At 43.9% G+C, this 135,271-nt stretch overlaps 22 protein-coding genes and 3 long non-coding RNA genes across 54 annotated transcripts; 11 read left to right on the plus strand and 14 right to left on the minus strand.

Moving 5' to 3' along the window:
• Positions 1-4,015: 4,015 nt before the first annotated feature.
• On the minus strand, positions 4,016-19,729 carry MRP (Multidrug-Resistance like Protein 1). Of its 22 annotated transcripts, none has more exons than XM_015181040.2 (13): positions 19,212-19,714; positions 16,403-16,526; positions 14,810-16,327; positions 14,609-14,746; positions 14,318-14,464; positions 12,823-12,907; positions 11,947-12,766; positions 11,500-11,876; positions 7,180-7,400; positions 6,023-6,240; positions 5,453-5,959; positions 5,012-5,393; positions 4,016-4,954 (listed from the first exon to the last, which is right to left on the minus strand). In XM_015181040.2, the coding sequence occupies exons 2-13, from the start codon at positions 16,454-16,456 to the stop codon at positions 4,763-4,765; spliced, it is 4,659 nt and encodes a 1,552-aa protein (XP_015036526.1). In that variant the 5' UTR covers positions 16,457-16,526; positions 19,212-19,714; the 3' UTR covers positions 4,016-4,762. The 22 variants fall into 22 exon arrangements, with proteins under 22 accessions (XP_015036526.1, XP_015036522.1, XP_015036521.1 ...); XM_015181036.2 differs by lacking the exon at positions 7,180-7,400 and adding an exon at positions 8,088-8,311; XM_015181035.2 differs by lacking the exon at positions 7,180-7,400 and adding an exon at positions 9,682-9,902.
• Positions 16,948-25,777, plus strand: Pih1D1 (PIH1 domain containing 1). Of its 2 annotated transcripts, none has more exons than XM_001355858.4 (5): positions 16,948-17,187; positions 17,274-17,388; positions 20,079-23,072; positions 23,544-24,385; positions 24,456-24,637. In XM_001355858.4, the coding sequence occupies exons 1-5, from the start codon at positions 17,119-17,121 to the stop codon at positions 24,525-24,527; spliced, it is 4,092 nt and encodes a 1,363-aa protein (XP_001355894.4). In that variant the 5' UTR covers positions 16,948-17,118; the 3' UTR covers positions 24,528-24,637. The 2 variants fall into 2 exon arrangements, with proteins under 2 accessions (XP_001355894.4, XP_015036511.1); XM_015181025.2 differs by lacking the exons at positions 20,079-23,072; positions 23,544-24,385; positions 24,456-24,637 and adding exons at positions 24,747-25,366; positions 25,438-25,581; positions 25,653-25,777 and having other exon boundaries at positions 16,964-17,187.
• A 1,365-nt stretch (positions 25,778-27,142) lies between these two features.
• Positions 27,143-30,324, plus strand: LOC4816525 (putative uncharacterized protein DDB_G0282133). Of its 2 annotated transcripts, XM_015181023.2 has the most exons (4): positions 27,143-27,882; positions 27,943-29,053; positions 29,110-29,978; positions 30,049-30,324. In XM_015181023.2, exons 1-4 carry the CDS (start codon positions 27,304-27,306, stop codon positions 30,103-30,105), a joined length of 2,616 nt encoding a protein of 871 aa, XP_015036509.2. In that variant the 5' UTR covers positions 27,143-27,303; the 3' UTR covers positions 30,106-30,324. The 2 variants fall into 2 exon arrangements, with proteins under 2 accessions (XP_015036509.2, XP_001355893.2); XM_001355857.4 differs by having other exon boundaries at positions 27,143-29,053.
• Positions 30,325-30,582: 258 nt separating this feature from the next.
• Positions 30,583-31,668, minus strand: LOC4816304 (phosphatidylethanolamine-binding protein 1). The gene has a single exon (XM_001355856.4). The coding sequence runs from the start codon at positions 31,556-31,558 to the stop codon at positions 30,788-30,790; it is 771 nt and encodes a 256-aa protein (XP_001355892.2). The 5' UTR covers positions 31,559-31,668; the 3' UTR covers positions 30,583-30,787.
• An 81-nt stretch (positions 31,669-31,749) lies between these two features.
• On the minus strand, positions 31,750-33,238 carry spict (magnesium transporter spict). The gene is made up of 2 exons (XM_001355855.4): positions 32,916-33,238; positions 31,750-32,847 (listed from the first exon to the last, which is right to left on the minus strand). Exons 1-2 carry the CDS (start codon positions 33,199-33,201, stop codon positions 31,991-31,993), a joined length of 1,143 nt encoding a protein of 380 aa, XP_001355891.4. The 5' UTR covers positions 33,202-33,238; the 3' UTR covers positions 31,750-31,990.
• Positions 33,239-33,369: 131 nt separating this feature from the next.
• LOC4816482 (ATPase family protein 2 homolog) lies at positions 33,370-36,277 on the plus strand. Its single transcript, XM_001355854.4, has 3 exons — positions 33,370-33,802; positions 33,863-34,348; positions 34,404-36,277. The coding sequence occupies exons 1-3, from the start codon at positions 33,403-33,405 to the stop codon at positions 35,909-35,911; spliced, it is 2,394 nt and encodes a 797-aa protein (XP_001355890.2). The 5' UTR covers positions 33,370-33,402; the 3' UTR covers positions 35,912-36,277.
• On the minus strand, positions 35,992-36,761 carry LOC26532688 (uncharacterized). The gene is made up of 2 exons (XR_001451322.2): positions 36,171-36,761; positions 35,992-36,071 (listed from the first exon to the last, which is right to left on the minus strand). It is a non-coding gene; the product is annotated as an uncharacterized lncRNA (long non-coding RNA).
• A 254-nt stretch (positions 36,762-37,015) lies between these two features.
• LOC4816529 (thiamine transporter 1-like) lies at positions 37,016-44,578 on the plus strand. Of its 4 annotated transcripts, none has more exons than XR_004469550.1 (5): positions 37,016-38,278; positions 38,341-38,909; positions 39,383-39,569; positions 43,679-44,127; positions 44,188-44,578. XR_004469550.1 is itself a non-coding variant. In XM_001355853.4 (2 exons), the coding sequence occupies exons 1-2, from the start codon at positions 37,532-37,534 to the stop codon at positions 38,890-38,892; spliced, it is 1,299 nt and encodes a 432-aa protein (XP_001355889.3). In that variant the 5' UTR covers positions 37,018-37,531; the 3' UTR covers positions 38,893-39,087. The 4 variants fall into 4 exon arrangements, 1 of the variants encoding a protein (XP_001355889.3); XR_004469551.1 differs by having other exon boundaries at positions 43,682-44,127; XR_004469552.1 differs by lacking the exons at positions 43,679-44,127; positions 44,188-44,578 and adding an exon at positions 39,626-40,547.
• Positions 40,555-42,189, plus strand: LOC6902457 (thiamine transporter 1-like). Its single transcript, XM_002132966.3, has 2 exons — positions 40,555-41,573; positions 41,636-42,189. The coding sequence occupies exons 1-2, from the start codon at positions 40,827-40,829 to the stop codon at positions 42,167-42,169; spliced, it is 1,281 nt and encodes a 426-aa protein (XP_002133002.2). The 5' UTR covers positions 40,555-40,826; the 3' UTR covers positions 42,170-42,189.
• Positions 42,483-43,433, minus strand: LOC6902456 (proteasome subunit alpha type-2-like). Its single transcript, XM_002132965.3, has 2 exons — positions 43,086-43,433; positions 42,483-43,024 (listed from the first exon to the last, which is right to left on the minus strand). The coding sequence occupies exons 1-2, from the start codon at positions 43,373-43,375 to the stop codon at positions 42,556-42,558; spliced, it is 759 nt and encodes a 252-aa protein (XP_002133001.2). The 5' UTR covers positions 43,376-43,433; the 3' UTR covers positions 42,483-42,555.
• Positions 44,579-46,754: 2,176 nt separating the features above from the next.
• Positions 46,755-48,129, minus strand: LOC26532870 (uncharacterized). The gene is made up of 2 exons (XM_015181020.2): positions 47,207-48,129; positions 46,755-47,146 (listed from the first exon to the last, which is right to left on the minus strand). The coding sequence occupies exons 1-2, from the start codon at positions 47,504-47,506 to the stop codon at positions 47,000-47,002; spliced, it is 447 nt and encodes a 148-aa protein (XP_015036506.2). The 5' UTR covers positions 47,507-48,129; the 3' UTR covers positions 46,755-46,999.
• Positions 48,130-48,234: 105 nt separating this feature from the next.
• On the minus strand, positions 48,235-51,887 carry PICK1 (protein interacting with PRKCA 1). Of its 3 annotated transcripts, XM_001355851.4 has the most exons (4): positions 51,741-51,887; positions 51,376-51,591; positions 50,664-50,775; positions 48,235-49,642 (listed from the first exon to the last, which is right to left on the minus strand). In XM_001355851.4, exons 1-4 carry the CDS (start codon positions 51,785-51,787, stop codon positions 48,284-48,286), a joined length of 1,734 nt encoding a protein of 577 aa, XP_001355887.3. In that variant the 5' UTR covers positions 51,788-51,887; the 3' UTR covers positions 48,235-48,283. The 3 variants fall into 3 exon arrangements, with proteins under 3 accessions (XP_001355887.3, XP_015036504.1, XP_015036505.1); XM_015181018.2 differs by lacking the exon at positions 51,376-51,591 and having other exon boundaries at positions 51,741-51,885; XM_015181019.2 differs by lacking the exons at positions 51,376-51,591; positions 51,741-51,887 and adding an exon at positions 50,941-51,210.
• LOC117183927 (uncharacterized) lies at positions 49,685-50,673 on the plus strand. Its single transcript, XM_033379490.1, has one exon. It carries the CDS (start codon positions 49,773-49,775, stop codon positions 50,580-50,582), a length of 810 nt encoding a protein of 269 aa, XP_033235381.1. The 5' UTR covers positions 49,685-49,772; the 3' UTR covers positions 50,583-50,673.
• Positions 51,888-52,115: 228 nt separating the features above from the next.
• On the plus strand, positions 52,116-53,287 carry IFT43 (intraflagellar transport 43). The gene is made up of 5 exons (XM_001355850.4): positions 52,116-52,254; positions 52,312-52,541; positions 52,600-52,623; positions 52,683-52,802; positions 52,867-53,287. Exons 1-5 carry the CDS (start codon positions 52,168-52,170, stop codon positions 53,129-53,131), a joined length of 726 nt encoding a protein of 241 aa, XP_001355886.3. The 5' UTR covers positions 52,116-52,167; the 3' UTR covers positions 53,132-53,287.
• Positions 53,184-54,136, minus strand: LOC4816496 (PITH domain-containing protein GA19395). The gene is made up of 3 exons (XM_001355849.4): positions 53,741-54,136; positions 53,485-53,675; positions 53,184-53,427 (listed from the first exon to the last, which is right to left on the minus strand). Exons 1-3 carry the CDS (start codon positions 54,058-54,060, stop codon positions 53,303-53,305), a joined length of 636 nt encoding a protein of 211 aa, XP_001355885.1. The 5' UTR covers positions 54,061-54,136; the 3' UTR covers positions 53,184-53,302.
• Positions 54,137-54,364: 228 nt separating this feature from the next.
• CCT4 (chaperonin containing TCP1 subunit 4) lies at positions 54,365-56,797 on the plus strand. Its single transcript, XM_001355848.3, has 5 exons — positions 54,365-54,605; positions 54,915-55,567; positions 55,627-55,766; positions 55,826-56,510; positions 56,571-56,797. The coding sequence occupies exons 1-5, from the start codon at positions 54,500-54,502 to the stop codon at positions 56,586-56,588; spliced, it is 1,602 nt and encodes a 533-aa protein (XP_001355884.1). The 5' UTR covers positions 54,365-54,499; the 3' UTR covers positions 56,589-56,797.
• A 5,053-nt stretch (positions 56,798-61,850) lies between these two features.
• Positions 61,851-62,807, plus strand: LOC117184142 (uncharacterized). The gene is made up of 3 exons (XR_004469375.1): positions 61,851-62,187; positions 62,250-62,640; positions 62,720-62,807. It is a non-coding gene; the product is annotated as an uncharacterized lncRNA (long non-coding RNA).
• Positions 62,808-66,106: 3,299 nt separating this feature from the next.
• Positions 66,107-66,821, minus strand: LOC6902454 (uncharacterized). Its single transcript, XM_002132963.3, has 2 exons — positions 66,254-66,821; positions 66,107-66,186 (listed from the first exon to the last, which is right to left on the minus strand). Exon 1 carries the CDS (start codon positions 66,736-66,738, stop codon positions 66,301-66,303), a length of 438 nt encoding a protein of 145 aa, XP_002132999.2. The 5' UTR covers positions 66,739-66,821; the 3' UTR covers positions 66,107-66,186; positions 66,254-66,300.
• A 5,866-nt stretch (positions 66,822-72,687) lies between these two features.
• On the minus strand, positions 72,688-74,308 carry LOC6902453 (barrier-to-autointegration factor-like). 2 transcript variants are annotated; one of them, XM_033380291.1, is made up of 3 exons: positions 74,186-74,308; positions 73,069-73,498; positions 72,688-72,984 (listed from the first exon to the last, which is right to left on the minus strand). In XM_033380291.1, the coding sequence occupies exons 2-3, from the start codon at positions 73,192-73,194 to the stop codon at positions 72,838-72,840; spliced, it is 273 nt and encodes a 90-aa protein (XP_033236182.1). In that variant the 5' UTR covers positions 73,195-73,498; positions 74,186-74,308; the 3' UTR covers positions 72,688-72,837. The 2 variants fall into 2 exon arrangements, with proteins under 2 accessions (XP_033236182.1, XP_002132998.1); XM_002132962.3 differs by lacking the exon at positions 74,186-74,308 and having other exon boundaries at positions 73,069-73,800.
• An 18,612-nt stretch (positions 74,309-92,920) lies between these two features.
• On the minus strand, positions 92,921-94,618 carry LOC117184103 (uncharacterized). The gene is made up of 3 exons (XR_004469317.1): positions 94,503-94,618; positions 94,328-94,434; positions 92,921-92,980 (listed from the first exon to the last, which is right to left on the minus strand). It is a non-coding gene; the product is annotated as an uncharacterized lncRNA (long non-coding RNA).
• Positions 94,619-99,396: 4,778 nt separating this feature from the next.
• Positions 99,397-100,258, minus strand: LOC6902451 (uncharacterized). Its single transcript, XM_002132960.3, has 2 exons — positions 100,001-100,258; positions 99,397-99,933 (listed from the first exon to the last, which is right to left on the minus strand). The coding sequence occupies exons 1-2, from the start codon at positions 100,056-100,058 to the stop codon at positions 99,533-99,535; spliced, it is 459 nt and encodes a 152-aa protein (XP_002132996.3). The 5' UTR covers positions 100,059-100,258; the 3' UTR covers positions 99,397-99,532.
• A 4,340-nt stretch (positions 100,259-104,598) lies between these two features.
• Positions 104,599-105,183, plus strand: LOC6902450 (tripartite motif-containing protein 5-like). Its single transcript, XM_015181012.2, has 2 exons — positions 104,599-104,612; positions 104,659-105,183. The coding sequence occupies exon 2, from the start codon at positions 104,690-104,692 to the stop codon at positions 105,134-105,136; it is 447 nt and encodes a 148-aa protein (XP_015036498.2). The 5' UTR covers positions 104,599-104,612; positions 104,659-104,689; the 3' UTR covers positions 105,137-105,183.
• A 9,723-nt stretch (positions 105,184-114,906) lies between these two features.
• On the minus strand, positions 114,907-115,483 carry LOC6902449 (tripartite motif-containing protein 40-like). Its single transcript, XM_002132958.3, has 2 exons — positions 115,386-115,483; positions 114,907-115,328 (listed from the first exon to the last, which is right to left on the minus strand). Exon 2 carries the CDS (start codon positions 115,297-115,299, stop codon positions 115,063-115,065), a length of 237 nt encoding a protein of 78 aa, XP_002132994.2. The 5' UTR covers positions 115,300-115,328; positions 115,386-115,483; the 3' UTR covers positions 114,907-115,062.
• A 4,033-nt stretch (positions 115,484-119,516) lies between these two features.
• Positions 119,517-119,998, minus strand: LOC6902448 (tripartite motif-containing protein 40-like). Its single transcript, XM_002132957.3, has 2 exons — positions 119,891-119,998; positions 119,517-119,824 (listed from the first exon to the last, which is right to left on the minus strand). The coding sequence occupies exon 2, from the start codon at positions 119,813-119,815 to the stop codon at positions 119,582-119,584; it is 234 nt and encodes a 77-aa protein (XP_002132993.2). The 5' UTR covers positions 119,816-119,824; positions 119,891-119,998; the 3' UTR covers positions 119,517-119,581.
• Positions 119,999-129,518: 9,520 nt separating this feature from the next.
• On the plus strand, positions 129,519-130,379 carry LOC6902447 (uncharacterized protein F58A4.6-like). The gene is made up of 2 exons (XM_002132956.3): positions 129,519-129,985; positions 130,044-130,379. Exons 1-2 carry the CDS (start codon positions 129,605-129,607, stop codon positions 130,317-130,319), a joined length of 657 nt encoding a protein of 218 aa, XP_002132992.2. The 5' UTR covers positions 129,519-129,604; the 3' UTR covers positions 130,320-130,379.
• The last annotated feature ends 4,892 nt before the right edge of the window (positions 130,380-135,271 follow it).

Consider the following 135,271-nt stretch of genomic DNA (forward strand, 5'->3'; position numbering starts at 1 on the left):
ATTTCATGGATAATGAAAGATGGATAGGTATAACAATATCGTAAAACGCAAAACTATAATCACTATCAAGTGGTATTTAATGCATAGATGAAGTGAGGATAGAGGAGACTTCATTATAAAAGCGTGTAATTATACCCGTTACCCGTATACCCGTTTTGTGGTGGATTTGGATGTGTTTACCAACCGGCAGGTAGCGTTTCCATCAATATATACCATATATTGTGTAGTTTTATGAATCATGCGATGAAAGTAGAGCCGCGGCCCTTGCCGCTTGGTTGAAAAAGGTGTAATCCAACGATATTCACTTTAAATTTCAGTATATAGTATATTTTCACGGCTTTTCTGGTCGGGTCAGGGAGCGGTAGGAGTGCGCTATAAGAGAGCGGTAACAGCGCGCTGTCAGAGAGCGGTAACAGCAGGCTGTCAGAGAGCGATAACAGTGTCAGAGATCGGTAACAGTGTGCTGTCAGAGATCGGTAACAGAGTGCTGCCAGGGAGCGGAAACAATGCGCTATCAGGGATCGTTAACAGTGCGCTGTAAGCGGAAGCAGCCACTGGCTCACTGTTAACCCTGCCTTTTAACAGCGCCATTACTCGTTAACAGCAGAAGAAGCTTCCTTCCTACATCCTTTCGCTTCATCAGAGCACAGAATATGCAAGCAACGTTTATGCAATTAATTTCTGCACAGAAACTAGAGCATTTTTTATTTATTTTAGAACGTGAGCTATTTATATTTTGCAAAAGTTTTCGAATGTTCCACAATTGTAACTCGGAATTAATGTACCTGAAACAGTTGCGAATTAAATTCCCATTTGAATTAAATTTCAACTTTTGTTCAAATGAAAAAAGTTGAGAAAATTCCCCAACTAGCTTTCAACCTTGTCGAGCACGCACTTTCACTCGCCCAACTCTCACTTTTGCTCTCCTTCTCTCTCTCCGCAAGTCACACTTTTCAGTTGCGAAAAAATAAATAAAAATGTGAAAACATTTATATTTTCCTTTTTGATTCCACATTTTGTGGCAACGCAACGGAACGCGCCGCATGACACCGCCTCCTTTGATGCGTGCGTAGCGATCCGCTGAAGGACCTCCCTGCAGCAGGAGCAGCCTCATCGATGGGAAACATTCGGGAAAAGATTTGTGCTCTTTAGTTGCGTGCCACGCACAATCCCAGAGCGACCATAGAGGATGCCGCCCGAAAATTTCTATGACGCCGCCGCCCAAGGGCATCTCCCGGAGCCCTCTCCTTGATCTACCCACGCCTGGAGGCAGGAGCTGGAGCTTCTTTCTTGGGGAACCTCCCATTGCTTCGTCCTGGAACCACCTCCTGCGAGAGCTTCTGCTGCACAACGGGTGGCCAATTTTTGTTTGGGTAGCAGCCATACATCAGGAATCCTTCAGTCACTTTCGCTTCCCGGTTGATGCGCGGGCAATGAAATATTCATTTAGATTTTTTTCGAATGCAACTTTCAAAGGAGTTCAAGCCGGGCCGGGCCACGCCTACCCCATTCACGGTTCGGGGGCAAGGGCTGTGACACTCGACAGAAGCCAAACAGCCCCCAAACAGCCAGCACCCCTCATAAAAAATGTAATTTCCAAACAGAAGAACCCACCAAAAAAATAAAAAAAAAGGAAAAAATAAGAAAAACATTTGAAAATTTCAAATTGAATTTGCCGCACGCTTGAAGTTTTGTCCCCGCCCCGCCCCGCCTCGGATGAATGTATGCAAAAGGCGCTGCGTTGCCAAGATTACCCAGAGAAAGACCAGGAGGCACACACACACACACACACACACAGACTATGAGGGTGGACTGGATGGGGCGACGCTTGGGCTTTGAAACATGGCCAAAAAGTGTAAGTGACATGAAAGCGGGCACACAAAGCGCACAAAAACCTTTAATAACTTTACGCTTTTTGTTTTCAAGTGCACTTTCGGGCCACGCCCCCTCCCCTCCCCAAAAAAAAACGAGATCAACAACAAAGGCCTTGAAGGCCTTGCAACTTCCACTTTGAAGTTCCTTTCAGGCACAACTAAAGCTTAGAGAAGTTTAGCCATGGATGCTCTTCCAAATCCAGATCGTGCTAATGGCACCATGGAATCAACAAACTGGGGAAAGGCATAATCAAGGATATATGTATGTATGTATTTTGTACAAAATTCCTTCTTCTCTTAGGAGTGTAACAAGGACTCTTCTTCGAAAACATTTGTGTGCGCCTTGAAGTTTAGAGGACTTTTATTTTTGAACAAAAACATTGTCGGGCCTACTCCTCAGACCATTCAATGTGTAATTTATGACCTGTTTATTGTCAATAAATGCAGCCTCCGAGCAACCATTTTGTGTCTGTGGCCAAATAAAGACAAATGGAATGCTCATTTCCAGGGGGTGGTGCCCGGCAAATATCGGAAATAAATATATATTGTACGCACTCCACACCCTAGTGCGAGTATCTGTGTCACTGGCTGGGTAATAAGTTCCTTGAAATTGTCTCCAAAATGCTTGGACACTGCTTTTTGGGTGGTTTATAAACATTATTTATGGCTCGGTCCCGGCCACACATTAGTCAATGGAAATATGAGAGAAAATCTTTAAACTGTCAAGGACTTTGGCTCTCGCAGTCGAGAGCAGGATTGGCAGGATTGCTGAGATGACAACAAGACTATTTTCTGTAATATTATTAATCCTTTGACTGTGGGGTTTCATTAAGTTTTTGAGCTGAAACAAATCCCGCAGCTGGGCCGTAGGCTGTTGTCGGATTTTCACTTATATAATTTCAATTTATAATTGGCAGTGCCCTTTGATACCCGAATACACGTGGGTGGCTTGCGAAAGTGATTTTGGTTTACAAAATGCACTTTTTAAATATGAGATTAAAGGTCTCTGTTGTTTGATTCACAAAACTAAACAAATTTCATCAAAGACATGTAATAAAGTTCTCATTTTTGTCTAGGTATAAAAGGCAGGCCAAGATAGGACTAGATAGGATAGAGGTAAACACTAAACACCCACTAAATATTAACGACAGGACAAGATAGGACTAGATAGGGTATAGGTGTCAGAGCCTCGTGTCAGAGCCCCTGCTTCCCAACAGACCTCGAAATATTATTTTGATTTAATAAATAAACTGTTTAAATATTCCCATTAATTTATTCCCATTTTATTATTTATTATATCCCCATTTGAACCGAAAATACAGCCTTTATTCATATAAATTCTTTCTACAATAGTCAGCTCTATCGAGGTTGCTCTTCTGGTTTAAATTCCTTTCTTGGCGCCAATTCCTAGAGCAATAGTTTTGGTGTCCTATCGAAAAATCGCATGGAGTTGGCAGCCCCGCCAAAGCATGTTTTAAGTGTTGTACAAGACACCTTTTTACTGTATAAGCCGTTATTGTAACAAATTTAAGGAAATCTTTTCTGCCTTAAAGCTTACTTAAAAATCCATAAAGTATTCCAAATTTATTCCTTTGGAAATATGTGTGGAACTTTTAAGAAGGTTGTCATTAAAATATGATTGAACTAAAATAAATAAGTAGAAATACGCGTAAGAAGAAAGGTTTGTTTGGCAAATGGGTATATTTATACGTTGTTTAAATAGTCTTTGAATGTAGGATACTCATAAAAACACATCAGTTGTCTATTTTTGTATAGAGAATATTATAAAATATTTTTAATCCCCCAATTGTGTTTCATTAGGAAACAAAGATGTGATTTCTAAATTGTAGAAATTTCCATCTAGGCTTCTTAGAACTCAAAGTAATCCCCCATTAATACCCTCTTAAGGGAACCCACTTAATGGGGGATTATTTTGAGTATTTCCAGGTATTTTAAGGTATTTCAGGTATATTAGTATTTTAAGAGGGTATTAAGGAAAACCATTTAAATAAACAATCTACAGTCGAATTTTCCTACCAAGAAGTTCCGTATAACGTACTTTTTTGGTCTCTGATATACGCTTTATGGAAGTTCGACTGTATATCCCGCTGTGACCCAACCAAAATACCAAACTACCATCGTTTTTCAGTGGGATTTTGGCTGGGTTTCATTTGTCAACCCATTAGTTTATTAGATTATTTAAGTATACATTTTACAAAAGTTTCAAGATTGTTTTAACTACATTGACCGTTAACTAACTGATTGCATCAGTTGAAGGCAGAAAATTCTTGAGTGAGAGTTTCGTTTCACTTGCAGTTATTTTAAGTACATAAATACGTGGCATACATAAGACTTTTCCTTGAACTTTCCTCAAGTTTCTATCGGTTGTGTTGTTGTTTTAGAAAACTAAGTACAATAGACAATACAAAAATACGCGACTCGACTATGTAAATACATACATACTGTTACATTACATACAAATAAACAAATAAAAAAAGGACGCACATAAGAATTATTAAGTAACCGACGAAGACACAACTGGTTTTCCTTTTTGAATGTGGGGGGGGGGTTTTCGCTTAAGCTATGAACATTAGTTGGTATTTGCTTATCTCTTGGTTTTCATCTCTTTCTGGTTTCTGTTTCATATTTGTTTCCGTTTGCTTTGTTTCTAGTTGCTGCCGCTACATTTTTAGCCATGAGGTAGAGCCAGTTGCCAGTTGCCATTTGCCAATTGCCAATTAATTGATTTAAAGCTACCGTTCAATGAATTAGTTAGTACATCTACTACATCTATTGCTAGGGTTCTTTTTGCTTGGGGTTTGATTGATTCAGGGGGCATACACCTTCAAATGAGTTTCGTGGTTGGACGTTTTGACATTCGTAGATCCTTAAACTAGATTGGCGTCCTTGGCCATGCTGTAGAAGGCCGACTTGGGATTGTCCAGCAGCTCTGTGGGCGAGGCGAACTCGGTGATCTGGCCCTTGTCCAGCACAATCACCTTGTCCGAGTCCAGAATGGTGTTCAATCGATGGGCAATCGTCAGGACAGTGCACTCCTTGAACTCCGTGCGAATTGTTTTCTATAAATACACGAATGTTACTAGGAACTCCCATTTTAGTGGGCCCCAGGTCTTTACCTGAATCAAATCATCTGTTTCCAGATCCACAGCAGCCGTGGCTTCATCCAAAACCAGGAGCTTCGTCTTGCGCAGCAGGGCACGCGCCAGGCACACCAGCTGGCGTTGACCCACCGAGAGATTCTCGCCGCCCTCGGCAATCTCATGATTGAGACCCGCAGTCAGACTCTTGACAAACGACTTCAAGTGGGACAGCTCCAGGGCCTTCCAGATCTCGTCATCGGTTTTGATCTCGAAGGGATCGAGATTGATGCGCAGAGAGCCAGAGAAGAGGACAGGGTCCTGGGGAATGATGGTCAGGCGAGAGCGCAGCATGTGCAGACCCATGCCAGCGATGTCAACGCCATCAATCATGATGCGCCCGCCGGCAGACTCAATGATTCTGCAAGCCACAGAGAAGATTAGACAGAGTCGCTGGCTATAATTAGATGTGGATCTTACCTGAACAATGCCAGCGTCAGACTGGATTTACCGGCACCAGTGCGTCCCACAATGCCGACCTTCTCGCCGCCGGTGATGTTGAAGCTGACGCCACGCAACACCAGGTCCAGGCCCTCGCGATAGCGCACCTGGAAGTTCTGGAACTCGACGCGTCCCTCCTCGGGCCAGTGCTTGGGCTTGTCCTTGTCCTGCTCCAGCTCCCAGGCAGCCTCCTGCTTGGTCTCTCCGTACTCCTTGATGCGCTCCACGGACACAATGTTCGTCTCAATGTCCGAGCTCATGCGCACCAGCCAGTTGAGGGTCTGTGTCACCTGCAGGGCATACGACACCGAAAGACCCACCAGGCCGGGATCGGTCTGACCGCCCAGCACGGCGAAGAGCGAGGCAAACAGGATGATCAGATTGCCGACCATTTCCAGGCGGATGGCCAGCCAACGGTTGGCTATCACCGAGGGATACTTGCACACCTGGTTCTTGTCCACCTTGGCATCGGACTCCTCAATGAAACTGTGAAAATATCGACCATTAAATTCAGTCCATTCCCTCCATCTCCATTCTAAAGACTCTCACCGATCGCCGACGTTGTAGGCACGAATGGTGGGGGCTCCAGTCACGGTCTCGCCGAAATGCGAGTAGATCGGGGAACGTGAGACGGACTCCAGACGCATCAGCTGTCGGGAGGTGGCCACGTAGAAGCGCTGAGCGAAGTAGTACAGCAGGGCGATGGGCACGATCACGGCCAGGAAAATGGGCGTGGACATGCTAATAACCACAATGGTAGCCAGAACCTATCCAAAACAACACAACACAGCAAAACGATATTAATATACGAAATTCGGGCAGTAAAAGTCGGTCGAGTGTGCGGAGAGGTGCTGAGGGTTAGTTGGAAGATCGAGATGATGGAATACATATTGGGATCGAATGCCAATACTTGATGGGAGAGGTTTTTTTGTGGGGGGGAGAGTCTTTGTGGGGCGCCGCCAATGGGTGGGTTTTTTTTGTTAGTTTCTTGTGAATTTTTGATTGGGTTAAATTGTGGAAGTTCTTTTTGTAGCAATTTGAAGACTATGCAGTGCCGACTTGGGACGCAACAATTACCTCAAACGCACACCAGATACAATCATTTATGACCTGCGGCATTTTCTGGTCAACCGATTCAACGTCTTTCGAGAATCGGGACAGAATGCGACCCACCGGCGTCGTATCGAACATATTCATGGGTGCACGCATTACGTTACCCAGGAGCATCGTATGGAGCACACTGGCCGCGTGCAATGTGCCCAGGGCCGGGGCCAGGTCCGAAAAGAATGACGTTATACCTGCGATTTGTCAATTCGGGATGGATGTTTGATTAAAATTCTGGTTTAGACTCTGATTTCGATTGCTCCGCAATCCAGACAACAAAGTTCAGTGCTCGAGAAGGTCTCTTCGAGTCGGACAACGATCTAACCCCGAATGAGGGCTCAGTCGGGGTCACCATTAAGAGAGAGAGAGAGCGACAGCCACAGGAAAAAAGGTATAGAGTCTTAAGTTAAGAGATGAGTTTTGAACGAGTAGAAAACATGCTCCCGCTCCAGTCAAACTTATGTTGTATATATACAAGCAACTTTCTAGGGGTATAGAGTACCGGAGAAAGCCTCAAATTGCTACGAGTATGATGGGTATCATTTAGTTTGTTAGTCGGGTTGGTCTTAGATTAGTGTGTAGGTTAGTCACGGAGAACATACCCGGAACGCTTGCGAGTTAAAGACGCGTGTTAGTTCTGGCAATACCAAGTCCAGTTTGTATATATCGTTTGCCAGGCGATCGAGTATTCGGGCCCGCGGCTGGATGTCGAAAAATGATTGCGGGGCATGCAGTATACGACCGAATAGATGGGCAAACAATTTCTGGGCGGCAGCCAGGCCGCCAAGGTAAACGAGAACTACACAACCTACATAGGCAACGACTGCGGATATCGAGGGATAGTGTTTAGAAATTTGTGTTGGACAGAACTTGTACTAAATATTTGAGTAAGTTTAGGACCAAATCAGGACACTCATTGGGGTGTTAAGGGACCAATACTTGGGTTAGTGTAAGGAACGGAAACAAGATTTCTTTAACGTTTTGAACTGAAGAGTAACGAAGGCAAACGATACTTTCGGTGGGGGTTACCTGAAACCCTGTGCTCAGGACCATTCGTATATTGATCGGCATTACCAGGTCCAAACAGTGGATATCGTTCGAGCAGCGATCCAATATGCGACCCTTGGGCGTTATATCAAAAAACTCTGACGGACAGTGCATGAGATTGTTAAACAGTCGATGGAATACTCTGGATGAGGCATGTAGGGTGCATGTGAAGAGTGTTATGGCGGCGCCGTAATTGCAGAGACCTGACTTTCGTTGAATGATTCGAATTGATTTGTTTTTGATTCAAAGAGATAGTAGATAGTAGATAGCGGAGTGTTCATGGAAGAGAGAGTTGAGTTAATAATGTATAAGTCTTAGATCGAAAACTTGTGCCAGTACAAACCATAACTCATAATAATTCGCTACAAACCAAAGAAAAATATATTCTTTATAAGAATAATAACTGGGAGAACGGAGAGAACTGGAAAAAGGTAAGGTAAGGTAAAAGTATATGTGCAAATACCATCCAAATGAAGGTCATAAAGGAGTCCAGGGTGGCGGGCAACTCTTCGTCGACGATTTCCATGTCACCGCTGAAACTATTCAAGAGACGTCCCAGCGGAGTCACATCGAAGAAGCGGCACACGGAGCCCCGTATTATCACATACAGGAGCTCATTATGTATCACCTTGGCCGCCTTGAAGCCGCCCATGTAGACGACCACGACCGCAGCGTAGGCTAACACACCTGCGATTCGAACCGAGGAACGGATCGGATTGGATGGATTGGATTGAATCGGAAAGGATTGTCAATGACATGGGTATCGTTCGGGTTTCTAAATGGCTATCTGGATGAGGCGATCGATCTCCTACTGCATTAGCTCTCTGTCACCTAAAAGGCTTACAAATTAAGGGCTCTGAGACTAGGGCGATCTTCAGAGTGTGTTTAGGAGACCATAACCCCTGGTTAAGGCTTGGATTATGCTTAATTAATGATCAGTTCCCTTTAGGGCTTGCTCACACATGACACTCTCTCTCACATCAAGTAAAGGCATTTTCGAGTTCCAAATGAGGTTGTTTTTTGGTTTTGTTTTTGTTTAGTATATGGATGAAGCGGTAAGTGAAGCTGAAACTGAAGTAGGAAGGATGCATGTTAGGTAGTTGTGTATTAGATTGCAGAATTTTGTTTGGGTTAGTATTTTGTTTGTACAGCTGGGTGTTACGTTGCGGGCCAATGCGCCATCGGTTTGGGGGTGTGCGTTGGGATTTTTGAGCAATTTGTAAGGTTCATTCTTTACCCCGAAACATGTGTTCAACAACATGGCGAACAACGATGGCAGCGCACTGTCCACCGTGTCGATATCCTTGGAGTAGCGACTGATTATGCGACCTATTGGCGTCGTATCGTACAGTTCCATCGGCCATTTGAGGCCTCTGTTCAGCAGACTGCTGAAGATCTCCGCTGAACAGTGCAGGCCGCCCATTGCCAGGGCCAGTCCCGAAAAATATTTAGCTACCACTGCATGAATCGTAAAAACGTTTTAGCCACATACTTATCGTAATACAACTCTGTTGTTCATGCTCATGTTTGTCTCTTTTTTTTTGCTACAAGTGTACGCCGGATAGTAGGTGTAAGGTCCCGGAAAGTTAGTGATCACATTGATAGGATTGGAGTTAGTGTCAAATTTGCTGTTACTTCGCGAAACGTGCAGTGGTTTTATACGGGGGGATGCTGGGGTTTTGGTTACAGTGCCAGGAATTCCAATTGAAATAGTATTTTTCTAGTGTATGTACAGTCTCGGCAAGATAATTTAGGTACAGTCTAGTCACTAGCTACGATATACGACATACATGTATGTACAAGAGCTTCCTGTTTGCTTAACTTTCTTAGCCCAAATTCGAAAACGTTTGAGGAACTTTGTTCCTCTGAGATTCAGATTCTTCGATGATGATTGTTGGGAAGGAATGTGGAGAGTACAATGTGTTTCATAGCCATAAGACAGTTGAAAGATTGAAAAATTTACTCGATAAAAAATCGGTTCGATTAATAATTGACTATCGATTCCTATTGGCTGCCTTATAGTTTTGAAACGCACTGCTTATTGGTTGAACATTTACCGCAAAGGCTTGACTTATGACCATGCGCCACAGCATGGGCAGGGCATTGTCAACGGTATCGACATCTTTCGAGAATCGATTGACAATGCGCCCAAGGGGCGTGGTATCGAACAGTTCCATGGGCCAGCGGAACACAAAGTGCAGGAGTCGCTCGTGCAGCTCCTTGGAGCAGAATATGCAGCCAAGGGCCAGCGTGAGTGAGCAGAAAAAGTACGTAATAACTGGAAAATAATAATCAATTTTTAGGCTAATCGAAGGATTAATTGTAAGCATTTTCAGCGGACGCAGACACAGGGCATGAGAACTTTTGATACGCTACGGAGGGGACCTGACCTACTCAGCTATTTGAAGAGAACAGTCGGATGGGGGAAGATGGGATCGGAGCTCCCTACAGATAATTACCAAAAACACTTGCATCACGGCGACGCGCAAGTTGAGGGGCAGGGTATTGTCAATGGTATCGATATCCTTGGAAAATCGATTAACAATTCGGCCCAGAGGCGTGATATCGAACATCTCCATGGGCCAACGCAACGTGGCATGGATTAGGATACTGTGCATATACCGGGCACTGTACACACAGCCCAGCGACAGTATCAGGGTGGAGAAATATCCGGTTATAACTTTGGGAAGTGGAAGATTGACAGACATTAGATCCATTAGTGACCCAAACAGGTAAACCCCGACAAAACGATTGCCCAACGACGATGATTAGTAGTAATTGTGGTAGTATTCGTGTTGGGTAATGCATGATGAGCAGGCCGAACCATGATCGATGATTGATAGTAAGGCTATCCCTCTGTTGTTGTTTGGTGTCGTGCAAGGATTAATTCTTAGTATCGAGTGCCATTTTGAGTGGCATCGTATCATCATCATCATCATTATCATCATTTACCATGAAGCCCTGGCCCAAGACGACACGTATGTTGAATGGCAATACATTATCGATGGTATCGATATCTTTCGAGAATCGATTAACAATGCGTCCCAGCGGCGTGGTGTCGAACAGTTCCATCGGCCAGCGTAAGTTGTAGTACAAGAGCGTTGTATGCAAGGACCGTGAGCACTCGAGACAACCCAATGAAATGGCCAATGATGAGAAGAAACTCACTGACACTACGATTGTGTGTTCGATTGTTTGTTGTTGTTGTTGTCGATAATTTTGTTGTTGGTGTCGGTAGGAAGCGGGGGAGGGAGAATATCGGATAAATTATTTGTACGCTCACACACACACACACACACACACAGACAAAAGGAGAACCGTTAGTTTGGGTGAATGTTCTGAGCTACGATAACAGGTTTCGATTAATCGATTAGATCCTGTACCGCAAATTCAGAACATTTGAGTGCAGAAAGATTAGTGTTATATATCCATCATATGGCTAGGGATAATATCCCTAATATATTGAAAGCCTAGTGTGTGAAAGCCGTGCAGCGCATTCGCAATAATCTTGTGTTGTAGTGTTCTAAGCGTGTTCTGTGTTTTGTGTTGTTTCAAGCCAAAGTGTGGTTGGGGGTTAATTGTTTGAGGAAAGAGGGCAGTGGGGCTAGGAGGCTGTCTAGAAGGTAGCTGAGCAGCATGTGTTCTCTCGGTGCCAAAGTAAGAAGCAATAATAAAAAGAAGCATCAAAACATAAACGAAAAAACCCAAACACCAAACATAAAATGTACTAAATAAACGAAAACAAACATAAACCAAAAAGGAAGCACAACTAAGACATAAACTTAAGCAAAAATAAAACCACAAAATGGACAAACGAACATGAAACAAATACGTTTTTCAATATATAAACAGCGATCGAATCACAATGGACTCACCTTGACCGAAACCGAATGCGCCATAGACACCGAGGTACATGTCCCTGAGTCCCGTATCGTTGCCAACATTCTCATCGTTGGCCCACTTGGTTAGCCACAGATTGGAGCCGATTTGGAATGCTTGGAATACAAAGTTCAGCACGAGCGTGGCCACCGACAGGAAGATGCCAACGCTCTTGATGTAGTGCTTGTAGACGGCAAAGTCGACGCCCCCAGTCTGGGACTTTTCCGTCTCGATGAGCTTGCCCTCGACCTCCTGCTTCTTCTTGAGCGAAGCGGCCGAGGCAACGGAATCGTGCGAGTTCTGGCGCCTGGTGCGACGTCGCAGACTGCCGCCGCTGCCAGTGCCCATCAGACTGTCGGCAGAGGTAACCGAACTGCAGACAAACAAACAAAAACATTAGGATTACGAATGCCATGGCTCAACAAAAGGTCCCCTGTACTCACATGGAATCCGACAGGCTTTCAGTGCGCGCCAGCTTAATGGCCTTCTCGACACTTCCAAGCAATTCAGGGACATCACCGGTGCTAGAGATTTGGCGTTTAATCTGATTGAGCTCTTCCTCCTCGGCATTGCCGTCTTGCAGATGCTGGATAATAAAGTCGGCAAAGGCGCCCTTGTTCTTCACGAGCTGATCGAACGTGCCACTCTCACTGATCTCGCCCATTTTCAACACATATATGCTGTCCACCTGCGGCAGGAAGGTGACACCGTGCGTGACCAAAATGCGAGATTTGCGTGCCAAGAGTCCCTTCGGTCCGATCACTTCTTCGAAGATGTGTTTGCCTACGTGCGAGTCGACGGCACTCAAGGGATCGTCCAGCAGATACAGATCTGCGTCGCAGTACACCGCTCTGGCCAGGGAGATGCGCTGCTTTTGGCCACCTGAGAGATTAATGCCCTTCTCACCGATTTCCGTGAGATCTCCGGCCGACAGAATGTCGATATCGGCACGCAGGGCGCAGGCATCGATCACCTTGTTGTAGCGCTTCCGGTCGTACTGCTGCCCAAAGAGGATGTTGTCACGGACCGTCGCATTCTGAATCCACGCCTGCTGGGGCACATAGGCCATCTTGCCCACCGTGTTGACAACGCCCGCAAGCTTCTCCATTTCGCCGAGGAAGGCCTGCACCACCGAGGACTTACCGGAGCCGACGGTGCCCACCAGGGCCACCAGATTGCTCTTACGCACCTCAATGTTGATGTTTCTAAGCGTAATCTCATCGCCCCACGAAAACTCGCCATTCTCAATGCTCATGGGATGGGCTGGAATTCAAGAAAACCCTTTATATATAATCCTTGGGTATTTTACATTCACTTACGTTTGGAGGAATCATGGAGCACGCTGTTGGGGTCAAGTTCTTCACTGTTCAGGAACTTGTTTATACGCTTCACAGAAACTTGCGTCTATCGATCCACACATGGAAAAGGAAATCGATTAGAAATGCTGCCACAATACGCAGAAGTTTTCACACGGAAGGGGGTTAGTAGATGGGCGGTTTGTAGAGGGGGAGAGTTGAGAAGGAAATGCCCCAGTCCAGAATTTAATGAATGCGTGGTATCCCCGACATCTGCCGAGGCAATTATATACCCCCTGCAGAACGACGAGTATTTAAGGGATAAGGAATGGGGGCTTTAAATTCGCAGAAAAAAGGGAAATCTTCACTAAATTAATCTAAATGAGATCTTTTAATATCATTTCAAACGGAACATTGATACTCGACTCGAGATGTACAAGCGAAAAGTGTCGAAAAGAATGTTAAGAAAAACAAAATACATTGCGTGTGAATGACACAGCACAATTATGCTCGATTCGAAAGGTACAAGCGAATGCGACAGAATTTAAAAACAACATGCATGTCGTCTACATGACGTGACAAAATTTATGCTAGACTCAAGTTTCGCTGATAGGGGTTTTCTTTTGTTGTTGTTTCCCTGCTTCCCAGTTCATTCCTTTACGATAATGGGAATTAAATTTCCGATAAGATTTAATAGAATAAATGAACGGACAATCATGCCTAATCAAATATTCCCTTCCCCTAGAAATACTACCCACAACCTGCAAGAGATATCAGAAAAAAAACCCATAAAACTCAAATTCCAATGAAAAAGGCAGAGACCCACAACCAGAAAAAGTACAACAAGTATGTGGAAAATCGGAATTGGGTTGTTTCGGACAATTGTGAATCCCAGAGAATGAATGAGATGAAATAGGAGCTTTAGAAAATGGTTTGAGGATCTAGGGGATCTCAGGATCGGATCAGTGGTGAGAGGAGTGTACGTTGGGGTATGTAAATTTGTTTTCGGCTAAAAAAAGAAATCAAATTCAGTAAAATAAACATAAATCACAATCACAAGAACGGCACAGTAGTCGAATCGATCACAATGGTGGCCCGGGGAGGGAGATCAAAGTGTTGTGGAAACATATCCCATCCATGGGGGCCACCGCTGTGATCGAATTTGGCGATATTGCAATTGGGATTAAACTTACTTGCACCAGGTTGGTGATCAGCATGGGCAACATTGTTAGCGGAAAACGAAGAATGTTGAATAATGATAATGAGACAAAGGTTTTGGTGGCATCAAGCACATTATTTTCATCGATTAAAACGTAAGTGGCAAATGTGACTAATGAAACCTAAAAGATAATACACGAGATTGTTTAAAGGATTTGCATTTGAATTCATAAGTTTTGATTTTGGTTGGTTGGTTTTTTTTGGTATGGATTTGGAGTCGATTGTATGCACCATAGCCGAAGATTAGGAAAAGATGTTCGTGCCGCTTCCTTCATCATCATATCATCATCATAGCCTTTACCTCGGCTATGTCAACAGTCAGCATAGGCAAGACGGTCAGCGGGATTTTCATGATGTCGAATAATGCGAGACTGACAAACACTTTTTCGACGCTCAGCTGATTCGCCTCGCTGGTCAACACGTAAGTGGCAAATGTGACCAGGGAAACCTTTTGTTTTTTAGATATTGTATATAGACACATTCGGATAGTTCCAAGATTAGTCCAAGTCCAACAATTGATCGGCGGCGCACTGGCTGCTGCTGTAACGAGATTTCAAAGTGTGGCCCGTCGGGTACGGGGCGCATATCTTACCAGGAAGGGGGCACATGACCAGAGGAAGGATGTGCTAGCATTCAGATAGGCCGTCGATCGTAGAGTGGCTATCTCCTTGTCACGTATGTCCAGCACTTGCTTCTCAAAGCTCGGCTCCCAGGCATACAGCTTGAGGACCTTCATTCAGGAATACACAACGTTAGAGAAATATCTTTATATAGCACTGGGACTCAGACTCACCTTAATGCCACTCAAAACCTCATTCATCAGTTTGACGCGCTCGTCCTTGTACTTCATTTGACGTATCTGATAGGTCTTGATGCGACTGGCAATCACGCCATTCACCGGAATGAGAATGATCATCACAGCCAGGCCGGCGAGCACAGACGGGCCCAATTGCTGCCACAGGAAATACAGAGCCAAACCGATTTGCAGGGGCGCCGACCAGATCATGTTCAGGTACGTGGTCAACTCCATGAAACGCTGAGCATCCACGGCCATCAGGTTGACAATCTCGCCGACAGTGGACTCCTTTTTGGTGGCATTGGAGATGCGCAGGGCCTTGCGATAGATGGCATTGATGAGAGCCGTGCGAATGCGCAGTCCCACAATGAACATGCGATGGAAGTATTGGCCAAGAATGAAGGTCTGGGCGGCAGCCAGGACGAAGAGCGTAACGGAGAACAGGATGCCCTTCCATTCGGGCTGGGGATCGGTCCTCTGGTCCTCCACAAAGCCAATGATCAGACTAAGCACCTGCGGCTGGGCAAACGTCAGGGTGTCGGTGATGAGCTTCATGAGGGCTCCGAACAGGAAGACGCCACCAAAGGACTTGTAAATTGGCGGCATAATACTGGCCATGCCCTTCTTGCGTCCAGTCTTCTCTCCATGCGGATTCTCGAACGTCACATTGCCATTACTGAACTGCGCCTTGGGCTCCGTCTTGGAGCGACCCTTGTAGTTTTTGCGCACATTCTGGTTCCAGTGATAGGCAAAGATGGGCATCACCTCGGAACAGCTGTCCTGAGGACGCAGATCCCACAGATGCTTCTCCTCCAGCGGATTGCGGTAGCCCTTGAGGGCCATCTTATCGAACCACTGGTACGTGATCCGCGACAGGAAGCTGGCCGACAGTTCGGGTATCTCGTTCTCGCCTCGCTGGTACTTGGTCTGAGTGGGCTGGCCGTCGGCGAAGCAATTGAGCAGCAGCATACAGCAGTAGAGCGTGAACGACACAAAGAAGCTCACGTACATATACTCCTCCCAGGAGAAGTCCGATTCGGATGGCTGCTGCGAGTCGTCGATTTTGCTGCGATCCGCTGCGGCGCGCACCTCCGTGCGGCAGCGCGGTATAGAGAGGACGGTCAAAAGGAACCAGAAAATGAACTGGCAGCCTGACGTCTGCACGCCGTACTTCCGATTCAGCGGTATGAAGATGAAGATCAGCAGGAAGGTGACAAACTTGATTATGGGGCCCCACACATCAAGGTCGTACAGAGGTAGCTCCGAGTCGCCGCCCTTCTTCACCAGGGCCATGATCAGGTCGAGGGCTGTGATCACCAACAGTCCGAGATTCACCAGCATCTTGCTCACACTCAGCTTGTTCCATGGTATGTTTCTGTCGAGGCTGGCCTTCAGATAATAGAAATCAAAGACCACAAACGCCCAGTAGAAGGCGCAGGGCATCCACACGAGGGCCGTCTGTTCGAAGCAGGGCGTAAAGTCCGGATTGTTTGTATACCAGGTCTCTGTGGCGTTCTACAAAACCACACAACACCAATTGAGATATATTTAATTGATTCTTGGAATTTGATCGGCAGATCTATGACGCACCCAGAATGTGGATCCACAGAACCTGTCCATCGGCGAACCTATATCCTCCGCCATGGCTTCTGATCTTGTCTAGTGCCTACACCACGTGCACCTCTTGTGAGAATTTTTGGGATTAGGGACGTAACTATAATAAGAGAAAGAAAAAAAACAAATTTAGCCAGCTGTTCCGTTCTCAAGCGGCACAACAACAATTATCTGTTGGTATTTTTCGGCTGGTATATTATTTTCTATGGTAACCAGGGCTGACACATTTTAAGAAGAACAAATAGCTGATTTAAAAAAGTAGCTTCTCATATATTTACAACTCATAGAGCACCTCATAGTTGTGGCAGCATTAATAGCTGTGGCAGTTTCCCGCAAATTGAAGAGTATCGAAACACGGCATATGCATAGCTAAGTATCGGGTTATTTTTGTATATTTCCACGGACACAGTTTTGTTTTATAAATCCCAAAACATAGCTAAATATATATGTATTTCAGATAGCCCGAACTATAATATCCAGAACTAGCTAAAAAATCTCTAATTTGGCAACAGTGATGGCAACATATGGCATTATTACCCTATTCACATACGGTCACACTTTCTTCAATTGTGACAAGTTGCCAGCTCTGCTCTAAATTTGGAAAAATTGTGCATGTAAAAAACAATCAAAGTTACTTTACGCTTTATTATTTAGATTTTAATTTAAGCGAGCGAGCTCAGTAAAATAAAATCATGGCACGCCGCACTAATTTTATTGATGGCAGCGACAGTTTTCGCGAGCAGAATCTACGTTTTGTTCGGGTAAGCCAAAAACACCGCAGCGAAGAAGAAGACAAGGTTTTTTTTCGTGCAAAAATAGTTAAACTCTCGGTTTTCTTTGCCCACAGAATGAGTTTGAGGATAATGTTAACCAGTTCTTTGGGGGCGCCAACCCATCTGGCAATATACAGCAGCAGCAGCAGGCGCCACCGCGGGACGCTTTGATTGTGCAACCCACACCAGGTGAGTGGTGGACCCGGCCCGACCGACTTGCCGGCCGGAGAGTTCCCTTCCGGCGGTGGAAGCCCAAGAATGTGCGAAATTCTTGCCGGCCAGGCATGACACCAGTCTAATTGGGAACAATTACTCTTTATCTAACACCTGGCCGTGGGGCTAATCTCTACGAGTGCGAAATCATGTCTATCAGATAGACATCTTTCACCCTGTTGTCGCTATCGATTGCGCGCGCGGTACCCCTAACAATAGAACAGTGAATGCGCGCTAAGTTGTACAAAGCCCAGGCCAAATGTGTCCACTTTAGTGGCTGTTTAGTTAAGAACCACACCACTTGGTATAATCTTGTAATCTTCTTTTTTTGTTGATAATGGAATGGGAAATCCGTCGTGAAGGTCTCACCTCCCACTCCACTGTTGCCGACAGTTTTTTATGTCACTGTCAATGACGAATATGCAACAAAAAACTAGTTTTTCCCCAAGACACAATGGCTAATCTTGGAGCGACCACCACACGAAACCCCCGGAGCAGAAGTTTAAGGTGTCTGAGGCGGCTGTGTGCGAGCTAGTAACATTTTATGGGCGCTAAAAACTTGTTTGCCGCGTCAACGCGTGTTTTAAGCATTCGGCTTTAGATAAAATTCTAGCCGCTGAAAACGAGTATTAGATTTTTGATATAATTAGCAGCGAAAACCTGTTCCCCCTCTCCAACAGGCAATTATATAATTTTATAAGCAAAATACATTTTGTTGCCCTTCTTTTGATAAAAATGTACAATTTCATATGTTTTCGCTTTCCCTAAAGAAATTTATCTAAAGAAATTGTGCACTGTCATGATGAGATGCTGGGTTGACCTCCCCCGCGAAGAGTCGTCTGATAAAAGCACTGGCTCTTCCTTGTTTAATGCAAATTTTAACTCAATTTTCGTGCTGTGTATTGATTTTGTTTGCTTTTCAGCCGGTGAATATGATATATTGTTTACAGGTACACTTGCATCATCTTTTTTAGTCAACAACGCTACTTGATATACAATATTTATGGACACTTGACGGTGTTTGCCTGTGATCGAAGCGATAAGCGGATCGCAGTATCTTCCTGGCCCTCAAGAAGTCCTCTTCCCGATTGCTCACTGTTTTTACCAGTTTCCCCGCTATCTATATATGTTTTTGGTCACGAAATGGCTTCTTATCGCGCTTTTATACTCGATGCTTCTCTGGGAGCACACTCCACACGAACTCAGAGTCTCTCTCTCTCTCTCTAGTTTTGAATTGCACTTTATAATCCTTGTCGTGTTTCTTATCGCCTTCACACTTGCTCTAGTTTGTTGTTCCTCTTCTACGAACAACAACAATATAATTTCCATTCCGATTATCATGGCCTCCAGCAGAATCTGTCGAAGCTACTAAAGATACCATCGGTTCCAAGGCCTGTAAAAAACGCGTTTGCCCATGACGTCAACCACGAATTACAAAAAATCTAGCCATAGCTATTAAATTTTCTCCATTTGTACTATGTAATTTCATTCGAATAACCTCGCCGATATCAATTTAATTATTTTTGTAATTTTTTTGTATCAATTAAACAATTGCGCCTGAAGCATGACCAAACACTAATTGTTGTTATCAAACAATTTGGTACGTGATTCACCCGCTGTGGCCCCAAAACGGGAGAAATGTTTGAGCGCGGGAAAACGTTTTAAATAATTTCACAATTTATAGAAACGAAACTCACGCACCAGCCGACAAAAACCACGCACACACTTGTTACGCCTCGCGGACGGACGGACGTACAAGAGAATCAATGCGATGCGACCAAAATGTCACTTATAATTACCTCTACGTATACGGCGGGGGAGAAGAATCGAATAGTATGAAAGGCGGGGCACAATGAACAATGAACGGAAACTGAACCGGCTCGCAACCAGCTGAAAAGTTAACTGAATGCCAGCCAAACGTTGCGGACAAACTTATTTGTTTGGCATTTCAGTGTACGAAAGCACACGCAAAGGAGAGCGCTCATATACTAGCTACCCTATAGCGCGAGAGAGAGATAAACCCCATAAAGAGAGAGCAGAGATATGGGTAAAACAAAAACGAAACCGAAGACAAAACCCAGCGATAGATATCGGGTGCCAAGAGAGACAGTGGGAGCGGCGTGCTCGTCGCACTCTCTCAGACTTTGATCAATTAAATAGATGTAAAACTCGGCTTGAAATTACAGTTAAAAGTGTGAGAGCTGGTCACACTGCAAACCCGGGATTAACTGTGTATATGCCCCGTCATGGCCGATGGGCAAGAGATAACGCCGGCCCGGCTACACTGTCCCTCTCTCTTCTCTCTCCATCTCTTAATATAAATCAGTACCTCTCGAATTGAGTGAACAACATACTACATACACACAAATAGACACTTCCAGATGTGATGAAATAGTTAAGGCCCGAAAGAGCTGCCGACTCTTAAAAACCACAAACAAATCTACTTCAAAGAGGGTTGTGTGGGGCGGCAGCCGCCCAAAATTGGCGGATTTAATGGGTATATTTGGTGTATTTGTAATTGTTTGTTTTGTAGTGTTTTGCTTACTATATTTTATTTACATTTAATTGAATTATTAATTGAAACGTTGAATGAGTAGACCGGAGTAGACCCCAGTGACTAGTCTTAACCAGAGTTCTTCCTTCCCTCCCTCTACACTTTTACATAGACGGCAATGAGCTGGACAGTCGTCGCCAGTTCCTGCGCCAGTTGGGCGCCAGTCCGGCAGTGGCACACGCCCTGGCCATGCGCACCCTCGAGGTGCCCAATTTCGATCTGCGCCACTTCCAGCGGCGCCGCTATCGCTTGAGCGTCGAACTGGGCGACCGACAGTCACAGCCCGAAATTGATGCCGTTGTGCTTCAGTCGATCGGCACTCTGGTGGAGAAGTCCGAACAGAATCGAATCCAGAGTCGTCCACGCACACCGTCGCCGCCGCGCAACATCAACTGGCACAACAATCGCGACATATCGCCGCAGCAGATTGAACGATCACGTCCACGCACACGAGATGTCGATGATAACATTCGGGGCCGTCCCAGGGGCGCACCAGGTCTCAGGGAGATCCTTCCATCAGGCCCAATAGAGGCTGGCCCACCCCCAGGTCGCAGGAATGATGTGCCACCGGCAGGCCGCCGGGATGACAATTTCCCGCCAGGACGCAGAGATGTTGCTCCACAAGGACGCAGGAATGATAGTCCGCCGGTTCCACATGGTCGCAGGAATGATTGTCCACCTTCTCCAAGAATAAACGTTCCACAAGGTCGCAGGAATGATGTATCACCAGGTCGCAGAGATGCTGTTCCTTTTGGTCCTACACACAATATTTCACCAGCTCGCAGGGGTGGTCACAGAGATGCTATTCCATCTGCAAATGTACCAATAGTACGCCGCAATGAAGCCCAACCAGGACGCAGAGAGGCTGTTCCTTCTGGTCCCAGAAATGATGTTCAACCCGGTCCCAGAGAGAATGTTTCACAAGGTCGCAGAGATGCTGCTCCTTCGGGGCCCAGAGACAACGTTCCAGCAGCACGCAGGAATAATCGCAGCGACGCTGTTCCACCTGCTCACAGAGATATTGTACCACCAACACGCCGGAATGCTTCTGGTGCCAGAGAGAATGTACCATCGGGGCGCAGAGCACCACCAGGTCCCGGCGCGGCAATCCCAACAGTTCCCATGGACTCAATACCTCCTCGTGGCCAGCCGATTGCTGGAGCAGGTCCCAGAAAGACTGTACCGCCAGTTCACATTGACCCTGTCCCACAAGTAGGCCGGAAGCAGGTTGTTCCACAAGGTCCCAGTGCGGTACTGCCACCAGTACGCGGAAAACATGGCCCACACGGCCGCGTAGAGCCTGTCGCAGGTCGCGGCCCTCCAAGTCTCGGAAAACCTGCTGGTCCCCCAGTTCGCGGAAAGCCTAATCCCCCCAATCGCAGGAACAATAGTGCAGGCCCACCCGGTCGCGTAGAGCCTGTCACAGGTCGCCTGGCACATGTGCCTCCAGGTCGTAGGCAGCCAGGCCCACCCGGACGTCGGGACAACAGTCAAGGATTTGTCGAACGGATAGATCTGACGGAGATGTCCAGCCATGTGTGCAGTCCTCCCCACTTCGACGGCGGTCGCAATGATTCCTATCCGAATAATCACCCAGATCGCTTTCCGAACAATCGTAATGAGAATTTTGAGATCAACAATCGTGGCATGGATGCAGAGTTTTGCGGCCAGCCGGACTTCAATGATCCACGCTTCAACGACGCCAACCGCGGACCTGGCCCTGATGCCTTTTTGGTCAACCAACGTCAGAACATCGATCGCGACGACGACTTTCAGCGCCAGCAGCATGGCTTTGATCGTCCACAGGGGCAACCCATTTTTATGGGCAATCCAAACACAGAATTTTGCGATTCTGAGCCCAACTTTGGGGGACAGCAACAGCAGTCAAGACAAATGGGGGGACGCCCCCAAATTGGGAACAACTACCAGCGTTTTTTCCACAACGATCAAGTAACGATTCTACGTACGGATTTGGTCGATCACAACGAACGCAATTTCGATGGCAACTTTGGCGATCGTAGTCCAGATAACTTTGGTCCGAATGATCGCCGCTTTGAGGGCAACTGTCGTAATCTTGGGGATGCTCCACGTTTCAACGATGACAGAGATGGCCGGCAGTTTATGGATGAAGAACGAATTCGTGGACAGCAGCAGGCGGATAATTTTGGACGTCCACAGGAACAGCGGAACGAAAATTGGCGTTTCTACAACAGCGAGCCGGAGCGCTCTCATCACTTTGATCGCAGCTTAGAGCGCAACGATCCGAACAACAGAGATCTGCGTTTCAATTTGAACAACGATCCGAACAACAGAGAGCTTCGTTTCAATTTGAACAACGATGATCGTAATGCACACGGACGCGATCGTATTGATCGTATCGATCGTAATGATCGCTTCGTTGACGACGACAATTGTCGTGATCAGATGATGTTTAATGACTCTGGACCTGGACCCTTTCAATCCAATCAAATTCAGTTCGGTGGCGATCACCGCTTTGAGAACGATGGCGACTTCGATCAGCAGCGGCGCCAGTTTGATGGCGATTTCAATCAGTTTCCACAGCGAGAGTTTGACAGTTTCCGTGACGATTTCCAACCAAATCATTATCAAGTCAATGTTGATATCGACTATCAAGACAGAGGAGACCAACGTCGTCCTATGGATCGTCGTAATGATCGCTCTGGCAGTGGCTACCGCAACCCAAATGCTCACAATCAAGAACGCAACACAGCCAGGAATACAAACCGTTCCAATCAACCACGAGAGGCTACGCGGAATGCCAATTTTGGCGGTTCCCATGAAAACCGAACCAATTCATCCGCAGATCGTGCCGCAAAGGCACCAAGAAATTCAAACCCTGTAGCCAGAGGTGGCAAATCAACCGCTGGTCCAAATCCAAGTCAGAATCAGAAAAAACCAAATCAATCAACCATACCAGTTAAAGGTGGAAACCCTGTGGGCAAGAACACTTTGGCTGGCCCAAACCAGGAGGCCACGACAGTCAGGAATCTGGCCAATCCTGGTGGTGTCCCGAAGCCAGCAGCCGCCGCCACTCCAGGGCCTAGGAAATTGCCGGGCAAGCCGCCAGAGGCAAACCCTCGTGCTGGTAAGGTTAAAAAACCAAAACTAGAATCGTTTCAGATATCGCCAGTAAATGTTGAGTATCCCTTGAAACTTTTACTGGGGATGAATGATGCGAGAATGCAAGATTAATGGGTGCGGCAGGGATGCAGTCCGGTTTAGGGGAGCCTTGAGCTGTAGCTCAACTCAATCCTTAAAATTTGATCCTGTCGAAGACAATCAAATTGGTTAACAAACTTTTCAAAAGAGCCCAAGTATTTTTCTTTTGATGTCTCTTCAAGGGGCACTCATTCGCTCAATCCTTCCATCGTTTCCTTCCATCGCCTAAAGGGTTAAAAAGCTGCTAAATGGATATGAAGCTGCTCTTCAAGGGAGTAATTCCCTATTCCCAATCCATTTGGATTATCCCTGATACGAACCGAACCGACTTGCATCCTCCGCCTCGGGTAGAATATGTCTGCAGAATATAACACCGGGTTTTCCCATCATTTTACAGGACAAAAGCGCACCGCTGAGGAAGCGCTGCCCGTTGGTGGCGAGGTCAAGCGACGCAAAGTCATCAAGGGTAAGCGTTTCCTTATCGGCGGCAGAAAGCTGCCCTATGTCGCATTCGATCAAGTGTTGCCGCAGGAGGAGGCGGAGTCCTATGCTGTGACCTTCTTCGAGCAAACACCCAACTACAACACGAACGTCTATGCCAACGAGGATGGCAAAGTTGTGCAGGGCCACGAGGACGATGATAGCTCGGACACCGATTCACTGGAGTTGCCCGAAAACACAAGAGGCGGGGGCAGGCAATATGGTAAAAAACAAAAACTCAATCGGATGCGCAAGGAATGGACCGCTTTGTATCGTACGAAGAGCTACAAAGACTGGGACTGCTGGTGGACGGATTACAAGTGGTGTGGGAACGAGATCAACAAAGTGCTGGAGAAATTCGAGAACCGGAATCTGCAGCATCGCTTCATACCAATCTACAAAAGATACACCACCGAGCAAGTGGTCAACACGGTCTTAAAATTGGGACACGTGGCACTGGAGAAGAACACATTCAATGTGCAGCGCAACATGCGGGCCATTTTCTTGCTGATGGACAGTACTTTCCTCCAAAATCTGAAGATGGAGAATATTGAGCAGCTGGAGAACTTGATACGGCGTGTGCCCAACCATTTGTGGCTGTACAAGCTCCGTAGCATGGTCTATATGTGGTCGAAATATCATGAAATCTTGAAGGACCCTCCAAAAACTTTAAGAAAAGCAATACACAATGCATATGCCAGAAAATGGAAGACACCCATGTTCCACTGGCTGGCCAAGCAGGCCTTTGATGAGCTTCACGTATGTTCCAAAAAGTAAAAAGTATTCCCCAATCAAACTGATATTTATTTTCTATCGATGTACCCCACAGGCAATCAGTGAAATCTCTTGGCCGGATCACAATCGTCTCTATCCGGGCATAAAGAAGCCAACGAAGAAATAAACGATATGGCAGATACCCCTATCCTTTAAAATGCACATAGATTTTTATATACTCGTAGTATCGATTTGTAAATTGAATTAGAACTGAATAAAAATTCCCCTCCACCTTGACTCATGTGCAGTGTGCATACCAAATAACCAATAACCAATAGATAATATCTCTAATATCTGTAATATCCCCTTCGATTAAAACACTAACGTCCAATCTTGCTTTCGTCAGGATTCTGTATGAAGAGCTTCAAGGTGAACAGCACTGAGAAGTTCTTCATCAATGTGTGCCAGGCCTCGGAGGTGCCAGCACCCGAAGATGTCACCGAGGAGGAGCTGATTGCCATACTGGAATCACCGACACCGGGCTCGTTTCGTGTGCCCATGAGCATCTCCGATCCGCGACACACCAAGGATCGGTCAGACAAGACCGTCGATGTCTGCGACATTGCCATCAATCCACAGTTTTTGGTCAAGATACAGAAATCGCAGCTTTTCAAGAACTTCTTTCAGCAGCTGGCCGCCGAGGCACTCAGCGAGAAGTACAACGTACAGATATCCATGGAAAAGATCATCACCCTGAACAATCGCAAGTTTGTGGGCACCCTGGTCTCGCATCGAGTGCGCAACGCTGATGTGAAACATGTCCAATCCCTGTCCGGTAAACTTGCCGCTATTGAACCCGGCAAGGATCAGAAGGCGTCTTCGAAATTGGTGCAGGAGATCGATGACAAGTATGCGGCTGCCATCAGGAAGATCCGCCAGACGGCGGAGCTGCAGTACAAGCTACGTGCCCAGATCCGCGCTGATGCTGTTCATGAAATCCAAGCCGAGATCTACCTACCGAATTGTGTATGTAGCTTTTTTACCATATAATATTGTATGATGATGTATATTGACGATAAATCTATTTGATTCGAAAGGTCTCCTCGCACGAGATAAACCTGGATGTTGGTGAGGATCGCATCTTGGTCGAGTCCCGAAAACACGGCTATGTCTTTGACAAATTTGTCAATTATCGTCTGCAACAGGATCGTGCCCGTGCCCTGTTCGACAAGACCAGCAAGGTGAATAGACATGATTTCCTAGTTATACCGAAAAACTGCTTTATATAATCTAAAACGTAACTATCTTTCAGATGCTACAAGTCCGCATTCCTGTTTACAGTCAATAATAAACCATAGAAAACTCATGTTCGCCTTATATATTCATAATGTTAATAAATAAATTGTTTCATTTCGAAAATGTAACTAAGCTGTTAAACCTTTTTGGTATATATTTCGGAAAAAGCTCCTCTTAATATAGTTTTTTGAATACATAAATTATAGCTATTATTTTATTGATATAATCGCTAAATATCATTAAAAAACATGTGTCACTTTACCAGCAGTTTTGAAACAGTTGATCGAAATTAGAGAAAAATAGTTGATGTTAAAGGAGCACAAAAAGATCGCGCTATTAAATAGGGATATTCCCATGGAACTTTCTGAGGTGTTCATTTCCCACGGGGGAAGAGCCGTCAAGACACAATACGGGTCGATTACGTGCTTATTATTTTTCAGATAAAAATATGTGCAAATATACCTAACAAATTTGCAGTTTATTATTTGTAAATATGACAAATGTTTATATGTTTATATAGTGCGATTTATCTTTTCTGAGTACTAAGTCGCAAGAATTCGCCAGGCTACAAATTTTGCGGACAAAAAGCCAGCACAATTTCTAATCGTTTCCCATACGAAAAGCATCCATTTTTTCGCCAGCTAAATTTGTTTCTTATATTATTACTAGGCTGAATATACGATGCAGTAATAGATTTGTTAAATGATTGCTCCACTCCATATTAACCTCTAACGCGCAATAAATCATAGTAAATTAATAGAAATTTATAAATTTGCCTACAAAATTACTTATTATTGATCTGCATTCTTAAACACAAATCATCAATGAAGCAGTGGTCGTAGGCCACTACACTTTAATACAAATCTAATCTGAAAAACAGAACAACAAAAAATTTGTGTTGGTGGTTAATTGGTACACACACACACACAAACATAGTCAAAATGGCCTATCTGGTATTTTATGGAGCTCTAGTATTTTCCGATGTTTCCATTTTCTACACTAGGGCTGCAAAACCATCGACGGTCGATATATCAACATTTCCATCGAACATAAGGTAATAAAAAAAAAACATATCACGTATCTTCCTACAAGTATTTGAGTGGATCTGTATCCTGCAAGCTGTGATTGCATCGGCTTATATATTTTGTTTATCTTGAAGTACTATTTGGTGTTGGAAGTTGTGCGATTGATCGAGGCTGTTTTCGACGTCGATATATCGTTTCAGACCAAAAATGTATAGAAAATTATTAAAAATATCTTTTAACAAAAACCAACCACAAAACCACAGACAAATTTTTACAATTTTGTTGGAGAAAAACAAAAACAAAAATGCAAGCTTAAGCAAAAAGTATTCCATATATTATATACACTCTATTATGCATTACGATATATAGACAATAGATGGTTTTGCAGCCCTAGCGTAAAAATCCCAAATGTCTCAGTGGAATTTCCATCAGAAAATACTAGAACTCTCATCTATAAAATACCAGAAAGTCCATTTTGATTCTGGATGTATTGCTTGTATTGCCGGTATTGCATCCCTGGCAGACGATTGTGAAAAATTTGGTGAAAAGTTTTTTGAGGCCAAACAATTAGAAAAATTAACTCGTATATTAAACAATTGGTAGTATCATAGTGTTATCTGGCTAAAGAAAACTCGTGGAGCAATGGACTTTCGCAACAAGAATGACGTTTATGGCATCGGCCAGCGTCGTTTGGGAATTGGTAACTCAATCGGCTCTGGCTCTGGCCTGGGTGCCGCATTTTATGCGCCAAACTTCGGCAACGATGGTGGTGGCTTCAGCTACAACAACAGCAACACCAACAACATGCAGCTGGACCGCGGCCATAATCAAGGATTTGGTAACAGGAACTCGAGCCCAGATATGGGGGGAAACTTTAATCGTAATCGTTCCACAAACGAAAACAATTTTTCCTACAACGACAACAATCGCCAGCGGGACTTGGAGATGATCTCGCGAGATGCCGCCTCGAATAGCTATTTGCGGGGCCTAGAAAACCGCTCCAACTTCAATTCCAACAACAATAACAACAACCAGAATCAGCGCTATATCAATTCCAATGATAGCTTTGGCGATAGCCAGCAGCGACGAGACTTTGACGACAATTTCCGTGGTGGCGGCTCATCGGGAAATTTGGGAATTTCCCGGGACCTGCCGAGCAATTTTGGGAACTTTGGTCGTACCGACAACAATGATTCCCCAAGTTTTGGCAACCGGAATTCGGTGAGTTCTAATTTCAATTCCGATTTCCGTAACTTCGACAACAACTATCGTGGCCCACAGTCGAACACCAACTTCGGCGACAACAATGGGCGTTACTTCAATGATGCCCCACGGAACCAGAGTCGTTCCAATAACGTTGGCGGACCCTCGGACGATGTGTCCAACTTTATTGATAATTATCGCGGCGGCCCCAGGTCGCAAAACTTTGGGGATCAGCGCTCCTCCAACTTTAATAATGCCGACTCTTATGGCGGTGCCGGAGGCGGCGGCAATTTTAATGACAATTTCCGTGGCAATAATTACGGAGACTCTGGCTCCAACGACTTTGGACCTCCTGGCGGCTTTAACAACAATATTGGCATGAATAATGTCGGTCCATCTGGTGGCAATTTTGGCAACAACAACAGCCGTAACTTTGCCCAGAACGATCGGCGCAACTTCAACGACGGCAACGCCCGGAACAACTCTTGGAACAACTCCAATACGCAGCAATCGTCTTCATTGCAAGACTCTGGATATCAGTCGGCTGGCAACGGAAATGGCAATGGAAACGGCAACGGCAACGGCAATGGCAATCTGTCTGCCTGGGAGGCCAGCCAGCGGGCCTACAACTCGAAGCGGAATCAGAATCCACCCAAAAAGAACCTAAACAACGGCGGCGTCGTCCGCAAACCGGTCCCGGCACCAGCAATAAAAAATATTCAAGGTATTCGAGCAAATCCAAAAACGGTGGCCTTGATCACGTCCAATGCGACTAGAAATCCAGCAGTACGGAATGCTGTCGGTGCCGGTGGCAATGCACGCATCGCCGGCGGACCTGGAGCCAATCCACGGAATGCCGGCGGTCCCGGACCCAATCCAAGGAACGCTCTGGGTCCCGGCCTCAATGCACGCAATGCCGTCGCACGCATTGTTGGAACATTGCAGACCCTGAGCAATGTTGTGGGCAATCAAATGAAGGTAAAGAACGTCGGACCCAATCAAAGGAAGCCAAACAATGTCGGGCCGAATCAAGGCCGGCCACAGAACGCTGTCAATGCCAGTAGGAATCCACTTCCAGTCAGAGCCAGGAACGCTGGGCCAGCACTCAATCCTGGCAAACCCAGGCCCCCAGTGGTCAACAATGCCCAACCAAAGGGTCAGACCGTCGCTGGTGCAGCACCACGACCTGGTAAGCCCTTCCTTTTCAACTTCAGTATCCCTACTAACACTTTTTTTCATGGACAGGACAAAAGCGTCCTGCCCCAGCAGCAGTTGCAGCACCAGCAGCAGTCAGCTCGCCTCTGTCAAAGTCTGAGAGAAAGTGGCTAAAGGTGGCCCGTAAGCGTGGTTTCCTTATGGGCGGCTTCAAGCTCCCATATCTCCTCAATGGGGATCCGAAGAAACTTCCGCAGTTTGAGGACGAATCGTATGCGGTGGCCTTCTTTGAGCAGACCTTCATTTACAGTACAAACCCATACGCCGGTGAGGAGGAGTTCACCGAGGCAGCTGTCGTTATCAATGAGGATTCGGATGACGAAGCGGTCAAGGCTGCGCGTAAGATCCACAAGCGTACCAGGAAACGTCTGCGCACCGATTTGGTGTCCGTTCATCAGTCGACCAGCACCATGGACTGGCCCAGTTGGTGGAAAGAGTACAAGACCCTTGGGGAGGAGATTGACAAACAGTTGAAGGCCTGTGGCAATCTCAATCTCGAACACAGCTTCTTGCCCAACTTCCCGAAGCTAACCACCGAACAGGTGATCGAAGCTGTCATCAAGTCGGCGCACTTTGGATTGGAGAAGAATGTGGATGTGCCGTTCGATACCATGAAGACGATTTTCACGCTGATGAATCTAACGTTTTTGGAGAACCTGACGGATGCGAACAAAGAGGAAATCCAGAATATAATACGCAACATACCCAATGCTCTTTGGGTACACAAGATGCGCACCATGATCAATCTGTGGGCCAAATATAAGGAGGTCGCGGAGCCTTCCACGGCCACAGATGCCGAGGCCAAGGAGGAGCATAGCCGTCTGCAGCAGGCCACGGCCCGTGAATGGAAGAGTCCCGGCTTCCATTGGGTGGCCAAGCAGGCCTTTGATGAACTTGTGGTACGCATTCAATGAAATTTCATTTAACATTTACTCGGATCCTAATGGTAGCTTTTTTCATTCTTTGCAGTCTATTAGCGCTGCCGAGTGGAAGGATCATGCTACACTCTTTCCAAAACTAGAGTAATCCGATCCAATCCTCACATCACGGCTCCTTTTTCGCCTCAACATTCTACTAAATCCCCAATCCTCCCATTTAACTTAGCAGCAGATCCTTGCTTGCCTGCTTTCAGATTGTACGAAACAAATTTACACACATGTATTGATGAAGATCCTATGTACCAATAGGCGTTAGATTGTAATTAGATCAGATTGATTGAACAAATAAAATACCGACCCACAATTATCTTGGTCCTATGAGCCTTATGCTCCTAATAGCTCCAAGACGCGGCAAATGTATGCTTGGTTCGAGATTCACAAGTGAATAATACAAACGAGAATGCCCCCGATAGTAGAAAAAATAAGCGGGAACGTTGTGAGCCACGGTCCTTGCCGGAATAACATAACAATGAAACCGCGACAGCTAGCTATTTTCTAATGTTAATTCTTGCACAATTCTTCTGATATAAAAACCGTTCTAATCTCCCTTGAAACGCTGTTCAAATTAGCAGTCGATGTATTTAACAATTTTATTACCAGCCACAAGGTTTTACATGGTATTATATTCACAATATGTGTGTCTTTTAAGGGATTACGTACAGGAAATTTTCAATTTGTGTAATGCATCCAAATGTACGACTACTTCAATTATATAATTCTCATATATGTATATGTATTTTTACTTGATTCGCAGACATAGTTTAGCGGATTTAGGCACCCAACTGCTTGTACAGAATGGGCACATAGTCATCGTACTCGGCCTGGTACAGATTGCCGGCCACCGGGTCGCCCAGATTGTACTTCTCGGCGAATTTGGAAATCTTGAAGCCGCCGCGTCCATCGCCGCTGTTGTTGGGCAAACGCTTCTCGTCGAAGTCGAGCTTGCACTTCTGCTCGTAAATGAGGAACACGTAGCGATGCAAGCCAGTGTCTGGCGGGGGTCCCGAGCCAACGTAGGCGGACAGGACCTCGCCCTTGGCAATGTCGCCGCCGGGAATGTTGCCCACCAGCCAGTGGTGCCACTCGCGGAACTTGGGATCTTTGCGGCTGGGTGCGTCCGGGTCGGTCATGCACAAGGTGTACAGCTTGCTGGCATCGGCATCCCACTTCACGCACGGCTGATCCTTCACCTGTGTGGGCGTCAGCACCATGCCGGGCTTCACGACAATGTCGCACGGATATTGCACAGTTGCGGTGGCCTTTGGTGCCTTGGCAATGACATCGGGTACCACGCAGTTCTCTTCCATGGTTTTTCCTATCGATCCACACGAATACTTGCGTAAATTAAATGCAGAAGACAAATGACCGACGATACGCAGACGATATTCTTTTTCGGCAAATGTTGTGGCTGTTCTAATGGCGGCCGGTGCTAAGGTAAAGTTGACATTCACAGCGGAGGAGGCCTTAAGAAAATCGCTCCAGTGCGGTCCAATGGCGCATGTTTGGATGTTGCGCAACAGCTTCAAGCGCAAGAGCCTCATTTTTCAACCAAATTATTCAACGAAATGTTAAGAAACAAAAGTATTTTTGCACATTTAAGTTTTCAAAAAAAGAAATGGCAATTCTGCTATTCACAGGGAAACAAAAGCCTATCGATACCGATTAAATTTAAAAGTCTTGATTTGTATCCGACACAAATTCCTAAGAAAAGTTGAAGAGAATACACAGTGAGTTTGGGAGATTAAATCGTTTTAATTAAGTGATATGCCTAAACTAGTTCTTACTCTATCGTTTGGATTGTGGGGATAACAAGGACAAAGGAACAATATATGTATGTGGGATGTGTGTGTGGTGTGATGATGGGCAAGTGATATGCGTAATTTTTTTTTGGTCAAAGCTTCGTCTAAAACTTTGCATTTTCTTCAGGTTGTCCGCTGCGTGGGATAAAACTAAACCTGATAACGTTGCTTATGTCATGCCTTGCGGAAGACATCACCGGATCCGTATGAGAGGCGTCGCTCCTTAATGTTGGTGGTTACCAAAACCTCGTCGTCGTACTGGGAAACTCTCTGCATCTTGGGTCGCATCAAGCCCCGCACATCGTTAAACGTTATATCGATATCCCTGAAGGCGTTCAGCAGGAATACGGCGGTAATGACTATAAGAAAGCCGCACACATCTCCGAGGATGTCGTCGAACCGCATGTGGGTAAACTCCTTGAAAAGTATTGCCGAGGCGGTTATCACTAGAGTCGTGAACATCACATAATAGACGGGCGTCACGATGCTGGTATTGAAAATGTCCAGCGCCTTGTTCAGATAGTTCATCTGAATGGCAATGAAGGTGACGGTGATGACAATCAGGAACCACGGCATCCAGGTGAGAAAGACATTGCCACCGTTGTCCAGGGTCTGTCGAATGGCCAGACCGAGAGCCTTGCAGGACATGACGGTCAACGAGCCAATGCCCGAGCACAAAAATATGTAAACCACAACGTTCGTATGGCCATGTCGTGGGGCGATAAAGCAGGCCACAAAGGCAGTGGAGCCAATGATGCAGATCACATACAAAATGAACACTGGATCCTGCAGCATGTCGAAGAGCAGTTGCAGGTCCTCCACCTCCTTCTCCTTGGGCGAGTGTATCACTATGATGGTAGACCCGAGTATGCATAGAAAGCAGCCAATTTTCCCCAGCAGATTCAGTTTCTCGTTGAGAAACCTGGAGGCCATCACCGACGAAATAATCACACTCAGTGCCCCCAGGGGGGTCACCAGGGAAGCGGGCGCAAAGGCGTAGGCGGCAAAGTTAGCCGCCTCACCCAGGCCCACTGCAAAGACAATGATGACAAAAGACAATGGAATTCTGTGATAAGCAAATGTGTTTGTCTCTACTCACTTGTCAGCAGCCCCGCCCACCAGATCCACTCGCGTAGGTATCCAAATCCGCCAGCCGACGCCCGCACTTCTCCATACCTACTCAGTCGAATGAGGGCTTTCTTCTTGATAATGAAGCTGGAGCCGATGAAGAAGCAGGACGAAATAGCCAGGCCCACTCCTATGTAGAAGTCTGTATTCGTCAAGGGCGCCGCCAGTGTGACGGGCGGGGCCAGGCTGGGTCCAGCTATTGGCATGCTGGCTGCCTGCGTCTGGTCCATCTGCAGTGATGAGGCTTCGCTACTCATTGGATGTTTTGCAACTCGCTCTGTGCCTTGCACTTCTTTTCAAAGTCTGCGTGAGTCACAAGCCATGTATGTAAATCCCAGTGGTCGCACTCCGCGGTATTTTTCGGTATATTTAATTGTTAGTCAGACGATATATTTTATCGATAAGACTAATTCACGCGCGCGTGTGTGGGAGGAAAAACAAAACAAAACAAAAGCAGAATGCCGCCGAAATCGAGTAGCAAGAAAAACCAGGCCAGTTGGTACCACTGCGAGACCTGTGGAGTGCACATTACGTCCAAGGCACGCGATAATCACGATGGCAGCTGTCCCATATCCGGTGAAAGTAATATTGATGCGGACTCCGACGAGGAGTATGTGCGGAATGGAACTCTATACACGAGGAGCCTGCAGCAGCGCAATTTTGAAGTAGAATCCTTGAAGGATTTGCCTGCCAAGTATGCAAACATGCTGGTGTTCGTATCGGAGGGTGCCATGCGGCTCTCCCAGCTCCACATTGGCCAACACGTGGTTATTGAATCAACGGCACAAGAGCCGCTGGTGCGGATCGTGTGGCCCGTATCGGAGCAGTTCCTCACCACGGTTTTTGTGGCAGAAAGCGGTAGGAAACCGAAGTCTAAGGTTGTACACTAGCAGTGCATTTATCGCTTCATTCTTTAAGATTACAAATCGAATTGGACGAATATGCGTGGCAAGCTGCTGAAGATCAGTGCACTGGACACCAAATGTCTAACAGCCGCGGGCAGCATCTCCCTGAGGCAAATTAGTGAAACGCGTCTGAAGTCTGCACAGCTTAAGGATGCCACCGCCTTGCTCCAGCGGGCCATGGTCAACCAAATCTACTGCCAGGGAACTAAAATTCATTTCAATTTCTTCAACAAGTCGCTGACATTTCGCCTGGAGAGTTGGCAGGGGGCAGTGGAGGACGCACTGGCTAGTCTCAGCCTGGAGGCCAAGCCACGGCAATTCGTTCAGGTGACCAATGTTACCAGATTGCAATTGATACCCCAGGAGGAAGAGCAGCAACTGGAGGAACAGACTAGACCCCTTCGCATTACAAAATGTCAAATTGGAGGACTGGATAAGCAATTGCAGCTAGTGGAGGAGAGCATGGAGTATGCTCTGGGCCTTCGGACATTGCCTGCCGGTAAGTAGATCCCTATATTCTCCTGGACCCTAAAATATTCCCTGTGGTGCCCCAGGTTTAAAGGTGTCTCGAGGCATGCTTCTGTATGGCGCCACTGGCTGCGGCAAGTCCATGGTCTTGGAGGCCATGACTGCCGTGGCTGATGATCGCAGCCACAGGAACGTTCAAATCATTCGCATCAATAGCGGCGAGGTGTACAGCAAATTCCTTGGTGAAACAGAACAAAATCTAGCAGCAATCTTCGAGCGGGCCTACGCCCATTATCCGCAACCGACGCTGCTGCTTATCGAGGATGTGCATAACCTGTGTCCCAAGCAGGAGAGCAATGATATGGTCAAGCGTGTCTCACTGGCGTTTCTCGCACTACTCGACCAACTGAGCAGTCCCAGACAACTGCGGGGCAGTCGAACCTTCCTGCTGGCCACCAGTTCGCAAATTGATGCCCTACATCCGAGTATACGGAGAGCCGGACGCCTGGACAGTGAACTGGAGTTGGGTGTACCCAGTCCGCTGGCACGTCAGGCCATCATCGAATGTCTGATTCAATCGGTGGAGCACCTACTGAGTAGCGAAGATGTGGGACAGATTGCCACCATTAGCCATGGCTATGTGGGTGCCGATCTGGCCAATCTGGTATATACAGCAATACTCCAGGCCCAGCCACAACCTCTTCAGCTCAGGCACTTGCAAGAAGCTCTTATCAGCGTCAAGCCATCGGCCATGCGCGAAGTTCTCATCGAGTGTCCCAATGTCCAGTGGTCAGACATTGGCGGCCAGTCCGAACTCCGTCTGGCCATGCAACAGGCTATCGAATGGCCACTGCTTCATGCGGAGAAGTTCCAGCGACTTGGCATTAAGCCACCGCGTGGCATTCTCATGTTTGGTCCGCCCGGCTGCTCCAAGACGATGATTGCCAAGGCCCTGGCCACCGAAAGCAAGCTGAACTTCCTTTCGATAAAGGGACCGGAGCTCTTCTCTATGTGGGTTGGTGAGTCGGAGCGGGCGGTGCGCGAGGTGTTCCGCAAGGCTCGCCAGGTGGCACCCTCGATTGTCTTCTTCGATGAGATCGATGCCATTGGCGGCGAAAGAGCAGAAGGCGAGGGCTCTGGCTCCGGCTCGGGTTCGTCCGTCAAAGAGCGTGTACTCACCCAACTCCTCACCGAACTGGACGGCGTAGAGGCGTTGCAGAATGTGACCATTGTGGCGGCCACCAATCGGCCTGATCTGATAGACAAAGCTCTTCTTCGTCCCGGACGCATCGATCGCATTCTCTACGTGGGACTTCCAAAAGCCGATGCTCGAAGCGAAATCTTACGCATAAAACTGCGCCCGATGCCGCTGGCCAAGGATGTGGAGGTGGACAAGCTGGTAGAGCTGACAGACGGCTATTCGGGGGCCGAAATTCAGGCCGTCTGCCATGAGGCAGCTATGCGTGCCCTCGAGCAAAGCTTCGACGCGGAGCAGGTGGATTGGTCGCACTTTGAGCATGCCCTGGCGGCAGTACAGCCGCGTACCAGTCCAGAACTTTTAAAACTCTACGAGGACTACTTGAAAAGGAAGTGATCTGAGAGTAAAGTTCTGCCCTTTTAACAGTACCCTCGAAGTACGCTCAAAGAGTGCCTCTCAAAGAGTAATAAAAATCATTTGATATACGAAATTATATTTACTATATACGATTGTAATCTCCGACATGAGATACGAAATTTAAGGTCCACAGATTAGGCTAAATAGATAAGATTGTATTAGACTTGGACTGCATTAAAAAACCCTCAGTTTGGGTTTTACTAAATCAAAGATCGACACTTGATTTGAAAATACTCACCACTATCTGGAATCGACGCCTTTGAAGCCAGCTATCGACGGCAACGATAAAGAATAACCAACAATTAATGTCACAATCAATTGAAATGAAACGAAAGAAGAATTCAAGTGTCTCGTGTTTTCATACTGAGAAAGGGAGAGCGTCTGATTATTTCGCTTGGCGTGCAAATCGCTAAAACAAATGGGTCGGGCCCATGTCCCACAAACAGAGACGAGAGCAGAGCGACCGCTTCTGATTGAAACAGTGGAACGCATTGATGATGAAATTATATATTTAAATCACCGCACTACCGAGGGTCACGCTCAGCAGCACAGAGGTTTTTATAAGAACTGGCATTCGAGTTATGGTATTACGATTATAATAGCAATTGTTTGTACATATGTATGTACACTTGAGGTCATGGCCAAGGTCATGCAAATGTTTTCTATCTGTCGGATTAGTCGAATTCGATTTCCGTATACCCTTGCAATGGTCTCCAGCCATTATAAATATATTTATATCTATTTAAGACCAAAAATTCTAGCACAGAAAGAGGTTCCTATGTAGATGGGAGGTTCGATTTGTATTCTTATTCAAAAGCAAAGGTGTTGACAGATATCTGTATGAAAAAGGTAAAAATCAAAAAGTATGTTAATCAATTTTTTGGGTATCCTAAATACTTGATCAAGTTCTTTCCCATACATATTGTAGGGTATCAAAAGATTCAACCATAGAATCGAACTAATAAATTATAAGACCTTTCGAAAATAATTGTAGGGATCTTAACAATGTGAATTTATTGCAAATTTCCAAAACTTATAAAAATATATTGAAGATTTTTTTGAATCAATTATGTAAGGAATTTGAACAATTGATATCATAAATTGAATCAGCCATACAAATTTTTTTATCGATGCAATTTTTTATGAAATAGTGTCAATTAACCAACCAGTAGCTAAGCCAGTTTCGTAACATGTTTTTTCCAACTGTTTAGGCACTGTGCTTTATTTTGGGAAGTTAATGGCCTACTAATTCGAGTTATTAAGTTTAAAAAACTCATTTGTAGCTTTAAAAAGCTCTTCTGTTAATGAGAACTTGTTGAAGAGTGAACAAGTCTAGCACATATGTTGACACGATGCTGCTCTATACGATTTTTGAGAGGTTCGATGAGCGGGAGAGCACAACTTGGGGTTCTCTCAGATCTATGTATAGGAATAGTTAAACGTATAAGACAGAGAAAGCCTCAGCACTTGGCGGGCCCGCCCGATCGGTCCAATCAGTCGCCGGTTCGTCGTTCAGTGCGTCGCGTCGTTTTGGGCTTTGGTTACGACACAGGGAACACGCGCTGCATTCTTTAGCACTCGCTGAACGATCCACAGAATATGGAATACTGGCTGAAGGTCTCGCTGCTGCTCTGCACTTTCGGCTTCCTTCGCGAGATGCGGCCATCGGAGCCGTATGTGACCGAATATCTGGCCGGAGACTATGGTAATCTGACCTCCGAGCAGGTATACCAGAATGTCTATCCCTTTGGCACGTACTCGGTGCTAGCCCAATTGGTGATTGTGTTCCTCATCACGGATCTGGTGCGGTACAGGCCGGTGATCGTTCTGTCTGCCGTTGCTGGGATTGTGCTGTTCGCCCTGCAGATATGGTGCGATACCCTGAGAATGCTACAGGTTGCCCAGCTCTTCTATGGCTTCTTCACGGCCGCCGAGGTGGCCTACTACACGTACATCTATGCCAAAGTGGACAAGGAGCGCTATCAGATCGTCACCGGACACACGCGTGCGGCTATCTTGAGCGGAAAGTTTCTGGGCGGACTGGTGGCCCAGATTCTGGTGTCCACCGACAGCATGGACTATGGGGAGCTGTACTACATATCGCTGACCACACAGATCATATCGTTGGGTGTGTCCCTGGTTCTTCCCAGCGTGCCACGCAGTCTGTATTTCTATGCGAATGATGCCAGTCCGAGTCCGACGCCTGGCGGCGAGGAGAAGGTCCCACAATTCTCACTCAAAAAGGCATGTCGCCTGCTGTGGTACCACCTGGTGTCTTCATATTCGAACCGCATTGTCCTGCAATGGAGTGTGTGGTGGGCCCTGGCCACCTGTGGTCAGATTCAGGTAATCTTCTCATGAATATCATTATTTTTGGTCCTCCTATAATGAGATTTTTGTTCGAATAGGTGATATCGTATATTCAGTTCCTGTGGAAGGAGGTGGCGCCCGAACATCAGAGCGTCTACAATGGCGGTGTGGAGGCATTGGCCACTCTCCTGGGCGCCGTAGGAGCCATTGTGGCGGGTATGCTCAACTCAAACAAGCGACGCAGCTCCTATATGCTGTGCAACTCCATTTGCGCTGCTGTTCTGGGCGGTCTCTTGCTATATGCCTCACAAACCACTGTACTCTGGGTGGCATACGTCAATTATGTGCTCTTCTGTGCCATATTCTTCTTCATCATCACTGTGGCAGGAGCCATTGTGGCCGAGAATCTGGTGGAGGACAGCTTTGGCCTCGTCTTCGGCATCAACACTTTGGTGGGACTCATGTTGCAGACGATCCTCACCATTGTCGTGGTGGAACCGGATCCGGGCTTTGGCTTGGGGCTGCGAGATCAGTATCTAGTCAACGGAGGCTATTTCCTCTGCTTGGGGGGAATCTTTGGACTCTGGATTCTCATTGCAAAGCTATGTGCCAAGTCCAGGAACTCGAAGCAATTGCGAATAACCACGTAGCGGAGACCATGAGACACGTAATGCGATATAATTTAGAAAAATTTTGTATTAAATCGTTCCGCATCAGCCCACCGAATTGTATATACCTTGTAATTCGAGTGTTAATATTTGTTAATCTCAAAAGACTATTAATGGGTCGATGGGATGCGTAATTATTTAATTGTTCCTATAAATACATATATGCTAATTCCGATATCATATAGCTGACATATTTCTTGGATATGATTGAAAATATATTTGAAACTTTCAAATATATATGAAATATATGAACGTTGATTAGTTTTAAGTAAATTGGGATAACTAGTAAAATAAAACATATATTTTATCATAAGAACACCAATTTTAAAATCATAGATATGTATGTGATCCTTCCCGATCTTGAAAATTTGCATAGTTTCATCCAGCTTTAAGCTCAATCAGCTGCATACAAATTGACCTGTGTTTTTTTTGTAAACTCATTTATTAAAACACACAATTGTACTTTTTACAGATCTTATTGCAACAGCAGATCATTTTTGTTGCTAATGGTTTGCGGATTGACCAGCAGGTCTAAGAAGCGTTTGGCCACAAACTACATATATTGGAAGGATTTGCCTTGATGTCGTTATCGTCCAGCTCAACGCGAAGGAGCGAGGCCTCTCATCGTCCATCTCTTTGATCTTCAAGTTGTATGAAAGGTATGTGAATTTGGCATTTGGATCTGTTTAATAATGCCCAAGCCGTCCTTCTCCAGCGTCCGTAGTAGGCCTGCGTGGCCTACGTGACCCCGCGTGACCAGCACACACCCCCGAACACTGACCAACAGACATCGGGAGTAGTAGAAGCAAGTCTGTTTATTAGCAATCTTGATGCAATCAGGGATCTAGCTACTTTTGAAATAATTAAATGTGTACAGGAGATACTTTTAGCGCACTCACTTGACCACTCCTTTCTCATTGGACTTCTGTTTAACCTGACCCCCACACAAATGTGACTACGTTCTGTGCGCCTTATGTGCCATATTCACTGATCGCCAGCCAGCCCTCACCCTTTGTGACGGCCCATATTTTTGCGTCCTAGTTGGACCTATTTATGCGCACAGCGCTGTAGCTGCAGCTAATCTGCATACGGTTGAAAAGAATTAGAAAAACACTAGAAAGCTTTGGTCGGTCGAGCATGCTTATATGCTTTAGATTATCGTGTTTATCTTATCTAGCGATTGTGCTTTAAATGCGTGGAAAGCTAAAGCCGACGCGCAGCCCTAGATCATTCGATCTGTGCTAACGTGAAGTGCATAGTGAAGGTCAGTTTTCTGCAAACAAATGAGTAGAAGCAGAAAGAATATTGTTCTTCAGAGACTTCAGACTGTATGTGAGCCCGAGGGCGTTTGAATGTTTGAAATAACAGTTACGTTATCAGTCAGATACACGGACGCATGCTTTGAGTAATGCTACGTTGTGAAAATGGTCAAGGGTTAACACCAAGAAGAAATATCGGCTTTTAACATGGTCGGGTAAATTGGTGCTCTAAACAACCACATTACACCTTGACATTCGTATACAAAAACGGCAGATTTCTTGTAGAAGACCTTGGACAGACTGAGCTTACTTCTGCCTGAAGTAGGTTCTTTATATGGTTAATTCTTTATGAAATACGGAGATGTTTATTACGAGTAGGTGGGACAAACAATGTATAAATGGCCTATTAAAATCTAGTTAACAAGCTAATAGACTTTCTTGTCCTAAAAAGCTCGCCTGGTAATAAAAGCAAGCGTAGCATATATGTTCATATGATGAAGCTCTACACGATTTTCGAGCGTATGATCGATGAGGGAGAGATATAAATTAGTGGTTTTCTCAGACTTGTGTAAAGGAATAGTTAAACTCCTGGCCGATCAGTTGTTGGTTGCATTCTTTATCACCACTTAGCAGCGCTCGCTGAACGATCCATAGAATATGGAATACTGGCTGAAGGTCTCGCTGCTGCTCTGCACTTTCGGCTTCCTTCGCGAGATGCGGCCATCGGAGCCGTATGTAACCGAATATCTAGCCGGAGACTATGGTAATCTGACCACCGAGCAGGTTTACCAGAAAGTCTATCCCTTTGGCACGTACTCGGTGCTAGCGCAATTGGTGATTGTGTTCCTCATCACGGATCTGGTGCGGTACAGGCCGGTGATCGTTCTGTCCGCCGTTGCTGGGATCGTGCTGTTCGCCATGCAGATATGGTGCGATACCCTGGGAATGCTGCAGGTTGCCCAGCTCTTCTATGGCTTCTTCACGGCCGCCGAGGTGGCCTACTACACGTACATCTATGCCAAAGTGGACAAGGAGCGCTATCAGATCGTCACCGGACACACGCGTGCGGCGATCTTGAGCGGAAAGTTTCTGGGCGGAGTGGTGGCGCAGGTTCTGGTGTCTACCGACAGCATGGATTACGGGGAGCTGTACTACATATCACTGACCACACAGATCATATCGCTGGGTGTGTCTCTGATCTTGCCCAGCGTGCCACGTAGTCTGTATTTCTATGCGAATGATGCCAGTCGGAGTCCGACGCTTGGTGGCGACGAGAATGAGCCAAAATTCTCAATGAAAATGGCTTGTCGCCTGTTGTGGTATCACCTGGTGTCCTCCTACTCTAACCCCATTGTCCTGCAATGGAGTGTGTGGTGGGCCCTGGCCATCTGTGGTCAGATTCAGGTAATCTCCACCTGAATATCATTATTTTTGGTCCTCTAGTAATCAGATTTCTGTTCGAATAGGTGATATCGTACATTCAATTCTTGTGGAAGGAGGTGGCGCCCAAAAATCTGAGCGTCTACAATGGCGGTGTGGAGGCAGTGGCCACTCTCCTGGGCGCCGTAGGAGCCATTGTGGCGGGTATGCTCAACTCGAACAAGAGACGTAGCTTCTACATGCTATGCAACTCCATTTGCGCTGCCGTTCTGGGCGCTCTCCTGCTCTTTGCCTCACAAACCACTTTCCTCTGGGTGGCATACGTCAATTATATGCTTTTCTGCGCCATCTTCTTCTTCATTATCACTGTGGCAGGAGCCATTGTGGCCGAGAATCTGGTGGAGGACAGCTTTGGCCTCGTCTTCGGCATCAACACTTTGGTGGGTCTCTTGTCGCAAACGATCCTTATCATAATCGTGGTGGAACCTGATCCGGGCTTTGGCTTGGGCCTGCGAGATCAGTATCTAGTCAACGGAGGCTATTTCCTCTGCTTGGGGGGAATCTTTGGACTCTGGATTCTCATTGCAAAAATACGTGCGCTTTGCAATAAAGTGGAGTAAATGGAAGTCCATCAATAATAGTTCCTGGATAGACTCATTCCAAAAAGTATGATAAAGTGGTATTAGGGTTATAAATGTAGTACTTTTAGTAGTTTTGGAGTATATTTTCAAAAATCGGGACATTTTCAACAGAAAATCGTGGTTTTGGCAGCAAATTTCTATAAAACACACATACGATGTGTGAGACTGTGTCCGTCCGACAGAATAGACTATATAAGTTACGCGAGTGCGAATTTCCATAAATGTTAAGGAACATTTTTCTTTTTGAAGGATTTTATATATATATTAAGAGAAATACGAGAAGCAAGTCGGCTATGAAGTTGGGTAGTTGTTATTTATTTATTGTTGTATTGTTGCTTTTAAAACAAAGTGAAAATTAAGTATTGTTAGTCAAGGTAGGTAGAGGTGGCATAGAACTCATCGACAGTATTAGAGTCCATACACTCGAAACCCTCCGGATAGGCAATGCCAATTTGGATGACTTCGGTAGGCATGGGATCCTCCTCTTCGTCATCATCGTCACCATCCTTCAGCTCCGCCTCCTTCTCCTCATATCCTTTCTTTAAAGCCAGCAGTGCAGTATCAATGGCATCTTCTATCTTGAGACTCTCAGTGAACCGGTTTTCCAAGAAGCTTGTGCATATGCCTGCATTACGGCCCAGGGCAATGGCCTTTCTGTTCGAGTGGGTACCGTTGGCACTACAATCGTACAGATGCGGCACCCCCTTGTCACAGCCGGCGATCAGTAGAGAGACTCCAAAGGGTCGCGCGCTCGCCATTTGTGTGTATTCCTGCATGAGGATGACCATGCAATGCGCCACTTCCTTCACTTTGACCGCAGAGCCATTGCTCAGGCTATGGGGGAGTAATTGTAATCATCAACAATGATCAACGAAAATCTAAACGAGACAATTACTTATTCTGGATGGAACATCTCTGGGCATGATTTTTGAGAATTCGAAAGTCGCCACTCAGTCCAGAATAGGCCATTCCTATCATAGTGTTTATTGGGGCCACGTGCGGCATGCCGCGCGGCTCCATCAGTTCCGAAGTCTTTCGCGTTGCGGTGCCAATGACGACGCCTTCTGATGCGACGATGCCCACTGAAGTGCTGCCTTTGGAAACTGCCTTCAATGCATACGACGATTGCTCCACAGTTCCCGCAGAACCAAAGACGCTTGGGGAAAACTTGAACTTTTGATCCATTTCTATACATAAGATAATTCAACATAAATGTTAAAGTTGACTTCCCAATAGTCGGCCTACTAGACTAGTCTTTACACTCACTAGCTGTTAAAACTCCACGCTTTTTCACTTGATTTCCGAGAAATTTTTTGATTTTGCCGGATCGATACTGCATCTACGATCCAGCAACTGGTGTATTATTTATTTACCTGCACTTTTTACGACGTACGTGCTTCCTTCCAGCTCTATTGGCCGAGATCCTCTCAGTTATTAAGTTATTATTTATTTATTTACTTTATTTAAAATTCCTTCCTTTAATTTTAGCAGGTTGCCCCCTCTGGTGGCCAGGAATACCTCTGGTCTTCCGGTGCGAGTGTGCGCTCGATGACGGCTGTCCACTCCACTCCCTCGGGACATGATTCCTGTCGCGATAGGCTGTGGCCTGATTCACTTACTCGAATGTCGTCCAGCCACTGCCATGGTCCTCTGCCTTGCGTCCCACGCTGTTTTCTCCGCGGGTGATTCCGCCGTAGCTCCTCGTCCTGTCTGAAAGTCCAAGAGATGTTCTCCTGGCTGGACCGAGGCACACCGGCTGTCCTGCGTGCCATAGCCATGATGCCGCGTCTGTGTTGCTGAGTCGAGCGTCCCGTCCACTGCAGCAGAGACCAGTTATCGACGGCGGAATTGTTGGTTCACGCCCACGGGAAATAATGTCAACAATCCCGACATTGATACGCCGCCGACTCAAGCACTGGGCTTCAGCTTCGAGACGTGTAAGTGAATCAGCATATAAGTGTGGTTATATTTTAAAATACATATATCTTCCTTCACAGATGACTTATGTACTCTACGCTTTGGCAGAAACCGAGTCGTATCCGATTTCCCACCGCCAGACGGAGCCCTGCCCAGATTACCGAGGCCAATTCAACACAGACGGAGTCCGATCCCAGCCAGACAGAATCGTACCCCAGCAGGATAGAAGCGCACCTCTTGCAAGATCCGACAAAATCAAGTCATCGTCATCTTGGAAATGGCCATCAAGGACTTTGACTGTGGCAACTATGGGAGCGGCTACGCGGGCTACTAGATTCTAGATAGATCTCATCGTTGTTAGGTTTAAGGATATACAAAGCTATACATTTAGAAAGTAGATATTAATGCTGTACACTTGTTTATTTATTTATACTAAGTTAAATAATGATGAATAAAAGTATTGAAAAATTATCCTTGCTGTATCCTGTATCGGAGAAAGGATCCCGACTACAAAAAGGAGTGGCATGCCCAGATCGGCTCACAAATAGAGGAGAAAACTTAATATTTTTTATTGGGGAAAATGTCCTTGATCCTTGATAAGGACTACCAAATCAGGGACATTTTTCGGATCACAGGACAGCGTCTCACGTTCCGATCGGGTCCCAAATAGCCGAGAAAACTGAAAAAAATGTCCTTGACCATTGGTCCTGGATAAGGACTCCACTAGATTAAGGATGTTATTACAGACACAGGAAGCCGTCGCATGTTCCGATCGAGCCACAAAAAGCCGAGAAAACTAAATATGCATAGTTCGGGTCGTTGGAGTCCTTACCGAAGGACCAAGGACATTTTTCTGATCACGGGGGCCATGGCACGTCCTGATCGGCCCACAAATAAGGGAGAAAACAAGATAAATATGTCTGGAGTAAATATCCTTGATCCTTGGTCCTTGATAAGGACTCCAGCAAATAAGGGAATTTTTTCCGATCACAGGAAGCCGTCGCACGCACAGATCGGCCCATAAATAACGGAGAAAATGAATACCTTTGATCCTTGATATCCTTGGTCCTTGAAAAGGACTCCATCACATCAAGGACATTTTTCTGATCACAGGAAGCCGTCGCACGTCCTTATCGGGCCACAAATAAGGGAGAAAACAAGATAAATATGTCTGCAGTAAATATCCTTGATCCTTGGTCCTTGATAAGGACTCCAGCAAATAAGGGACATTTTTCCGATCACAGGAAGCCGTCGCACGCACAGATCGGCCCATAAATAACGGAGAACATGAATACCTTTGATCCTTGATATCCTTGGTCCTTGAAAAGGACTCCATCACATCAAGGACATTTTTCTGATCACAGGAAGCCGTCGCACGTCCTGATCGGGCCACAAATAAGGGAGAAAACAAGATAAATATGTCTGGAATAAATATCCTTGATCCTTAGTCCTTGATAAGGACTCCAACAAATCAGGGACATTTTTCCGATCACAGGAAGCCGTCGCATGTCCCGATCGGTCCTCAAATAACGGGAAAACCACACACAAAAAAACTCCCGTCAAATGGCCAAAATCTGGATGGGATACCAGGCGAACATAAATCAGCAGAAGGTAACTGAATTTTTTTGAAAAATTTATGGTCCCCTAAAAGTATGCACCACATTTTTTTTGCACTTGCTACAGTTGCTTGCTGCTGATTTCTGTTCCCCTGGTATCCCATCCAGATTTTGGCCATTTGACGGGAGTTTTTTTGTTATGTACGGTGGCGCCCCTATCGGTGATTTCTTGAACTACATTTTCAAATATAACAAATTACAAGCCCGTTATGTTTTCTCCGTTATTTGAGGCCCGATCGGGACATGCGACGGCTTCCTGTGATCGGAAAAATGTCCCTGATTTGTTGGAGTCCTTATCAAGGACCAAGGATCAAGGATATTTACTCCAGACCTATTTATCTTGTTTTCTCCCTTATTTGTGGCCCGATCAGGACGTGCGACGGCTTCCTGTGATCAGAAAAATGTCCTTGATGTGATGGAGTCCTTTTCAAGGACCAAGGATATCAAGGATCAAAGGTATTCATGTTCTCCGTTATTTATGGGCCGATCTGTGCGTGCGACGGCTTCCTGTGATCGGAAAAATGTCCCTTATTTGCTGGAGTCCTTTTCAAGGACCAAGGATCCAGGATATTTACTCCAGACATATATATCTTGTTTTCTCTCTTATTTGTGACCCGATCGGGGCGTGCCATGGCCCCCGTGATCAGAAAAATGTCCTTGGTCCTTCGGTAAGGACTCCAACGACCCGAACTATGCATATTTAGTTTTCTCGGCTTTTTGTGGCTCGATCGGAACATGCGACGGCTTCCTGTGTCTGTAATAACATCCTTAATCTGGTGGAGTCCTTATCCAGGACCAATGGTCAAGGACATTTTTTTCAGTTTTCTCGGCTAGTTGGGACCCGATTGGAACGTGAGACGCTGTCCTGTGATCCGAAAAATGTCCCTGATTTGGTAGAGTCCTTATCAAGGATCAAGGACATTTTCCCCAATAAAAAATATTAAGTTTTCTCCTCTATTTGTGAGCCGATCTGGGCATGCCACTCCTTTTTGTAGTCGGGATCCTTTCTCCGATACAGGATACAGCAAGGATAATTTTTCAATACTTTTATTCATCATTATTTAACTTAGTATAAATAAATAAACAAGTGTACAGCATTAATATCTACTTTCTAAATGTATAGCTTTGTATATCCTTAAACCTAACAACGATGAGATCTATCTAGAATCTAGTAGCCCGCGTAGCCGCTCCCATAGTTGCCACAGTCAAAGTCCTTGATGGCCATTTCCAAGATGACGATGACTTGATTTTGTCGGATCTTGCAAGAGGTGCGCTTCTATCCTGCTGGGGTACGATTCTGTCTGGCTGGGATTGGACTCTGTCTGTGTTGAATTGGCCTCGGTAATGCTGGGCAGGGCTCCGTCTGGCGGTGGGAAATCGGATACGACTCGGTTTCTGTCAAAGCGTAGAGTACATAGGTCATCTGTGAAGGAAGATATATGTATTTTAAAATATAACCACACTTATATGCTGATTCACTTACACGTCTCGAAGCTGAAGCCCAGTGCTTGAGTCGGCGGCGTATCAATGTTGGGATTGTTGACATTATTTCCCGTCGGCGTGAACCAACAATTCCGCCGTCGATCACTGGTCTCTGCTGCAGTGGACGGGACGCTCGACTCAGCAACACAGACGCGGCATCATGGCTATGGCACGCAGAAGGACAGCCGGTGTGTGCCACGGTCCAGCCAGGAGAACATCCCTTGGACTTCCTGACAGGACGAGGAGTTACGGCGGAATCACCCGCGGAGAAAACAGCGTGGGACGCAAGGCAGACGGTCATGGCAGTGGGCGGACTCAAAGGTCGCCCAGCCAATCGCGACAGGAATCGTGTCCCGAGTCAGTAGCCGTCATCGAGTGCACACTCGTTCATATGAACCGAAACACCAAAGGTATTTCTGTCCACCGGACAGGCCGACCTGCTCAAATGAAAGGAAGAATGATATGAAGTAAATGAATAAATAAGAACTTAATAACTTTACCTGGCGGGTTAAAAGGAGGCTTAGGAGTTTTCGGCCTGAAATGAAAAAGATAAACAGGGGGGAAAACAAGGAAAACTTACCGGTCAGAGCCGATGAGGTAAAGCTTGATTCAATAGGGAAGGCGATGTCGGTAATGGCTGACTGCTTGTGCTGCGGTGGTAGACGTACGACAGAGCTGAAAATCGTGGGATCTAATCCAGAATGTTCGTTTGCGTCATGTTCGGTGTATGAGCTATAAATTATCAATGTTTTGTATAAAATCGTCATTCATCAGCGAACCGAATTTTATATGCCCTAGCAATTCCATTGAATGCGTATTTATTTAAGTTTTCTTATTGCCAATATATTGGATTTGATTTAAACCTTATTACATTTAAGTAAGTTAGTGATAACTATTAAAATATATATTTTATGAATTTTATTAATTTGTATTATATGATCGCTCCTGATTTTGACAAATTATTTGTAGTTTTCCCAGATATGAGAGCCTTGGCGACTCTATCAGCTGCATACAAATTTGAGATGGGGCTTTTTTGTAAACACATTTATTAAACACACAATTGTACTATACAGAGAACTTATTGCAACAGCAGATCCATCTCTTCGGCATTCGATGACATCAAATCGCGCTCCAGACTAGTGGAGGCTGCATTGGCCTGATTCAGAAACAGATCAAAGTCGTAGCCATCGTTTTGGGCCGAAATGGAATCTTTTTGGTTGCTAATGGTTTGCGGATTGGATAGCAGGTCCACATCGTAGAGACCCAATTCCTTAAGCAGCGTTTCATTTTCCGTGCTATTTGATTCTGGCGCAGCAGTGGACTCCACGGATTCCTTGATTTCCACATTAATGATGGCTGCCGGCTGCTCGACAGCCTCGAGGCCACAATCAATATTGGGTGGACGCGCATTGGGATTGGCATTGGCTTCGATCTCATCATCATCCAGCTCTTGGGGCTTCAGAGTGCTGGACTTGTATTGAAAGTCGGTTTCCTTGAAATCCACCTCGATGGGGAAGAGCGGCGGCAGGGATTCCAGGCGCTCCACCAGGCTTCGATGCAGTTCGGCCAGACTCTCGAGAAGGCTTCGCAGCTGTTTGTTCAGATCCATGGCATGCTTGCACTCTAGCAGCTCCATTTTCTCGAGGACATCTGTGCGCAATTTGGCAAACTTACTGCGCGCGTCCATGCGACAGCGCAGGATCAGACGGTACTCATAGTTGCCTGTCTCGACGCGGTAGAGCGGCTCCTGGAGCGAGGCGAAGCCATGCTCCTCATCGTCCATCTCTTTGACCTTCAGGCAGTAGGAGAGGTATGTGAATTTGGCATCCGCATAGCGACGCACCGTAAGCTTTGTATCCGGTATCGCCTTGTTTAGATATGTCCCAAGATCGGCCAGGACTGGCTTGATCTGTTTGATAATGCCCAAGCCGTCCTTCTCCAGCGTCCGATGGAACTCGCCAAAGGTGCGAAAGGCTTCCGACGCCCGTTGTTGCGGCTCGTGCGCTGAGATCTGAGTGAAGCAATCGCCAAACGACTTGTACGTCTGCAACAGGTCATAGTAGGCCTTCAACATACGGCGGGCATGCTCGACCAGACCCTTGTACATCAGTTCGGTGCCCTCCAGCTCCTCCAGCCGCTTGACCAGCGAATCGTTGCACAATATGGCACGTGACAGTCCCAAAGTATCCGCCGTATTGCTTGACATGTTGTCCACGATCCGATGCTTCAATTTTTTGAGAATGATGTCCAGAGTTTTACCCTGTTCCGGATCCGCGTGGAGTTTGTTATAGTGTACGATCACCTCATCGGTGGCCGTTTGTATCATTTTGGCCACCTCCACTTTCGTCTTGCCCTTCACACTGACGGAATTCACAGCCAGCAGCTCGTCACCCGACTGGAGGGATCCCTCGCGTGCGGCGGGCGTCCCATCGAAAATCTGTGGGTAAAATGTTGGAAACTTTGAATCACATTCGAATATATATTCTGGGAGTTAACATTCTAAATTTCCTTTCAGTTGTAGCAGTTGATCGGTAACCACAAAAAAATTAAACAAAAATTCAAAAATTATGACCATCAGCAACTGGTACAAGTGGATCGATGTGGACTTCAACAGCACTCCACGTAGGCTAAGCAAAAAGCCAGAGACTATTCCTCGCTGCGATCAGTTGGACGGCAAAATAAGGGCCATCCTACTGGAGCAGAGCGCCAATATGCTGAGGTTTAGTCGCAAACAAGCCGGCGTGGACAGCCAAAAGCGAAAGCCGAAAAAACCTAAGCTCGGGAAACTGACGCCCAGTGTCTACGAATTTCAGAAAATTTACGAAAATCGCAGGAAGGACCTCTGCGAGCGGTGGGACAGGGCCACACGAACCGAGAACCAGTTTCACAGCACTCCAATGCCCAATTTTAACCGCTTACACAAGCGCCTGGAGAAGATGAGAAGTAGCTTGGGATCTGGTCAAGTCCTGACCAAACCACGCACGCCCCATACTCTGGTCATGTCCATGCAGGCTGAGTTGAGGCGTAAGCGTGAAATAAAGGAACTAAAGAAGAAGACGAAACCTAAGTTCGTTCCAAAAATCAATCGGTATCCGTTGCCCAAATTGTACCGACAGCCCTTTATTCCCCGCATCGAGTCGTCCACTATCCAGGTCAAGCCCTTCAATTTACGCAGCGAGGAGCGGGGCAAACGTCGGAAACAGTTCGATCAGCAAATCAATCGGAAGATGACAGAGCGCAGTCAAAAAGAGGCCATGGAATGGGTCAAACGAGAAGAGGAAGAGTACTTGAAGCAGCGCCTGAAGACAGTATTCAAGGCTACGCCTAATCCCTGGAAACGCACAAAGGCAATCACTGATGCAATCAGCCATCAGTGATGGATCTTTGGGTATTAGTTTACTGGTTTCCCATTCTTTCCACTTTTATCAGTTGATTTTGGCTATAACAAACAGACATACCTGTACAATATATAGGCAGGGACACATGGGTGCTCCACCGCCAATGCTGATGCCAATCAAGTTGCTCTGATCCTTGGTAATGACGACGGCATTAGTGGTGACCGTCATACCCCTGATAAAATCGGAAAGAAACTAATTTTAATTAAAAAAATATATATGTAGATTTTAATTGCTAGACTGAAGCGTGCTCTATACGATATATTATAACTAATTGAATAGGTGTGAATGGGTGTATGCATGTATGTATATACTCGTACCAGCCTTATGGTGTACTCACATAGTAGATGGGTGCAGTTTTCTAAATAGCCATGTTACCTGTTCTAGCAAGGCCATTGGATAATAACAAAGTTACCTACGGCTGTTGATGGGGACAGTTTAAGCTAAGGCATCATGATACTATCGATGACGGTGGTGGCCCCAAGAGGGGCCGAAGGAAACCTCTTAACAACAAAATTCAAAGAATACTCGTTCCTTTTTTATAGTATATAGCTCTAAGCCTAGGTCTAAATTCGAGTTAGTGGAGTATAAGCATCTAGACATCTACACACAAACGAAAACCATAATTTTCCTTAATTCTGCTTAAAACAAAAAAGTATACCATTAGTTCTAGGAGTCTGTCGGTTAATTTATTTTTAGGGGGGATTAGTACAAATATAAATACATATACCATTATATCAAATGATTCTTGGGTCAAACGCTGGAGTGGACTTACAAACGATCTAACTCATTTTTCTGCCTAGTGGACGACTCGCTGCCAAACCTGTCGGAGCCGAAGCCCGAGCACAGGACAACAGTTGTCTCGTTGATTGAGGAGGGGGAGGAGGAGGAGTGGTGGTTCCTCGGCTCCTCCTCGAGAACATCCTTTTCGCGTGGAGAACTCTTCACGGCATCCCCATCTAACTGGATGAGCAAGGGAACTGGCCCGGGTCTAACAATATGGTTCGATTTTGTACAATTATTGATTTATAACAGAAACTTACGCATCGCATCGCAACAGTTTGTTTTTTTCTTTTGCCAATAAACGAAAGATCTATGCAGACAATTTTTGGGTAAATATTCCACACAAAGGCTACTCACATTTTATCCTCCTCGAAGAAGAAGTCATCGTCGGTGTCTGTCAGCATCTTGCTTGGTTAAAAATATATTTTCTAGTGCTTAATTTTTGGCAAATTGAATTCCTTTAAACTGACATGCAGTGTGACCGCGGATTTATCGATAAAATATACCGTCCGACCCTCAGAAATATACCGAAACATACTGCCTCATTTTCAAAAATACCGTAAACGGTCACCCTGCTGACATGAGGTGCTGCCAGCCTGTTTTGTTGCATCCAATATCGATTTATCGATAGTGACATCAATTGTATCGTCTGCGGTATATTATATACTTTTCGGTATTTTTTGACGTCGAAATTTAGTTGAAGCTCTCACCATATACATATATACTGTATGGTTAGTGAATTGATGCATTTTTCGGTATATTACGGTATATTTCAATAGGCCCGATGAACACTTGTTGCCTTGGTAACGCGGAAAAAATAAACAAATTAGCTATGGATTGGGCCGAGGAGCTAAAAATGACCATAAGAAAGGTAAACTATAATATAATGGCCGATTTTGATTCTAAAAATACAATTATATTCGCTTAGACAACGGCCCGCAAGGGGCGTCGCTCCAAGAGTCGCGATGTCTTGAAGGAGGAATCTTCGCAGCCTGTTAAAGACATATCCATAGATATCACTCTGAATGTGCAGGCGCAGGGAAGTCCCACGACAACGGAGGCCACCTCGTCCACATACAACAATGAATTCGAATCACACCGGCCGCCCATCCGACGCATATCTGGAGGTTGGGCGGATGCTGGCTTCAAGGGTTTAAAGTGAGTGTCGCTAATCGCTACCATAAATCGTTGAATAATTATGCCATACCTTCCACAGATCCAAGAAGAATTCATTCGATGAGTAAGTTTTAGTCATGGAGATCTTTTAGATATAATTAATTCATATTTGCATCCTTTAAGCGAGCGTTTTCAACAGACAAAATCAGCAACATCCGTTCCCACTGATGATATACCTGTTATTCCCGATGTGGACGACTTCAAGGATGAAATCATGCTCAACGAAATAGTTGAACCGCCTACGTAAGTTAAGAATTTAAGTCTAATAATTTAGTAAATATTTAGTTCAAAACTTATCTGCCTTCAGTGCCAGCTTAAATCGTTTGGCGGTTCTCAAGGAGATCAGCACGGACTTGCTTTCACAGCACGCTTTCAATGCAGTTGATAATTTTAATCTGTCCGTATTGACAGACTGCCTGCTGCCCCAGGAGACCCTCAATGAGGTAGATGAGATCTGGCAATGGGACAAACTGTTTACCGATGTGTCGGCAGAGATCCATTCTGATAAGGCCCCCAATATTGGAGTGAAGATCGGACCTGATGTGGTGCCACCAGCTGCGCAGCATGCTTGAGAACGAATCAAAAGTACAAGAATAGTGCAATAAATGCTTAATTATGCTTCAATTAGTTACGTTATACATATAAATATTTCATTGGATAATTCAATTGATCACAAAATATAATTTAGAGAGAAACTCAGAAATACAGCACTCTATAACCGAAATGAAGACAGATCCTCTGATTTATTGTATGGCGCGTCCGACACCATCAAAGACCTTGTCTTTATGATCAGCGGCATTGGCACGGGCTTCATAATTGCAAATGGTTACGCCATGATAGTGAGCCTCGCTAAACTCTCCACGAAGACCTGCAATAAAGGCGCCAGTTTAGTCGCTATAAACATGTTTTCTATCCCCAAACCTACCAATATAGTAGATGCGTGTTTTGTCATCACCGAAATTGCTGGGGAAGTACAGGGTCAGATGGTGGACCGAGGAGAAGTTGACCACTTTGGGTGAGTATTCTATTTCGCCGCGGGGGTCACGTGTTAGCTCAAACTCCTGGTCCACCTTGACCTTGGCATCATCGAACGTCATCTTTGGTCGATTCTTGAAGCTGTAACAACTCACTCACCAATTAAATATAGATTCAAACAATGTTTCCCGCCAGAGTACACTCACATTTTAACCTTATTCGGATGCGAGTCATCGTTGGCGCCACAGATGATGATGCCCTTGAGTTTGATGTTGCCGGTAAAGGGTATATTGAAGAGCAGCTCCTCATCCGCATCGCTCTGGACAAATTTGCTCATATCTTGACGCGATTCGTACGGCTTGAAGACAGTTTTACCGCTGCCCTCGGTCTCCTCGTTCAGACACTCGAGGTTCTCGGCATCAATTTTTGTGTACAAACTGTATTCGATGCCCATTTCCAAGGCATGGTCCACATCGGTTGCCTCGTGGCCACAGCCACCGTGATCGTGGGAATGTCCATGCGGCATTATTTCGAGACTTTAAATTTTACAAATATCACATATAACAAAAAAAAAGTCGAATCATTAAAGGCGGCTGAAAAGAATAAGGGCACACTTTCATTTATCGCAGAAATATATCGGCATTTTGCTTGCAGCAGCCCTGTGCATCGATAAGTAGAATTAAGAGTCGCGGGCTCATGATAATAAGATGTGAAACAACAGAAAAATAGTGCCAATTTGCACAACCATTCCGAGAAGTAGTTCCATCTCACTAAAATCTCCATATTCATAGTTTCGCCAGTCCAAAAAATATCACCTATATATATCGATATATTTACACCATCGCTAGTCACAGCACGGGCCGCCTCAAAACATAAAAATTGGACATATTTTAATCTGTGTTAATCGCTGTTAAAATCGTTGATAATATTTGCATCTTGTTAAAAATTGTATAATAAACACTACAATGGCGCCTAAGGCTAGAACAGTTGGTATTAAACCGAAGTCTCAGAACTTCAAAGACAAGTCGAAGCCCACGGATGTTCGTATGTCGAACATACAGGCGGCCAAAGGTAAGAAATGCCCAAGTAACCAGAAATAAAACCGAAACATCACATAAAATCCATGCTAAATTGTTATTTATGCTGCATGTAAGACCTGTATTAGTGTGGGAAGTTGTTTTATGGTAAATTTTCATGGATAATGCCTTTGAAAAAACGCAGTTGGACGCCGGCTGCGTCTGGAAATTTCTTTGAGAAGAAGAAGAGCAGCCGCATTACTCATGTGACGAACGGTTCTGTCGATATAGCATTTTTATGGCGAATTCTAGCTTTTATTTGTAAAGTTGAAGAAAACTAAAAGAAATGTGTGATTTCTTACAGCTGTCTCCGATGCCATCCGCACTAGCTTGGGTCCCCGCGGCATGGACAAGATGATTCAGGCAGGCAACGGTGAGGTTTCCATCACCAACGATGGCGCCACCATCTTGAAGCAGATGAACGTGCTCCACCCTGCCGCGAAGATGTTGGTCGAGCTGTCCCGTGCCCAGGATGTCGAGGCCGGTGACGGCACAACCTCGGTCGTGGTCATTGCCGGTGCCTTGCTGGAGGCCTGCGAGAAACTGCTGCAGAAGGGCTTACATCCCACGGCCATTTCGGACTCCTTCCAGCGCTGCTCCAACAAGGCTGTGGAGATTCTCACACAGATGGCCACCCCCATCGAGCTGACGGATCGTGAGACCCTGATCAAGAGTGCCTCCACTTCGCTTAACTCCAAGGTGGTCTCGCAGCAGAGCAGCCTTTTGGCCCCCATCGCCGTGGACGCCGTGCTGAAGGTCACCGAGCCGGGCAAGGAGACCGCTGTGGATCTCAAGAACATTAAGGTCATCTCCAGTCTGGGCGGTACCGTGGAGGATACTGAGCTGATTGAAGGCTTGGTCTTCACCAGCCGCTCAGCCGGCACCAATGCCCCCAAGCGCATCGAGAAGGCCAAGATTGGTCTCATCCAATTCTGTATTTCGGCACCAAAGACCGATGTGAGTAGGTGAAAACTCCCAGCAGATGTTCAGGTTTCCATATGTGATCTCCTTTACAGATGGATCACAGCGTGATTGTTTCGGACTACGCTGCCATGGATCGCGTGCTGAAGGAGGAACGTTCCTACATTCTAAACATTGTCAAGCAGGTCAAGAAGGCCGGCTGCAATGTGCTGCTGGTTCAAAAGTCTATCCTGCGGTAAGATAAGATTATTGAGCCATCTTTTATGCACGACTCAATCTTGAATTTTCGTACAGTGATGCTGTTTCGGATCTGGCCCAGCATTTCCTGGACAAGATCAAGTGCATGGTGATCAAGGATGTGGAGCGTGAGGACATTGAGTTTGTCTGCAAGACTCTGCACTGTCGTCCAATTGCATCGTTGGATCACTTCACCGCTGATAATCTGGTCAACGCCGAACTCGTGGAGGAGGTTGCCAGTGGCACCAACAAATTCGTGAAGATCACTGGCATCCAGAACCAGGGACGCACTGTGTCGATCATTTGCCGTGGATCCAACAAACTGGTGCTCGAGGAGGCAGCCCGTTCCCTGCACGACGCTCTCTGTGTGGTGCGTTGTCTGGTGAAGAAGCCCTTCCAGATTGTGGGCGGTGGTGCACCCGAGATCGAGATGTCACTGCAACTGGCTGCCGTCGCCCAGACGGTGGAGGGTGTGGATGCGTATTGCTTCCGCGCATTTGCCGATGCCCTGGAGGTCATTCCCTCGACGCTGGCCGAGAATGCCGGCCTCAATCCCATTGCCACAGTCACAGAGCTGCGCAATCGTCATGCCCAGGGCGAGAAGAATGCCGGCATCAATGTGCGCAAGGGCGCCATCACAGATATCTATGCGGAGAATGTGGTTCAGCCGCTGCTGGTCAGTGTTTCGGCCATCACCTTGGCCACGGAGACGATTCGCTCCATCTTGAAGATTGATGATATTGTAAGTACTTAATTTGCTCTCTACAAAATCAATTCTCATCGTTTGATATCCCCATTTCAGATCAATACCTTTAGCTAAACAGTGGGCCTCCGCCACCTGCAACCTTCAGTCTCTGATCAAGATCAAGCATTTTCCCCTTAACACATTATCATTTATTCTCCTCACATCTTCTACCATCATGCGGCTGCGCATTTAATTTGAATAAAATTCACACTACACTACGCCTTACCACTCTAATATGTATTAAAAAGCGAACTAAAAGAATTAAATATTGCGCTAACACAACACAAGACGTAATGTGATAATTTATTACTAGAATTAGTTACACCCGAAGCCCAATAGGAAAGGCCAATCGCCATTCGCACACAGCATCCATTTTTCTGGTACAACGACCCCACGAGATTCGCTCTGCAGCAATGGGCGAAAACTACTGAATGCTTTTTTGATTCCATTTGTATTTGGAAGTGTAAATTAGAATCTGTATTTGACGTTAAATAGTACATAAATTAATTTTGAATTGCGACTCTGAGGATGCGAGTATGTAACTCAGTCGCTTGGTTGATGATTGTGTCGCACAGATTATAAAGAGAAATGTTCTTCTGGTCCAAAAACCCTTACTGCCACGCCCTGCAGTGGAGAAGTGGTTGCAGCAGTACCAAGAACTACATGAAAAGGGCTTGATTTTTTAATCTTCCTGTTCCTGTTCACTTTGGTGCTGTTGTACTACCACTTGCGCAAGGACTGCGGCTTGGCAAAGACTACATCAACGGCCAATTCGCAATACTGTTCAGATGGGAGTGGTTTTATACAGTGCTGGAAAGGCTTGTTTTCTTTTGAGACTCGTAATTGTATTTATTTCGTTTCCACAAACCTTTGTGATATAAATTCAACTAAGTTGACAGCTAGTAGTCAGAGTAACCTGGGTCAATGTGTCAATGGGGAATTACAAATATTGCCTTTTCTGTCCTCGAATGCCAGGAAGTTCTACAAGACAATCATAGGCAAGAGGAGTACCAGATTAAAACCACAACTCAGACGATGCCAGCAGTTTATTTGCAAATATGGTGTTTTGGTTTACATTTGTACGAATATTTTGTCAGTATAGTATAATAGCTCGTTTTTTGGAAGCCAGAGGAATTCCACAGCAACGCCCCAAAAATGTGGACAAAACTGAGATGCTGAAATTCCTAACTGGACCAGGCGGTGGTGCACGAGCATAAGCACGAAACATGTTGAGTGGTAGTTGGTCGATAGAACGAGCCGTGTTTTCGAATGTGTTATATGGACTTGTGTTTGACTTATGAGCTATGATCACTCTATAAAATTCGCTTCAACTATTCGCGCGTGATCCTCTTGACCATGTCCTTCAGCAGGATGATGACATCCTTCAAGAGGCACACGTACAGAGGCCAGAAGATTGCCGTGAAGAAGATTATATTGGTTATGGTGCCATCCTTGGCAGGAACACGGCAGCCCTGCAAAACAGATCGGATCATGAAGATTCGATCGAATCAAACCGCACATCGAAACTTACTCCGCGTGTAATCGTCACCGCAGGACGGGCTACGATTAGGTTGTGTGCTATCTTATGGACGCACTCGATTATGCACTTAAAAGGCATCTCGAAAGGTTTGGTTTGGGAATTTTGTTGTTAACTAAAATAAATTTTGTCGCAAACAATAGATGTGAACGGGCTGAGCTGATAAACACTTATGAGAACTGACTGCCTACACAACCTACACAAAACTGAGCTAAAATAACGGTGAAAGCAGGCCTACTAAGATCCCCGAGTTTCCATTTTTCTGGTGCTTTTATTTGTGGCAGAAATTCAAAAGACCTGTTTCGGTTCAAACTGTTCATGACTTGTTGGGAGAGTGTTTTATTATTATTATTATATAAAGCTAATAAATAGTTAAAACTAGGTATTAACAAGGTATGGGGCAATAGCTGCTGAGGCCTTAAGCTCACTATAGTATTATGTATGTATGTATGTATGTATGTACTTATATACATATGTACAGGGTTGGTTCTATAAGTTATTATATGTTGTGAGGGAATTATTATCTAATATACTAATTGTGTATATGTATATGTACAGGGATGATTGTTTATGAGGTTATATGTAGTGAATGATTTTAGACTGGTCTAGATAGTTGAGGATTATATTTGCGTTATACCCGATACTCAAAATGAGTATTGGGGTATATTAGTTTTGTGGTAAAATTGGATGTGTGTAACGTCCAGAAGGAATCGTTTCCGACCCCATAAAGTATATATATTCTTGATCAGCATCAATAGCCGAGTCGATTGAGCCATGTCTGTCTGTCCGTCTGTCCGTCCGTCCGTCCGTCCGTCTGTCCATCCCCTTCAGCGCCTAATGCTCAAAGACTATAAGAGCTAGAGCAACGATGTTTTGGATCCGGACTTCTGGATATGTCACTGCTACAAGAATATTTCAAAACTTTGCCCCGCCCACTTCCGCCCCTACAAAGGGCGAAAATCTGTGGCATCCACAATTTCGACGATACGAGAAAACTAAAAACGCAGAATCGTAGAAGAAGACTATATCTTCTAGAGTGCAAAATCTGAACCAGATCGTATACTTATTATAGCCAGAATCAAGAAAACAATTTCATTCTTTCTCGCTCTGTCTCTCTCTAACACACAGGTTTCATGGTCGGTTTTGCAAATTTCAAAATATGAGTTCAAGGATCTCAGAACCCATAAGAGCTAGAGCAACCAAATTTGTTATCCACACTCCTGTGATATCGGACCTTGACCGTTTTATGTCAAAATTTCGCCACACCTCCTTCCGCCCCCGCAAAGGACGAAAATCTGGGGCATCCACAAATCACAGAGACTATTAACGCTAGAGTAACCAAATTTAGTATCCGCACTTCTGTTAGATCTCACTATAAAACGTAGCCAAAAGCAAGAAATCAATTTGCAGTGGCTACGCAGCGCCCGACGTCACGCTCAGACTGATTTTCTGTCTCTCTCGCACGCACTCTTTGTCGTGTCGTTTAATATTAGCGGCGTCTGCCGGAGGAGAGCCATACTGACTTAGTATCGGGTATAACCGTAGAGTTGCAGTGTCCGCAGCAACTCACAACGTTCCCCCTCGTTTTAGATTGGTCTAGATAGTTGAGGATTATATTTGCGTTTTTTTTGTTAGGGTTGGAGATGTATTGCATGGGGTCGGTGTTATGGTATATTGAGGATCTTTGAAGGGAGAGGGCGGGGCATGTGTATAGTATGTGTCTTATGTCTATGGTTGGGTTGTGGCACAGTGGGCATGTGTTGGAGGATGTTTTATCCATGTAGTGGGCATTGGTGAATCTTGTGTGCCTTAGTCTCAATCTATTTAGGATGACTTGGTGTCTTCTGTTAAGGTTGTTTAGGTTTTTGGGGGAAGGATGAGTGGAAGATAGATTGATAACTTGTTGGTACCAGGGGGAAGTCTTAGTGAGGTTTGTTTGTTTCGATATGAGGATATTCTTAAGGAATAGTGAGATGTCGTTAGAATTATGATTGGGGGTATACATATATGATGGGTTGTTTGGAGGTAGTTTTGGCGCGGTGTCAGCAATTTCGTTCCCTTTTATGCCAATGTGGCTAGGTATCCATATAATTGTTATTTTTGGGAAAAGTTTGGTGACGAGGTTACGGATTGTGGTGGGGTAGTACGAGGAATTGTTGGGATTGGTAATTGCGGATATAGAGGAGAGTGATTCTGTGCAGATAGCGTATCTTCCGCGTTTGTTGCGGCTTAATAAAATGGCTTCGTGGATAGCTATTATTTCGCTGGAAAGGACTGAGGACTGTGGAAGTAGTCCGGATTTTATGGTTGATGTCTCATTTCATATATATCATAGCTGGTAATGCCTGTACGACCTCACGAGATTCGCTCTGCAGCAATGGGCGAAAACTACTGAGTGCTTTTTTGATTGCATTTGTATTTGGAATTATAAATCAGAATCTGTATTTGACGTTAAATAGTACATAAATTAATTTTGAATTGCGACTCGGAGGATGCGAGTATGTAACTCAGTCGCTTGGTTGATGATTGTGTCGCACAGATTATAAAGAGAAATGTTCTTCTGGTCCAAAAACCCTTACTGCCACGCCCTGCAGTGGAGAAGTGGTTGCAGCAGTAGCAAGAACTACATGAAAAGGGCTTGATTTTTTCATCTTCCTGTTCCTGTTCACTTTGGTGCTGTTGTACTACCACTTGCGCAAGGACTGCGGCTTGGCAAAGACTACATCAACGGCCAATTCGCAATACTGTTCAGATGGGAGTGGTTTTATACAGTGCTGGAAAGGCTTGTTTTCTTTTGAGACTCGTAATTGTATTTATTTCGTTTCCACAAACCTTTGTGATATAAATTCAACTAAGTTGACAGCTAGTAGCCAGAGTAACCTGGGTCAATGTGTCAATGGGGAATTACAAATATTGCCTTTTCTGTCCTCGAATGCCAGGAAGTTCAAGACAATCATAGGCAAGAGGAGTACCAGATTAAAACCACAACTCAGACGATGCCAGCAGTTTATTTGCAAATATGGTGTTTTGGTTTACATTTGTACGAATATTTTGTCAGTATACTATAATAGCTCGTTTTTTGGAAGCCAGAGGAATTCCACAGCAACGCCCCAAAAATGTGGACAAAACTGAGATGCTGAAATTCCTAACTGGACCAGGCGGTGGTGCACGAGCATGAGCACGAAACATGTTGAGTGGTAGTTGGTCGATAGAACGAGCCGTGTTTTCGAATGTGTTATATGGACTTGTGTTTGACTTATGAGCTATGATCACTCTATAAAATTCGCTTCAACTATTCGCGCGTGATCCTCTTGACCATGTCCTTCAGCAGGATGATGACATCCTTCAAGAGGCACACGTACAGAGGCCAGAAGATTGCCGTGAAGAAGATTATATTGGTTATGGTGCCATCCTTGGCGGGAACACGGCAGCCCTGCAAAACAGATCGGATCATGAAGATTCGATCGAATCAAACCGCACATCGAAACTTACTCCGCGTGTAATCGTCACCGCAGGACGGGCTACGATTAGGTTGTGTGCTATCTTATGGACGCACTCGATTATGCACTTAAAAGGCATCCCGAAGGGTTTGGTTTGGGAATTTTGTTGATAACTAAAATAAATTTTGTCGTTAACAATAGATGTGAACGGGTTGAACTGATATACACTTATGAGAACTGACTGCCTACACAACCTAAACAAAACTGAGCTAAAATAACGGTGAAAGCTGGCCTACTAAGATCCCCGAGTTTCCATTTTTCTGGTGCTTTTATTTGTGGCAGAAATTCAAAAGACCTGTTTCGGTTCAAACTGTTCATGACTCGTTGGGAGAGTTATCTAGGACATGTATACATTTTTTGGAATATATTATAATAGCTGGGAAAGTGTATTTGTTAATATTTGTTAATAACTACCCAAACGATGGGAATGTTTGTTTGTTAGGAATTCTATATGGATATCAAAATGATTTCGATATTTTATTTCGGATTTCTATCTATATACATACATATATTCTTTCCCTTTAAGTACAAATTTTTGTTTTTCGGCAGCTCTTCCAGTCCTCTGTCTCCCAGCCCGCCCGTTCATCTGTCACCCATTACCGCCTGAGCCTGCTCAAGAAAAATTGGCAAACAAAATGTCAACAGCTGTGACTCAACAAAATATGGCCAAAAAAAATAGCTTAAAGTTTTCTCTTGTAGTTTCATAATTTGCATAATGCGCCAAGCAAACAATTGACTGGATGGGGCTGTGCCGGAAGCGGAATGAAAATTGTTCAAGCGAAAATTAAAAACACCCGAGACATCCTGCAGTACGCCGTAGAGCAGCTGCCGAGCTGTGTGGGAAATAAGAACTATTTAATTGAACGACCAGGCTATAATAGTAATCCTTTATGGCAATCACAAAACACACAACCTTATATTGAAGTTTGGGAATATATGTTGGAATAATCCCAGAAACCTCACTTGAAGTGCCCGATCTTTGATCATTTCTAAATACGAGCCACTGCAGTGCCTATCTGTCTCACGAGTACCCCTATTGTATAACGAATGGGAAACAAAGAACAAATTATTGCCCTGAGCCACAGTAACAGTAAGTTAGTCAGAAGTCTCACTCATCAATTAGTCAAGACACCGCGCAGCCATCACTTATTACTAATTCACGCCTACAGCCAGGACTGGGGACACAGGACAAAAACGGGAGTTACGAGTATAGGGAGAGCCATTTGTCACTGTGAAATTTATTAAAATGATTATCTCGTATCTACATTTCGCACGGAATGCCTAATTTTTTCCTCAGGCCAGCACGACACGCGCATTGTACTTCTTCTATGGCCTCTTCCGTTGCGGTTTGTTTTATTATTTTTTGTGCTACCAAACGAGTATATACTCGTAGAGGCCTGTCTATCCGCCCTTCGAGCCAAACAGTTTTTGTGCCATTTTGAGGCCACTGATAAGGCCAAAAGTGCGTACGGTGGGTTTCTTGGCAGGGCCATAGTTCCATCCCAGCCCATCGCAGCCCATCCCAGGAACCCCCTCAGGGCAGGGCAATTAGTTCAACTGCGCCCTGGGGAATAGCGATAATTAAAATGCCTTTGCTGCTGCTGTCTCTGCTGTATGCGGATATATTTTTTAACCAACTAATCTGATTGTTCCTATATCAACTCTCTGCCAGCTCTCCACTAGGTATGCGGGTATGGGCGCCTGCGTGTCCCTGTAGTCCCTTTGTGCAAGCGAAACAGAACCAACATTTGCATTCAATTTGATGGTAAAAAGCACTTTAATTTATTTACCCCCATTGAAAGTCATTTCATTCTAATCCTATTAATTCAAATTCAAACACTTTTACCCCATCAAATAGAATTGCTTTCTGAGAGAAAATGGCAACGGGATGATGAAGGTATGTGATGGCGTGTTCGCCAGCCAAAGGGACTTGGGGCTGTGCTTTTTGTTTGCCAACAAAAAAAAAAGAAAGATTGAATTGCATTGTTTTTCACTCAGAAAATATTTTTGTCCGTTACCATTCCTGGAGCGAACGCTGCTGCGCTGTGCTGCGAATCCGAATTGGCTTTTGTGTTCTCCAAAGCGATTTCTTTCGGTCCTGTTCTGCCAGAAGGACGAGCCACAGTACTTGGTTAGGGAATGGACACGGACCCCGACTGGGCACCTGATGCAATCAAAAAGCCAAACCGAAAACTCAATCAGTGCGACAGAATTTTTCGTGAATGACTTTTTGAGTTTTTGAGTGTTTGACTTCGATTTTACTAGTTGCTTTCTCAGACCCAGTGCGGGAAGAAATTGATTTAAACCACTCGAAAATCGTTGAGTGAAATTATGGAAATTATGGACACAAAACGAGTCATTCAATTACCAATTTTGGCTGTTTTCAGAGTTTGTTTGATGGAACCATATAGGGGACGAATTTATTTACATAATGAGTACTATTTTCATAAGAATGAATAAAAATAATGGTTTGATATGGAAAAAGAGTGAAGGAATATATTAATTTTATGCCCCACCCTCCCACGCTAAAAATCCTCCAGAAATCCTTAAATGTTATTCTAACCAAAAAAGTATGAAAATTTTAATTTAATTTGGCCCCGACCAACACCACCACCACCACCACCACCACCATCACCACCCTCTCCTTGATCCCTAAGGGCTATCCATGGCAAGGCCTCATTTGAATGCATTTCCTCCTCCGCCGAGCCGCGCGTCGTCCACCATAATGAAGATGAATTTTTGTAGATTGTGTATTTTTCCAGTTCGTATAACAATTTCTTGCCAGAATCTCTCTCTGTTTGGCCAAAGTTACAGCCAAGTTGATTTTTCGGGTTTCATTATGCCGTAGGCCATGTAATGCCAAGCGAAATGGATATTTATATATACACTGGTATCTATATACACTTTCATGTATGTATAACAAGCTCCATAGATCTCTTCCTCTTTAAGTTGTTCCTCCGGCATCCTTTGAGGCTAGGAGCTCCATTAAATATGCAGCAGACGCTCCTAAAACACGTATCATCCTCGGATGCTGCCGCTGCTGCTGTTGCAGGTTCTGTGGCTTCGCACTTTCGTTCCTCTAAATGAGTTTCAGCTGCAAAATTAAAAACTTTATCAGAAGCAGTCAACACACAGGATGGTGGATAGGAGAGGTGTAAGGTGTGTGTGTGTGTGTGAAAAAACTTGAAACTTTTTCATGAAGTTAAAGCAAAGTAAAATCAAATTATTGTGGTTGCTCGCAGGCTGGCAAAAGGATTACGCGATGGCGGCTGCCGTGGGAGCATTCCATTTCCTCCAATCCTCCTCTTACACGATACGTTTGCCAATGATACATTCACATGATATTGATACTTAAATATTCGCATTTTCATACATATATTGGATAATATTTCCATCAGTAAGAGACATATGCAGGTGCACTTTTCGGCAAAAAGGACGGTGGAAAACGTGCCGTGTACGCCCATGTCTTTGCCGTTTTCCACCTGCTATATAACACTGCCGGCATTGCATTTTGGGAGCACAGACAGGCTGGAGCCAGAGCCAGAGCCACAGCCGGAGCCGGAGCCGACCGTGGCCAGAGCCACAGCCAGACAGTTAGACTCGCCTGGTTGCCTGTTCACATGGAGTTGCCGCATTCTAATTGAATTTTCACTTTTTTCCTCTGCCAGCCGCCCAGCCGAAGCCCCGATCTCCATCCCCCGGTTCCGCCCTTCGGCCAGGTAGGACTACGTGACGATGGCGCGGCACAGAAATTGAAATAATTATTTTTAATCTTAAGTACGACTTGGCGTAATGAGATTTGGATTATCTCTGCACCCCGTTTTTGTCGGCATCCAGAAACATATATCCCTGCAACACTTGGATACAAAAAATGGGTTACTACGAGACGCATAAAAAATCTGAGGGTGCGTCTGTGTGTGTGTGGTGTGGGGTGTGCAAAAGTCTGGCATAAAAGTGTGTGTTTTGGGGTGCCTAAAATGATGGGGGACTTGCACTCGAAGATGGCGTAGGAGTACTCGTGCAACGAATTAATGTGGCATTGAGGTGAAAGACTGGAGAGAAAGATTCAAAAACATTTCATCCTTTGTTAGTCGTGGAAAAATTCTAGGTGTGATTTTGATTAATGTTTCCTATGTGATCCAACAAAAACTATATACCACTGTCCCCTTCGCTTTGGAGATCCACATGAACTGTTTAGTGTTTGATTGCCTCTACCATATTATATCTACTAATTATTTCCTTTCTTTTCTTAAATTACTAATACAAGCATACCTTTCCCGTAATTAGTATAAGTATTTGTAATTTTAGTAAGTTTAGTTCCAATTTTCCTCGAATATTATCCTCGTCGCGCGTCATGCTGCAGCGCTCCTCGGTCGGTTGGACGGGATTCGCGCGTAACAAGCTTCGGCTTGGTGTCGCATTGACCACTTGATAATGGAGTCATTTATCAACTGTCAAAGAATACTGTTTGTAGGAGGGCGGATTTATGAGTTGTAGAAGGAGTAATCCAAGGTTGAGAACACACGAATAATAAAAAAAAATAAAACTACCATATGTACCGCCGTTAAAAGTGAACCTTGGTATATTTTACTTCTAGTCTGAACAATTAATTAATCACGCAAAGCTTCAGCACCGCCTGAAAACCAAGGAAATTGTTGTTATCAAGGATACAATTATAACAATTGACATTTATAAATATATACCACAATAAATTGAACAAATTCTTGGGGTTTGTACAGCAACAGTTCTTCTACTTTTTGGAAAGTCCACAGATTTGACATATGTTGCCATCATCAGTTTTTTCCTGGTCAATTCCCTTGGTACCGCATCGGGCAAGAAACTCTGAGAGAGAACGAGGTGTTGTGTCCTCGCTCTCGACGAAACCCAGCAGCTTCGTGGCGATGTCCACACGATTTTGGATTTTGTCTTCGCTCTCCGATTGTACCGACTCTATATCGTCTGGCAGGAAGTCTTCGTCGGGTGATATCAAGTTCAAGTTCTCCTTCAACTTTGCCTCCTTCGATGCCAAATTGGCTGCTGCATGCAGAGCGGACTTCACTTTAATCATCTCCGACTCCTTCAGATCCCCCAGACTACGAAGACGGACTGGGTTGGGTTTCTTTACGCGGCGTGCAGCCACTGAGCTACGGGGCTTACGGGGCTTGGTGCCTTTGCGTGCGTTTGCCATTGTTGAAAAATAATTTCGAAAATATTCTACACACTATATCACACTGATTTCGTTTTGGGAATGACTGAATCGGTGAATGAATGATTTAAATCTGGCCTAGGTTTTTGATTTCCTTGAGTTGGCCTACGTTGATGCATAAATTTGAGGCAGGCTGTGGGGGAAAAGTTTTGCCCGCCGCGCGCCGGCAAATATTGCATTTTCATTAAGTTAAAGTTTGGTTTTTAGTTTAATTTTTTGCTTACCCTTTGCTCCCCTTCCCGCGCCTTCTGCGGCCTCTGGCTTTTTTGGCTGCGCGTTTACTTAAAAAGTTTTTGCGGCAAGTTTTTCGGTTCAAAGTTTCCCTCCATGCGTCTGTCTGTATATCTGTCTGTCAGTGGGTGTGCGTGAGTCTATAGGTGGATCTGTTGGTGCTCTTGGCTGTGTGGGTGTATCTGTGTGAGCGTGTGTAATAATCATGTGCGCAGTCAAAGCCAAATGACGATAGCATTGATGCCATGCCATGCCTAAAAACTTCTGACAGGCATCTTGCCACAGGCCAAGTTGCAAGCTGCCAGCTACAGAAGCTCAAGACCTTTGACGTTTTTCTAGGGGGTGTTCTCTGACGTGCGCGCTGCCGAATTAACAGTTCTGATAAGCTGAAAAATAAGAACGATAGAGTCAAGGGTAAGCCATCGGTGATACCTATACAAGGTTCCAATTAGATATACAATTTAGCAGATGAATAGTAGTCGAGGAGTAGAGGAGAAAGCACAGACGAACGAATCCAACAAAATGACGAATATTTGCGTGTGAGCATGTTGCAATTTCGTGTATCTTAATTACAAGAGGCCTAAGGCCGGTACACTCACAGAGAAATTGCAGAAAACGCTCGAGTACGAGCCAAATATTGAATATTCCGCTCAACCGAAAGTGCTGATTGGTGCTATGAACAATGAGTTTCAGGCGCTGGTGTGACTCATCAGGAACCACCAGAACCATTGGTTGGCTTTCTTGTCGGCACGGATCCAGACTTCAACCTGTTCCTGAAGTCCATCCGCACATTCGATTCCTGCTTCTAAATGACATCGTTTGGTTTGCCGGGTCAACTAGTATTTACATATACGATACAATAAGTACAATAAGACTTTCGGCCTATTCTTGTAAGAAAAAAAGAATTATTTGTTTATATTTAGACTGTTGTTAAATGAAATGGATGTTTAATTGCCAAAAAGTCAAGAGTTTCCAAATTATTCACTTGATATTCAAAATTTACTGACAATGTACCTATTATTTTGATCAGACATAATGTGATGTCAATTCGCAATTTCGCTTAAAGCTCTGTTATTCGGCGGTTTCCCTGTTTCATTTTTTTGCCACGGAACTGCAATACATTGACAAATAAAACATACCAAACAAAATTTTGTTTTCAACACTTAAAGTACGATAAAACTCATAATTAATGAAAAGCTTCAAGGTGTACCTATTATTATGATCAAGTGTGTATGTATGTGTATTTTGACCCTTATAGAATTTTTTTCCATTTTTTCACTTCTTTTCCACGTACTATTTATGTTTTCAACAATTTTCAGGTAGGATAAATTTCAAAATTCATATATATTCTTACCAAAGTGCAATTATTCCATGGTAAATATATTCGTAAAATATATAACTTGTTACGTTACTACATAGTCATTTCCTATTTCGCCTGTTTTACTTTCATTATTGTCTCTCCAAAAATTCAAGCAAAAGAAAAAGTGTGAAAGTTTTTATATCTCTTTCTTTCTGACTCTGGGGTTTCATAACGAAAATTGCAATAAAACTCGAAAGTCAAGCGAAAATCATTTTCGCACTTGGCCGATCGCATACAATAACTAAAAACTGAACAATTCCATTCAATTCTATTCAATCATATTTTCACACACACATTCTTTGCTTTCTTTCAAAATGAAATGAATAAAATATTAGCCGGCTAACGGACGACACTCAGAGCGATTCCCTTTTGCTGTTTGTACTTTAAAAAAAAAAAAACTTTGGCAAGTTCATCAAAAATCTTTGGCCATCAATGCAGGGAAGGGCATATAAAAAGAAATTGCATTTTTTGAATGTAATTTTAGTTGGTCCGTTGCAGTTGGGGATTTGAAATGCTAAAATATTCTTTTGGGCATTTCACGCGCTGGTTTTTGTTTGCGACTTGAAGGGATCACCTCTTTTTTTTTCATTTTAATATTGTGTGTGTGTGTTATAAAAAATATATGAAAATAAAATTTCTATGATAAATCAATTGTTATTTTGGTTGCATTTTGAGATTGAAGAGATTTCACCCTTTCAATGGATAAAGCGGTTTACGTATTTGATTTTTAGAGGAGAATGATGGCCAGACAGCATACCACGAAATGTTTATACTTGTATATTGTATGCTGTGTTATTGTACCCAGAAATAATTAATTCTGACCAACATATGTTCTGGATAATCACAAGAATTTTTGGTGAATCGTTGGTGGAAATTATAATTAAGCTTTGGCAAAACAAAACAGAACATTATGAGCCATAAATTATGCAATTCTAATGAAAATACCTTAAATTCCCATGCCTAGAAATACCAAACATGTTTACCCTCAACAAAATCCGTACTTTCACATAATTACTTACCATATATGTAAATATATATATATATGTATGTGTGTGCCTATCTTTGCTACTCGCTCTATGTCCGTGTCTCTTTCCTCATACGCACTCTTGGAGTGTGTTCCAACTCGTTGACCTAGATATTGGCACAGGTCCTTGAGCACTCAACAACTTGTTGGGTCATCGCTTCCAGCCAACGGGCAAAAAGTGTTACGTACTGCGTACTGGACACTCGGAGCCTGGACATTGAGTACCGGGTACCGAGGACCGAGCACCGGGCACCGAGCACCGTGCACCGAGCACCGTGCACCGTGCAGCTCTCGACCTGCACTAAGCACATCATTACGTTGGCTCAACTCTCCGATCATTTTTAATTACCCGCCCGACCGGTTCGTCTCCGCTCCACCTCGTCTGCTCCTCTCTGCAGTCGTTCGTTCTTTTTTATGCCATTAATTCCTTTAATGGAATACTGCATTAATAAAAAATATGTTATGAGCGCATAATAGAAATAAAAGCTAATGTAATTACATGCGGCACTTGTTTCGCCGTGTTGCAGGGCAAAGTATATCCCATTCTCATTCTCTAGAAAAATACTAAAAATTTAATTCAACAGTTAGAAAATGTTGAGCGGTGAGAAGGTGGTAGAAAGGGTATTTTAGGCTGGGAGTAAGGTAGTGTACTGTCAAGAGGTGACAATAAATAACAAAAGGAGTAAGAAACTGAATGAGCGAAGGCTTAAAAGAGAATCAACAATGAGTTTTAGAAGCTTAAATATAGGTTTAAGGATGTATCTTTGTCTTATCATTTGCCGTATCTATAGCAGATGATTTCTACATCCAACGATTAGTAGACGAAGAATGAAAAGTCGGCTGTTTTTCTTGTAACTTACAAGATAAACGCTATGAGAGCCGTGTGGAGAGTCGGGAAGAGACCACTCTTCCAGCGGTACACAAGAGTCGCACCAGCGAGCGATTACACTGAGCATTAACAGTGATTCGTTACACCGAGCGTTAACAGTGATCCGTTACACCGAGTGTTAACAGCGACCCGTTACACCGAGCGTTAACAGTGATCCGTTACACCGAGCGTTAACAGCGAACCGTTGCGGCCATCGTTAACAGCATTTCCTCATCATGTTAGCAGGCGGAAACCTGCTGTTGCTCTAGCACTGAACAGACCTTCGTTGCGGTACAGGGTATCAGATGCGAGTGAGTATCCTCACTCTAACTTTTGCATTTCTTTCACCCGCGCTTTCCCAGAGTTTTCTTTTTATTTTCTTTTCCTTTTCTTTATTTTATTTGCGACGTTTAGTCCCGCTGCTGTTGTCGTCATTCTTGTTGCAGTTGCAATTGCTGTTGCTGCTGAACTTTTGTTGGGTGCTTAAAAGCTTTGCATTAACTATTAAACGCAACTTGAATCGCATAACGGCACTTGGCACACAAACAGAGTCAGTGGGTGGCGGTGTGGGCGTGGGGGAGGGAGGAGGGAAGAGGGAAGAGAGCGTAGAGGAAGTGCAAACAAATAGAAATTGGTGTCAGAGAAAATGGCCGCGGGGCCTTAAACGGGGGAAGGCGTCCGAAATATGGCCAAAGGCAGAACATTTCCATGCTTATTGTCGGATGATTTGCGTCAATAAATTGGAAGCCAACCAAAGAGCAGGTAAACAAATACACAAAAGGCACGGAGCGAGTCAAAGCACCGAAACTGAAGGCTTTCTACTAAATAAATTTTTATTATACCCCGCTACTCATAGAGCATAGGGGGGGTATATTGGAATCAAGCAAACAATGCGCTTTGGTCCATGAACTGAAAGCCCTGAACACCTGGTTTCAGGCTTTTCATACTTTTGTCATATCTGCAGAGATCTACAGAGTACCAGGTATCGCAATATCGAGGCACTTGACTATTGTTTTTATTCTTTTGCTGGCACAGAGCTCTCTCTTCCCCTCTCTTTCGCCTAAAACGAACGCGGCACGCGAAATGTCCTGAAAAATTCATAGGGACAGAGGGAGCTGTAGGACGCGAGTGTTGAGGGGATGTAGAAGAGTAGCTCGTGCATTTTGCCATGGAAAAGGAGTTGAGAATTTGAAGCTGTTAGCCTGACAGGTTGCAATGCTATAAAATGCAATCAACTGCAAAGAAAATAGGTTTTGCTTCACCAAACAGATGCAGGAGAGGGGTTGAGAGAGAGAGAGAGAGAGGGAGGAATGAAAAGAGCAGAGACCATCCGCAGTAACTGTTTGTGCTGCTCCTGGATTCTGGATTCTGGATCCTGGATGGCATAAATTAAAGAGCAACAAGAGCAAACAGACGCGAGGCATAATAACCAACACCAACCCACACATATAGATGGATAGAGGGTTTTTAAAGGGAGTTTTAGAAAGAGCGAGGGACTTGTGGGTTGACTGCGGACATTCATGGAACATTGGAACTGCACACAGAGCTGGAAGCTGACAGAGAAACTAAGTAGACAAGAACACTAAGAGCAGTCGAGCAGTATTACGACCTTCAGATACCCCCCACTGATATTGAAATCATACCAGCTTATCTTAAAGAAGGCAAGGATAATAATAACAATAGTCTTTGTTTATCAGTATTCCAAAAAAAGTATTCTGTATATTAAAACGGGTTTTACACCAAATTTGAATCCAGGCAGGCAGACAGGCAAGGTACCCTTGCGCTCCACGAGTACCGTGTAACATAGATCAAGGCTGGGGCACTTCAAAGTGCTGACAACTTTCTTGCTGAATCTTGCCGGAGGCTCAGTCGAGTTTAATTGGTGCTTGTCGTCAAACTAGACAAATGCAAATTGGCGTCGTGAAATGTTAGACAAGGGGTTAATAGAACACACACATTATTTTGCATAAATATATGTATTAGATTCGCAACAGTAGCAGAAAATGCTTCGGATATTAAATTAAAGCTACTATTTGTGCTGGCTGCTATGAAACTACTCGAGCTGGCAGCTATGCAACTATTAGAGCTGGTGGCTAGGGTAATTGTAGAGCTTTCTAAAGCTGGATGCTGTGAAACGTTTAGAGCTGGTTTTAAGGTTATTTTTTGCAAGACTTTCATGGCCAGTTGAAAGAAAGAGACGGAGATAGAGCGCTTCTCTGTTTCATGGTCCAATTCGGGGGAAAGAAAGAGATGCAGCTGCCAAGACCTTGACCTTGACTTCAACAACTTCCACGAGATGACATGGGTGGAAATTAGCCATGGAGTGATACATATGTACAGAATAGAAATTCTTTATTCCGAATGAACAATTAAATTAAATGATATACATATATTAAATATATTTTGGAATCTTCTCGATTTGTACTCTTGAGAACTGAATGGTTTTTCTTTCAGGCTGCCGCAAGCCACTCACGGCCCTTTTGTAGGTACATGTATTTGTTCATTGCTATTTATGGACTATGACTAGTTCTTATTCGTTAATGAGATTTCGTTTTCTTTCCAGTCTCAGCCGACTCCATCCAAAGTCTAAGAAGTCCCTTACAAGAACTCCTCGCACCAATCGTTGAGGCAATCATAGCAGTCGGAAGCTTGCTTAGAGCTGGCGCCGGACAATACCCTCATCCAGTGAATGAACAGCACCTCGTCTTTCTTCAAGATCAAGAATTGGCCGAGCACGTGGTATGCCTGGGGGTATTTACATAATAGTTATTTGTTTGCTGATACCTTGGAAATATTTGTATACTGCCGCACATGGCGAACACAACGCACCTTGTCGAATCCAGCTTCGGCCAAGCGTTCGCCCAGCGTCGGTCCAATTCCAGACAACGCTGTGACAGACTTTTCGCCCATGGGCTCTGCCACAAAGATACTACATTTCTTCGATATTTTCGGCATTTTCAGTTGTTAGCTTTGTTTTTTTTTTTAGCAAATTACAATGCAAAAAAATTACCAAATTGTTCGTAGAGTGACCAAATGGATAATAAGCGTGCTATGTCGATATATATTTGTTGTTGATATTATTTTTGGTATCGATATGGCGATATTTGTGCGCTTAAGTTGCACCTCTCTTCACTTTTTCAACGAGTTCACAAAAATACCTTCTGCCAGAGTTCTTTGAAGATAAATGCTAGAATATTCGGATGATTGTCTTATTTTATAGTCCAAGCAGTTTGTTTTTGACATATCGTTCCGATGGCAGCTATAAAGTAGTCGGATGGAAATTTTGGTGTTCTGTCGGAACGGAAGTCGGCCCTAACCTCTCGAAATTAGAAGCACAGAAGAATACACAACACCAGTAACCAGGGAGGAATCAGCACTTGTTCAGGTAAGGAGCCAAGGACTGCTCTTCAATGCATTCGGACTGGAAGCCACTTTTCAGTGGGTGTCTCAATATCCGCTACAAGACTTGCCTCTGTAGCTGGTGTCTGGTATTGGTGTCTCAATATTTGGCTCTGCAGTCTGCTCTGCGCCGCATAGATCGGATGAAGCTTGCAGCCATGAAAGCCCATCTCTCAGGAGTACGGCGAGCCGTGCGGGTGGGAGCGCGGCTCAGAGAGAGTGCTCTCTAGAACCTTTTGCGCTTGAATCTATGGAAGCTCAGCTTTGAATGGCAAAGGCACCAGCTTCAGAGCCAAATGTTGAGACACCAAGCAACTGCCGCCGCCACAATGGAATATGAATTTACCGACTACAAAGAGGCTTCCAGTGCCTCGGGGGGGACCACAAGGAATCCAAGCTTCGGCGGTGAGAAGCACCCTAGAGTAAACAGTAAAAAGGACAATCGATGGACACCCACACAGTCCATGCCCACGTATCCCTAGCCGTTTCGAGTACCTGGCATTTGAGCAATAAAAATCTGCACACGTGATGAAAATGAATCACTTACCAACAGACTCGACTGCAAGATTCCTAGAATCGATCACACAGCACAGTGTTTTACGTCAAACTTGTTCTCAGTAAAAGTAAAAGCATTAGCCAACGGGAAATAAATATTTCAGTCATTCGAATCGATTCAGTCGTCGGGATTAGATCTAAAACAAAACAAAATTTGAAATTTAAAATGTGAAATGTGAAAAGAAAAAAGTTGAAAAGTGAAATGCAAAATTAATAGCATAAAAACGAAAATAACTTTATTCCGATCAGAACAAAGAGCAAACGCCCAAGCAGGAAGTCGGGAGGTCGGAAAGCCCCAGCCCCTGCATCCAGTGACAGGCAAGTGAAGGATTGTTCTGTGGCTTTTGGGGGACATCTGCAAGGAATTCGGTACGGGCCTGTGCTCCAAAAATCGCGATTCAAGTGCCCCTAGATGAAAGGTTTCGAATGCCAACCTCTTCGAGGCTGTCACTCGTATATCGTACTCGGCCGAATTTAGCAGAAACAAGTTGGCCAATTTTGACATTTTTTTTGCTGCACGGATAGTTTATAGTAGTTTATAGCCAAATAGCTTATGCACGTCAATTGTTGATATTGTTGGTATTTTTTTAATTTGTGTCTTTCTTCCACTCGCGAATCTACAGAAGCTGGTGATTCTACGGACTGATTTCGTGCCCGTGATCCTTCATCAACTGGTCGCACTTGGCCATGCCGGCGGTGGCAGCAGGCATGGCCGAGGGCCGACCTTGTGCGCCGCCTGCGAGCGAGGAGAGGACGGCGATCTACAGCGTCCCACACTCCTCTCCATCTCCCCCCCAACTCATGGGCCTCGTGCTACACGGCGGAGAAGGCGAGGAAGTGACGCTGACGGTAAGTAATATTTTTCCTATCCACCGGCAATTGCTCTGAACATTGCTTTCTACTCTCCAGGTCGTACTCTGATTTACAATCTTCAAATAAAGGAGACGAAGGATCTGGAGTTCCACATGCGCTGTGCTGAACATGTGAGTGATGCTGAAAGAGGTTTTGTGTGAGCAGTGAAAGAGTTCAAAACCCAGGCAATATCCCATCTTTGCAGCCATGTTATAGATAGGACTTACGATACACCTATGCGAGCCATGCAGGTGCTGGAGGTTGTTCTGGCATTTCACGCGCACATCTCTCCTTCTTCAAGAGGTGTGGAATCGTCCTTACTAGCCACCAGCATGCTTTGCTAAAGGATGACTTCGCAGCTGAACTTATCCATCATCCATCGGGCGCTGGATGGGTTACAACGGATCCCCAAAACAGCGTTCATCATAAGTGTGGCGCTGCGATGTCGATCGAGGAGGAGGTGCAGGATGCAGGGTCCAAGGAAGCAGCGCCTAGCAAGGCTACTGACCAGTCCGAACGGATGAACCGGGATGAACGGGAAAACGTCGTTTTCCCGCGGCTTTGAGCTCATCAGCTCGGACTGATTACTGCTCTTGCTGGGCCACGATTCCATGCACTACTCTGCGTCCTGCATTTGCTCCACGCTCGCCGTTGCAGTGGCACCCTTACGATGAACGGCATGTTTTGCGGCTCCAAATTGACTTCTCCATGGGCTTAGTTTTAGATAATAAATCTATCAGATACATTAAACTACACACTCGCATAAGTATATGTAATTTGCAAGCCTCTAATTCTGCGACTTCCTGGCCTCAACTCAATCAATCGATGAAGTGTAGTCTATGGTTAGGCAAAAGCTGGGAGTATTTTAAAGACAGTTATTCAATTCCAGATCCGCCAAATGGCTTTGCTGGGCAGCAAGGGAGTCAACCCAGAGAACATTCCTCTGCAATGCGAATTTGAATTGCAATTGCGAATGGCCGCGTGCTGGAAATTAAATAAAACACTCCCAACGAGCGAGGGATTGGGCTGGGGATTGCCGGCTATGCTATGTACGACGAGGACGTGGAGCACGAGCCACAGATACTCGTACAAACTTTGTCATAGGGAAAACTTTTTCGCTGCACACTGAACCAAAATGAAAACGTAGCCGAGCGTGATGAGGCATGGAAGGGGGAGCGAGCACCGCCACGGCAAGGATTGAGGGATGGGGCCAGGGTCAGATCTCAACGCATCCCGTTCCATGACATCCCATGCACACAGAACAATCAGCATCAAATAGAGCCACAGGCTGATGTAGCATCAAGCTCAATTTAATTGTGTTTTACCAAAACTAATCTACGCAAAAAATGTGAATAGTCAAAAACTCGAACATGATAAATCATCATTCCATATTCGAAAGCTCCAACCTTCCATAGATTTATCATTCCGTATACGTACTACCCAAGCAGTCCAGTCCCTTTACCCATTACCATTCCCATTCCTCTTCGCAGACTGTTGAATCAATTGCATTTTTTGGTTAGCAGCTGTCCGAATATGATTTTTGATGAAACACCCACGAAGTGCCGGGCGGAACCACTTAGACCTGTTATTAGGCATCATAATTCTTGTGTAGACAACGAGCAGCTGCCACTTTTTGGGTCCTCGAACGGACAGGACATCTATCAATTTGCTGCATACCCACATATCTCTCATCCCCCAGCCCATGGCGTGTCCCACTGAACGAGTGCCTGCATAAGAAATTTAAATTATTTGTTGGAAAAAATATATAAAATGTGAAGAGAATGCGCGCTGCAACAGGGACGACTAGTAGATACTTGGTAGATAGAGAATTATCTAAGAGAAAACGAACAGAAAAACTACAGGAAGAAGGCCGAAATTGTACAATTTAGACAACAATAAAAGAAAGTGAACACACAGAATAATTGCCAGAGGAAATGGCGGGCAATAGCTTTGCAAATTCCATTCACAATTCTTTCCGTAACTTTCCCCAGTGTCCAATACACTTGGCTAACTTCAATGGGTATTTGGGGGGAAAAAGAAATCACATCAACACGTTGATAGGTGGGCAGAGCGAAGGATGAAGTTGCGGCCATTTATCAGAGTCATGGAACCATAAATAAAACAAATAATACGAAAATATGCAAAATAAAGAATATAATAATAAGGACGAGTATCGAGGAGCAGGGAGGGCCAGAAACGGACAGGCTGGAAAAAGGATCAAGATTGGGGACCGGAGCTGGAGCCAGAGCAGGATACATTTGGTCTAATAGATGGACTGAACGAAATGGGCCCAAACCCCTAGGCTCTGCTCTCACTTTGCATCTACGGAATGTGAGGGCGAGGGCGGGGGTGAGGGCGAGGGGTGAGGGCGTGTGGATAGCGTCAAACAAATGGCCGATGACCCATAATAAAAATTATTATGAATGATACAAGAACAAGAAAAACCCATTGGGCTACTGCCACTCCCCCGCCCCACACCCCATAGCGGTCTCTGGTTCCGCCCAATAAATTGAGATGCGTAGCATGGAGAGGGTGTGGTGTGGAGTGGAGTGCCCCAGCACACCCTTTGGGACTGGGGATGCCTTGGTTGGCGATGCCATCGCAATGTCCGCTTCAGAATTATATTTGGGCTCTGTGCCAGGGCACGTGCATCAAGATTCAATTGAGAGTTCTAAACACAAAAATGGGAGGCTGCGCTACAATGTTGCCTCCTCGTTGGCTTCCTCTTTTGTGTGTGGCATTTGAGTTTCTGTGACACACTTTGTTGCGTTTCAAATTTAGATTTTGCAAGGATTTTCTTAGGATTTATTTAAAGCTACAAATGAAAGCAGAATGATTTTCTTTTTTTTGTGCTATATCTAAGCTATTCGAGACCTCTAAAGTTCTATATGCTTCATCAAACTGGTTACAGCGCATTGAGTGGGTCGCAAAAGGGACACAGCTTGATCCTGTCTCTGGACTCTTGTGGACTCCAAGTGTAAAATATGAAAAATATACAACACTGAACAGCAACAACAAAAATCACTGAAAAACACAAAAAAAGCAAAAGATGAAAAAGGAAAACTCTCTCTAAACACATTCCGCACGCTCCATTGTGCCCGTGCCCACCCCTCCCCTCCCACCCGCTGCCTTATGTGCTGGGACAGACGAATGCAAATAGAGAGTGTGAGTAAATAAATAATAGAAATATTTTACTCACAGCTATTTTGCATACTCCACGCCCGTGCCCTGTCCAGTTCCAGTGCCACTTCCAGTGCCACTTCCATCTTCAGTTTTTGAATAGGTGAGAGAGAGGGGACGGCCCCCGCTGCAGCGGGGTTGGGGGAAGCCGTTGAACCGCTTTTCGGGATATGTGAAGTGAAATGTTGTTCTGCATTGTTTACTCTGCTTTTCAAGTACTTTGGACTGTAAGTGAAAATAAATACATAAATATTACAAAATATACATACATACATACATCTATATATCTGTGTATCTATGTGGCTGTGCGGATTGGGTGGCTGGGCGAACTGAAATCCATTAGCTGCTGCTGCTGCTCGCGGGAGTCTCAAGAGCAATGATAGCAGAGCAACAGCGGGAGCAGCCAGGCAGCCCTGAACCTAATAGCCTCGACTCGACGTGTTGTCCCTTTCAATTATATGAGAGGCCAGCCCCCCCACCACCACCAGTCCCTATTTTCCTCAAGGACTCTGCGGTTTTTATTCCCTTTGCAGTGGTCATTACTTTTATGACTGGAATTTTGTAAATGGAGCAGTTCCCTATTTCTATAAAGTTGAAAGAATAAACATTTCTGCAAAGTTATATTTAAATTTTATCAATAAAACCTGCCCTTTGCCAAAGAGTGCGTGTATTGTTGTTGGTTTGTTGGGACCGACTCAGCTGCAGAAGGCTTTGACGAAGAAACGAAGTGATAGGTGAAGAGAGACAGCATTTTGGTGCCTCATAAAACATTTTGGCCCTTGATTAAATACTCCTACCAAATAGCAACATAATCCTATGAAATCTTTGTCCTAAATCAACATCCTAGGCTTCACAAACTTATATTAAATATGACTCTACACATCGTTCCAAACCCAATTTAATATCCCTCTGGCAGAGTGTCTCAATATTCGGCTTCTTTGTCGCTTGTTTTTTCCCTATGGAGTGAATTTTTCAATTTTACACGTTGCCCAAAAGAAAAAGGCGCTGCCTTGGCAACAACCAGAACAAGAACCGCCGAATCGAAGCCACCGAGGTGGCGTTAGCTCATTGCTATTGTTAGAGGGAGTCGTGAGTGTCGGGGGACGGGTGACTGGAGTGGGGGGAGGGGGGGGCAGGGCCCCGCTGGGAGGCGGCGAGTCCCGAAAGTAGTAGCCAACAGCCGGGGGGGTGGCCCAGATCCAATCCTCATCTATTTGCCTCATGAAATTTATTGGCAACAGTATAATGCGAAGCACGTTCATTTGATTACATTAAAACGAAAGTGGCTAAAAAGGTTGGCCAACACAGAAAGAGAAATCCACAGAAAGAGAGCCACTGAACGGGAGAGAGAGGGCCAGAACGAACGTAGCAACAGTCGGGGCGGGGAGGAGGGGAGGGGGTAGGCAGCAATTTTTAAATAAATAAATAATAAACGTGGTAGGAAATGGCATGGGAATGAAACGGAAAGCAAAGGGAACATTTCCCCGGCTTATTATGCTGCAGAAAATGCTGATATGTACCTCGAATAAGAGGATTTCCCCATTGTCTGCACTCGCTGCGAAACAATGGAGCTGGTGGAGCTGGGGCTGGTGCCACAACTAATCGCAAATCAATGACGCAAACTACAATAGAATTTTCAGCCAGCAAAACATAAATTAAAGACAATTTTCCGAGTACTGGTACTAGTATATTCAAAAGGCACTTTATTTGGGCCAAGGACAGGGGGCCTTCTAATTTCTGTTTATTTTAATTTTTCCCGACTCCTAAACAACCAAGATTCTATGTAAAAACCATCCATCGGGGCTGTAAAATATAATTTTATTTGAGTCTAGTCTTGGGGAATATAAAATATAATCTAGGGAGAATTAAAGGCATTTTAATACCCTTAAAATAAACCATTAATACCTCTATAAAGTACAAAGCCATTGTATCTAATAATCGTCTAGTGTAATCCATCATTAGGGCCTTTTTTCATAAAAAAAAACCGTATCAAACACATCAAACTATGGATTTCCCGTTCCACTAATAGTTCTATTAAATCTATTACCAACAAATTTGACCACAAAATGTTCCCGAGAGTTCAATGAACTAATTAAATCGACATCTCAATTACCAGGAAACGCATTTCTATGCACATCACACAGATAATTACAATGTTCTGTGTTTGGCCTAACAAAACGTTCGGCTAAATGATACATGTTTCTATTTCTATTTATTTAACTCTAAAAAATGTCCAACGTTTTAGTGGATATCAAATCAAGCACTCGAGTTAATTGCATTTAAATTTAATTAGCCCTAAATGCTTATGTATGTACTGTATTGTGGCCTAATAGAGGGCAATCAATGGGGGCCAGAGGGTCAGATGGTCAGAGGGCCAATATAAATCCACATAATTTACCTAATTTGTGTTTTATTTAACGCTTTGTTTTCATTTTATTTATGTACATCGAACCGCAAATTAATTTACGAGCAACTTGCTAAAAAAAATGTAGCCCAATCCGAATATAAAAACTTGAATAGAATGCAATAATAATCATTGTCTATGGTATATTTGTTAGTATTAGGGCTAAAATTTATGCCAAATGATCTGCCTAATTAGTTTTCAAATAGATAAAGGCCTAGCCTTAGATGTTCCTATGAGTGCCTTTTGATAGAGGAGATCTACAATAGATACGATACCCCAAGTCCCTAAAGGCATCGATAGTCCTAGATTCTCTTCATTTAATTCTTCTGAATAATTAATAATCGATTGATATCTGCTAAATCTAAGGGCATTTAAGGCTTCGGTTTTTGTTTTTTCTTTTATATAATTTTAAATTTGTTTTCTGTTTCTCTTGCAGCGACTGTGACGGCTAGTTCGTTCATGTAAATGCTGATTTATTACAGCCCAGCCACTCGTCCCCAGCCCCCTTGGTGGCCGCCATTAAAGTTATTAAACAAAGTGCATAAATTAACCATAAAAAAGGAGGAGGAGGAGCGGCACAGCGGAGTGGCCTGATGTGCAACAACATTGTGATCAATTTACATGGCTCGTCTCTGCATAAATAATAAATAAATAATTTCGCTGGCTCATTACAAAAATAATAGTAAACAAAAAAAACCACTGGTATATGCGAAGAGTTAATTTATCTATGGGATGAACTGGCCCTGGGCGGGGACTGTAAAATGCAAACGAGTAGTAAATTTAATAAATTCATTATCAGCTCATTAACAGCGGACACACACACACACGGCGGGCAGGGCGTATGCGCAATGTGGCCGGGAAAAATGGGTGAAAAATGCTGACGCCAAATGCATCTGCCACGCAAAAAGCGTTAAAGCCAATACACATTTTGGGGATTTCCTTTTTGCGTAGAAGCAAAAGTGTTTGGGCGTTGCTTTGAGGCCCAGAGTCTTAATTGCAAAATAATACACACAAAGCCAGAGTCGGAGTCGAAGTCAGAGTTCTGGGCCTGGGCCTGGGTCTGGGTCTTTCATCAATGCCAGGCACACACATAGGGCGCCTCACGCACTAATACACAAAGACATGTGCGGGCGAGTGTGTGTGTGGAACAAAGGGAAGTGGCAAAGTAAGGCGTAACTACAAGAAGCCCATGATGTTTCGGTTAATTAGTAAACATCGCAAAAAAAAAGCAGGCGGAGAGCACAAAGCAGATGAGAGGAATAAAGTAGAGAGCAAAACGAACAGGCATAAAATACTAAAAGGGGAGTAACACAACATAGAAGCCCGTGTATCGCAGTCGGGTGTTCCAACGTGCGAGTACCCCTTACGAGTGGCTGTGCTGTGCTGAAAGCTTAAGCACCTAAAAACTGATTCAAAATTTGAATATTTATCATTCATTTTATTCACAGATGTGTCTACTAACATGGTTATACTTTAATACTTCGGTTCCTATCAGTTTCAATCGTTCAAAGGTAAGTGAATGACAGCATCTACGTGGTACCCATTACCCATTATACTAGTATTTTTATCGGCTTGATTTCCGCTGGAATAAGCATTAAAACTATTGACTATTGTCGGGTGACACTTTACCTAAACATTCTTGGTATTAAAAAATAAATCTTAGAAATTAAGTAAAAACCTTCCTGGCTTAAAACCTTTTTCAATGGTTTCAAAACCATTTAAAAAGTCAACTGTAAAATCTATAGAAATTGTATAGCATACTGCTTTGCTTACACGTATTGATCAAAAAACTCTTCATCCAAACAACCTTTCAGCTGCTGGGTACAGCTACAGAAACTGTTGCCAAAGCACAGTGCAACATTGGCAGGTGGCTGAGGGCTGAGGGCCAGGCGGGGCCCGGAAAAGACGACGGGTGTTAAGCTGGAACAGTGCTTAAAGTGCTGTTGTACACTGGGAAATAACAGGCATTATTTGTTGACCACTTGCACAATTTTTTAGAATAAACTACGAGTAATATGTAAAGTTTTACCTTTTACTTTATTTGTTCCCTTTGTTTTCAGTGCACATTCCTTGAGCCAGGGGCAAGCCCTGAGTCTTCCCACTTTTGCCAGCCCTTGCAGGGACACTGTAGTCAATGCTTAATTTGTTGGTGTGGGGCCCAGTCTCCGCTCTCCTCGAGGCAATTGAATAACATCCATGTGTGTCCGTAAGAGCCTTCCCCCTGGAGGCATTTTATTAAAGCATTAAGCATTGTATTTTATGCCAGCCATTTGTGCTCTCTCTTTCTCTACCACTGGGGCACAGGACGGGGGGGTACCAGAACTTCATCTACACTAATATTGAAATAGTTGTTTTACGAAAGCGTTAATTTGTGCTATATTGGTATCCCTTTGGGGTCTTGGGACCATAGAAGAACACAAAAATTCCAGGAAAAATATTGTATTGGTTAATCACACTATAAATTTACCTACTCAAGGATTTCAAGGACTCCGCTTGGAAAGGAGCTCTCAATTCTCTCGTTTCCCTGTTTTTAGGGCACATAACGAGACGAGGATGCACTGTAGATCCGTGCCACCAGATATTGAGTACATCATCTGGCCACTAAAACCCGTTTCCAGTCAGAGTTCCCCAGTAATTGCCCATCTCTCTCCCTCAATGGCACTCTGTCATGCCATCCATCAGTCTGACGAGGACTGGCCAATGCACTTACGACAAAACTTTCTTTTCGACGGGTATTAAGCAAAAATGCAAAGGTGTGTGTGTGTGTGTGTGCTGTGTGTGTGTGTGTGTTTATGTGGTTATATGTAAGTGAATGTCTGCATAAATTGCGACCAACGTGGCGTATACACAACGCACACCGCAAGCATACACATGGAAACATATTTCTCGCCTTATGAATACGTATTTCATATGAAATTTTTTGCCATACCAGGGGGGGCATAGAGGGGGGCGGGGGTAGGGTAGGGAGGATGTTGTTGCAGTTTTGCAAAATGCAACACACCAATGCATAAAAATGCCATATTTCAGAATGCAAATATATTCTTTTAGCTTTTTTGATAAATGACAACGCGGTGTGGCAACGCTGATGAAAATGCCCCACACACACACACACACACAGGGAAAGAGGGAGCGAGGGAGAGAGAGACGGAGTAAAAGTGGTGAAGGGAAAGAAACATTCTTCGTCCTTTGCATGCGGCTTGAACAGAAGCGAAACGCGTGAGCAATATGAAGCGTGCTGAGGCTTCTATTGCTGTTACTGCCACAGTTACAGGCTACACTCAGAGAAAACACACACCAATATATCTTTAAAAGTCAGGCAGTGTATGTCTAAAGGTACGCAATCTTTTCTGCTAGAAGAATTCACGAATAGAAGGTCTCACAAATCAGCATCACCATTTATAGCCATGATCTTGCATCTATGGCATATAAGATATTTTTTCCTTCTCAAAACCCAACCATTCATTGTCCAAATACATATTTTTAAGGATCACACAGCTTGATCTTAATGTGGAATATGTTCAAATTAAACATATTAAAAAGCTACATTTTTTTCCCACCTTCAAACTCAGAGAATAAATTCCTACATCGACATATATTTTATTTCGGGTCTGCAGTGTAATTTTTCCAAGTGTACTTCTACTGCTCTTTCTACTGGTGATTCTGGCCAAAGCTCTAACCACACACACACACACTCACACGCACACAGCCGCAAAAATATCACACAAATAACAGCAAAAATAGAAAGAAAATGTATTTCTTTTCCCAACATTTTGGAGCGCTGGCATTTTAATTTAATTTGCACACAGAAATTCTTCTTCATTGATGGAACACTCTGCTTCGCCCATCGTTATTTTCTCTCGCTCTCTCTCTCTCTGTATTATTTTGGACGATTATCTTGTAACAATTTAATTTATTTAACCCGTTCACAAATGTGAATATGTCATGTGCAGAAATTGGCTTTAGGGAAAAATATTTAACAATTTAATTCGGTTTATGTGGCCATCAACGGGGCAGGTGGTGATGGTTAGGGCTGGGAATTATGGTTTACTATACGAGTAAGTGGATACAATTTTACTTGATATATCATTTAATATATAGGTTTGGCTTCTTTAAATGTATCTTTATGTATCTTCATGTTCCATTTTTACGATATACGCTCCTATATTTTACCATAATTCCATAGGTTTTTTTTCTTCCTGTTTGCATATAATTTATTCGACTGCAGACCCAATAAAAATCGAAATTATTCAATAAAAATCAAAAATAATAATTATAATAATAGTTATTAAATAAAAATCAAGAAAAATAATTATGATAATAATTATTCAATAAAAATCTAAAATAATAATTATAATAATAGTTATACAATAAAAATCAAAAATAATAATTATAATAATAATTATTTAATGAAAATCAAAAATAATAATTATCCAATAAAAAATAATAATAAAAATAAAAATCTAATCTAAATAAATTATTTGGATTCTATCTTCGTATCGCTCTTCTCGAAATTTTTCAATGCATATTCTTTTTTTTCTATTCTATTTTATATGCTTTTTTTGTGTGTGCTTTTCCATTTTCCCCTTAAAGATGTTAATCCCATTTTAAGACTACCCCAAAGTCCCGGTTCATTAACAGGATCCCGCCTTAAAGCGTAAGTAGCCAGCCTGCTTAAATACCTGATGAAATATAAAAGTAAAGCACAATATTTCAGCCTGCTGCTGCTGTTGTATTTCTTAATTTTTAATTTATCATGCTGCTCCGTCCTTCTTTGTTTTTTTGCATTAAATTTGAACGTTTACTGTTGACATTTGAGTGCTGACTTCAGCCACCCGCGGCGTATGCGTAACATTTATGAAAAACGAAAACATAAAAAAACGAACGTCCCACGTGACGTATGAGCAATTTTTTAATTACCAACCGCAAAGGCAGTGGGAAAGCACAGGAGCCTGAAGCTGCTGCTACACGAAAGCTTTTTCGCCGAAGCACAATCCTGTGTCGCTATTATCTCAGAGAATATAGGGGAATAGATCCGATGGCAAAATCCTATGGGATATTCATTCGATTTTAGATGGAAGGAAATTCTTCGGTGAATATCTCAACGTGGCATAGCAGCCACACATACTCGTATATATATTCAGTGTCTGCACGAAGCCAGCATGTCTGTGCGTGTTTAACGGGCTTCATTAAACGGGCATTTTGCGGGCTACTCAACGTGCAAAAGTGCGCGGACGTACAGCTGGAGAGCGTGTGCAGCAGCATTGTTGAGCAATCTTTGAGTGCTTGACATTCCGTTTAATGATTTGCATGCCAGAAACCCGGGAAACTTGGTTTGACGTGTCCGCAATTGCAGCACGTAATGGCAGCAGGGGAAAATTGGCTTCACTTAAAGCGGGTAAAAAGGATTTTTCCATCAACATTGTCAACTGTCATCTTACTCTCACTCGGTAGCTGTATCTGTGTGTCTTTCTCTTTGTCTTTGTCTTTTCCCTGTGTCCCTTTGTCCCCTTTTGTGTGTCTGTGTATTTTGCCAAATGATGCAGATGATGATTCATGGCCAGCGATTTCTTAGGTAAGACCAACCGCAAGCCACAAAATGCAAAGCAGCTAAAGCCACCGTAAAAAGCAACAACAGCGGAGCGGAGCGGAGCAAAAGCCAACGAAAGAGAAACAAAGGCGAAAGCAAAAGCAAAAGCAGAAATACAAATTCATGCAAAATGACATAAGTCACCGCAAAAGTAATTTTTCACTAATGAGCTTCCCAGGTGCCGGTGGAAGGTGGAACGAATATGGAACGAATGGCTGGGAAGGCAGGCAGGGGGGGATGGGTACATTACTGTGGCCACAGTGGTTGGTAGATATCTATTTGAGGGTAGAATGAGGTAGTGTATCTCTGGTAATAAAAGAGATAAGGTATCTTAGAGGTGGCGTAGATTGTCTTCAATTGGAGGTCCTTTAAAGTCTCAAAGAAAATTTCAAGCATTTATGTAGCACAAAGGTGCATTTTTTATAGGATGCTCAACATATTTCTCAAGTGATTTCTCTCAAATATCTCTCTATACATATCTCTCTAATATATAAAATATTTTTGGGTTGAGTTTGCCCAATATTTTACTCAAAAGTCGAACCATTTCGGACCGCCAAATGGTTTCTGCACGTAAATTCTTGATAAATCGCGGTCCATCGATGGTATTTTCTGCTGTTGCTTAAGCCAGCTCAAATGCAAGCCAATCTTTAGACTTATAAAAATATTTTAATTTTTTTTAATTAAAAATTCTTTATACAAAATTTTTTTTTTTTTTCTGCCAGTTCCTCAATTAATATATTATTTTCCTATACCCTGTTCTGGTTCCACGGTCCTTGAGCTGCTCGTCCCCCGTCGCCTGGCACGCGTTCTGTCAAATGCCATCTTTGTGGACTCTCTCCCTGTCCCCCAACCAACTGTTTGTCTTCATAGTATCTTTGTATCTTTTGTGTTTAATCTAATGATGTATCTCAGGTGTTTGTTTGTGAAATTTATCGTGAAAACTTTTATGCTTTTGCTCGTTGGCTTAAGGCGGATGTCTCCCCAGATTTATAACCGGCTATTAGTTTGGATATAAATATTTATACACACATACACTCAGACACCCAAAGAAAGACAAAGAAGCACCTCTAAAAAACCCAAAAAAGCCTTCAAGCTATGAGAACTGGAGCGGACAGGGTAGGACTAGGACAGGGACTGAATGGCTTTAGCGGTTTGCTTGTATTTGCAATGCCTATAATTAGCTTGCAATCTGACGCATCCAATTACATGCAAGCCCCACCGAACCCCCAACCCCCCCCGCCGGAGTATCTCCCTCTCCCGAACAGATACACAGACATTCGCACCTAATTACCACAGCAGCCATAATAACAACAGAAACATGAAGTACAGTGAACAGTCGGTAAAAGGGCACAAGGGATTAAGGAAGTTCCCGAAAAACTCTGTTTTAAAAGGTCCTAATTTTTATAGAATAGTTTATTGATTGTTTTATGTACTTTCGACCCGAGATGTGATTAGTTTCTATGATTTTCTTTTATCAAATGTATCTTTCGTATATTTCCACTTGTGAAGCACTCACTGTTCAACAATTACAAGGACTAATGCACAAATTACAGAATGAATATTCATATTTAGAGTGGAGAATGGAGTGTGGAGTGTGGGGGCCAGCGAGTAGCCCAGAGCTGATACTACGCCAGAAACTTCATAACCATCATCCGATCAGGTGGCGGCGGAGGGAGGGGGGGGCAGGAGATATACATATCTATGTAGAATGGCTGAAGCCGCAGCCATCGCCGCAGCTTATTGCAAATGAAAGCCGGTAGTTTTTCATTATTTTCCATATCCTTTCGCTCGTTGTTGTAGTTTTTGTTGGTTTCGTTGGGTTGTTTGTTGCCGGTGTTTGGCACAAAATACAAATCTGCATGCAGAATTTTTAACCCCCCCCCCCCCCCCCATTTGTTTACACCCCCATTGGTAAGGGGTTGCACGATTTTGATGAGAGTTTTGTCATATATTTTGGACCCCATGAACGTTAAAAAATATTATCTATTTTTTAGAGCATTTTAAAGATTTCTATTTAGCTGAAAGTTCTTAGCAGAGTTCTAGTTTTACTGGGAACAATTTTTCCTTAAAGAACATATCTACTTTCTGAGATAAACCCCCCAAAAAAAGGTTAAGGGTTGATATTTAAATATATTTATTATTATTGTTAAATATTTCCATATTTTATCAACCTCTTGATACCACACAAATATCCCCTAGTTCATTGGAATCATTGCATTAGACACGATCCAAGGGTATTCTAAATATCGGTCTCTTAACCTTCTGTCTCTGGTCTCTTCTCGTATTTGGTCGTGCTGTTGTTGTTGTTGTCAGTTCTCATGGTTGTTGTTTGTTTGTTTGTTTGCCAAACGGACACCTGCACTGAGCTGCCGCCGTCGCAGTCGCTGTCGCTGCAGTTACCTTTGGCATAGCTCTCTGGCTTCGGCGCTTAACAATGAAATTTGCGCATAACCACATGCAAATTGCCAACCCGCAACAACAAGTACAGTGCATGCAAATAACCTCTGCACACACCCACACCCACACCCGCACCCACACCCGCACCCACACCCGCACCCACACGCACCCCCCAAACAGGCGAGTGCATTGGTAAATGTACAAATAATAATCTACGAGTATTCCAGGGCAAAAAATTCCACCGATAGAGGGAGAGAGAGGGTGTGAAAGGGTGGCGAGCAAAAGAGACGTCAAAACGAAAATTGCTGTAGAAACCGCACAAAATACTACATAAGAACGATGCAGTCAAGTGAAAGGACTAGGGACTGTATAAACTTAATCATCCAGGGGCACAAGGGTTGGTTAATCTTCTGATAAGGATTATAGTAAAACATGTACAATCTTTAACTTTAAGATCAATCCAACAATCTTTAATTCCACATATTTAAAAGGCATTTTAATGAATAATTTCAATAAAAGAAATAAATAAAATAAATTTAAATACAAATTTAAATAAATAAATAAAAAATAAATTAATGCAATTAATGCAAATTAATTAATTATGTAAATGTTTAATGAATGCAAGTATTCCAAATAATCTCTAAAAAGATTAAATAGTCTATAGTTAGTAGATCGTAGATTTAAAGTAAAAATTCCCCAAGTCAAATCTTTTCGCTCTATTTTTAGCGAAAATAATTTTTTCTTATATTAATAAGAATATTTCCATGCATTCATATGCTTCAGTAATATTGAAAATATCCAACAACAACAACATAAAATCTTAAATATTTTGTACACCATCTATGCTATCTTCTGTCTAATATTCTTTGATTCGAGAATTAATTTCCCTAATATTTATCTATATTTTTCTAGAAATATTTATATTTTCCCTTGACTTAATTTAAAATTCCATAATTTTTGTAGATGTTAAAAAAATTTTAAATATTTTTCCTTTTCTCTGAACGAATGATTCTCCTTGGACAGCTCTTGGAGACTGGTTTAAGAAGCCACAAGGTGTACGAGCACTCGCATTTTCACCAAAAGAAATGACATCAACCAACACCAAAATCGAATAACATTTACAACTTTTGTAAGTATGAAACCAACAGGAAAAAAATTATGGCTGGCCGAACATAAATTTGCCATGAAAACGGATCGGGCCAAAAGTGAGTTGAGGGAGGTGTTAAATCAGGGCAAGGGAAATGCTGGACGAGGTAGCATATTGAAACATAAAACAGGACCATGGACCATCGGCCATCGGCCATTGGGGGGAGAATGGTGGGGAATGGGAGATGGTTGTGCCATGTTTTACACATTAATCGATAAACTTTATTATAATTTGTTATGGTTGCATTTGCTTTCGGTACTTTCGGCTGTGTTTGTGTGTATCCGTATAACGCGTACGCCATTTTGTCTGGCGGTAACTTTTTTCAACGTCTGACCCCGACCTGTCTGCTGCAGCTATTTTTGGCAATTTTCACAATGTCAAAGCATCTGAATAATATTTCATTTTTGGGGGGGTGGGTACAAACTTTTTGTTTATCAGTTAATTAGAATTTTCGGGAGGATTGACGCTTTTTCCTCGGGATTGAAGTTTGGTCGGAAAACGATGCAAAATTATTGCACCAATATTTTTTTTACCCCAACATCCGTTTCGATTTAACTTTCGAGCCACAGAAAGCTCTGGACACTGGTCACATTTTTGTTCAGCATTCGGTTTTTTTTTTTGGTTTTCGTTTCTTTTTGTTGTTGTTGTTGTTGCTGTTAAAAGTCCACACAAGCTCATAAATTTAAAAAATGTAATATCCCTCTTACGGAAATGACAATTTATTGGTGGTTTTTACTATTCGCAATTTATTTTAACTCCGCAAGGAAATGCATTGCGGATGTAACACCCGTCTCTCCCTCTCTCTCCCTCTTTTTCTCTCTGGGTGACCCTGCCCCCATCTGTAGTAAAAGTTGCCAGCAAACAGAGAAAGCGACAGACGAGCAGACAAACAAACAAACAGTCGCTTGTCCATTGAACAAAAAACACAACAACAAAAATGGAGGAGGATAAGAGTATGGCGGGGCAGCTGTTGGGCAAAGGGAAATGGAAAATAAAATAAATATAAATATCGGCTGCAAAGTGGCCTGTAACTGTAACCGTTACGGGAGTAGCGCGGCTAAGAGAGCTCTCGGCCAGCTTTTTTTTTGGGCTGGAACCTTGTGATATCCTAGAGAATAAAACGGGGCAAAGAATAGAGGAGGGAGGATATAGTAGGAAAATATCTACAAAAATAAAGTAAAATTTAATAAAAAATATTGTATTTTATTTATTTCCATTTGCTAGAAGTTTAGATATGCCCCTATGCGATGCTGGATTTGTGGCCTACAAATGATGAACACTTTTTCAAAGACCTTTCTGTTGTGCAGGACGTGCTGGCAAATCCTTTCAAGGCTGTTCGTCTTTGAAGCCATAGAGATATCAAGGTCCCTACCTTTACGGAACAAAGAGCTATGTATGCATGTATCTACACCTCCGTAAATAGTAATTCTTTCCCATCCAAACGAAAGACTCTCTTATCCCCTTTGATACCTCGCAAAATCAAGCTCAGCTGCACTCGCCGAAGCCGTCCGACTGGTGGGGCAGGTTCTGCAGTGGCCAGCGACTGAGATTGAAAATCCGTTAAGTCATCGCCAGTGCTAACCGCTGTGGCCAGGGCAGCATATCCTTTTACCACCCATTGCACCCCCCCCCCCCTGCCCGCTGCACTGTTTTTTTTTGCGTGTCTTCTTTCTGAGCGGCTGTCAATGTGCTTGTTATACCCTAGCAGCGGGTATTATGGCTTTGCAACACAGAGAGAATTGGTCTCCTATCATACATAGAAATAACTCTTCAGTTTCAAGACCTTTTCCAGCTCGTTTTTTAAACAAAAAATTATATGATCCGATCAAGGAATCAATTTTCTATAAGTTTTGCGCTAGTTTTTGCAAGGTTTGTTGTATGCACCCGATATGGTATCATGGCTTCGGCCCCAGACGCTCCTCTGTGTACTTTATTGTTTGTTTTGTTGCTTTGGCTGATGCTCAGTCGTCTCTCCGCTGCTGCTGCTGCTGCTGCCAAATCCTATGACAAATAAGCGCTTCGCCTGCAATTTGTACTTTCAGTTGAGACTGACTTTGCTTTTCATTTAACCAAAGCCGGAGACGAGCGCTTCGGGAATTGAATTGCGCGATGCGATTCCGATTCTCTCTCTCCCTCCCTCTCTCTCTCTCTCTGTATCTGTCTGCTTCTCTGTCTTTAGTCCGTGTCTCCCCATCAAACAAGCAACGACAGGCAAATATTAAATTTCTACCTTCAGTGGCACAAAGTTTTCAAGTTGATTGAGTAGCCTTCTTTGCAGATCGTTGAAATGCTTCATCAATTAATAAGAGTATATTTTGAGTGTTTTTTCGGGTATAAATATGGTTTGAGGTGTCACAAGTGTTTGGTATTTAAATAATAGATACAGATACGGTTAGCTTTTGACTGTGCAAACGATTTGTACAACGATGGTCATAGTTCTCCGATTTGGAGTGTATTTTTTTCCGCATAGGATAACCTACCTTTTGGATGTGGTTCTTCAATTTAAGAACATGTTAGTGACCTTAATGGACCATGAAATTTTCACTGGTAAACAGAATTGGAATCTTACAACAAAGTTGACATTAATACATGATTTTTATAGACAAAAAGTGCACTACATTTTAAACATATCCTTAATTTATATGATTGTTCTTTTGCCCAGGACCAGGAACGGGCACAGGCGATCCCATAAACAATACAGTCCACTAGAGTACAGAAAAAGGACACATAGAGTGATGAGCGGTTTGAACCAATCAAGAATGTGAATATTTCAAAAATATCCCTTAAAAATGTATTAATAATATGTGAAATTATGCTGCCTTTAATAAAGAGTGACAGTAGAGCTGAAGGAGGTGTACTCTTAATATTCATATTCATATCCATATTCATTTAATATATTGGAAATTTCTTTTTGTGTATGCCCTAGAACACTGAGCGAATAGTCTGCGCCGAACCGACTCGATTCAGTGGAATACGGTATTCGATTCATTCGTTCTGCGTCTCATCTTTCTTACTCCATAAATGTTTCCATTTGTAGTCATTTTTACTGTATTGGATCGGAACATTTCGGTTTTTTTTTCTCGCTCACTCTACGTTTGAAAGAGAGAACGAGAGTGAAACACATATTACGGGCTTTTTGCTACTTCTTCTGCCAGAAAAATCCGTATTTGTGTTTATGCGTAGAAAACAGTCACGAAGCCAAAAAATGTATTAATTTACACTGAAAAAAATGTATTTCACATATAGCAATAGAATATTTTGTGCAAAATATTAGACAAATATTTTTTAAAAATTTGTTCAGTGTAAAAATGAAACCCAATTCAAAATTGTATTACTAAACGTTTGATTAGTGGCTCTATGCATTCCATATAAGGATAAGTTCCACTGCCGTAACCGTAGAAGCTAAGATTAGCTTTTATTATATGAACATTGTCCAGGTACATATATATTGATATCTATTAAAATATAGATAGATGAATATAGGTATAGAGATTGATAGATATAAAGCTTTTGTCTACTTCCATTGCGATTTAGCTGGAAGTGGAACTCCTGAAGTTCTCAGTCCACCCTCTCATTTTGCGACAATTTTTCAATACGACCCGCACAATTTTGCATTTTAATCACTCACTCAAAGAATGCTCACAATGATGTAATCTTTTGGGTCCCGGGTCCCGGGTCCCGGGTCCCGGTGCTCCTTGCATTTACCGTATTGGGTATTGCTCTTTATCAATGTATGCATATGTATACGTATGCATGTGTGTGTCTGTGTGTGTGCAGATGCTGATGCAAATATGCTGCGGCTGTGCATATGTATGAGTGCAATTCCCATGCATGTTCAACATGATTAATTTCTGTAATAACTCGATTGGAATCACGCGCCAGCAGCAACTTTTCTTCCATCAGGCATTCCACACAACCACACACACATACACACACACACACACACACACGCAATCAGACACACATGGCATGCATTGGCAGTATCGGTGTGGGTATGCGTTGGGTTTGGGCATGGCTCTCTGTGTGGGTCCCTGGTGGACATGCACGTTCCGTTATTCGCCGCATACGTGAGGGAGAGCGATGTGATCCAAGCAATGACAGAGGGCGAAGCGGCGGGAGATACAAGCGGCGCATAGAAGCAGAGGAAGCGGAAATAAGCGCGAAAGAGCAGTGGAATCAGCAGAAAAGCATAGGAAAGGTATATTACTATGGGGTGAGGCAGCGACTACAGAGGCCACAACTTCCCCTTCGAGTGCTCTGTGGCAGGCGGGAGGGACAGCGACTAGGCGAATCCACGGAGCATGATTTGAAGGCCGATAAAGATAGCTGGAAGGAAGGTGGAAGAGCACAGCGGGAGTGGTAGAAGAAGAGTCCCGGGCAGAGTGCAAATGTTGCAGGATTTAGCTGGGCCAGGGTTTATTAATCTTTAATCGATTTGGATAAATAAATAAATCGATTATCGAATGAAAAGCATTATTAGGTAAAGGTAAATCCAGCAAAATAATTATACATTCTAGAAGCATACATCGAATGACATGAATGGATCTCTCGGGAGGCCTGTACGTACCCATGTAGATAGTTATATTTTCAGCACTGATCTAATGATGATTGCTCTGCTCCACCGTCTGCTGGTTGGTATCCACGCTGCTGTCATTACCATCTATCCTCCATGTCCTGGAAGTACAGCAACGCAAAAAGAGAAATAAATGACGAGCACACACTCAGGAAGTGGCGGGTCATACACATTAGAGATCTGCATGACTCCATTCAAAAAAGATGTCCTATAGAATGCATTCGAATTGAAATTAGTTGAATAAGTGCCACAATGAATTTAGTTTATATGAATGTCAGTGCGAGTGTGTATTGGCTCTATAGTTTTCAGCATTCAGCGAAGGAATAGCCCCGGCATGGCTAACTGTCTCGTTCATTCTCAGCTGATCGGCACTGCTTTCTCTCTCTCTCTCTTTCTCTCTCTGTTGTTCCAGCTGTTGCTTCCAGCGTGCTGAAGGCAAGATCCTTGTCTTCTGACGTTGCTGGAGGCGTAACCATTCCGTAAGATATTCTATTTTACCTTTTACGTAGAGCATCTGGAACGCGTTTGTAGTTGTCGTTACTGGCCGTCTTACTTTGAAATCTTGGATTTGGCTTATTCCATAGTATATCCTATGACTCATAGACCGATTTTTAGTTCCCAAGAGACAAAAGCTCAACAGATGGGTGGAGTCTCACAAATGCGAGGAAGTGTTTTTTACTCCTCCCATAGATAGAAACAGATCCTCGCCGGACCGGTATATAGGAAAATCGATAAAAAAAACTATCGAAAGGGATCGAAACATTCAGAGATATATTTATTTTATATAATTTGCTTTAGTAGGTACAGTAGCTTTAGTTGTTTCCACTTCGCTGCCGCTTTATTTCGTTCCAGAGGCATTCAAACAGCTCCACAGACAAAAAAAACTCTGAAGGTCACGAGAAAAAACGCGTACGAGGATTTTTTGGTAAACACAATAATATATATATATATGGATATATGCTTGAAAGAAAGAAAAAAATGTGTAAATTGGTGACCAGCACGGGGACTGCATAGTCTGGTTAATATTTATATGTTATATACAACATAGGGAGATATATCTATATTAAATGTACATCTAAAACTTGGAGGGAGTGATAGATAGTGTCTAAGGGAAGTGTGGAAGGAGTGGTGTGGCAGCTTGTGGCAAAAGGATAGCACGAGATGGCATTCGCCTGCCACCCCTCCCGCCCATTCTGGCCACAACCATCATGCAGTTCAATAAGTTTTAATGCACTTAATTAATTCCCACTGCGTCTGGTTAGAGAGAGAGAGAGAGAGAGAGGGGGCAAGGGTAACAGAGTCAGAGAGCGATGCCATTTGCTATTTCAAATTGGATTTGAACAAGAAAAAAGGACTCGCTGCAGAAGCCGAAGCCTCATATACTCTGGCAGCATATATATGGCATTATTCCGTCTTTTAGAAATGTACGGATATCCCTTATGGCTTTGAAAGTCTTCATACCCTCTTCAAGGGTATACATATATTTCTTTTTCCTTTTATTGAAGTTTGTCAACAACTGCCCCCGCTCGTCACCCCATCGACCGACCTACTCTGTCTGTTTACCTAATTTAAGTTATTCTAATTCAATTAGTTCATCTTCTAATTAATCGTCATGGCTGCTGCCGCCGCTCTCTACGACTGTCTGCATCTTCCCCCCCAGTCCGTTCCGTGCTCAAGTCAAATGGAAAATGCAATTTAGTTGAGTAAATATCGAATTTCCTGATGGATAGATAGATAGATAGATTGCTTATGTAGATCCCCGAGGATTTGCGGATTGAACGAGTGCATGTTTGCTCCTCGCATAATGCATGGAGAAAAATAACAAAATTTTCCCACATTTTTTTTTTTTTTTGTAATTACATTTGGCATTGGATGTGGAGAAACTTTCAAGGAGAATTCTAAAAGTTAATTCAGAATCCAAGGGGAATTCAAACAAATATAAGTTTATTTCACATTAATTTTCAAGTACAGTAGGCACGAGAGTTTCCAGAGCTCTTCGGCTCTCTTCGGGTCGAGCCGCGTCTTGAGAACTCGCAGCAGCGCATTTAAATATATGATGAATACCCTCATGGATCATTATTCAAAGATGAAGTCTATTTTTATTGTATTTACTAATTTTAAGAGCTTCCTTTCTCTCATCTTTTTGTCAAGAAAGTCGACGAGATTTTCCTACAGAAAAGATTGTACAATGCTACTTTTATAATGTTAATGCTTAGTATTTTTCGTTCCAATTTATTGACCATCGAATAAAGAAAGAAAACCAATCATTGTCTGGAGAATCTAGCTGCCACATCAGAGCCCTCCTTTAGCTCATGATCTTTCCCAAGTTTCCCCATCTTGCAGGTCCCTCTGTGAACACAGTCCCCTCCTTCGTGCAACCTGCTGCCTGCTGCAACATGTGTTAAGCTTTAAGCGATGTCACAATCCCAGATATAGCAAAGGACACAAACGGAGATGGAAGCGGCAGAATGGACTGTAATTTGCATTGATTTATGGCCGGTAGGAGGAGCCGCCAGCGAAGAGCAACTTGCAACAGCCACAGCCACGGCCACGGCAACTGCAACTGCAACTGAAACTGTGCAACAATGCAGCGATGTCAAGGTGGGTCTGGGTCTGCATTCCGATCCATTCCGGGCCGGACCTTACCTGACCGGGCCCCGGACCCCGAATCCCGGACCTGGACTCCGAACGTGTCGTGTCACGTACATTCAATTAAACGCCCTTGAGTGCCGCCACAGCAACGCCTGCTACGCCTCTATCCGACCTGCTCTTGCTCCTGGTGCAGCCATTCTCTGTGCCTCTTGTCTCTGTCTCCTTTGGTTCAGTTTATTGGCATGCCAGTGCCAGTGCCAGTGCCAGGGACAAGGTGGATGAGGATGAGGGCAACGATGGCCAGACCCCGGGAGCAATGAGCTAAAGATAAATAACAAGCCATATAACGCATACGCACTGTGTGTCGCCCGGGACAAGATACGACAGGAGAAGGAGGATAGAGCAAAACAGCATGCAGCATGCAACAGCAGAGGTAGAGCCGCAGCAGCAGTTTGTCTTTGCCGTGTGCCAAAAGGAAGCGCATTTGGGCGTGCCCCCGAATCCGAACACCACTATCCAACGACAGTGAGAGCTCTCTTGAGCGGACACTCGTTACGGGTAGGTACCCCTGGGTATAAGAGGGGTCTCAAGAATAACTTAACAATATCCCTCAATGGAGATAATCGTCCGGAGCTCTGTTCGCCAACCAACGTCCTGTTTGGGGCACTTTTTTACAGCCAATATAGGGGCTAAGGATGGCCAAGACTTTCCATCAAAGAGAGCATTTACTGTACGCCAGTCTCATGCTCATTTTGTTCGCCATCGTTTGGGCAAAGCCGGACAACAGTAAACAAGCACGGAACGCTGCTAGCTAGAGCCGGACCCGAAGTGAGCGATAGAGCGACCTGATCCCCTTGGTCCGGTTCTCCCGCAGGACGGGGGTGGCACGAACCCCCCCTCATTGTATTGCATGCTCTCGGGCGTTGATTTCCACAGCTGCCAAACGCTTGTCTTTTGATCTCCAACGAAACCGGAACTCCGAACTCCCCGTCCCAGAATCCAGCACTCCCTCAACCATGCCCCACCTGACACTCCTCTCGATAGCTCTCTACAAACGCAATTTCAATTAAATTTTAAATATTTATGCAAGAGTAACAGCAACGGCAGCGGCAACGACAGACACAGACCCCAAGCGAGGGACACGTAGAGGGCGGGCGAGGGGGACAAAAGTCCGGCCAGACCAAAACAATTACAACATGGCTTAATCCTTTTTTACTGTTGTTTCCGTTTTTCGCCCATTTCAATTGCATTTTCCGCTTTTCCACACCCATACATATGCATCCGCCGGCATGGTTTAGTGGCTGTGCAGGGCGTTTTCACTTGATCAACATTTCTTCTGTGGAGTTTTCATTTTATGGCCTTGCATAAATTTGCCTTTTGGATGGCCAAGCGAAGATCTATATTCGTATTTTTGTAGGCCCTTTGGTAAGACCCTTAAAGACGGGACCGCAAGATTCACTTTAAGGATTACTTATAAGGATGAGTAAACTTTGAGCTCTCCAGCAGCAATGACAAAATTTACACTTTCACTTTTACAATAATAATCCGCTCTGGGGCACAGAAGTCAGCGGGAGGGCGAACTTTGAAAGGATGCATTTGAGAAGGTTCGTCTAGGGAAACCATGATGTTAGGGAGGAATATATGTAGGTATGTATACCCTAGGCGGTCGAAGATGGAGGAGTTCATCAGTTGTATGTCATACCAGAAGCTACGTGAAAAAGAATTGGCAGAGAAGCTGAGAACTTTCAAATGTACTTTTCCTGTGACAAAAATTAGGTCGTAGGCCCCGATGTGTAGATCACATCCTGCCTACTTAGAATTTGGAATATTCCCACAATATTTTTTTCAAGAACAAAAATTTCCGTCCTTATCTTAGGTTACCTCTGAGGAAGAAACATTGGTACTTGATCCTAGGCTTAAGAGCTCGTCCTTTTCAACAGGGTCTCCCAAGCGGTTTGCCATTGAAAAATACCTTTAAATATCTTTCCACGTCCTTGCCCTGATTTCCCCTTGTATCTTGAGGTTCTTCTCGTTGGCCAACGGTCCGCGAATTACCTAAAAGCAGGAGTTTTTCTACAGAGGACAGGTTCTCCAATGACGAATCTACAAGGGTTCTGCTGGCCCATAATATCTTCCGCGGTATGCCCCAGGTAGTAGCGAGCTATCTTCGATTGGGTACTGGCTAGGCATTTGATGACAATGGCCCAGTAGCGGTTGATAGCGACTCTCCGATTTATGCATAGCGATAGCCAGAAATCGTTCCGTTTTGGACAAACATCAGACAAGACAAGTCGATCACATTAGCAAGGGAAGGCCTGCCGAAAGTATTATTCTCCACGGTCCGTGGGGCGGGAAAGGGGCTCTGTTTGCCACTTTATGGTGCAGTAATTGCATCGCCACTTGTAATATGTAGTCATACTTAGCATATCAACGTTCCTCTAAGCTTAAAAAAGATGAAAACAGCCACAATAGAAGAGCCAACTGGTTTATTTTTGCTCTTTGCTGGATGATAACAAGAATTTTAATAATTAACAATTACGTGTTTAAGTGCCTGGTGCTTTATCAACGGGTGAATGCACAAGTCAGTGGGAGAGATATAGCTAGCGATTATTTGATCTTCTCCTTCCGGCCCGCGTTCATCTCGAATCGGGAGACGTACTTCTTCTTTTTGTCTGCCTTGTGCATTCGGATCTCAATCTCTTGCTGGTTCTCCTTCCACTTCCGATTCACAAGTTCCACTCGTGCAGGATCGAGCGGCTTCCTGTTGATCTTTTTCGAGTCCATTGGCATATAAACGACCTGCTCCTTCACTTTGGGGTTTGTCCGGCTCTCCTTGTAAATCTGTCGCAAATGGTCACGGCGGTTCAGCCTCAGTTTCTTCTGCTCATCCTTGAGGACCACGAGGGCTGAGGCCTCCTTGTTTGTGGTGTCGGACTTCTCCTTTTGCGGCCACACGACAAGAGACTTGGGATCCTTTTGGTTCCAGCGGAGTGGCCCCACGGACACACCTGTAGGTTTCAGCAACCCATCGCCATTATTGCCAGGACTCTCACCCACTAGCATGGAAATACTCACTGCGAGTCAAGGAACGCATGGCCATGCACATACGGGCACTATTGATTTGACGAAACATCCTCCGTGAGCTTGTTGTTTTATCGTTGCGCAGGACAGCTTCTATGGCAAAGCCGTCGCCCGCGAATATAGTATGATTGGTGCTTTCAAACTCTCAACTTTTGGATACTGAAATGTATGTCGAGTTTTTAGATTTGGGTGTGAAATGATATGCTTTTCTAACGCATCTGGATCGGCCTTCTAGAAAAATATATTTTTTATGCACTAAATAAATGTCATCTCGTCTCGAATATATTTGACTGGTGAAATTTCTATCTCGCCTAAAAATGGGATAAGATTAGAGATGAACATTTGAATATTTGATTTTAAATGTGTTCAAATCGTAAAAACCCAATGTTCTTATAGTTTTGGGTGGGACTCCAACGCATTGCAGGCCACGTTAAGTCGGAATATTCTCCAGGATATACAGGGGTGGTCAAAAGTATTTACACAACGAGTTTTTTTTTGCATGTTCAATTTCAGGAGCTTTTCCTGTGGTTGTTGAAAGCTAAATAAAAAAAAAAACTTTTAGGCCAAAAAGATTGATCTACTAGCAATTGAATGAGAGAAGAATTGGAAAAGATAACTGTTTGTACGAATAAGGAGAAGCAAATTAAGTGATGCTTATCAGTTGTCAAAATTATTTACACACATTTTTAATGCTGCAGAAGTATTTACACAAAACTTTAAGTTAATTTTTTATTATGATTTAATGATTTTTTTTTTAATTTGTTGGATGAATAATAATAATGATTAATATTTTGTAATTCCACCTTTGGCATCAATAACTGCTTGCAACCTGGCTGGTACTGATTCCACTAAGTGGCGAGCATATCCAAGTTCCAATTTCGACCAAATTTCCTTTACTTCCTCGATGGTAACGTCGCGTTTTCGGTTTTTATCAATTGTTCTTTGTCCTTTAATAAGCGACCAAACATTTTCTATGATATTGAGATCAGGGCTCTGCGCAGGCCAGGGAAGAACAGCCACATTGAGATCTCGTAAAAATTTTGTAGGTGCCGATCCCTTGTGGCATGGAGCATTGTCTTGCTGTAAAATCCAGTCGGAGATGGGAAATAGCCTGTCACCAGACACAAAAGCATGTTCATTCAGTATAACAAGATACCGGGTCTGATTCAGAGTGCCTTCTATTGGAACAAAGTCTCCAAATCCGTAGTAAGACATGCACCCCCAGAACATCACTGTGCCTCCACCAAATCTGTTTAATGGTTGCACTGCACTTTGTTTTTTTGCTTGTCGTAGATGCATAAATCTTTTACAGAATGAGCCTTGGAACTGGAAAGCTACTTCATCTGTCCATAAAACATTGTACCAAAACTCCTTTGGTTTTTTAACGTATTCCAATGCGAATGAGAGGCGTTTTGCTTTATTTGCCTCGGAAATTTCTATTATTTTTCGCACTGTATACGTTCGTATGTCGATCTCCTTCAATCTCCGACGTATTGTAGCATCACAGACTTTTTTGCCAATCAATTGTTGCGAATCTGCAGACAATTTAACTGGGCTTATCAACGGATTTTTATCGGTTATGCCAATTAAACGTCTACATTCCCGTTCATCCATCGCTTGTTTCCTTCCACTTCTTTTTAAATTCTGTAAATTTCCATTCGTGTCCTTTTTCTTTTCCAGATTATAAACGGTTTTTCTACAAATTTTGTAAGTTTTGGCCAGTTCCGACGCTGATACCCCGCTTTTAAATTTTGTAACGATCTCGGATCGAGTTTCAACTGACAACTCCTTTGTCTTCACCATTTTACTAAGTTAATTTTAAATTTTAAATTAAATTTACTTATTGCAACTGCAATAAACGAAAAAACGACTGCACTAAGTCAAACCAAGTCTAAGAATAAGCTCTAATTTGCATTGTGTAAATACTTCTGAAGCAATGCAAATTTGTGTAAATACTTTTGACAACAGTTCACATGCTTCTATTTTTAGCCCATTAACAGTTATTTTTCCAATTCTTCTCTCATTCAATTGCTAGTAGATCAATCTTTTTGGCCTAAAAGTTTTTTTTTTTATTTAGCTTTCAACAACCACAGGAAAAGCTCCTGAAATTGAACATGCAAAAAAAAACTCGTTGTGTAAATACTTTTGACCACCCCTGTATATATACCAATGTGTAAGCCAAGCAATGGTTCTGCTTGTGGCTCAATTGACTTGTATTTGAATTTGAGCGCATAAAAATGGAACATTCTTTGCCTGTAGCACCAATCAGCACTTTTGGATGAGCGGAACATTCCATACTTTAATAAAATGTCAGCTTATTTGCCTCCAAAGCGGCGGTGTCCGCGTTGACCTCCATATCGGGAGAGTTGCCTAAAAGGAGAGCTGTGTCGAGGAAATTTCCCCGATCCAGATCGCCATTAGGGACACACTCTTTTGTCTACTTCTTTATGAGCGCCACCCTGTGCTACTCCTTCCCTGAGTTTCGCCCCATTCCAATACTTGCAACGCCTCCGGCCAAATGTCACCGCCACCGGCAGCCATAATTCACTGTCTCATAAGCGATGTTGGCCACAGCCAGAACGCGTAAATCATTCCCTGGCTATCCAATACCCAACAAACACTCACCATTTCCCACTCCTTCGCAGAGAGCTCTCTCTCTCTCTCTGTGGGAGTTACTTAAAAGCCATCTGAAAGCGCTTTGGTGGACATTCCGACTATAAGATACCCGCTACTCATATACATTTGAGTCAAAAGATTTCCAAGCAATGCCTAGAATCATTATACCCGCTGCCAGGGGTAGGCAAAACAACCCGAAATAATGCTACACACATATTCCAGACTGCCACAAATAAATCTAATAAGTACCGCATGATTTGCATAATTTTCCTATTTAATAGATGGCAAGCGGAAAGAGTGGTGGCGGGGCAGAGATGAGCGAGAAGGCAGAGGCTTAGCTGCTCAGGTAGCAATTGAAGCCAGAAAGCTCTGCCCCGGCTGCGACTGTGGCATAAAACACTCAAAGGATATGCTGACAATGAGGCTTAGCTCTCGCACACAAACAAAAATACACTCTCGCCTACACAATAAAGGTATTCCTGAAAGGGATTTGGCGCTGCTTTTAATTTATATTAAAATAATTATAAATATTAAGCTAAACATGGAAAATGCTAGATTTCTTTAATATCAAAATCTCAAAACCCTGTATTTTATAAGCAGCATTTTCTCTAGATGGTAGGCCACTCTGCGACACTCTCTTCCCGGAATACCATTAATGTCATAACATGGCAAAGAAGAGAGCTTAAGAGAGTGCCTTGCTACGGTATGTGGCCTAAACGCGCGCTTAAATAAATTCAATTTAACGTGACTAATACCGTTTTATCGCATTGTTTAAAGCATGAAAGCACTGCAGCCTCCAGCATGCCACCTCAGCTCTGCCTCGCTACCTGCTGCTGCTGTGGCGCCGCACAGTGGCTCCTTGGAGCGAAAAAAGTCTCAAAAAAATGTATACTTTTCATATGTAGGACTGTTTCAAGAGAATCCATTTGGTTTTTCCCGAATTTTTCCCAAATAAACGCAATTTCTGTGGTTGCGAACAAAGTTGTATTAACATTTTGTAGGTGAAAACGGTTCTTTAACCTTTAGCCCCTGCAGCCGCCATCGCAGTTGCAACCTGCTATGTTGCATGGGCCGACACCGCAATACCAATTACCATGACCATGGACTTTCCATCCGTCACCGCATCTTCCGTTGCGCGCACGGCAGCAGTTCGCTGCTGCACCTCCAAGAATAGATAAAACCAGAAGTACGAATACCCAATTCATTGTTTGGATGATGATTAAGCCTCGAGCGTAGTTTGTCAACTGATGATCGAGGTTCCCACTCTGTATGGAAACGTTCTCGTTGGGCCAGCGTGAAATGTAAATCTTGAATTGCTTAATTGCATAACCATAACGAATTCTATAAACAACTGCCATTTGAAAATCTACGGCCTTGAAATAATCCGCTCTTCAATTTTGAGTACCAATTTCATGCGTGGAATATTTTTTTGAGGGCCCTGTTTTAGCCCACTGTGCGTTGTTTTGTCTGTGTCCCTGCCTCATTCACTCTGCCTTGCCCCAACCTGCGCGGATGTTGCCTTTTGTGTGCCAACAATATTGTCAAACTTCATGTGTGTGCCGCTGTCTTTGTCTGTGCCTGGCCTGGGCTCCCCTAACCCCACGCACCCAGCCATCCTTTGCAGAATGTTTAACAGTACCGATTTAAGGACCAACTCCAGCAGCCTCGTCAGCGCCGGCATTGCCAAATGCAATGAGGAAATAATAAATACAACATTTTGAGGAAATTGAATTGTACGAGTATGTGCTTATACTCGTACCCATCGCTGTCTCTGCTGGAGTGTGTATCTCATTGGAGTCCATTCGATTGGGTAATTGTACAGTCGACAAAAGTTTGAATAGGGTTTTCTTTCGCATACAAGGTGCACAAGTAGGCCGAGATTGTATGGCAAGCCCAACACAAAAATTATCACAAATCATTCACTCAATCAGATTGCTGTCAAATATAACTTTCGCCAGGAAACAACATAGAAAAAAGAAGCAAAGAATAGGTGAGATATTAACGAGTCGACCTGCTGTTTGCTACTTATATTTTAGTTTTGCTCTAGGCAAGGCCCTTAACAATCGAATGGCCGTATACAAACAGAAGAAGATGTCCCTCAAGCCCGATGATAAATGCTCGATTTGCAAGGTTGTCAAGACTGATCCAGTGTCCGCCCACTGCGGCCACTCGTTCTGCTGGGTGTGCATCAACGAGTACTTGCTGGCCACTCGTTGCAACAAAAAGCGCAGCTGTCCAGTGTGTGCCGTCGACATGGAGGCTCATGTGGCCGGTTACGGAGAAAAACTGAAGACGGATGATCGTATGCTTCGCAATTATACCATGGGGGATGACATCAATGGCGACTGTTTCATTTGCGTGCGTCCCAAGAAGGATCCGGTGGCCACACATTGCGGACACTCGTTTTGCTTGGAGTGCCTCAAGGATTACTTGTTCTTCAACAAACACACCAAGATACGTCGCTGCCCCAAGTGCCACGTCAGTATTGAATCTGATTTTGTCGTTAAGAAATGATGGCTCATAGATAAATAAATGTGAATGCTGGGCCAAGTGCCATGGAATGCTCTTTTTCTAATGCTCAAATCAACGCTGACACTTTGGTCGCCTGTCGCCTGTCGCTGCTTCCTTTCAAGCCGTACTGGTGTTTGCTTTTGTGCTTTTAGGCCACTCTCTGTTTCCGTATCCGCAGCTATCGCTGTCGCCCGTTGTATTGCCTGAGGTCCCACTCCCACTTCCACTTCCACTCTCAGCTGTATTTGTATTGAAGTTAATAAAACAGCCTTTTATGGGCTGCTGCTGCTGCGCTGCCTTTGTCCTGCCTCTGCCCTGCTCAATATGTTTTCATGGCCATTTGAGCGTATGCAGCAATCAAATTAACTGTTATGTACATAAGCTTCAGAACAGCAGAGAGAGAGAGAGGAGCGAAGATCTTGATACCCTGTTGGCAGAATTCGATTTTATTGGAGTTCGAACGAGTTTTGTGTTGATAAACAATAGATCTGTCTTTTAATTGAGGAGAGCCATAGAATGGGCAGATGGTTGTTCTACTGGTCCCTTATCGAGGGTATAACAAAGCCAGACCCAATCGATGGTGTGGCTGAGTGTGTAATACGATTATCGAATGTACTTGCCTGCCACCAAAAAAAAAAAATCAAAAATTCCACTCACTCCCGCCCCTCCCGCATCCTCTAAACGATAATGAAAATGATAAGCCAATCATTATGGCAAAATCTCTGTTGGCCCCTTCCCAAGCCACGTTCTTTCGATTTGCATTTCAACTAATTCACTGGCCCTGAGGGCAGTTCTCAACGGAAATCGCTGTATATGTAGAATATATAATTTGCTCCAATATTCTGTAGAGCCATTTGCATAACAGGTTTCCTTTTTCTTCAGCAAACTTAATTTGCCATTCGGCCCCGAAGGAAATTCCGAGAAAAAACTGAAACCACATTTGTCAATTTTATTTATGGTCACGTAGCCGGTTTATGTTTTTCTTTAGATTTTACCCTAATGGCTGCAGCAAACACTACGGCAACAAGCAACACGCAGCAGTGGCAGTGTGGCAGTGGCAGTGGCAGCATCTGCATCAGCAGGTGTTAAAGGCCACTTAAGTGCTGAAAAATGTGGGTGGAAGGTGGAAGGATGCCTCCAGCTGGAGGGCGGACCCCCTGCTGCTGTCAGCTTGGTGTAATTACGTCGCCTTTGCAGCAGCCCGGGAGAAGAAAACTTTCAAGGTGTCCAAGCGAGTCGTATGCTAAGTCTACGGGTTAATGCACAAACAAGTCTGCTCCTGCTGAAGGGGCAGAGTGTGGCGTGAGTGAGCTTACGTTTTGAAGGATAGTCTAGACTGTAGACTATCCTCGAGCATTGTTGCTGAAACACATATCATATTGTTTGAGTGGTTAATGCCGAAAACCAGGATTGCTGGAGTGCCTGTTAAGACATAGCCACGCTTATAGAATATATAATTTTTATGAGAGTGATCTCGGTCTTTCAACCTGCGTTACGTTGGTGGAATGTTGGAACTGCAAAGCCCTCGAAACAGAAAAATTGGGCGCAGTGTTTGGCGGCCACTTCCTTGTTTGGATTCTGGCAAAAAGAACGGTAGATCGTACAGCAGTTTCCCTGATTTTCCGTATTCGGCATCATCAAGATCCAAGTCAAAGGCACACACAGGACAGCGGCGCTTGTTGTATTATTATTTTTTTGGCAAGTGTGACCAGGGGCTATTAAACGTATCGTTACCAGGCCAGGGGCATTTATTTATTGGTAACGCGACGTAGTTAACATGTAGCACACGTCAGATGTAGAATGAATTTTACATGTCGTATTTTGGGAAGAAGAAGAATGTCCAATTTCGGGCAGAGGAAGAGATGTCGTATATCGGAAAGAAGAAGAATGGCGAGTTGAAAGAAAGAGACGGAGATAGAGCACTTCTCTGTTTCGTCTAATTTCGGGTAGAGATTTGGTTTGGGTCGATTAGAAAGAGATGGAAGAGATGGAGATAGAGCTGCTCTGTTCCATTACGAAGACCTTGACCGCGACAATGTCTGTGTCTGGGTCGTGCATTTGTAGCATGTTTATGTGTTGCACTTGGCCCAAAATTTGCCGCATTTCTTGCAAGATTCTGCATCGCAGCAACTGCATTTCTTCATCTTCCCACCGCAGCATTCAGAAAGCATTCGGATTGTAGAGAAAACCCTGCAAACCATTTCTCCTTAATCTCCTTGGTCAATAAAATCCCGTATACATTTATAATTAGGTCCACCGAGCCAACACTCGACACCATCTTCGCCCGTTTGAATGTGGCATGGCTACCCAACACCTCCTGCGATCCGAGGGCCTGCAAATAATGCATTAGAAAAAACCACAAAATATTCATTCTAATTAATATTACCAGCTTCAGGCGGAGGAAATGGAAATTCCTTCCTTCCAAGTTGAAGGCTGCTATTGCTAGCACCTTCCACTTGTTGCCACGCACGTCCCATTTCAAATGGATTTCGTCGTAAATTGAAGGTGAAGAGGTTAAAATAAAATAAAAGAAAGCAAATCAAAGAACAATCCCTTCTTCGTGTGTTCGCAAAACGTGCGGTGTACAGTGAATCAATAAAGTTTAGTCACAGAGCATAAATTGTTATCCGACTACATATATTTATTCACTAATATCGTGCAGAGACGAAGTCGAGGAGCCGAAGAAGGCTACAAAACTTAGGCTCTGCCTTTGATGATGATTTCCTCTATGTAGGGAACTACGTTTTTCCTGATTGATTGTCGATTGTAAATGGACACAAAAGTTCCACAAATATCTGATGCGCATTCCAATATATCTTTGCCCGACAAACCCTTTTAAAATATTTGCCAGAAAATAGATTTCTGCATTCCTCAGGACAAGTTAAAAATTCCTTTCATAGTTTTCTACAGCCCAGGAGAGGGTATGCTGCTCCTGGCAGTGCCACAAATGGAATTCATATATTTTATTTTATTTTATTTTATTTTATTATTTTGCACTTTAAGCGTGTACAAAAATGTCCTTTGATATTTACGAGGACCAATGCAACAATCAACAGTATTTTGAGTATCAGACGACCCACTTCTGTGGACTGTGGCAGAGTGTGCACAGTTATGCCTTGTTAAAAATGCCCAAAGAGTGTGAGAGTGGGGCGGCTGGGGGAGTTTGTTTTCCTTTTTTTTTTTTTTTTTTTGGGTTCGTAGCCTCTGACAAGTTGAAATGCCTGGGCGTGGCCCAGCATCATCATCATCGTCGCAGTGGCAGTCGTCGTTGTCATCATCGTGTTAACAAAAGAGCATACTCAAGTTACATACGAAATGCAATTCCACTTTTGCGCACTTTATGTCAACATTTTGTACGTAAATCTTTGTGTAAGACTATGCCAAACGCTCTGGCCCTGGGATCAGAGAGGTCGTCCCACCAGCCCACCAGCCCACCAGCCCCCCACCCTCCAGCTATCCTTCTCTCATTCTCTGTGGGAAGGTGTATGCCGCCCACGAGATATCTTTCTCTCTCTCTGTGTGTGTGTAAAAGTGTCAAAAGTGCTTGAAATTTCAGCAGGCTTTTTGTACAGTCTCTGGCAGGGCGACAGAGGGAGACGGCTAGTGTGAGTGCGAGCGAGAGTGAAGTGTATCCAAACTGGACAATCGCAAGCCCTGGGCCCAGTCCTCCACTCCACACCACTCCACTCCACTCGTCCCTGGACTTCCATTTATGCCCAGGCAAAAGCTCAAATGCAGAAATCACGCTCATATGCTCAGTTGAACGCAAAGTCAAAAGTCTCTTTGAGTGCGACACACACACACTAGCACTCGCACTCACACACAGATATTTGAATACCGTTGGTATATTTGAATACACTCTCAGAGAATATCGTTACTCCAAGATGGTGGTTGCCACAAGGAGTACTAAAGGATCTGCAATCCAGTAAGGGTATCGTGTGTCAGATCCGAAAATTTCGGTTTTTCTTCTCGCTCACTCTCCAAGGGTATCTAAAGCCTCGGCCACTGGAGTTATTCTTTCTTTCTTGCCTTGTTGCTTGTTGCTCTGCTCTGCTTTTGTGCACTTTCTCTCTCACTTGTGTCTGCTTTGAGCTGGCGAGAAATTTGATATGCGTCCCCGTATTTGTGTTGTGCCTTTCTTTTGGCTGGTATCCAAAAAAGCAAGCCTTCTTGCTGGGTTTTTCCTGCTGCAAACTGTTTAGACGCTGCAAATAAACAGACATACAACTATCGGGCCCAGAACAGTGTCTCCTTCGTCACCTCTTTCTCAGTGTTTGTTTGTTTTTTGTAGTTTTCCATGAAATATTTGACGCTGGCAGCGTTTTTCTCCTTTGGCGAAAACCAGAGCCTGTCTGGTTGTGGGGGCGGTGGGATCTCTGACAATGCGGAAATAGTCCTGGAAGTATTCACGGAAACCAAACCATCTGCGATTGTTGCTCGTTGACAGCGGAAAGACTCTGTAGAAAGATGGTTGGTTTCGTGGGTGTGGGAATGCTAATTATCCAGACAGATGTTAGCCTTTTCGGGTGTGAGATTAGAACCTCCCAATGGGGCTCCCTCTTCTAATGGAATCTTCACCTAATCTATGAAATATATCAAAATAAAATCCACCTGGTATACGTATAAATCCAGCTATTTAGCAACTGAAAATCTGTCAATTGGCAGCGCATTGCAGCAGGCACAGGCTGTGGTAATACTCCTGGGAACCCATGCTCCATGCTCCTTGCTCTGCCTCCACACAGGATGATGATGATACCTCTCAGGTATGCACAGGAGGAAGGAGTGCGGAAGAAAACTGTAAAGAGTGGGCAATATAACTGTTATTGACACGACATCATATTGAAAATATGAACACAAGTCTTCGGTCTTTTTTTTTACATTTTCCCTGCTCGTGTTTTTTGCTGGGTGTGAGAATGTGAGTGGGGGCTCTGACTCTGGCTCTGGCTCCGTTGGGGGTTCGGTTTCGGTAAATAAATACGACAGCACACACACTCTGACACACACGGAGGTAAACCGATATATCAAAAGTGCAACCATGGAGATGGTTGCATATTTTATGCTCCTGTCCGCGAGTGTCTGTGGCTGTGTGCTTGTGTGCTCGTGTGTGTGGGTGCCACGCCCACGATAAAAGGCAAACGGCAGAGGAAAAAAGCGCGATATCATCATGTTACACAGATAAACGCCTTAGGCGGTCGCCTGTCACACGCAGAGCACCGGAAAATGCGTTTAAAAGGATATTGCGGGGTGGCTCCTGGAAGACTGTGTGGGTATACAGTTGCGGTCAAAATAATAGTGGCACTCCCAAAATGTATGCAGGCTCTGATAGGTATTTCTTTGTCTTTTCATTGGAACATTCTAGAGTCTTTTCGTAGTCTTAGAAAAGTTAATTTTTCTGAGGAATCTTGTGTTTATGGAATCACTATTTTTCTGAGCGCAACTGTACCTAGTAGGTATGTGTATTGTTTCAGTGCTGACAGCTTTTGATTTTGTAATTAAAATCCGTTAAAAAGCAAGAATGATGGACATGCCGAGGCGAAACAGGACAGCCGCCCAACGCAACTTTAACTCAAACCCAATCGAAGTCCAAGCCCAGTCCGAGCCCACTTAAATTTAAACTAGGAGTATTTCCCCTCATTTCAACCATAAACCACATATACCATTAATTCGGCTTTATGATGTGGGCGCACTACTATATCAATCAATCATTAAGCTCCAAGGATTTATAGACGAAAATACCGAAATGAAAATTCCGCTCGGCTATTTGCTCAGTTTCTAATTAAAATCCATTAATCTTCACGAATGCGCCCATAATCAGGCAATATATATTTGAGGCACTCACACACACACACACACATGCACATGCACATGCACACATATATTGTATGTACAAGGGACTGAAGGCTGAAGATATTTCGGATGAAGGAATGTGGCCCTTTCCTTCCCTTCCGTTCCGTTCCGTTTCGTTCCCTTCCCGTGATGTGTGTCAACTTAATTTCCATATTGCATTGATTAGGTGTAAATTTATTCACTCCGTTGCATCGCGATGTGTATATGGATAGGTGTTTCAAGGGTGTACCCTTGTGCATAATTAGTGCAAGTGACGAGAATTGACACCCAACTTGAGGTTGAGAACTTGATTTGTCTGAAAATGTGAAATTCATACAGAAAATGAATTATCAATTTGGATGTCTTGCTGAAAAGGATGTAGTATTTGGGCAGAGACAGCGTTTTGGGAATATTTGTGGATGGTTTACTATTAATACCAATATGGATTGTAGGAAAGGCAGCCCCTGGCGATTCGTTCCTCCGCCTCGCATTCGAGTAGGAGCCAGAAAATGTATATCCCGCTCATTGGAAAGTGCTGATTGGTGCTATGGACAAAGAATGTGTACATTTTTATGGTCTCAAATTCAAACATTAAGCAGATGGTATGCGTTGCCCACTGGTACAAGTTCTACTACCTGAAATTGAGACACCACCAGAGCCATTGATTCATTTATCTATCTTATCCATAATTTTAATTATTCAACGTTATTCGCAACCTATTATTTCGGTTAAAGTTTTACTCCAAGTGAATAAACAGCTACGTTTCCTTGTTGGCGGCCGGGAGACCTGCCCCACAGGGCCATTTTGATTCATTCGGACTAGCAGCGGCTCCTGGGTCCTGGGTCCTGGCTCCTGACCTAACCATAAATCCTTTAGTGACCCACAAAAACAGAAAACGGGGCTGTATTGTTAACCCCCTTCTGGCCTGGCCTGGACTGTCCTGTCGTGTCCCAGCGACATGCTGACTGCATAATTTGCCTTGACGTTGTCGTCGTTGTCTCTTGTCTCCCGACTCTTGTCTGAAAAATTTTTGTTTTAATTTTCATGTCTCTGGAAAGGGCCGGACCCGATTTGAGTGGGGGGCTGGTTCCGGGGGGGCTGTCAAATAAATTATTACAATGTCGTGTAAGAGCCGCAGAGATTAAGCAATTATGTGCCACTTAATGTTGCACTCGCCCTGGCCGGCCCTGGGTCTCTGCCCAGTTTCTGCCTCTTTCTGGTAATTGAAGTCATTCTCATTTTCTGATTTGGCTTGCATAAATTTTGGCTTTTGGTTTTTGGTTATGCAAGCTTTAACCACCAATTTGATTGGGGAAACCTCACTTTTTGAGCTGGTACCAAAGTTTTCGGTTTCTGTTTCAAACACTGGGGCAGCCACAAAAAGGCATTTCGGTGTACTGTTGCCGCAACGGTTTTGATACTCTTGCAAAAAAAGGATTTATGGGTCTAATCAGGGGTGTTGGGTGCCACACAAAGATGGTGAGGTTTCGTTTGAACATTTCGAGGGAGTTTTAGGGCCACAGACTATACTTTTTTGACTAAGAAGAGATCTGAATATCAGTTCCAGCGGTTTCTTCTTTCAGTATTTGCAAGGGCATCCAAAGGTTTGTCAGGCTTCGTTCGAAGCTATCCTTTGCTGCCAATGTTTCTGCTTCTTCTAATGATGTTGCTGTTGCTTCAGAGGCTGTTGTTGTTCCAATGTTGCTGCTGTTGCAGGTGCAGCAAGAACACCAAGCCCAAGTCGGGGGGGCTAAAACCAAATGAGAATGAACATTTTCGGATGGAGCTCTTTTGCTGATGTTGCCCCTTGTTGTTGTTTGGGCTGCTGTTGGGCAAAGTTTTGTGCGTGCGCGAAACCATAAAAACCAACGATGTGGCAAAAGCCCTATTTCCCCCCATCCCATCCCCTCCCCTCCCTCCCCCACCGTCTCTGTTACGCTGTTCTTGCCGCAAAATCGTTTTTTAATAATTTCCCCGGCAGTTAAAGGGGCTCGGTGAGGGCCGGGGCCGGGTCTGAGGAGGCGTCTATTGAATTTACTGGAAAAACTGCAAACAATTTAATCAATTTTATTCCCTATTTTTTTTTGTGCTGTGTCTTGTCTGAGTAAAATTCCATTCAAATTGTTCGGCAAATGCAAATTTTCGTTTCTTTTTTTTGTGGATTTTTGTGCTGCATGCTGTTTAAAATAACTTGTGAGGAAAATGAATAAAATGAAATGAAAACATTTACGGGGGCCACAAAAAATATTTGAATTTGAATTTTCTAATTTCTGTTGGTCAAGAACAACAGCATCAGTAAAGGACTTGAAAAAGAGAGATGGAAACAACAGCAGAAGGGGGGCTTACGACTACAGGATACCCTACAAGATACGAAGGATTCCAGGAAAGCCAGAGAGAAGTCACTACAGGACTTTCTTCGAGTTTCTTCGGGTGAAGGAAATTCCTTTACTCCCATTCTACCCATTACAATTACAGGGTATATCCACAGCAACAACTGCGGTAACAGCAGCAACATTTAGGACAACATCAACATTAGCAACAGCAACAACAAACAGCAACTGTCGCCTGCAAATCAATCTCATCTGTCTGCCCCTAGACAATTTATGCATACGGCCACAGGACACACACAGACATACGCAGGACACACACACACACAGACACGCATTACACATGCAAGACGCAGAACGCAGGATGCAGGATGCGGGCTGCAGGACAAGGCATCTTCAAAACTTTTGTTGCTGCAGTCTCTTATGTTTCATTACGCTTTTTTTGAGGAAGGGGGGGGGGGACTTGGGTTATTCATCTATGCATACGAAACCAGGAAAAGAGCAAAGCCAGGAGGCAGTGGAATAGAAACATAGAAACTAGCAAGAGAAGGATGACTGGAGGACAGCAGCCCATGTCATTTGTCATTAAAAACTTGGACAGAAAGAGACAGCCAGAGGAGGATCAGGGGGCCAGCCATGACCAGGACTAAGACAGCAAACAGCTGTTGACAATGGAGGAGCCAAGCTTTTGGTTAACATGGCATATGCGCAATATGTTTGCTTACCACCCACCCACAGCCACCCCCCCACACCCCCTACTCCTCTTCCTTCTAGTCTGTGTTCCGGCAGAGATTTTCACTCCCTCGCCCACGCCCATCCCCCTCCCCGACTCTGTGTTTGCGTTGGGAAACCATAAGTAAAGATTTTAAGCGCATTTTGCTTGCAAAATTCAACAGCAACAAGAAAAGTCTACAACAACAAAAGGAACAAGAAAATCCACAAGAAAAGCTGTCTCTCTGTCTGCCTGTCCGCCTGTCTGTTGGTCTGTTGGTCTGTCTGTCGCCACAGCTTTGTCCACGAAGCGCAAGAGGAAGCACAAATGTTAATACAACAAAAAAGGTTTTTCCTTGATTGTAACTCCACATAGTTCAAGGCTGAAAGTTAACCAACCATTTGCCATAGCCAGTACAAAAACCTTTTTCAAATATTTCGATGCAACTGTAAACAGGATAAATGCCTTGGCCATTTGGATTTCACTCAACCTCAACAAATTATTTGCTTTGCAAAAGGCAGACGAGAAAGTGGGGGAGCTACATCGATTCTTAGAGGAAAATCGAGGGATTGACAGTGACTCCGAAGGGTTTTGTGCTGCAGCAGATCGAGGGAAGGTCCAAGGGGCTGAAGGGAAGACAGATAGGAGGCAGAGGCTGATCGCATCAGGAGAGATGAAACAGAGGCCAATGGGTGAAAGAAGAGAGCTGAGGCATTACAAAGGATGTCGCTGTGGAGATACCGCTAGATAGCGAAGTATTCATCAAAAACCTCCAAAACTTTTAGAGTTTGTAACCCATTTTACATATTTTTTTATACTATCAATCAATCCTAGATTCCTCGGACAGCCATGACCCGTTTGACTCTAAGAATTCGAGGGAAAAGAACGAGTTGCAACCAGAGAACCAATCGTTTCAAAAAAGTGCTGGAAATGATACATACATACATTACATTATGGTGTCTATTGAAATGACACAAAAAACACAAATCTTTGGTCAAAGCTCAGGGGAAATTCTTCGATGTGATGTGAAAGCTTAGAGGAAACTCTCCGATATGTGGTGTCCTCTACTCCTCATCGCTGTACGATTCAACGTCAGTGCGGCAGACTGGACAGAAGAGCACATCCTTGTCGCTAATGTAGTACAAGTGCAGGGAGATGCACTGTTTGCAGAACGAGTGACCGCACTTGGTGGCCACTGCCTCCTGCTTGGGGCGCATGCAAATAGTGCAATCATCGCCTGGGCCATAGCGTTTCTCTCGGCGCTTCTTTGGCTCGGATTTTGGATCCTTTCGATCGTCCATAGATTAATGCTGAAAACCTCTTTAAACCACTACGAAAAAGACAGGCTTTTGCATTCCTTTTGATGTTTGTGCACAAATATGCTTACCCTTTATAAATTCTAGACATAAACTAACTATATTTTTCGTGTTTCGAAATTGAAACAAAATTATATGCCTACTAAACAAAATATCCATGTTTTAACCTGAAATTAAAGCCACAAATGTGCCTTCTAAATCATTAAATTTCTCAATAAGGCAAGTACTGAGAAAAGCAATAAACCATCTGCAGTGCAAATAAAAAAGAAAACACCAAAAATTGCTAGAAACTTCCTCTTGTATTGCCCTTTTTAGATGCTGCAAAATATTTTCAGGCTCCTCTAATAAATGAAAAGTACAAGCACAATGCATTTATGCCTTTTGTGTGCCCTTGGGTAAATTTTTTGGCCTTTCATTTAAGTTTTTGGTCCACAATTACAATGCAATTTCATCTATTCTTCTGTACTCTGTGTGTGTGTGTGTTTATTATATATTTTCCATATAGAATGTCAACAGCATGGCTCTGGCACTGGCACTGGCTCTGGTCCAGCACTTGATACAGTTGTTGTTGTTCTCTTTGAGTTGCAACAATTTACAATTGCTGCTGGTCAATGGAAGGGCCACTTAACGAGTTCAGGAATGCAGAATATCAGGTTGAAAATTCTGTAAAATCAAAACAAAGCAAGTTTATTGTTGCCAGAGACAATGAAGCTAATTTATAAAATTTATTTGGGGTGAGAATGAATTTGATTCAAGATTTTAGTAGAGGGCGATGCCCAGAATATTTGTTGGAAAATAACCAAAATTAAAAATGTATCCCAAATACCAAAATCCCATCTTCATTATACTTCTACTTTATTGAATTTAATTTTGAAATAAGTATGCACTTCTACCTCTGCCCAAGGAAAATATTTTCCATGACATTTTCTGTTCTAAAATTCTAAAATTGCTTGGCCCAAAATACAAAGGAAAAACAAGGCTATAATAATCACAAAATTTCAACCGCTAAGAAGAAGAAATTGTTGCTGAAAAAATACGTTTAGTACTTGACATTTGTTCCAATACACTTTGCCATATTGAATTTGTGATTAGGCAAATAAACTCGATGGCATTACACGTGTTGTACAAGTTGGAAGTTTATGGGGGGCGGGGCGGGGCAGGGAGGGGAGTAAACACAAATCTGCATATAAAAAGGATCCTACATGAGGCTTAAAGTAAATATTCATTGGCCTTACGAGTGCTTAAGCCTGAATAGCAAAGAGCAAAGGACCAACAATGGAGAGAAATCATCAAATTTCAAGTTTGCTTTTGGGGCAAGTGTCAAAAATGGGGATGGTACATTTTCAGTGCACAAAAATTGGGGGCGGGGAGGAGTACTGCCAGTGGGGGCGGGCCATTGTGTCGCCCTCCCGTTTATGTTTTCATAATAAATTCATCAATTCAATTTATTTTTCAATCAAAATAAATATTTTCTCGCCTTTTGTTCACCGGTTTTTCCCGCCCATTTCAGCCGAATGGAAAAACTTGACTGTGAACTTGACAAAAGCAGGAAAACGAATGAAATAGAAATAGGAAAAGCAGGAAAAATCAAGATAAACTTGAAGGCAATGAAAAACCGAATATTTCGGGCAATAAAAACTAATAAAAAGAAAGTTGAATGCATCTCAAAGCCTTTGAAAGATATTAAATTAAATAAATTTGCCTAGATCCCCGTCCAAAATTCAGTCCCCAGTGGAATCCTCGTTTCGCATGCCCTGAATTTTAATTATCTCGTAACTCTTTTACAAAATTACTAAACATTCCATCAAGTAGAGCAGGTTCTTAGTGTAAACCGCTAAAATCTCACCGTGAAAAATGCATGACTAATTAAAATAATTAAAATCATTTAGAAGGTGTCAGCCCGTTGGAAGAATAAAGCACACACAAAGGAAAAATACCACCACAGAGCAGGTGAAAATATGCGCACCATGAATGCGGTGCGTTTCCTCTGCCTTGGCGCTTGGCTCTGGCTCTGGCTCTGGTTCCGGTTGGGGGTCCCTCCGTGTCCTGCCTAGCGGGGGTGGGGGGGGGGTCTCAAACATAAATTATGCGCAAAAATACCGAGCACAGTGTTTTATCTTGTCTATCAAGAGTGTTTAGCAAGTTTTTGAAACAGTGGAGCCATTATGCAAATATGCATACGGCAGCAGTTGGTCTACCTCCTGCCTTCCGCCTCCTGCTCGAACCCAACCCCAAGGGGGGTGGAGTGTGGCGTGTGGGAGGGCTACACATACTTTCATTTGTTGCCGAGTTTTCGCATAATTTTTAAATGCATTTCCGCAAGCGTCAAGAGTCGTCGGCCGCAACTGAAATTGGCTTATAAACTTATATCAGTGTTGCCACTGCATGGTGGGGGGGACACCGAGTGGGGCGCTGTGTGGAGTTTAGTTCTAGCTTAAAAAAAGATAAGCAATGTGGAAGGCTTAACAGGGGATATGATGCCAGGCAGGAGGTTAACAGGGGGTCCTTTAAAGGAAATATACAACAAACAGCTAACATGTTTGATCATGCAACAGCTGGAAAGGGGTAGTAGGAACAACAACAGCATGACGAGAAAGCATTATTTAATTTTAATTAAATTCCTCAAGAAAACAACACAGGAATGGAGACGAAGCTTACATATATCTATGTAGAATGAATAAAGAAGAGTCTGTTTATTTCTACCGAAACATTAGAAAGACCCCAAGCTTCTAAAAGAAGTCAAAATTCCGGAAACATATTTTAGAGAAGCCTAACAGAAGCCGCTATAGGGTAACAGTTCCCCTTAACATTAACAGAGCCAGCAGCATTTGACATTTAAAACGCAGCGTTTACAGTGCGCGTTAAATGTCAAGGGCAGCAGACCGCTTTAACAGTCGGCTGTTAACACCACAGCTGAAACCCAGCCACAAAGAGCTTACAGCCAGAAGTTAACATCGTCTGTTATGGGACATGCCTTCCCACAGAATGAACGCTTTTCAGGGGCAAGCTTCCAGTCTCTGTTAGCCTGGACAGCGAACTGTTAAGTGGCAGTGCACTGAAAAGAGAATAAATGAGATCTTAACAGCTTTTGCTATCAAAGAAGTGCAGTAAGCCGGAGGTTTTTTTTTCGCTCGTTTTCTTCGCGTTGCTCATAATTTAAAAGAGGGAGAAAGGAGAGAGTGGAAATAAGTCTCGCATAATGCAAAATAAAATCAACAATTTTGCTTCACTTTTGGGCACGGGGTAATTATGGGGAAAATGTCAACAGGACTTTGCTTGTTATTGTAGGTTAAGCAGGCACTGAGACTGCTGGGCCTTGGCCACTGTTGGTTTTTAATTTCAACTTAAAGTGGTTCCGTGGTGGCCACAGGAGGGTGGCGGGGGGTGCTCCGTTCTGGACCGGGTGGTGGCAGCAGAGCCGCTGCTCAAAGGATATATGAGTGCGCACTCAAAGTTGTTACATTTTTTTTTTGTTTTTTAGCCCATACTTGCAGCTGCTGTTGCTGTGACACCAGTAATTAACATAACACAAAAGGCACGAGGCAGAAGGCAGAAGTCAGAAGTGTTCCGCTCTTTGAAGTGTCTTGCTCGCTTTGCCGGCGACCACCCACCAGCGAGAGCGCTTACTGCCTCTCTCGCTCTCTGCACTTAACAGTGATTAAAGTAAATTTACCTGAAACTCTTGAGCCCCCTCTCTCTCTCTCTCTCTGTGTGTGGGTGTGCCCGTATCGGGTTAGCCAAAGTAGAGCAGTCTCTGCGGTTCTGGCATAGCGGCGAGGTGCTCTGGGGGTCAAACAAAATAACGTTGAAGGTATTCCTGATATGTTTTCAGATTTGCCGGTCAAAAGGCAGAGAGAGAGTGCTTTAAATTCGTAGGTATTTCCCTACCCTAGAGAAAATGTAAGATAAATCCTTACAGGCACTTGTATGCATGTGTGTGACGTTTACTTTGATGACATCGGTACAGTTGTGCTGCCCTGTTTGTCATTTCCGCTTGTGTCGCATTCCACTCGATTCCCCCCTCTCCGTTGGGGCAACAGTTTAGCGGCATCTTGAGAGGAATTTGGCAATGCATCAGCATCAATATTGACACAAAGAGGGCAGAGAAATGAGATTGAGCGCTCAACCAAAGGGGCTCTTGGGTACCTGGGTATTTCCGATTTCCAAAGAATTTATTGGGGAATAAATAAATACGCCAAGGCTTTGGGTTTATCCCAGGATAACAGTTTTTAGTCATATCAGTAGCCATGGGGTTTCGTTCTTGGGTTTACTCTAGAATCAGAGTGTACGCTTCAATGTCTAGGAAGCACACGGGACAGCACATCATGGCCTCTCCAGGAATGGACTGTACGTAGTCGTTGATGCACTGCCAGCAGAAGCCGTGGCCGCAGTTGGTGCTCACCGGATCCTTCATCGGATGCTTGCACATCCCGCACTCGTTAGCCACCTGCAAAGGGGGGTCGTCCTGCTGCGACTCCTCGAAACTAGATTCTTCGTCCATGGTTCAGGTCTGTACCGCACCGAAAATAGCACAATTTAAGTTGGTTTTTTTTTGTTGGGCTACAAATATTCTTACCCTTTCGAATGCTTGTTAGATTTTGATAGATGCACCTTCGATTGCTTCGATTCGAACTTTTCAAATAATGAATTGAAGTATTGAAATACAGATTTGACAGTTTTCGCTACAGCAAAAGCAAAAATAGGAGCACAAAAGTTTTCCACTCCACTCAAGTCCTTGTTCAATTTGTAGGGCACTTCAGCGAAAACGATGTTGGAAAACGCTGCTGGCGGGCACTGTACGGATCTCAGGGTCAATATTAACCTTACAAATATTTCATATTTATTTGGAGTATCTTTGAAAGTTCAAAATGAGTCCTTGACCAGTATCAATGGGAGATGGAAAACTTTTTCCTGTCCCTTTTTTTTCGAGTTTACGATTTCCTTGTTTTGCTCTTTTTGTTGCCAGTGAAAACAATTTCATATTTCAAATGTGAAAAAGCAAATGCATTTGACATTTTTCGGTCTTTAAGGTTTTCCTTTTTTATTGGTTTTATGTGTGTCCTATTGATTTGTTGGCTTCGCACATGCTTTTGAGCCCCGACATTTCCCCCGAAATGGCCAGCGCACAAGGACACTTCTGGCTCCTTCAGCAGCTTCAAACAGAATTTCTTGGCTTTTGTTTTTGATCCTTGAACCTGTGCCCTGTCCCCCTGTCCCCTGTAGAAGGTGTATGCAAAATTTTCTCCTCTGTGGGTGTGCCCTTTCACGGAGAGAGAGAGAGAGAGAGGGGGGGGTCTACACCAGAAATGGTGCGTGAAAAAACGGTTCGTATTGTTTTTCAAGCACTTGGACATAAATTTGCTTGGCTTTTGTTTGAGTTTCCTGCTTGTTTAACAATTTTTGTAGGCAATATTATATGAAAAGGGAGCGCAATAGAGTGGTAGATGCTAAAATTGGTATATCCATACAGAGCAGGGAATTAAAATAGATTTTTAGAAGGGGGAGACCTGCTTTATTTTATAAATTTTCCAATAAATATTCAAATATTTGACCAGCATCTCAAACCATTTCTTGAAGGAATCTAAACCAAAAACTCGATTAATCCCTGGGTCTAGAGCATTGGCACAGGCTCTTCTTTGTTGTCTTTCAGGCACTCGTATTCATCCTTTAATGCTCTCTTGTACTTGGCTTTACTTTGATCTAGAGGTGGTAATAGATTCTTTGCAGCACTGGAGCTCGTAAGAAGCTCAATCCTTCAATCAAGCGAGACATCTAAAATGACTCTCCATCTTGAAGGAAGTTCGAGACATCTAAAAAGACACTCCATCTTTAAGGAAGTACTAGAGTAAGTAGTTCTTCTCATTTATTCAGATCTGGGGATCCTATCTTTGTCCTATGTTGTTGCCTTCCCTGCTATGGCTTTCTCTTGCATCTTTTTGTGTGACCTTCGAGTCTTCGACCCCCCTAGTCTCCTCCATTGAATTGACTTCCTTGATCTTGTGCATGTTACATCATCCCACATGTAATTTGTACATTTTACTCGGTTTTTCCCTTGAACCTGTTCAACCATTTGGCATATTTGGCTTGCTATTTTTTCGGTTGATGTCTGGCAAATTGCCCGCTCCAAGGCAGCTTAAGTCAGGCAGAAGCACATTACGCATACATCACGTTGAACACGTGCGCGACAAGCCAAAAACACACAGAGAGAGAGAGAGAGAGAGACAGAGACTGGAAGAGTAAAGTCACGAAAGTGAGATAATTCCTGGGGCCCTATACCACACAACAATGTTGGACTTTTTAATGGATTTTCATTAAGTTTAAAGCAAGATAGTGTGGAGAAGAGTGCACACAATGAAAGGGGGGGGGAATGGAGAATGGAAAAGCTCTTAAGAAGTTCATTACGGCGATAGCAGAGCAGTGCCAAAAAGTTTATTTGACCATTTAGTGGGCAAATGCCCAAAGTCGTACTGCAGCTCGGGCTCCAGTCCGTTCGAGAGTCAAACCGAAAGATGTTTTACTCAAGAAAGGACGAAAGGATGGCAGTGGAAACTAGGGGGTTCCGCAGTGTCTGTGTGCAGGAGGGGGGGCAGCCAGCAGTCAGCATTTATCTATCATGTTTGTAATCACTTTTCATTAGGTTTCTGTGGCTGACTGTACCCACTCTCGATGCTTGCTTGTCCCTCGCTCTCTCTCTCTCTCTCTCTATATCTCTTTCTCTGTGTGCTGTGCTGTGTGCTGTGACTGTTGCCTTTTGCTGAATGCAATTCGCATAAAAGATTTTCGCACATGCTCGAAAATTTTCAAGTGTAGGAAAAAAGTTTTTTAATTGGAAAAACACATTTAAGTGGATTTCACTGTGAAAGAGAAAGGAAACTTTTTAATACTGTTTATTTAGCCACCCCCACCCCACTCCCACTCGCACTCCCACTCCCCCCACTCCCATTGAAAGTATCGCAATATCTGGCGAGAGAGAGAGAGAGAGTATTTTAGATGGGGTTAACGGAAAACTTTCCTGTTGTTTGGCCATTTCCATTGCCTTTTGAGCCCGGCAATTATGAAAAATGCCAGAAAAAGCATTCTCCCCGAACATTACTAACTCATTTCATTAGTTTCGCCGCATCCAGACAGCCACAGCCACAGCCCCCGCCCCCCGAAAGTAGTAAAAAACATTTTCAGAGCTGTGCAGTGTTGTGCAGTGCAGTGCAGTGTTGTTTAGTACTTTCTGCTCGGGTGCAGCGCATTAGGTGGACTTAAAGTTGGTCAGGTCAGGGTTCCGGACAGGCCCTTGCCTCATTAAAACTTCCCTGCCAGACTTCAAACAGGACTTTCACTTGTCCCCAAATGAGCGATATATAAGCCAGAGCATGCAGGCTGCCGGTCGAGACAATATTTATGTGGGGGTGGGAGTCCCCCACAAACTAAAAACTATTCTTTCGACACATATGAACTGTGGGATTTGCAACTCCAAATGCAAATCTAAATAACAAATATTTTTAGTAATTTTATTTAAGCACTACAGCCACAGGAGTGACAAGGCGGTTGCCGAGGAGATCCAATGAGCGCTGGACCGACTGCTTCTGGATTGCATTAAGGGTGTTCCTGAAACACTTCCAGAAGGAGGTATTCTGCCACTCTGCATTGATTCTCCCTCATGAGCAAGGAGAGTTCGATGGAGGCTCTGGTTCTGGGTCCGACAGCTGCTGGATCGCATTAAGGGTGTTCCTGAAACAGTTCCAGAAGGAGGTATTCTGCCACTCTGCATTGATTCTCCCTCAAGCGCCAGTGTAGCTCGATGGAGTCTAATTTTCATACAAAAAAATACAAATAAAAAGATCTAATATGTAAATTATAATAATTATGCCCAACATGAACATTTTAGGGTTATATAATACAACTACATATATCTCCCTCTGTCATAGCTTATCCCCTGAAGTATCCCTTAGCAGATAATTGTTCATTAAATAAAAAGTAAAATAAATAATTATATCATATCATATTTCTTATATATTTACCGCATTTTTGAAGTATACTTTTCCCTGATAAAAAACACTTTCAAATGATAATTTCCCCCCAGCAAGTTGGTATTCCAAATAGGGTTATTCCACTATATCATGCTGTGGCTTAAACACACATCATGCACAGGATGGCATTTATGTGTATTGCCACTCACACAGCTGCAAGCAGCCATGTGCACGTGTACGTGTACGTGTCTATATGTGTGTGTGTGTGGGTTTTGTTTGAAGGATGCACGAGAGGCTTTAACTACATGTTCAACCTGCTTTCAGCAGCCCGCCAGTGTCCAAAGCTGATGTGTAAAATATATTTTTGCAAACTTTATTCACATTCGTGGCATGTGCAACAGAGCCGGGCAGAGAGAGAGTGTGGAGGGGGTTGCCTGCCAACGATCATACGTCACGTTGTCTGCTAAAGTCCGTATGAACTGGCGACCACGCATCGATGAGTGCATGAAGGGTAAACTTTTGCCAGTTAGTCGGTAAATATTATCAGGGAACATACTCGTACTCGTATATATATTAAATTAAGACCCCGACAGATATCAAGCTGAAAGAAGCAACAAATGGGCGTAAAAAATGTTGGCACAGCGTGACTTGAAGTGCAGACAACAAAAGACAAGGCCAGACAAAGGCAGAGTCGGAGGGTGTTGAAGCCCCTCGAAAGACGGCACCAACCCGGGACAGGCCCCCCCCCCCCAGACTCCCCTCACTTAGGGGTCCGTCCGCACCGCTTCAAGTCGAGTCATTTGTCTGCGTAGCAGCCCCGGCAAAAGGATAGGGATAAGGATAAGGGATAACACATATAGTTATTTATCAAGTTATAAGTTATGATGTCAGCATGCTGGCATTATGTGACTGATAAACCCCAAGCCCACACGCAAACACACACAGACACACACACACACACGATGTGTCTGGCTCTAAATGAGATGAAAAATCGAGGTGAGAAAATTTTGACATTCCCGTCATTTGTTGTGGCGCTCACTTAGGCGCCAACCCTCTCTCTCTATACCCTTTACCAGAGGGTGTTTTAGTTTCCTCTCAAGGAGTTTGAGACTTTAAAAATAGTCCTTTGGTTGGAAAAAGAGGCTTTACATAAACCCAGAAAATTCATAACAAATTCCCACAAATCGGAAAACCATTTTTGTGGCAAATCTTGTTATTTTAATTTATTTAAAATTAATTTAAAGCTTCAACGTTTCTTCTCGTTTTTTTTTTGTCTTTTTGGGACAAATCTTTTTGTTTTAATTTATTTAAAATTTATTGAAAAAATTTATTTAAAGCTTCAACGTTTCTTCTCGTTTTTTTTTAGCTTTTTGTGGCAAATCTTTTTGTTTTAATTTATTTAAAATTTATTGAAAAAATTTATTTAAAGCTTCAACGTTTCTTCTCGTTTTTTTTTGGGTTTTTGTGGCAAATCTTGTTGTTTTAATTTATTTAAAATTAATTTCAAAGAGTATTTCCAGCTTCGCCAAAGAAAAGCCCTTGCTTTCTCGGTTTTCTTGGCTTTTCTTCAAATAATGATATGAGAAAAAAAGGCAACGGGAAAGCTGTTTTTGTCTTGCTTGCACTCACGTTTGCATAATAAATTAAATCAACAAAAAGAACGTCAGAGAGGGGTAAAGAGAGAGTAAAAGAGATGAAGAGGCATAAACAGAGGAAGAGTTGACGCAGTTGTAAATTAAAAGTTGATGTCAAGGCAAGGGCATGCCTCAACAACTTAACCCCATCCTGGCCTCAATGACACACTTACCAGAGGGGGGGATGGGGAGGGGGGGCAGGCCACCAGCCCCCAAGGGTTTCCGTGCCGAGGCCACAAGACGACTCCACTAAGTGCAAGTGTGCCCAGGCGCCCATCGAGCCACCGCAGTCAAGTCCAAGTCATCGTCAGGCAAGGCCACACTCACTCATCCGCTCCTCCAGCGAGGAGCTGGAGTGCAGTGCTGTGTGTGGCCATGTCTCCTTGAATGGCAGGACGTTTAGTTATTACGATTAGGAATTGTGTTCGAATATTCAATGAGTTGATGACCGCCCCCTGGAGTAACTAATTACGCGACTAATCCCCCTGTAAGCAATCAATTGAAGGCGTCTGGCGATGACAGGCCTAGCTGTTGGGCAGGGCTTCCTTATCGATAGTTTTTGAAGCGATATCTAATACCGATAGTGTGGGAAATTATTTGTATATTATTTCTATACATTTCCACCATTTCAAATGCAGTTTTCTGTTCGAGGAAAGTGGCTCCTACACTCCCTTGGTTAATCCCTCCATCAAGTGTTCTTTTGTTTGCTTTAAGGATACATATGTATAGGTATATATGTGCTCCTTATTGACTTGTTCTTGGTAATGCTAATTTATTTGCAACTTGGGCGCCAGAGGCTGCTCAAGGCTTCGCATTTGTTTTGCTCTTTTCTCAGGTTTAGCCAACCGTGCGGCTGCTTAATCTTCACACACACACAGAGAGAGCCGTCAAGCCACAGAAGTTGACTCTTGACTGTGTGTGTGTTTGCAATTGGTAATGGTAATGGTAATGGCTTAAAACAAACAGAGGGGCTACGAGTGGCTGCGCGTGGCTGCGAGTGGCACACAACCCAAGTGGCAATAACAATGTCAGCTGCAAAACTAATGTTTTTGATGCCTGATGACGCATGTTGTAAGCCGAGCATTAATTAAGCGTTGGGCTGCAGTTTTCCTGGACCACTTCCTCCACCCCTTAATGAGCCCCCAAAAACTGAGGGGCAATAAAAGTGTCCCCAAGTGTCGCCAACCGCAAAATGGTCTGTGTGTCTGGGCCTCTGTTGCATCTTGCGGTCAACTTGGTGTTGCATAAAAATCCCATTTCCAGTCAAGGACCTGCCGCCACTTGGCCCCACAGCTCTGCGGTTGGCCTTGCCATTTCTCAAATTAGTTTTTTTTTTGTTTCTTTCTTTCTTTCGGTTGCTAAGCTCCCACATAAATTCCCATTAACACACTCTCAGGGTGAAACGTACGAGTATGCCCGAAAATAAATGGGAAACTTCACGGAACGGCAGTACGGCAGTACGGCAGAGTCTGGCATTACGGTTCAATTTCCTTGCGGGTTTCGCATTTCAATTAGAAGTAATTATGGTCCTTGGGGGGGCACCGAGAAGTGCAGCAGCAACATGTGACGCCAGGCCGCGTCGTTTTCCAACTTTGGCGTCGACTTTTCAGTGTCTCCTCTCCCACCTCTCGCCGCCCGTTCGGCAGTGGCATCTGAGCAAATGTTGCCAATTTGTAGACAATTAAAAAACTTTACATGTTTCGGCATTAGGCGAACAAATTGTTTTCGAATTTCCGCCAACAGGAAAAGAGCTACAGGGGGAAGCCAAGAGGAAAAGAGCTACAGGGGGAAGCCAAGAGGAAAAGAGCTACAGGGGGAAAGCGTGTGGGCTGTAGAGGATATGCGGACTATGGGATACTCCCTAAAGGAAGGACAAGTATATCGGATTAAGTATCGTGTCCTTTTTCGACTGGCAACAATGGCTTCGTTTCGTTTCATTGCGGAACCTCCAGCCATAGATCGTTTCTTCTGCTTCCCAAAACCATATATCACTGTCCTCCAAAAGTAATGGGTACCCAAAGACAGAGAAGGGTACGAGTATAGGGGAACGCCAAAAGGGGGCTGCCACAACTGATTACAATCGCACACATGTGTCGCCCCTCCTTTCGGCACTCGCCTGCTCTATGTTGGCGCCTTCGAAGTAACTTTTGTTTCAAAATTCTGTACATAAATTCAATTAGTAAGCAATGCCACAAAAGCAAGGGCTCCAAAACCGAAGGCTGCTGGCATGGGCCTACAATCTGTGCCACGTGAGGCATGGCATGGCATGGCAGGTTGTTCTTCCTGTTGCTGCTGCTGCTGTGGCAACAGCAGAACCGTTTGAAATTCTCACGCATTGCGCCAAAAGCGTTTAAGCTTTGAAAGCGTATTTGATTGCACCTGACACATGTCATGTGTAACTAAGAGGAGTCGCCCCGCCACCAACAACGGAGCAACAGAGCAATCGGTGGGGCACGGTGGAGGGGTGGGGGGGCGCAGCCGTGGAGCAACAAGCGGAAACTGCGGTCTGATGAATATCCTGTAGAGATACTACTACACTCTGCACTCGCAGATGCCGGTTTTGCGAGTGATCCGACTGCAAATTGAATGGCAATCTATAGGAGCTTTAAGGGGCGAAAAAAGAGCTTGGAAAGGGGGCAGTCGAGGCGGAAAGCAGCATAAACCATGTATTTAGCAAAACATACTCTAAGAACTCATGAAAAAACAACCATCTGGCAGTCCAGGATCTCAAGAAACATTTCTGCAGCCCATTGTCGCCCCCACTCCAATCGAATTGCACAATCTTGTAGTACACAATTGTTAACCGATTCAGAGTCAAATAACTTACAATATGGCCCAAAGTCTCTGGCCAAAAACAAGGACTCAGAGGCAGTGTCCTGTGGACATGCAAATTGAATGGAATGGCAGTTCCGAAAGCAGCAAGTCAGCAGTAGAAGCAGCACCGGCTCTATTGAGTCCACAATGGAATTGACTGCCGGACTACGAGCAGATTCGAAATGAGCATCTCGGCCGAGCGGAGGCGCAGAGGAGGAGCACAATGAGCGGCCAATGTTGATACAAGTGTCCAGGCAAATGTAATTCAAAAGAAAATTAATTAAGTATCTCGAAGAGCCCGGAGATTGAGGGAGGAGCAAGTTCAGAAGTTGGCACGGTGGGGGGGGGGGGGGGAGCTTAGATGGGAAAAGTGGCTGAGGCTAAAAGGGAAAGCTGAAAGCCCCTGGCAATAGTTTCTTTTCTTTTTTTTTTGTATAGTCCTTTCAGTGCATTTCTAATTGCATCGGTCTGAGAGCCGGTCCTGTCCCGTCCTGTGCTCGGTTCTAGAGGTCATTTGCATGATTATAACCAAAAGCCCAGGAGGCGACACTGCCTCTGCAGGACACTCTCTTCCCCCCCCTGCCCCTCGTTTGTCTCAATAAGGCAACGCGTCAACTTTCATTTGTCATTGTGGGTGCGTTGTTTCAACCAAGCAAACAAAATGCATTACCGCAGAGACACGAGACGGCAAAAGGGCCAAGGAGGAGGAGGAGCAGGAGGAGGGCAAGGAGACACCAGACAGGACAAGGACTCGATGCACTTCCTTGGCAGGAGTTGACCCGAAAAAAACCTCAACCCTTAAACAGACAGACAGGCAGACAAACTGCTACTGAAACCACCCAGAGATTCTGCAGCCACTGCCGGGTCTGGTACTGGTACTACCACTCCTGATGCTGCTGCCACTGCTGCCTGACTGCCTTCTATGCGAAATCCATTAGCAACTAAAGTGAAATTCATTGTTGCAAAAGTACATGTTGAAATAAATTGAGTTGTGGCAGCAGCAGCAGCTACGAGCATCTACGAGCAACTCCTTCTGCCACTGCACCTGTTACTTGCAGCGAGAAGGAAAGAGCAAGAACATCTAGACAGAGAAAGAGAAAGGGAGATAGTAACAGAACTTGTGTTTGCCTTTTTGGTTGTCTTCGACTAGTTCCACGTTGCGTATGCGCAACATTTCAATGCAATTTATTAGAAGTTTTCCTCTGGCCTCGCCGTCCTCACTCTTTCTCGACCCTGTTTGCTCTTCATCGTCCTCGCAAAGGGCTGGAAACAAGGCCTATATATATTTAATAATATTTTTGGTACATAATTTGGCAGAGAAATATCTATCTATGGTAGAAAAAGGTATAAAATAATAGACGGACCAGGGAAGGAAATTAGGGGGTACAAGAAAGGAGCGCCATAGACGGATATAATCTGGAATTTATAACCCATTTTATGCAGCGCTGGAACCAGGCAATATTCATCTAAAAATCCTGACTTGAAGGGCATTAAAGCTGGGCCTATTAAAGGGAATTATCTGCTGCTGAAATGGACATAGTCTTAAAGGTATTACTGTACTTGTTCTCCCCGCCAATTGAGTTAAAGTGCCATCGAAATGATATTTCTTTCTGAAGATTTGGCTATAAACACGAGTGCTTTGAACACCGACAAGGCGACAGGGCTATGGTACAGATAATGCGGAATTAAACATGGAATAAATTGAATAATAACTAAATTAAATAACATCATAAACTAGCTCTCGATATACTTTAAAATGTCAGAAAATTTACAAATTACACTTGCTTTTGTATTTCTTTCAATTTTCAATTCAAACCCCGAAGCACTGCCAGTAAAGCAGGCCTTTTGCTCATATCTTAGCTCTGGAGCTAAGAAAATATAATGTCGGGACCCCTGACTGTCTGCGTCTGCGACTACTGGAAGCGGCGGCACTACTACAACTGCCCCCCACTGGACCAGGAAGAGGCGGCCCCCGCCGGAGAGCTGCGTCGTCTGCGGCTGGCGATGAATGCGATAAATGGCCACTATTGTCTGCGGGAATTCGTGCAACAGCGGGCCTTGGCTCTCAGGCTCCAGAGCCACCACGGGGTGGAGCTGATTTGGCTGGAACTCGAGCCACCGGCACGCGAGACCATCGACTACAAGTGGGCCGAGATACTGGCCCACACCATCTGGCAGCACATAGCGGTGGAGCACCTGATGTCCTGGCTATCCACACTCGGCGGTGGCTTCTCGGCCCTGGGCGAGCAGTTCGAGCGATGCGTGAGTAGCCAAAGAAATGGTTATCAATCCATGGTATCCAATGACATGTTTCCCACAGGCCAAAACAGCTGGCAGGATCTCCCTGCAGCAGCTGAAGATTGGCCTGCGGCTGGGCGACCCCTGCCTGCAGGCACGCTGCAAGCTCTACTACGGCATATCGCTGATCCAGCGCGGACACTTGCGGGCGGCCAAGCACTTGATCCGGGACCAGTTCAAGTTCGCGCTGGTCCACAGGGAGAAGGACCGGCGACTGGTGCGCATGTGCCAGGGCATCTGGATGCGGCTCGTCTACGAATACCAACAGCGGCGTCAGCGGATTAAGCAGCCCCAATAAGAAGCTGATTATCAGGCAGAATAACGAATTATATGATTAAAATAAAGCAAACAAAACCGAAACAAACCCATGGAAAGTCTAGGGAGCCTCCTCTTCCTGTTTCTTCGGCAGAGGAGGGACTAACAGAGGCTACATATTGAGGACCTGGCTTAGGCGCTTGAGGATCATAATGGTATCACTGGGATACAATCGAGTAATAAAGCAACGCCTCCCATCCCTCAACCTTTACGTTACCCGATTGTCCTGGGAATCCGTGGCTTCCTTGACGGCCTCTTGATGGCCAGGTTGATCTTCTCAGTGCCCACGCTCAACCGTAAACTCGATCACCGACTTCATGGCATCCAAACTGATTGGAAAAGAGCCTGGACTATGTATGGCTCAATGATCTGAGTGTACAAGGTGCCAAACTCTGTAGTGCCTCCACATGGACCCACATATCCTTGCCCTTTTTACTCAAACAGTACAGCCATTCAGTATATGAGATTCCGACCCATTTGTGCTTTCTTTCTTCTACTTTGCTACATGATCTTGTCGTCTGAGTAATCTTCTGCAACCACGTAGCGAGGTACTTGTCCTTAGTGGCCTTCTGAAGTTGGGATAACAATCTGGCGATAGAAATGCCCGCATAAAAATTGTACATATTTACTTTATAATCTTGTTTTATCCCCTGGGTTTTATTTTGTTCTTTCTGTATTGAAATATCTACGAAATATCGCTTACCAAAGCATATATTTAACCAAACCTCCCGCATAACAGAGTCCACTCCAGTCTCGCCATCGCGCACCGCCTAAATCAATACAATTTTACGAGCTCCGAGAATTGCTACCACTTTATCCATTCCATTCCACTCCATTCCCAGTCCTCCGCCGCCTCCTCTCTAGCCAAGTGCTGCATTACAAGTTGAACATGCTCGAAAAGGGCCCGGCAAATGTTATGTAATTGCGTATACGACACGTGCAGCAGCATGCCGCATGCAACGTGAGGCACACAGCGTCATTAGCCATAAAAGTTCAATTCATTTTGCGGCGACAACTTGCAAGCGTAGCCACACAAATAATTTTGTTGGCCTGACTAAGCCAGAAAGAACCGAAAACCAACCCAAAATCGACCGAAAAGAAAAATAAAACACCAGAGAAGGAGGGTTTTTTCTGGGACAAAGCTGCTGGATACTCTTCCACAGACATTGTTGCTCTGCGGGTAATACAAAAATTGTGGAAAAATTATATGATTATTGGGTTTTATGTTTAAATCTGAAGAGATAAAATCAGATCCTAGCTTGGGCATTTTTTCGACTAATAGTCTGAGACCTGAAGCTGATCAGGAGTTATATAGGAGTATTTCCGTGGCAATGTCAACCGAATGTCATATACTTTTGTCCCTATATTATTTTCTAAATTGATTCAAACTCAGTTTATATAATATATATATAATATTAACTTTGATTTGAAAAATTTATATTTATATGCAAAATTTCGCTTTTGCGGTATTTTTTCGGTATTTTTGGTATTTTTTAGTATTTTCGGTATTTTTTTGTGTTTTTATTGTACGGTTTTCCCTCACTCACTTCTGCTATAAGAAATCTTTCTTGATTGATGCCATTATTAATATAATTTCATTAACTTTGATTTGGGAAATTTATATTTATATGCCAAATTTCGCTTTTGGGGTATTTTTTCGGTATTTTTGGTATTTTTTGGCAGTTTCGGTATTTTTTTGGTGTTTTTAGCGTACTGTTTTCCCTCACTCACTACTACTATAATAAATATTTCTTGATTGATGCCAGATACTAGTTATTACTCAAAGTGTCTCTTAATTTTCTTAATTTTTGGTATTTTTCGGTATTTTTAAAGTAAAGTACTGTTTTCCTTTATTTACTTCAGTTATAAAAAATATTTATTTATTGATTCTTGATACCAGTTTTACCTCAAAGTTTCTTTTAATTTTCGGCATTTTTTTAAAGTATTTTTTCGGTATTTTTGGTATTTTTTCGGTATTTTTACAGTACTGTTATCCGGTACTGTTTTCCTTTACTTTTTTCTGCCGTAGGAAATATTTCTGGATTGATTCCTGATACCAGTTTGCCTCAAAGCCTCTCTTAAAAGCTAACTTAGTTGTTTGTTAAGGAAATATAAAGTGATTTATGGGAAACTGTGAGGTCGTTCTTTCACGACACTCGGGAATGCTTTCACTAATCAGGTATTGAATTGAATTCTCCGAGCCATCAAACACATAATACCCCCTGCAAGGGTATTCAAATGGAAGAGAAATTTTATTTTAATTTTCGTGGACATGAGCAGCCTACTTAATTGGGTTCGTAGTGGGAGTATGAAGAGGGGCCTGGCTTATATGAGTGGCGTGGTGGCATAAGGGGTACAGATAGAGGGGGAATTGAGGTACGGACAGAGGGGGGAACCAGTTCAAATACATAGACAGGATACAGCACTTTAGTGGAACACAAAATTGTGTCATCTTTTGGTTTTGTGCACACAAATTTCGGTTTTTCGGACCACTCATGGTGTGTCTACCTCTACGCACCCCCCTCCCCACTCGCTCCTCTCTCTGGAACACTCCATCTGGCTTTTCCTCTCTTTGCGTGTGCGTTCAACTAGGCCTAAACAATTTGTGGCTAATTACACGGCATTGCCGGGGCATCAATTGTGACCAGACAGAGGGACCAGAGGCTAACAATTGCACTCGTTGTTTCGGCCATATTCAGGCAGGCTTTTGGCCAAAAAAAGGGACAAGAAAGACCACACAACCGAAAGTTATTTTATAATTAAAAAGAGAGAGGGAGAGTAAGAGAGAGATAGTTGGCAAGTAAGGGAAAAGTTTCTGTGGGGAAATACTACAATTACACTTGTCCTCCGGGCTCCAGGTGGAAAAGAAGTTAACTTCCCCCCCGCCCCCCCAGAACCAAAAGCATAAATTTATGACGCAAAATGACGTCAACCTCAGAGCTGTGCAGTTGGTAAGAATGTTTAATCAGCCGACTAGCAAGAAGAAGTTTTTAAGCAAAAGAAAGCCCGTTGGGAAACGGGCCATTCAAGAGTTTGAATACTCTATTGGTGGCATAAATATACACAGGTATTCTACAACATTTAGTGGGAAATTAATAATACAAAAGTATGGATACATGAGCCTCCCTGGCCTCACAGAACCCCGCCTTGAGAGGCGCAACTCTTTCGGCAGAGTATAAAGAAATTTGGTCTGTGAAAAAAACTTTCCAAAGAATATTCACCCACTTAATCTTCGCTTCTTTTGCCCCCTGACACAGACTGAAGCTTAATTAAACAAATTTCCACAATGTTTTCTTTTCGGTGTTGCACATACGCCACGTATGACAGGCAGAGAAATTTTAATCAAACCTTATCGACACAGTCAGGCCTCTGAGGGATTCCTCTCTGTCTGGTTCGCTGTGTTTTATTTTGTATTTTTTAATGCGTCCCGTTTTGTGGCTTGTAATAAAAATCAGCACGAAATTGCCAAATTATTTAGATTTTCCGCACCAGCCATATTGTCAAATGAGCAATAAAAAGTGTCTTTTATGGCCCACATGACAGACTCCATAGATATTTGCATAACTCGAGCGCAGGTAGGTAGGCCAACAGAAGGATGCTGGCTTTATAAATTGCTTTTTTATTGAAATAAACAAAAGCCTGCAGATAACTTTAAGTGGGGGCACATTCACCTTGAAAAGACATGGATTACATGGGCATCACACTTGGGTTTTTGTGTGTATTCCATTCCGGGGAGAAAACATAAATTTCTGGTAACAACAGAATTATTTTGTTGTGCCATTTTTGAGGCGACGCCAAAGAAGTTTTCCGCATTCTGTTGCCTGTTGATAAATAAATATGACAACGAAAGATAAATGGCAGCAAGAAAGGCCAGAAGAGAAGGCAAATGCAGTGCGTTTCATGGCTGTAGGATGGGAGATTTGAATGCTTCGATGGGGGGGAAGTTACTTACAGTTATGCGATGCACTGTAAGGCCCCACGAAATCGCATTCTAAACTTGGCATACGGCTATTTGCATAACGAACCGACTGCACTTTGCTCCCTGACACCAAAACATAAACAAGCAACTCTCCACCAACGGCGGCACCAGGTAAAAAAAAACTCCCCCCCCCGTGTGTGCCCGTGTGGGTGTGCAATCCATATTTGATATTTCGGATTTTACATGCATTCATATATGTATGTTTGTGTACATAATTATAATGCAGCCACAGCCGTCAACAGGAGGTGTCTAAGTACGTGCAAAGCTTTTCGCTTCTCTGAAATTCTAGAATAACACAACAGATGGATTACAGCGGCCTGGCTTAGGGCAGGAGACCAGACTTGGTTGGCACCCATTAGGGTATCCTTTACCGCCACAGAATTACAAATAAAACCCCATTTAATGGTCTCTCTCCCTCGCTGGAGACGACCAATTGAATGGATCACAGCACACTAATCTAATGCTGATACCCCTGGAAATCGAGTACAACCCTCGGCCAGGGTATGCGTATACGTAAAAGCAACAAGGACAACAATCAACTGCAATCAAAATAGAAAAGCCGCACAATTTCCCTGGCATCTGGCATGATGCAATATTTCCATAATTTTCCTCTACCCTCACCACTCTGCCCCCCCCACACACAACACGTTTTCCATTTGGCTTTGCATTGTTGTAAATGTTTTACATGCCAAATTATGCAAAAATACAATAACACTCGAAACTCGTACATATTCAAATATTTTCAACAGAGTTCTATCCATAAATACACCGATGACGACGCCGCTGCCATGATGCCATTCCACGACCGACTGTAATCGATTTGGAATATTTGAATTTTGGAATTTGCCTGTCAAAGCCCAATAATGACATGTCACGCTGTTTTTGCTGCTCCTACACCACCCTCTACCCTTTCTCTTTTTCTCTTTTTCTCTGTTGATTTATTTTTGCTGTTGGAA

This window comes from Drosophila pseudoobscura, chromosome 4, assembly GCF_009870125.1.
Source record: "Drosophila pseudoobscura strain MV-25-SWS-2005 chromosome 4, UCI_Dpse_MV25, whole genome shotgun sequence".
NCBI lineage: Eukaryota > Metazoa > Arthropoda > Insecta > Diptera > Drosophilidae > Drosophila > Drosophila pseudoobscura.

Coding starts and splice junctions, on each gene's coding strand:
- MRP (XM_015181036.2), bottom strand. CDS start 16,456: ATGGCGGAGGATATAGGTTCGCCGATGGACAGGTTCTGTGGATCCACA. Junction 12,908..14,317: donor TGACTGTTGACATAGCCGAG/GTAAAGGCTATG, acceptor GTGGATCGATAG/ACGCAAGTTTCTGTGAAGCG. Junction 12,767..12,822: donor GCTCCATGATTCCTCCAAAC/GTAAGTGAATGT, acceptor CTTGAATTCCAG/CCCATCCCATGAGCATTGAG.
- Pih1D1 (XM_001355858.4), top strand. CDS start 17,119: ATGGCACGCCGCACTAATTTTATTGATGGCAGCGACAGTTTTCGCGAG. Junction 17,188..17,273: donor AGAATCTACGTTTTGTTCGG/GTAAGCCAAAAA, acceptor CTTTGCCCACAG/AATGAGTTTGAGGATAATGT. Junction 17,389..20,078: donor GATTGTGCAACCCACACCAG/GTGAGTGGTGGA, acceptor ACTTTTACATAG/ACGGCAATGAGCTGGACAGT.
- LOC4816525 (XM_001355857.4), top strand. CDS start 27,304: ATGGACTTTCGCAACAAGAATGACGTTTATGGCATCGGCCAGCGTCGT. Junction 29,054..29,109: donor TGGTGCAGCACCACGACCTG/GTAAGCCCTTCC, acceptor TTTCATGGACAG/GACAAAAGCGTCCTGCCCCA. Junction 29,979..30,048: donor AGGCCTTTGATGAACTTGTG/GTACGCATTCAA, acceptor CATTCTTTGCAG/TCTATTAGCGCTGCCGAGTG.
- LOC4816304 (XM_001355856.4), bottom strand. CDS start 31,558: ATGAGGCTCTTGCGCTTGAAGCTGTTGCGCAACATCCAAACATGCGCC.
- spict (XM_001355855.4), bottom strand. CDS start 33,201: ATGAGTAGCGAAGCCTCATCACTGCAGATGGACCAGACGCAGGCAGCC. Junction 32,848..32,915: donor GTGGGCGGGGCTGCTGACAA/GTGAGTAGAGAC, acceptor TTGTCTTTGCAG/TGGGCCTGGGTGAGGCGGCT.
- LOC4816482 (XM_001355854.4), top strand. CDS start 33,403: ATGCCGCCGAAATCGAGTAGCAAGAAAAACCAGGCCAGTTGGTACCAC. Junction 33,803..33,862: donor GGTTTTTGTGGCAGAAAGCG/GTAGGAAACCGA, acceptor TCATTCTTTAAG/ATTACAAATCGAATTGGACG. Junction 34,349..34,403: donor CCTTCGGACATTGCCTGCCG/GTAAGTAGATCC, acceptor GTGGTGCCCCAG/GTTTAAAGGTGTCTCGAGGC.
- LOC4816529 (XM_001355853.4), top strand. CDS start 37,532: ATGGAATACTGGCTGAAGGTCTCGCTGCTGCTCTGCACTTTCGGCTTC. Junction 38,279..38,340: donor CCACCTGTGGTCAGATTCAG/GTAATCTTCTCA, acceptor TTGTTCGAATAG/GTGATATCGTATATTCAGTT.
- LOC6902457 (XM_002132966.3), top strand. CDS start 40,827: ATGGAATACTGGCTGAAGGTCTCGCTGCTGCTCTGCACTTTCGGCTTC. Junction 41,574..41,635: donor CCATCTGTGGTCAGATTCAG/GTAATCTCCACC, acceptor CTGTTCGAATAG/GTGATATCGTACATTCAATT.
- LOC6902456 (XM_002132965.3), bottom strand. CDS start 43,375: ATGGATCAAAAGTTCAAGTTTTCCCCAAGCGTCTTTGGTTCTGCGGGA. Junction 43,025..43,085: donor AGATGTTCCATCCAGAATAA/GTAATTGTCTCG, acceptor ACTCCCCCATAG/CCTGAGCAATGGCTCTGCGG.
- LOC26532870 (XM_015181020.2), bottom strand. CDS start 47,506: ATGACCGTCTGCCTTGCGTCCCACGCTGTTTTCTCCGCGGGTGATTCC. Junction 47,147..47,206: donor GGGCTTCAGCTTCGAGACGT/GTAAGTGAATCA, acceptor CTTCCTTCACAG/ATGACCTATGTACTCTACGC.
- LOC117183927 (XM_033379490.1), top strand. CDS start 49,773: ATGACCATCAGCAACTGGTACAAGTGGATCGATGTGGACTTCAACAGC.
- PICK1 (XM_001355851.4), bottom strand. CDS start 51,787: ATGCTGACAGACACCGACGATGACTTCTTCTTCGAGGAGGATAAAAT. Junction 51,592..51,740: donor TTCTTCGAGGAGGATAAAAT/GTGAGTAGCCTT, acceptor CCATATTGTTAG/ACCCGGGCCAGTTCCCTTGC. Junction 50,776..51,375: donor AAAAATGAGTTAGATCGTTT/GTAAGTCCACTC, acceptor CGATTTTATCAG/GGGTATGACGGTCACCACTA.
- IFT43 (XM_001355850.4), top strand. CDS start 52,168: ATGAACACTTGTTGCCTTGGTAACGCGGAAAAAATAAACAAATTAGCT. Junction 52,624..52,682: donor AAGAAGAATTCATTCGATGA/GTAAGTTTTAGT, acceptor GCATCCTTTAAG/CGAGCGTTTTCAACAGACAA. Junction 52,803..52,866: donor GAAATAGTTGAACCGCCTAC/GTAAGTTAAGAA, acceptor ATCTGCCTTCAG/TGCCAGCTTAAATCGTTTGG.
- LOC4816496 (XM_001355849.4), bottom strand. CDS start 54,060: ATGCCGCATGGACATTCCCACGATCACGGTGGCTGTGGCCACGAGGCA. Junction 53,676..53,740: donor CATCCGAATAAGGTTAAAAT/GTGAGTGTACTC, acceptor GAGTTGTTACAG/CTTCAAGAATCGACCAAAGA. Junction 53,428..53,484: donor AACACGCATCTACTATATTG/GTAGGTTTGGGG, acceptor CCTTTATTGCAG/GTCTTCGTGGAGAGTTTAGC.
- CCT4 (XM_001355848.3), top strand. CDS start 54,500: ATGGCGCCTAAGGCTAGAACAGTTGGTATTAAACCGAAGTCTCAGAAC. Junction 54,606..54,914: donor GAACATACAGGCGGCCAAAG/GTAAGAAATGCC, acceptor GATTTCTTACAG/CTGTCTCCGATGCCATCCGC. Junction 55,767..55,825: donor GTTCAAAAGTCTATCCTGCG/GTAAGATAAGAT, acceptor ATTTTCGTACAG/TGATGCTGTTTCGGATCTGG.
- LOC6902454 (XM_002132963.3), bottom strand. CDS start 66,738: ATGGCAAACGCACGCAAAGGCACCAAGCCCCGTAAGCCCCGTAGCTCA.
- LOC6902453 (XM_033380291.1), bottom strand. CDS start 73,194: ATGCCGAAAATATCGAAGAAATGTAGTATCTTTGTGGCAGAGCCCATG. Junction 72,985..73,068: donor CCGAAGCTGGATTCGACAAG/GTGCGTTGTGTT, acceptor AAATACCCCCAG/GCATACCACGTGCTCGGCCA.
- LOC6902451 (XM_002132960.3), bottom strand. CDS start 100,058: ATGTTTCGTCAAATCAATAGTGCCCGTATGTGCATGGCCATGCGTTCC. Junction 99,934..100,000: donor CATGCGTTCCTTGACTCGCA/GTGAGTATTTCC, acceptor TGAAACCTACAG/GTGTGTCCGTGGGGCCACTC.
- LOC6902450 (XM_015181012.2), top strand. CDS start 104,690: ATGGCCGTATACAAACAGAAGAAGATGTCCCTCAAGCCCGATGATAAA.
- LOC6902449 (XM_002132958.3), bottom strand. CDS start 115,299: ATGGACGATCGAAAGGATCCAAAATCCGAGCCAAAGAAGCGCCGAGAG.
- LOC6902448 (XM_002132957.3), bottom strand. CDS start 119,815: ATGGACGAAGAATCTAGTTTCGAGGAGTCGCAGCAGGACGACCCCCCT.
- LOC6902447 (XM_002132956.3), top strand. CDS start 129,605: ATGTCGGGACCCCTGACTGTCTGCGTCTGCGACTACTGGAAGCGGCGG. Junction 129,986..130,043: donor GCGAGCAGTTCGAGCGATGC/GTGAGTAGCCAA, acceptor TGTTTCCCACAG/GCCAAAACAGCTGGCAGGAT.